Below are 139,310 nucleotides of genomic sequence, written 5' to 3'. Positions count from 1 at the left end.
GAACTCAGGATATAGTTGGATAAGAAGACACATGCAATATTGTGTTTTTGAAGACATATTTACTCATTTGTTAATAGAACAATCATTTGAAGTCTGTGTTACCACCATATCTACAAAATTAGGATACTGTTTAAGTATAAAAACGATAACATGTTTGTGTCATGATTATAAGTATTGATGGGTACCATAGGGGCTCGAAGACTGCAGGAGCAGTTGAGTTTCAAAATTTCTCAGATAATTAATTTGTTTTGTATATAAAATGCTAGAAAATTGTGAAAAAATATGTTCTGGTTTACCACAGCCGAAGGGAACATCTTCATATGTCCGGTTTAGTCCCAACGATATTCACTTTACTATTAAATAAAAGCATAAAATACTCACATTTGAGAAGATGGAATCAGCAAATGTTTGGCAAAAAAACAACGTCTAAGGACCACTTCATTTCCGCCATTCTATCAATGTTGAGCTGTTTGATATTACTGTGTAGATCAGTTTCCTTTTACCATCACAAAATCACCAAGTTAAAGAGGAAATAATACTCCAAAACAACAATTTGGTCTTTAAAATCAGCAAAACTGAAATTGTGGAGTCTTCTTGGGCGTGAAGGAGACAACTAACTGAAATCACAGACACAGATTTCTTGGAAACTGAGGTGTTACAAATGACTGACTGAAGCCATTCTCCACTCCAACACTTTGATAAAGATGATGGATAATCTCCCCAGAGAAAGTCATGATGGCTCAATGTGTCACTCTGCCATCCTCTTTCTCCCTCTCAGTGCTCTTCACTGCTGCACAGTTGTCTGACAAATGCTGTCAAATAACTTCCTGTGGCTTCCTAAGTGCAACTGTGAGCTCCATCCTCCATCTTACAAATACTCTAAATGTGTTTCTGTCTCAATGCAGTGTAAACTGGTGTATAGGGAATGGGATAAATGAGCACTCTCCTTTTGAGACTGCAATTTAAATTGTGTCAAGAAATCCTGTTCTGTCTTTGTACCCAATTTCTCAGGATATCTGTGGGCTACTGTCAGTCTGTGACAACTGTTAAAGCTGGGAGAGAGCCCAGGAGAAATCTGCAGTACAGACCTTCAGTTGTCACAATTCAATCTCAAAGTAAGCCTGATAAAAGTTGGGTTTGGTTTGAAAATAATGTTATAAAGCTGTGTCTAACTAGGCCGTGTAAACGTTAACACATTGCACTAATAGGCCTTTAAGGGAGGAATAATCATTATGAGGTCCACCTAAACAGCTTAGTTTCCTTCAGTAGGCTAATAAAGACTCCTCGCTGTGTTATTGTTGTGTTTGTGGAGTATTCATGTCCCATATGTCAGTTCTATATTTTTTCTATAATTTTCTTAAACACATGACTATGTGTTTATTATTCAATCATAATCTAAAATATTATTAATATAGTTAAGGCTCATGTTTTGTATGAGCTCATTTACACTTCAGGGTTTTTGTACTGGATAGCATCAAAATATACAGCTGTCCTACAAGAACTAATAAATCAAGTGCACATTTAAAAAACTTTGACTTACTAACTTCAGTAAGTCAAATTACAAATGCTAAAAGACAATATTAAATTTGTCTAAGATAATTCTTCATATTTGCAGTAATCAAAAGCAACTGATGGAGCTCGAGATCAAGCTTAACTTGCGCAGCACTTTATCTGCTTATATTTTACTCCCCGGACATGACTGATGGCAAAATCTGTATCAAATGATGAATTTGAGTATTGTCCATGCCATTGTGAAATATTTGAATGTAAGTAAATAACTGGCTTTTAGTTGCATTACTTTTACAGCAAGTTACTGTGATATTTTTTTTTACAGTAAATTATAATAAAAAGTTAAAGCTGTACACTGTGACTTCACAGTCAGTTATGCCATCAGATTGCTGTCATGTAGCAGTGTGCTAATGTGGAATAATAGCATGAACTGTGCATGTAGTATCCAGTAATAAACTATAAATATATACTTGAAATATTATCATAATATACTGTCAATTTGACTTATTCTTAAATGTGATGTGTTTATCGGTTAACTCATCACAAACCTAGACATTGAAAAATAATTAAATTCAACTAAATACAAAAACATTGATGTTGCAGTTTAATCAGTGGTCGAAGGTAAAAGTCATTAACTTCAGTGTTGTAGGCCTACAAATTCTAGGTACTTGTACTATACTTGAGTATTTCCATTTTATGCAACTCTATACTTCTACCCCACTACATCTCATGAGGCTGAAGAGTTGTATATTTTTTAACTCCACTACATTTGTCTGACAGCTGAAGATAATTGTTTCTTTTCATTTCCTCTTTACAGTGATGATCAGTCCAATGTAAAACAAAACATGATAAAGTATCCTCTATAGGTTGCCCTTCCAGTGTGGAAAATTCCATTCAGTGCCAAACAGGCTGCCCTACATGCTCGAAAACTTTCTGTGCACTGATGCCATGGATGTATGAAGAGACCTGGATAGAGTGTTGGAAGCTGCGCTCCATTCGGTCCTATAAAAGTTGCTCAGTGGCGCTTGTTTTTTAATGAACTGATTTATAGAAATATGAATAACTGGCTGAAAAGTCCACCTCTAACTTATAAATGATTTGTTTAAAAAGAGGATGTGTGTGTGTCATGGTTCAAATAAACATGGGTGTAAATATTTACCTGTAACATTTTGTTGTATGTAAAGTTGTATGTGATGTTTGTTTATACCAGAGTCTGTTTGTTCAAAGTTGATTGGTTTCCAGTGCACCACACCCATCTTTTAAGAAACAGGCAGTTTTGGGTAATTAACATAATAACATCATTATTCCTGAGACGCTGGCTTTATTGGCTGGCAGTATTGCTGGTCCCTTCCCTTCCTTTGGGAGATTTTTAAAGGCTACATAAGTCTGATTCAGACTTGAATAGAAAGCATTAGACAGTGTATATGTATCCATTTTAAAAACATTAATGAATTAATTAATGAATTAATACATTCTAAGATTATAATATGATGATTTTAATATAGTACAGTTTGTGACGTGTGTGTGTGTGTGTGTGTGTGTGTGTGTGTGTGTGTGTGTGTGTGTGTGTGTTGGGAAGGTGACAGGGGGTATTTGACTTATGAGATGGCTTTATGAGATCATATCTGATAAATGTGGCTACCTTATTATGTAAATGAACAGTACAAATATTTTATATAGAATATTTCATTAATTTAAAAAATTTAACATTTCTAAACAGTATTCAAAAATGCCTAAAAAGTACCATGATTGAATGCGTTTTATTTGACTTTCACTGATTCATTTTCAGGCAACAGTTGGTTTGTGTGTGTATGTTGTGTTACCATGGCATCTGAACATAGCAAAGGCTTCATATTTCACAAGCTAAAGGAACCTTTCATTTGTAATAATGTGTCTCGATTACATTTAACATTATCAGTGTCTCTTATAATAATGATGATAATAATAATAATAATAATAATAATAATAATAATAATAATAATAATAATAATAAGGTCAATATTTTGTTCAATTGTAATCTCTTTTCACGTAAAATATGTCATCAGCTGGGGTCGGAATTTGTTATATATGGAATACAGACATTTTAAGCAAGTTGTCTAGTACAATAGATAGAGACAGGAATGTTTTGTGTAACGGGTGGTGTGTGGACCCAAGTGCAGTATGACCAGGAGACAGAGTAATGTTCAGGAGCTTTATTCAAAGCGGAACAAACAGCAGGTAGACAGAAACCAAAAGGAGCAAAGGCTAATCTCGTGGTCAGGGACAGAAGGCTGAGAGGGGTTAACCGGGGCAGAGGCAAGGCGGAGAAGTCCAAACAAGCAGGGTCGCCAATGGGAAATCAGTCCGGGGAATAACGCTGGAAGGTCTGGCATAATGCGGAGAACGATCTGGCAGTGAGTGTGTGAGAGACTGGGGTATTTATACTGAGGTGAGTAGTGCAGCAGAGTGAGCAGGTGAGAGTGATTGTGCTGATGAGGTGGGCGTGGCAGACAGGTGCACTGCATGAGGCTGATTAGGTGAGTGAGGGAGAGTGTGGTAAGAGAGAGAGAGAGAGAGAGAGGACTGGGCTGTGAGCTGAGAGAAATAGTGCAGGAAGAGTGAACAGGTGTGACTGTGACATTTCCCGAGACGCTGGCTTTATTGGCTGGCAGTATTGCTGGTCCCTTCCCTTCCTTTGGGAGATTTCTAAAGGCTACATAAGTCTCATTCAGACTTGAATAGAAAGCATTAGACAGTGTATATGTATCCATTTTAAAAACATTAATGAATTAATCAATACATTCTAAGATTATAATATGATGATTTTAATATAGTACAGTTTGTGACGTGTGTGTACAGTGTGTGTGTGTGTGTGTGTGTGTGTGTGTGTGTGTGTGTTGGGAAGGTGACAGGGGGTATTTGACTTATGACATGGCTTTATGAGATCATATGATACATGTGGCTAGCTTATTATGTAAATGAACAGTACAAATATTTTATATAGATTATTTCATTAATTTAAAAAGATTAACATTTCTAAACAGTATTCAAAAATGCCTAAAAAGTACCATGATTGAATGCGTTTTATTTGACTTTCACTGATTCATTTTCAGGCAACAGTTGGTTTGTGTGTGTATGTTGTGTTACCATGGCATCTGAACATAGCAAAGGCTTCATATTTCACAAGCTAAAGGAACCTTTCATTTGTAATAATGTGTCTCGATTACATTTAACATTATCAGTGTGTGAATGGACATGTCAGGTTGTTGTTGCTGGTACGGTCGGTTAGTCAAGAGCACGCTTGATGTTAACGGTAGCAGCAGACCGGAGGTCAGCAGTTATTACAGTGTAGAAAAACTATCAAAGTAGAGATTTAATGACTCAGAGGTAATATCATAAAATATTTGTTTTCTCTTAATTTGTCCTTATGTTAAGTACTCTCGGTTACTATGGTTTTGCTGCACTATCATAGACTTTCCTTAAATATATACTGGATTATATATTGTTTGAGTTATCTATAAATGTATAAATGCGTATTTAATTAATTAAAAAATGTCCACACTGACCACCAGTTTGACGTTTACCCGTCATGCTCAGGTGAAAATTAATTTCTGGATTGTCTGTTGAGCTGTATAATTTTCATCTTCAGCAACAGATCGGAGACTGACCTCAGTTCAGTATCCACTACTTAACCTTTCTCCAGGTGCTGAAAGGCCCTGCTATCAGTGCGTGACTACCCTCTGCTGGTAGGTAGAGTACTTGTACATTCCTCTTTTTGCTGCAAATTATTATTTTTTCATATGTATATATATATATATGTATATATCATAAGAATTATGTATTACATAGTAAGGTGTGACAAATTGATCATTCATTCATTTACCAGTAAAAATTCAGTTTCACATAAAAAAAATATTTTGACAGCTTTTACTCAGAGGTATGTAAATGAATCATTGGTTTCGGACAGTGTCATCAATAGATACTTGTCCATGTGACTGCCTGGAAGTCTTCTTAAGGGAGGTAAAAATAAATATTTCACAACATTAAAGGGAATTGAATGTTGTCACAGGAGCGTTTCGACAAATCACGGGAACTTGACCTAATGACACCCTCTATGAAATATGCGTTCCTTGACATCATCCCCCTACAAATTGAAACGTGAATCTCTTCACCATGCTGATGTCACTGCTGGGAAATGTTCTTGCAGGTGGGTTTTCTGTGACCCTTATGAGGTGCGAATGAAGGATTTTGTGCAGGATGTTTAACCTTCTTCCTGAAAGTGTTATCGTCTAAATATTAGAAATAGTTAAGTGTCATCCTGTGTCACTCACAATGTGGTGGTTTTGTGGCGTTGGACACTGAGTACTGTTGAGTGTTGTGTAACACTTTGTGTCACAAGCCACACCTTTCCACGCCTCCTCTCAAGTAGTAGGTGCAGTTGAGCTTGAGCTCAAACATAAAACTGAGTTGCCAGCAGCTATGTTATATATTATCTGCGGGACAGGACAAGTATCAGACTTTACTGAAATATGTTGTGGACTATATTCTTACTACTTAATGGACTGCTTATACTAGTTCTTCTTTTCTTCACTCGCAAAAGGTAAGGCCATTTATTAATATGTTGATATTTGCAAGTATTAGATTATTAACAAAGATAGTGATAGATTCTAAATGTTGGCAAAGTACTGCAAAAAAAACAGTATTCTGCCATTTAGAAAAGCTTTACTTTTTCTATTTTCTTAAGTTAATCATATTTTATATTATTTAAAGACATAATGAATAGTAATAATTGTGTAAGAATACCTCTTCATTCATAGAATTTTATCTGACTGATAGAATTTGTATGTCTGAACAATGCTGACTATTAAACGCTGATTCTCTGCATTTAGTTTGGTCTTGAAACAGCACAAGAGAATAAATTGATGATTCTCATCGTTTACGCTGTGACCCATGTTTCAACCTCACGATAGAAAGCTCTTATGACATAACTTCTTGTGGACTCAAAACCTGTTAGTTAAGATTCACGAATGAATGAAAGGTAGATAGACTACTTCAACAAATTGCCAGTGGTGGCCTAAAGGTCAGAGAAAATCACCTGCAGGAACAATCTGAGTGAGGAAAGTGTAATGCATCGCTCGCTCTTCCTCAAGCATGGCCCCTTACGTTAACCGCTCCAGTGGAGCTGCTCGGTCGCCAGCAGATGTATGAATGTTATCATTGATTGCGATCATTGAATGTTATCAAGGTGTTCCTGAAACATGTGAAACTTCCTTTTGTTGTAATTTTAACGAGATTCCTTATTCTTGACAGACAGAAAAATGAGCCTCCTCTGGACAAAGGTCTGATTCCATGGTTGGGGCACGCTCTTGAGTTTGGGAAAGATGTTGCTAAATTTTTGGCCCGGATGAAAGACAGACATGGGGACATTTTCACAGTAAGTTCTGATAAAGACTGTGTTGGAACTGTGTAGGAAAATATGACTACCAAAATAGGATTAAACTAAATATGTAAACGTTTTTCCAAAGAAAATGTTGAAAGAGGTTTTTGCATACAGGAGCAACACGTCTGTCTGCTAATCAGATGTATGATCTGAAATGTAAAACAGCAACAAACTATTTTTAATTTGAATATATTTGAAATTTGTTCTGCAGAGGCTACTGCTTCACTGAATGTTTTCGAGCAAAACAATGACCATTCTTCATAACTTAAAAATTAAAAAGATAAAAAATGACTTTTTGGATTAAAAAAACCCTAAAAAGAGTTGTTTGAAATAATGCAATTTAAAATAAAATACTGTACTCCCAGGTTCGTGTTGCTGGTCATTACGTTACGGTGCTGTTGGACCCAAACTCTTTCGATGCCGTAATGAACGACACAGTCTGCTTGGACTACACCCGCATCCGAAGCCAGCTCATGGAAAAGGTTTTCAGTCTGCCGAGTATCAAACCTAAAGCGGAGAGGAAATGGATGGAACAGTAATGAATGCATCTTTTAAACAAAGACTTTATGATTCACAAAATGATAAGAGCAACATTGCTTTGAATGCGGGTTGCAAATGTCAACATCTTTCTTTTATTTCCTCAGGCATTTTCAAGGTTTCAGTCTCTCCAAGCTCAGCAGCTCCATGAACACTCACTTTCAGAACCTGCTGCTGCGAGACCAGAAAAACGGCAGCCCATTAGAGTGGAGACAGGAAGGACTCTTTAGTCTTTGTTACAGCCTACTCTTCAGGTAACAAACAGAGTTGTAAACCTTGAAGCACACTGTAAATCAGATGATGTCACTGTTTATACTGCCAGGAGTGACAGACAGGGAGATCTTCAACTTTGTTGTTGTGCTCAGGGCCGGATACCTTACAATGTTTGAAAGAAGAGACAATGCTACTGCAGTCTACGAGGAATTTCGCAAGTTTGATGATCTCCTCACCAAACTGGCTCGTGGAGGTAAGATGCTCAATAGCGATTCAAAGTAATCTTGTTTTACTTTTGCTTTCATTTTCTGACTTCATGTCTGTACAGCACAATAAGTATACATGATATTATGTTGTGTCTGCAAAAGGGGAAATCAAAACAGCCAACTCATGCCGGGTGCGACTGTGGGAGCTGTTGTCACCAAACTGTCTGAACGGGTCAGGGTCAGGGTCAAACTCCTGGCAGCAGAGCTACCATGACTTCTTGCAGAAGGAGGGAGTGGATGCAGAAATGCAGAAAAGAGCTTTACTTCTGCAGCTGTGGACCACGCAGGTGAGAGCTGGTTCTTTGTCTGTGTCTCTCAAACAAGTCTCACACACACAAGGCCACACATTGATGCCAAAACATACAAACATTCCACGCCCTGCATGTTTTAATTCCAGTCTGCATGCTCAGCCTACCAAAAAAAAAATCCTCTCTAACAGTTACTCAGAGCTACCTGCCTCAACCTGTAACTCAGAGTGGAGCTTTGACAGTTCTGCTTTATGTGGATCAGTTACCATGTCACCTTATCTTGTTTGAGGTTAAGTAATTACATGCGAGTACAGTGAGTAAGACGACTGCGTAAGTCAGCTGAAGTTGGTTCCTCTCGTTTCTCTGACTGAAACCACAGAGTTTCAGGCAGTCATAGGCAGGATTTGGCGGTCAGTCAGGTTTTCTACATAGCTCTGCCTAGGGCAAGACTTCACACCTCACCCATTCATAAATCCATATGTCAAGGACATATGGATTTATGAATTCTGTATTCCCACCTGTTGTTTATATGTCAAGTATTATTCAGCCCCTATAAACAACAGGTGGGAATACAGAATTGTTACTTCCTCAACCTCACCAGTTCAGACCCGTCTAGATCAACATGTTGTCATTGCTCTGTGCTGCCAGGTGGGGGAGATAGCAGGCTGTTTGATCGACCTACTGTCTGCTGTTCATCTATGCTACATTTTTAGCTGTAATAGCTTCAGTCCTCTTTTTACTGCCAGTCTCACTGGATCAATAATTGTTCACCCAGTAACAAGGAGAAACCTTTGCCAGTCCACCCACTACAGGCTCTTTCAGATGCTCTTCTGGTTTTGGGGAAGACCGCTATTCCTCGTGCTTGTTTATTTGTGCTTTATCATGTCTGCACACTCTCTCAAGTCTTGGAAGGAAACTGGAGCACCACTGCAGAGAATAGAGGCATTAGATGTGAGTCCAGTGGGACGTGCCACAGTGAATGTGGCTTATACATTTGTTACAGGCAATGCTGGGATTTCACCAAAGCCACCTACCACCTCATCATGTGTCCCACACAGGCTGGTGGTAGCTGTTTGTTTTTCCATTTTTAAACAATCATTGTTATTGGCTGAAACATTAATAGACTGAAATTAATTTATTAGTTAGTTTACTTTTAGAGGAGACACTGATTTAATGTGTCGAGGTGTCTGTACATTCTCTCACCCAGGGAAGTTTTCTAATGTAAAAATAGTTTGTTAGTTTTAGTGAGTCATGCACTCCCAGCTTCTCTCAGTATGCCAGTGAAACAAGTCATACCCTAATGGAATAGTTTAATCGACGCAATATGCGTAGTCAAGAGTTACTAAGTGTTCGATGAGGAAACTGAACCCACTCTTATGTCTACGGCTAAATATGAAACTGGACTCAGCAGCTGGTTTGCTTTATTTAGCATAAACACTGAAAACAGGGTGAACAGCCAACCTGGATCTGAACAAAATAACAAAAAATGGCAACCAGCAAATCTAAAGATCATTAATCAACATGTTATATCTTGTTAGTTTAATCTGTACAAAAAGCAACTACAGTAATTACATATTTAGTGAACAGACATGCAAGTGGTATCTCATCTAACTCTCTAAGCAAAAATGCTGAACTATTTCTTTAAAGATACTCACCCTGGGTGTAGGTTACCAGGCTCATACAATTATCTGAAGCATTCCATCTGTTGACCTGAAGATCTAAGAGGGCAGAAAGTCACTGCGTGGCCCCCTGAGTACCTTTGGGCTAGCTTTAACTGTCAATGGAGAGCTGACCTGAGATGTGCAGAGGTTAGACAGCTCCCTTAATCCATAACAATTACTGTCTGACAGGCTCAGGTGTCTCTTCGTGAGAGGCTGACAGCTGTGTCTACAAAGTGTGTGGACTGATTCACCTTCTCCTCACATCATTCATATTCAGACAGCAGCATTACAGAGAGCTCCATATTTAGTATCGCCATATTAAATGCGTTGTATTTCCACATATTCAAAATGTAGAGTTTTTTGTTTTTTTTTAGATGTAAAGTTTTACATACTAGAAGCTTATATCAAGTACTGAGTTTGTGCTAAATTGGGTGTTTTCCTTTAAGTGCAATGCTGGACCTGCTGCCTTTTGGCTCCTTGGATTCCTGCTCACTCACCCTGAGGCCATGGAGGCTGTTAAATCAGAGATCGGAGGCCTTACTCTCCACAACACCTCCCTGCAGCATCTTCCCATCTCCCTGTTGGAAGCACACAGCACACCAGTGCTTGGTACGCAACAGCTGCTAACAGCCAAATTTCACTTACTCACTCATATACATAGAGGTAGAGCCCCTCCAGTAAGGTGGAATCAAAGGCTCATTTGACTTGTTGATACTAACAAGATAAGTTTAGCGTACTGAAACAATGACAGTGACAATAAAAGTTTGACCATTGATCCAATTAAATAATGATTGTCTTTTTCATATGTTCAATTTCCGTGCAAATGTTTGTACCTCTCCAAATCAAGCCAGAGGGCACCGCTGATTTAACTCACACTGACACCCCTCTGACATCATCCACTCTGCTGTCCTTTCCATCCTGCAGATAGCGTTCTGAACGAGACCCTACGGCTCACAGCTGCAGTAATGATCAGCAGAGAGGTGGTGCAGGACAAGATCCTGCATATGGCCAATGGACAGGACTACCACCTCAGACAGGGGGACAGAGTTTGTCTTTTCCCCTTGCTCAGCCCTCAAATGGACCCAGAGATACACCAAGAACCACAGGTACTTCACTTGTGATGGTACTAAGAGCAATAACGTCACAAACACGAAATACTGTTCTTGTGATGTGCAGGAGATGCTGTTATCACTCAACATTTAGTGGTATATGGAGCCTCCACCATCATAACACATATAGTTGTGTACCTGCATTGTGATATTCCTAAGCCATATTGTAGAGCACAAAGCAATCTTGAGGAGGCAGGATTAAGCAGTGCGATTTAAATTACCAACAGAATACATCCTTTGGGATGAGCTGCTAAATGCCTACAAATTAAACAAGCAGGAGTTGACTAGCAAGAGAGCAAGATCAATTCCCCATGTTCATTCTGTTTGTCTCCAACGGTTAGAGGTGATAATTACATATTATGTAAGTATGTTTGTATGTTTTTTCTATTCTTAAAAAGTGATACTTCCATGTTATTTATAACAAGAAATAGAGCTGGAGACATAGGATCAAACCTATTTGCATGATATTATAATACCCACATCTTATGGCTTCATGTTTGTTTTTTTTACTTGTCTCCTCTTAACAGATTTTCAAGTATGACCGCTTCTTAAATGACGATACAACAGTGAAGGATACATTTTACAAAGATGGAAAAAGGCTGAAGTACTACACCATGCCCTGGGGTGCAGGGAGTAGCATCTGTGTTGGGAAAGAGTTTGCTGTTACGGCCATTAAACAGTGAGTGTAAAAGTCCACTGCTTTTCAATCTCTTTATCTTTCAACGATGCATTGATTGGTTTTAAAATGATACGTAAATGATCTAAGCATTTTCTGCAATTTCCTCCCCAATTACCGGACCAGCAAATTATATCTCTCCACATAACATTTCCTATAATGTTTTTCTGAGTCCTGCTTCCTTTTCCTATCATTATAAGCAACAAGCTGTAATGTAATAATTGTCCACACTCTGTAATGAACTGTAGGGTTCAACAATAATGATGGCCAATGGGCAAGTGAAATGTCACCTGAGGCTAGTAAATCTTGATCGAGGAGGTGGTTAAAAAGAATTAAACACATAGCTTTTTCCAGAGCTGATGATGGATGTAGCTAAGGAGTAAGTCATTTTGCCCACTTTTCATCTCTGGTAAGAGTTGCACATGTGCGTTACAGATAGAGCACTTGCAAAGGGAAATGGCGTCCAGTAAAGACATTTTAAGTGTAAGCGAGCATCTCAAGTATCCTGGAAACCGGAGTTGGGTGGTGTTAGATGTCGGAAGAACTCCGGATTCATTTACTTAAATAAAGATTAAACATGGCAGTTACATTTAGACTTTGTTATTTGATAACCGCTGATAAATAAAATATAATAATTTGTATCAATAGGGGCAAACAAAAATTGATTTAGTGCTGACCTGTATGAAAAATGATAAGGGTAATGGACAGTCATTTTTCAGACATCAGATCCAGAAGCAAAGGTTAAAGGTCATTCCTTGTAATGCACAACACACAAAAAAGAGCAAGTGTTTTTAGGACTTTGCTATTTATTTCAGATTGGTTGATTTACTTGATGTGATTTTCACATAATTTCTGCATTTAACTGAATGAGTGAAATCTGATATTATTATTGTCCTCTAAGTCGTGTTTATCAGTGGCCGGTCTGCTGATGTTCTAAACTGCTTTTGCCTTCTGTTTCTCTAGATTTGTGTTCTTGCTCTTGGTCTATCTTGATCTGGAGATGTGTGACCCTGAGGCTAAACTCCCACCAGTTAATCCCAGTCGCTACGGCTTCGGGATGCTCCAGCCGGACGGAGATCTGCAGGTCCGATTCAGACTGAAGAGGACACTGCGTGAAATGTGACTCAATAATTTGACTGTATATAATTGTGAAATTGTTTACTGATGAAGCATTTGTTTTGTGTAGTGCTGTACCGTTTACCATTTTATATTTACTTAGTGAATTTATATATCATATTTAACTTGTTTGTTATTATTATTTCAATAAAACAAACAAAAGAAAAAAAAAACCTGACATATATCTCATATTTATTTGTGCCTCCATACTAGCTGAACATTTGTAGGCTTAAAAGTCCCCCTTCACTCAGAAAGCCCACTTTAAATTTGAGTTTAAAATGTTTTTGTCAAAAGCACCACGGCCCTATTTTCAGTTTATAGAAAAGTGAAACTTGAAACCTCCAGCGCACATAATAATAATAATAATAATAGTGAAAATAATAACAATATTATTAAATTAGATTAGTATAGTGCTTTTTAAGAACCCAAACTCATTTCTGGGGGCCAGTTGGTGGCTTTCAATGTGAAAACCAGGATTTTGGTAGTTGATCTGCTGGGAGACAGGAAGCCAGTGGATATTTTTGAGGACTGATATGTGATATGGTGCCAGGAGTTGGTGTGGGTTAGTGGAGCTAGCACTGATGCCCTAAAGAAGTGTGTTGTAATAATCAAGACGGGAGAAGGCGTGGATCAATGTTTCGCTAGCAGGACGTGCGAGAGAAGGCTGGATCATATATTGCAAAGGTGGTAGAAAGAGGATTTTAAAAAGGAGGAAGAAGGAGGATTTGATAATAACAAATAAACTGAAAATTGATTTGAAGACTGAGCTCTTGTGTCCCTCCTACACCGCCATATTTGTCAGGTGACCTTTTGAATGGGGCTCAGTCCCTTGGTTGGGAACCACTGGACAAAAATGACCTAACCTTATAGCTAAAAGTAGCTCCAGCTACAACAGTCTAATAATGTAATATATAAAATATCACTCACAAGGGCAATTTCCAGCAGAATGAGTATTTTTTTTATTATTGGTACATACTTTTACTTTGTATGATTTTGAATGCAGGACTTGAGTATTTTCACTCTAATGTAATGTAGGAGATCTGAATACTTCTTCTACCACTGCTTATATGTGGAGATCAAAGGAGGGTGAACCCAGCTATCAACATCCTTTTCCTAAAAAAAAATGTTCCATCATTGGTTCTCGTTGTTGTTGTTGTTGTTGGCTGTGTGCCTTCAGATCGTATGATCATACATTTACTCATCCATCTTTAATGTGCACTATCATTACATGATGCTTTTATCTAACAGTGCACCTCATCCTAAAGAACAACAACAACAGTGCCCATAAGTGGGTTTTTTTTTTATTGTTACGTGCAGACGTCAAGGCGCGGTGCTGAAAGAGTTAATCAGATGTGGAAGACAGTGCTGAGCTGCCATGGATCCACTTTCAGAGAGATGCGGCGCCTCCTCACACAGCTGACTGGGAAACACAGGTAGTCTGTCCGAACGGGCTCTGGGCATACTTGTTGATCTTCCGAGGCGAAACGCTGGTGCGATATGCGGAGCAGGAAGCCGGCGGGTAGGCAGTAGATCGTGGTGCTGAGGATCTCTCTGCCATGTCGGAGGCAGAGGAGGGGGAAATGGATTGGGTTAGACCATGGCAATAGTAAACCAATAACGGCGCCTCCTTTCTTTTCTTTTTTTTTTTTAAATGCTACTGGCTTCATCTCCGTTTGTGCCAGCGGATTGATTGTTTCCAGAGCGGTACGTGCTGGTTTGATTCAGGTACAGGATGACAACAACTCACTACGGTAATTTTTTTTTTTTTTTTTTTTTTTTTAAAGCTTATTTGACTATGAATCATATGTCACCTATTAATTGTAATAGATTATCAGTGGCATGTAGGAATACTCTGCGTTAAACCGCACCAATATGGAGCAGGCAGCCTTTGACAAACTAGATAAATGCTTAACGATGGAGGATTTGCATTCACAACATTGCATTTGTAGATGATTAAACATCACAGTGAGCTTATTCCCAGTCCAAGCACAGTGTGTAGACATGGGTGAATAATGTTTGTTATGATGATTCGTTAAATGCTAAATCATTTTTTATCGAGGCATTGACTTCAGGAGAAAACAGGAGGGTGGAGGCTTCTTCAAATTAACATTTATTTCTACTGCTTCCCCGCAGCCTGTTACTGCATCTGCAAAAAAAAAAACCGACATGACAATGTCTCCATCCTCTACTGTTCATGTTTGTATTCCCTTCTGCTCTGTAATGCATGTCGACATAATGCTCGGTCCTAATTGTGTTTGGGAAGTGTTAGAAACTTTGTGTGACAGCGAGCAATGATCACATCTGCAGGCCCGAGGTGTTGTTGGGTTTCCACGCTCTCATCACACAGACAAAAAAAACCCGCAGCTCGTGCCACGTCTACAGTCACAGATGGGTGATAACATTTTGGATGTCTTTTTGTCAGGAGATGATGTAGGCTACATATTTTTTTTTTTCCTTCTCAGCGTCAGCCTGCCTTCCCCCAAGGGAGCTCGCCGTGATTCAGGGAGTGAACAGCGCGTCCTGGTGTTTCAGCACCATTAGAGTGGACAGCGCTCACTTTGTACCACACACACACACACACACACACACACACACACACACACACTCATCACCGTGGTGTCCTGCGTCCCCACCCACAGGGCTGCATGGGGTGTCACATGAGCAGTGATCAACCAAATACTATACATAGTTTATTAATGATAATAATACTGTATCAGTCCCCATAGGGGTGTTTCCAAAAAATAGGTCAGTGCGAGTTCGTTCCAAAGTTTTGGTTGGAAGTATTTTAACAAGGTGGTGTTCATGGTTCCCTAACATTTTACTTCTTAGCCTGAAATATAAATGTGTTATTTTGCAGACTGTAGGTGTGAGTCATCTCAATAATCCACATCTTAGGGAATGTTAATTGTTGATTCGGGACATGAATCGGAGTCTGATGGTATATGTAATGCTGATTCAAAAATTAACTTAAAAACAAATTCAAAGAAGATAATAGTGAAATGCCCAATTGATCTGTTTCCCGCCCCTGGATTCTTTTAAAACAACGATTTTTTCCAATTATGGTCTTCAATTCCCTACGGGTTTTAAATGGTTTCAAACTTTTGGTGGGAAATTAGATTCAATAAGGTTTCTACAACTGTATAGCTAATGACATTATTAAGTAAAATAATGTGAATCATAGTCTGAGGGAATGTTTATTTTTGACTAAGTCAATAGAAATCATACCCTCAGATTTTTTGAAAACATTTTTACATTTCTCTACAATATATTTCCTGAGTGAACTTTACTCTGGAAAGAATTTTCAAAAAAAGGGGGATCATATAAACAGAATAGGAGTAGAAAAAACATTGAACTGCTTTCTGTGGTCATTCGGCTACAAAATAAAATGGTGATTGTTGTTAATTGTTGTGGTGACAACCCACATCAGCTTTGTCATAAAGTGTTGTCTCAGCTTGCTTGGAAGAGAGCGGACTCAGCTCCAGAGACCGATGGCGGGCTAGTTAGCTAGGTAGTCCTTCTCCAGAGCAGCAGGGATTGATGTGGAGGGATCGATAGCGCCTGTGCTGCCGCTTGCAGCTAGCACAATGTTCTGCTCATTTTCTGTAACCAATGTAGTATCAATGCATGGCTGAATTAGCAAGATAGCTAACTAGTCAGATGTCCAGTAGCTGGTTAGCTGGCTTGCTAATTCCACCATGCTTAAATGCTACACTGAATTCAGAAAATGAGCCAAACAAAGTGGTCTAACAATAGCAGTGATTTCCTACACTGTGGCAGTAGTGTGTGGATGAGGTATTAAGTTGTTTCATTTTACTCATTTATTCTGTCTTTCTACGCTTCGTAATGTTACTACTCCACTGCTTGTTTAAATCAATACTGAAAAACCTCACCTCAGTGAGACTGCGAATTGCTGTAGGTCGGTTTAGTGTTTATGGAAGTTAGTACGCTTCAACTGTCGCAATGGAAACGGTGCACATAAAAATGGTTCCGCTCTTAACATCCTGCTTCGTCGATTTAAATGGGAATGCTAGTTCTACTCCTATTGTATGAGTGCGATATAGCTGTTGTGATAAAATAATAAATATTGAAATATCATAAAATAATGATGATACATTTTATCTTAACAGCATTTTCAACTATGAAAAAAAGTCTCAAGAACTCCAATCTAAGTTTACACTTACTACTGAAGAATTTGATTGAAAATGATTCATAAAAATAATTCAAGCAACTTGATACTGCAGATGTGGCGATAATTACAAGACTGAAATGTCTTGAAGCAATAGCATACTCAATCCGTCTTTTATTTCACTTCACCCCTATTAACTAGTAATAATTGCTCTTGAGGACCTTGCAGTTTCTTGCCAATATCCAATCAATCATTCTAATCAGGGACTAGCGTCACAAACAAGGTAGGACCAGTATTGAAAAAAACACTGCTTGGAACCAGTGGTTTTAGCTTGTGATGTGGACATGAGCTGTGAGCGGTTCCACAAAAGAGGGATTTTGCTCTCTTTGATTGTCATTTAAAGGATTTTTAGAGGCCTGAAGAGGTGAAAACATTCAATACTTTACAATGTAAAGGCAAAAATAATAAGTCCAAATAATCTAAATGGGTTTGTGTAACAAATATATTTCTATTTCCTTTCTGTTTTTTGAAATCTTCTCTTAACTTGTCAGATGCAGCGCAGTTTAGGACTCACTGCTTTAAACTACTCCTGGGGCCCAGACCCAAATCTTTTATCAAAATGTTAGTTAAGAGTCAGATGATGAGGGTGTGCGCCTTGTTATTTGGGGCAAATCCTAGAATACTAATGATTTCTTAATGTTTGTTTTTTAATCCTTTAGATACAATTATGAAGGAAAACAGGACCAACTGTAGTCCATAGCCCTGGATGTTTGCCTGATTCCTCAACCTAAAGTCATCATGGAGAAATCCTTGGCAGAGTTAAACAAAGCCGGCTCCCACTCAACATCATCGCTGCCACCTGAACCGGTGGACATCATTCGCAGCAAGTCATGTTTCCGCCGAGTCAGGCTGAATGTTGGAGGTCTCCCACATGAGGTTTTGTGGCGAACATTAGATAGGCTACCAAGAACACGTTTGGGAAAGTTACGAGATTGCAACACCCATGAATCTCTGATGGAAGTGTGTGATGACTACAACCTCGAGGAGAATGAGTACTTTTTTGACCGACATCCAGGGGCGTTCACATCAATTCTGAACTTCTACCGCACGGGTAAGCTGCACATGATGGAAGAAATGTGCGCCCTGTCGTTCAGCCAAGAACTCGACTACTGGGGCATTGACGAGATCTATCTGGAGTCGTGTTGCCAGGCGAGGTACCACCAGAAGAAGGAGCAAATGAACGAGGAGCTCAAACGAGAGGCCGACAATATGAAGGACAGGGAGGGAGAAGAATTTGACAACACTTGCTGTGCTGAAAAACGAAAGAAGCTCTGGGACCTCCTGGAAAAGCCCAGCTCATCTGTTGCAGCAAAGGTAACTGTCATTGGATGATGGGTGTAAGAGATGAGGTTGGGATTGGTTGGAGCGATCCTCCACTAGCATGATGATGATTTGTAAAGGCCCCCAAAAAACGTACAAATGAACAAATGTTAGCACAACTTAAATGATGAACATGATTAACACTATACCTACTCACATCGGCATGTTAGCACTGTCATTGTGAAGATGTTAGCATGCAGACATTAGCATTTAGCTCAAGGGTCCAATGTACCTAAATACAGACTCACAGAGTTCCTAGCATGACTGCAGATTTTTGTTTAATAGTGTGTCATACTGTGAAATATTGATACATGATACACTTAATTAATTGCCTTTGGGGTCAATCACACCAAGACATGCAGCTCATGCAGCGCAGGAGACGAGCGCACGCCAGACGTGCCACGTTTTTTAGACGCGCCACGTTTTTTAGACGCGCATAAAAGTTAAAATATTCTCAACTTTTCAGTGCCAGGCACAGTCTCACCTCTTGTCAATGTCACACTTGACAACGGCATCCAATCAAATCAAGTAATAGGCGGGCTATTACCTGACCACTTTCGTAATGTTCGGACCCTCAGGGTGTTTTAAATAGGCTAACATGGGATGCTGTAGTTTTTAGACCACTGAATCTGTATCAATAGGCCTAGCATAACATAACAAATAAGAAAACAAAAGTTTTGCACCAATGAAAATTTGCCATTTTCAGACTAGACATGTACAGTTGCACACAATTAATTAATTAGGACACCTCTGTGTGTTGTGCTTTTGGGTTTACTCATGTTTTGATTGCTCCAAGGTTGGAACACAAAGTAAAGAGTGAAAAATTATAGAAAAAGGCCAGGCAGCAGATGTGATTTATCAGTGTATTATTGATTTTGAAGAACTAGAAAAAAGTCTCACAGTGAAAGCAGCTCTCTAAATTCATGTTTAGGACATAACACAATATTCATTATGTGTATCTCCTTAAACTCTTATTACCAGACTAACAAAAGTTAATTGCCATATAATTTCCTTACTTGTTAAAACCTGTGAGCTCCCTAAAAACACACAAAAAACATCTTCAAAAACATAGATATACAAATACACAAGCATCCAGACATGCACAAATTAATGCTCACACTTTGTCTCACCTTGTGAACTGGTCATCCACTAAATCATTCAAATATCACATAGATGTCCTCCCTTATAAAATGATGTACACATAACTAATTTATTTTATTTGTCCTCTGGATGCTGTTAGTTTTTGTTTTTTTTGAGAACCCCACCCTGCATCATGCTGAGCCAATTGAATTTGAGATATATTCTGCAGGAGGCTAGGATATTGAATTAGATCTTCTTTATGCCAGAAATGATTTAGAATTGTTTGAATCATTCGCATTAATCAATTCTTGGAAGAAGCATTTTTTTGATCAATAGAAGGTGGTTGTGACATGGCATTATTGTTCCTATTTTCAACAACTTCAGTAAGAAATAAATGTTATCAAACACAGACAAGTTCAGTTCGTAACTGTTTAGTTCATCTCATACTTATGACAGATAAGAAAGTGGTCAGAACATACTTATCAATTTATTTTCAGAAAAATTTAGGAAGCCTGCATTTTGTTTGTTACGTCTCTTTGTTGAATGTCATAATTAGATGTCAAAGTTATCTTCCTACCGCACAGAATTTCCTAATCTTTAACGCATGCCTGGGCGTGCTGACTTCTATCAAATGTGCTCACCTTTAGTCTCTGCAAAAAGACAGAGTTGGCCCGCAACCCGCAACCTGGGAGACCACAGCGGTGTTAAACATGAACAGCCTTTGATCACACTCTTCTACATTGGATTGGAGGGATCAAAGAGGATGGTGTCTCTTTTCCATGTGATTTTTAAAGTGAGCAGAGTGCCTTGTTTGGGAAATGTGTAGGAAATGAAACTGTTAGCAGTGTGTGCCAGCTGATGCTTTGTGGTGAGGATTTGTTGAGAAGTGTCAGCGCGCAACCCCACAAACAGACAGAGAGAGAGATGACTGCTGCGAGTCTGTCAGTGAAACGTCTTCTTCATAGGAATCAAAGAGATGTAAAATCAATGTTTATTGTGTTAGAGCTAAGGAAGTGCAGTAGCCTAGAAAAAGGAGATGATCACTTGGAGACGGCCATTCCCTGCCGTCTCCATTATAGCACCTTGATATCTGCAATTTATCAAAATACCACTGAAGAACAGTTTTGAAGTGCTTAACAAAGATGCGTGTTCTTCCGTTGAATAATGACACAGCAAAGTGCTTGTCCGTATTGTTTCCCGCTAATCTATAGCTCTAAATAACCATCAATTGATGAGTGGATGCAGTGGTTGATTTCCATTTAAAAAAGTGTTCATCATCTCTTCTCTTGGCGTCATTATGAAGCTATAGCGGAAGATGGCGTGCCAGAAAAAAAGAGCAACCTTGACACAGCACGAGGCAGAGTTTATCAATTCCTAATTAGCTTAAAAGGGCAATGTGAAACCACAGACCAAACTACTAAAAGCATTGATAGGGGTTTATGTATTGTCTTAGTCACTTTGTAATAGTCTGGAGCACACTGTGGGCTTGTCGAGCGGTCCAGCTCTGACCACAGATTGCCCCAGTGTTCATCAGCTGTGAGCTCCTATCTTGTGTCAGAGATGGAAATGTATGTCTAACAGCTCATAAGCAGATGGTGAATGGTAGAGTTAAGCACAAAACAAATGGTTACCAAGCAACAAAAGAATAGTTTTATCATCACTGAAGGAGTGGGTACTGAACATTAGAGTAAGTCTATTTGTTTTACTGTGTGTTTAAGTGCACTTCTGCTGCAGTTCCCGTATTTGAAATGTCCACACAGAGCAACACAAGAAAGCACGTAGTAGCTGAAACATTTGTCAGGATGTGCAGGGCAAAATCCTGCCTGTGTTCCTTCTGCCCTGTCTTCCTTCCTGTCTTTCTTTTACCTCACAGGCTCATATCTCTGCTTCCTTCCTCCCCTCTTCAGGCTCTTTCACTATACCTCCTACTAAATGTCAGGGAAATGTCACGTTAATTATTCTCCAGGAGACTCCGGGCCCAATTTGAAGCTTCCTTCTCTGTCTGTTTACATTCTTTGTAAGCCCCGGCATTGTCTGTCTCTCGCTCAAATCAGATTTGAGTCACCATAAAATAAGATTGTGTCCGTCCGCTGGCAAAGCAGCGCCTAACATTCAGATTGGCAACAAAAAAAGGCCCTTTTTTTTACCTGCAGTGGCATTTATGTAATGCCATCTGTAATTTGGATGGTTTCTTGTCATAAACAATACTAAAATGATTTGACATCATCAGATTGGGTGCTGAGCATATCATTTAACAAGCAAATAATCTTTCCTAATACTGTCACTTCCAAACAAGAATTAACTTAGTGAGAGATAAAGTGAGATTAAAGTAGTGTTGAGACTGCAGTTACTTATTAATTATAAGTTTACCAAAGCAAAAGATTTACAGGTCTGAATAAAAATTGGAATTTATTTAATTAAAAATATTTCCCTCTCCCATGACATGTATTATAGAAGATCTCAGCAACGCCAAGCCCAACTGCAAATAATTACATTTGAGATAGTTTTACCTAACATTTTTTAAGATTCTGTTTGGTGCTTGGCAGAGAAATATAATCCAGTATGAACATCGGTTTGGCTTCAACCAATTTACACAAGAAACCAAACATGAACGTTTCTGTCACTTTTGTCCTCCGTGAATGCTAAAATTCTAATTACCAGTTACTGTTCTGTCAGTGGGTATTGTGCATCAAATGGCAGACAACAAATTCCAATTATCCTCCTCTCATGTCACACTTAAGATGACATATACATGCGGTGTGGCTATTCCTACTCATAAATCAGTCTGCAGCAGAATCCAAGACACAAAGTGACCGGACTAGAATCGATCACTATTTCTGACAGCTGGCAGTCAACTGAATGATGATGTACTGTTTGATACAGGAAGTCATATAAATACAATACTGGAATACTGTATCCCAATTCAGGGGCTGGATCATCTAGAGTAATGTAAGGAATTAACACACTTATTTTAACCCAAACCATTAAGTAGTTTTGGTGCCTAAACCTAACCAAACTGCGCCCCTATTAAGGGATTCTTGTAGTAGTTGAGTCCTGTAGTACTGTGGACCCGAGGCAGACAGACATACCTGCATGAAAGACCAACAATTCGTCTTTTGCAAAAATCCAATAAATCATTTTTGCAGAGGTCTGACAGGCAGTCAGGCAATCCTCATTAACTTTTTTTGGTGTCTGGAAAGCCAGACGGTCTCATTTGGGGAAGAGGCACAAGTTCAGCCTGGTCCTAATATCATTGTGAAGATCCAGCGCTGAATTGTTTTAAAAGTAAGGTTTTACAGCCGATGCACTGAGACGGCCTTGTCAAGGCCTCTAATGACCGTCTTTGGACAGATGGTCTTAATCTTAGCTTTTAGAGCTCCTTCTGATAGATTGTTCTCTCTGCTTTCCCACATCACCACGAAACTTGGGTCGGTGTTAAGGGTACAGTTTTAAACCTATTGCATTCACTTCATACCTCTAGAATATAAACTTTTTACAACTCCGTTGTCACAGCAGACTTCTGCTTTGTTGGCACACTGTTGTTTTCTGTTTATTTACTTTCCTTCTGTTAAGCAATCCAACAACTCCAGCCATCAAACTAATTCTCCTTGCTTGCCTTCATGACATCAAATGCCCAAATCTTTAAAAACTTGATGATGTTAAGCCGGCCATTTCAACTCATTCTCCCAACAATGGGTCAAAAAACGCAGATGGTCAGTGCTCCTATGCTTCAAACTATGATGCTCTATGAAACTCTTACGTCAGATTTGCAAGTCAGTGACAGCATGCATATAAATGTTTGTTTCATGCATAGTGTCTTGTCAAAATAAACTTCTGTCTTCACGGAAAGTTAGGTTTAGCCAACAAAACCACTTAGTTAGGTTAAGGAGAAGAGCGTGTTCGACGTTAACTTGTCCGTCTAACGTCACTAGAGTGACAAACAAGTTACGTGACTAATGACTGACGTTACAAAATGTCAACTTGACATTTAGTTTCCCGGAGCAAACACAGACACCACACTGCTCCTGTAATGCTGAGCTCTCTGGCAGTAAGTTGCAGAGTAACCATGCAATACTGAAGTCACAAATTAGTGCTATATTGGGGATTTGGGGGGAAATAATATATCAGACTTTGGCAGGTTATTTGTCAATGTTGTGTTGTTTGTGTTGTGCTGAGATATAAGCTGGGATCATGTGTACTTGGAGATCGAGTGCCTCAACGATTGCTTCATGCCAGTCGCTCTGTCTGCCTGTCAGGGAAGAGCTAAGGGAATTGATTAACAGCTCTCACCTATGACCAATTTTGTTGTCACTGTAAAGATAACACAACCACACACACCCACTCACACAAACAAACTTATACTTGCGAAGAATGTATAGTTTCTAATGTAGTGAAACACAGTTTATGATTGATTCTTATGAGCTGCTTTAAGACTGTATTAGGGCTGTCACTACATTAGATTTCAACTACACAATTATTGTGGCAAAAATAATTCATAATAATGATAGTATTGCATTATCTATAGAAGATTTAGAAAAAAGGATAAACAATGCAGCCAAATTCATCATGAACTTTGTTTATTGTGTGTTTTGTCCCTTTAGCATATTAATTACACTCATTTGTGTGTGGGGCGTTGGAAAGGGGAGACAAAGGGAAAACGGAAAGAATCAGTGATGATTTAAGAGGCTTTGGGTTATTTACACAATTATAGTATACGGCATTAACATGTGTATTAAAGCTAGGGTTGGTAATCCTGAGAACCCAGCAAGAATATGCTTGATTTAAAAAATGATCTAACTGAAAAGGATGTAATGAGAATTTAGGAAGATTAGCCACACCGCCTTTAACATTACATCAATATTTCTTTTTTATATATCAAAGTTATTGTCAATAGCGGTATAACATATATATAAATACATCTACAACGTTTTGTTCTTGTACAGGATATACAGATTTCTCAACAGACTATCCAACTAAAACAAACAAACAACGCAACAAAGTAATGACACTCTATACTTGTTTAAAATAATGACATTTCAAATACAACAAGTCATATTTAGAATTATACCAAAAAACCTTTGTTGAGAATTCATCAAACCTACTTTTAAATGAGTTAACCAAAGAAGACTGCACTACAATGTTTCTTCAGTGTTTCTTCTTCTGAGAAGAAGGTTTTTCACAGCAGATTATACTCTGACTGAGCAACACATAAACAAGCAAACAAACAAACAAACACACACACACACAAAGGAACAGAGGTGATTACAAAACCACATTGACAGTTGGGATTATCATTTGATACGTTGGGGGTGTCATGTGATAAAACATGAGTGCAGCCCATATGACCAATGATAGGAAGACCAAGCCACAGTTAAGATTATAAAGATTACTTTGATTGATAATCATTCATAGAAGGAGTTAGTGTTGGACAGATGTTTTGGAAAGAGTTTGGGAAATTTTGGAATCTGTTTTAATATTCTGCTGCATATTTCAGCGCTCATTCACTGTTAATGTGCAGAGGTCTGATTCTCCAGCGGTTGAGTCGTGTTTGTGAGTATTTTACAAGTCATGTCATGCATTTTGTAGTGGATGGTTCAGGATTGGTAGTGTCATCTCAGCTTTCTGGCTTGCACTAGGACAGAGCTTTGGTATGTTGCTGCTGCATAATAGGTTCAGAAAGGACAGTTTGTTCATTTTGCTCTATTTACTATTGCTGAATTTATTTAAGTGGATATGTTAAGTCTTTTTGGTGACTAAAATTCATAAATGTGTAATAGGTTACGTAACTGTGGTCATCAGAGCAACAATCAGGGAGTTCATGCAAAGTGATTGCACACATCCATTTAAAAGAAGGCATTAGCAAAAAATGTAATGCTTTTGCCGCTGATGAACAGAATATACCATCTTTCCATAGGAATGGCTCTGAGATTGTGTAGTCGATGACAAGAAAGTGGAGGTGGTCAAGAATAGCGCACTGCCACTGCAAAGCTCGACAGCTCCTTTGTTCATTCAATTTAGAGTTGAGCTGTTACGTGAGCACTGAGTGAAAGACACTAAGACTTCACTGTCCCCAGGAGGACGAAGCCTGAGGAGCAAAGACTGTAAGGTAGATAAAACAGCAATAGATCAAAGGATCTGGCAAGTTGGGGACTGTTAATGGAAGTGAAAATGACTGTGAGACATGGAGGCTCAATCAGAGAAACTCGGAGAAATGAAGAAGTGGGTTTATGACTCAGGAGAAATCTAGACGATGATGTCTGTTGAATATTCACTCTTCTTTAGCCTGTGGGAACACTTCAAATCCTGGGTTGTCAGTGTATGACGTTGCAATATTGCTCATATTTCTTTTAGGTATGGGAATCAATATGCATCATCAGAATGTGTCTGCAGAGCCTTAAACAATGGCAACAATACTATATACTTTAATATTTTCACTATTCCAAATTATCACCATTTTCTCATTTATTTGTTAAGGTAAAATCTAGGTCAGGTTGTTTTTGACCTTCACGTCACACAAAGAAATATTGCTGTATTATGAAAAAACAAGGTATTCGTATAATAACAACCAGAATTTTTTAGCATTCTGCTGGCATTTTATTCAGATTTTACATACAGACAATGTTTTCTGTGTTATTATAATTAAAAATAGGATGGTTGAACTTAGAAATAAAATACTCAAGTGTCCTGACCACTAATAAGATATTAGTTAGATATTCTTTATTCAATAACATGACTGTCTCTTGACTAAATAGTACAACTAAATAGTACCAACTTAGAAAAAGATTAACCTTCATAAACTAAGTAGTGATTGGGAGGCTGAATCCTTGGCAGCGGCTCTGGTTCAGTTCTAATCTGCAGCCCTTTACTGAGAGTCTTCCCGTCTCTCATAACCCTTTTCCTGTCGTTCTCCTGCTGCTCTAATAAAGGCAATAAAAGCCCAGAGATAGTATTTTTTTTAAAAGAAAACTACTTAGTGATTTGGGGGAGAGACTTGGATAATCACTTTCACATAGAGTATGCGCCATTTGAGTCTGTGGTTGCCTTCGAATAAGATTAAATTCTAAAGGACGAGAATATGCGGGACAATATCCCACATTCCCGAAGGCTAAAAGAACAAAAGCATCCGGTTCGTATTTTGCTTCTGCTATGAGAGCCGAGAACAAAAGTTCAGCATCCAAGACCCATCTCTTCTAAATTAATTCTAATCCTGAGTTCTCTCAATAGACGCGTGTTTTGCAACAAAGTCACACAGATGCTTCCCTGTTCATAGGAAAAAAATGCATGTAGACCTACTGTCAAAATAATCTTAAATTATTGAAGCATTTTGAAAAAGACTACTAAAGCAATTTGGACAAAAAGGGTTTATGTAATACCTTACTGTCTGCTATTTTTTATGCACAGCAAAAGAAAAAACAACAGTGATGTACCTGTGTCTCCTCAATGTGAAGCCATATACATTGTGTTTCCTCTATGAAAAAGGAGATCTTGGCAGTGTAGGAGTTGAGTAGTAGATGTGTTAGTAGTATTAGTATTATTGAAAAAGTGGTAGTTTTAGTCTATTCAGTCTTGCTCATAGACATAAGTATGAGCTGTAAGTCTACATCAGGTTTCCTGAATCAGTGCAAACCATCAAGGGCAGTGCTCATCAATGACTGTTACAACTGTTGAATCATACACAAACACATGACACAGTATACTATTAAACACTGACGTTGTAATTGAAAAGTAAATTGAAATTAGTCTTAGATTTCACAACTCTGGAGAGTTAGCATGGAAGCAATAGTTTTCTCCTCTGTCTCAATGAACGTGAGGTATAATAAGCACAATGCTAGTACACTCTGCCAAAACAGAGGTCCCATTGAGAATGAAGAGAACATACTAAAAAGGAAAACATTGCTATGCATCCATGTGAACGCAGACTTTGAGTTAGCAAAGTACAATTTAAATCCAAAACAAAAGACAGAAGAAGGATAAGCCAGTTTCATGTGAAGTTTACTAAATATAAAATAAAATGTACATTTAATTGGTTTTGTTTCTAGCAGTATCACTCACCACAGCGAGAAAATCACCTACTCTGTCAGGCCAATCAGGGTGGCTCAGTTGGTGAAGAAGCACACTGTGATTAATACGTATATGGATCCAACATGGGACCTTTGTCACAGGCTACTCCCCACTGTCTTCATTGCACAGTTACATGAAGTAGAAAATAACCACTTTAGTCAGTTAACCTTCGTGGGATGGTTTATATGGCGTCCTCTCAGGTGTATATCATGACCTTTTATGTCTGGGCTCTGCAATTGATTGGATATATAGTGCCAGATATACGTGTTATTTCTGTACCATTTCTTCATTTCCTTTTTTCACCATATCTTACACACACATCATAGCAGATGGGCCGTAAGGCAGCTGCTAGCCGTGGCCGTGAGTGTAGGCCATGTGACCATTACTGTATATATCCAATTCTCAACATCCATATGTGTGCACAGAACAACAGGGTCTATAAATCAGTGCTCTCGGGTCCAGAAGCGGTTTCACTCCACTGGGCAGGTTGTGTGGTGAGGTGAGGGAATGTCTTTGAGGAAAGTGTGAAGGGCAGAGGCAGAAATAGATTTCACTAAAGTGAAGGAGGAAACCTTCATCAAGCCCACGGGTGGTTCTGAGAGCGGGGAGGGATTACTTGACTACTGGTGCAAGACGCCTTTCACCTTGATGAGCACTTTCACCTGACCTGGGACGACGACTACTACTACCACTGCTACTACTATTACTACTATTACTACCACCACCACCACCACCACCACCACCACCACACCACCACCACCACCACACACACACACACACACACACACACACACACACACACACACACACACACACACACACACACACACACACACACACACACACACACACACACACACACACACACACACACACACACACACACACACACACACACACACACACACACACACACACACACACATACTATAAACACATAAACACTCTTAAGCATCATGACAATTTTCTTTTTTACAAATATTCATACCAAGGCTTCTTGGTGCTCAAATTGTCTGTTCGCTAAGCCCCTCCCCGAACAGTGCTTTTTCATAAAAAAAAATTCTCATCATACCTTTAATACAAGGACTAACTACACTGCAAAACAAAAACAATGCTGTCTCTTTAATTTCATGCGTCGGACATAAAGAGGCCATTCACATGCGGCGTTTTCTGTGCCCTTAATCTATTGTTGTCTATGTAGACGGGGACGTGACGTCTGCACCCCGGGATACAAATACTTTAACTTCTGGAAGCTGAAGCATGTGCTACATGTCATGTGACGAGGAACAACCAATCAAAGCTGTCAGCTATATTTTTTACTTTCTTGCGTAAATAACAGTCTATGGTAAATATATCGAGGAGATCTTAATCCTTTTAGTGCAGGGCTAACCAGAGCTTTATAATCTGTCCCATTGACTTTTTTACTTGCTTCAGCCTTTCTGTCACAACATCTGGTTGAAAGATTAGCCAAATTGACACGGACATATTGATCATTACTGTGAGGGTTTAACAGTGCCGGCAATCCATTTATCTTTGTTTTAACTGTGTTTAGTTTAGTCAGTGGGGCTTACTGGTAAATTACGGCAACTTCGGCAACTTCATCACCATCGTCATCACAGTGAGCAGGTTTGGTTGCTATGTAGATTAACAACAGGTGCAACAGGAGTGCAACCTATCAAGCACCTTGGATAAAAGGATGAAAGTGGCACGGTTGGCGTTAACCACACATTTTAGACGCATTTGAATGCTCCCCATCATATACATATGTAGCCAATTAGTATAAGTAAAAGAAATTGTCCTTGCAAAACGAGTCACCTGGAAACCTTAAAGTGAGCCTGAGATTGCATTTTAACAGCCACAGAGCTAACCTAAGCTTAATTGCCTAGTAGCCAGCTGATCAAATCTTGTTCATAGAAATCCGCCGACTGCTTTTGTCTAGCACTACTGAAATCATAGACATGGACAATCACTTTTTTGAAATTACTAAGATTTATGACAAGTAAAACTGTCACCGTTTTCATTTTAAATTATGTGCAATAGGAGAACAGAGCGGAAAGCTTGACAGTCATGGAAACAGTGACTAAGGGGGATGGGGTTTATGATTGGTTAATTATCTTTATGCACATGTATGTACATTAGTACGGTACAGAGTCTCCTGTACATGCTGTTATTTAGTTTTTTCAGTATCAATACAATAGAAGTACAAACATTATACCCGTATACCTGTCCAGTTGCCAAGGATTTGCTCTCCAAAGGGATTTACAGTACTGCTAGTGAATGGGCACTGAGCTCTCACAAACTGTGAAATATGGACTCAGTGTGATGTTAGGCCATCAGTAAGTAGACTATCTGCAGTAACACGTGTTTGACTTCAGGATTAACAGTAATCTTGCTTTGTATTGCTCCTGCTCTGTGAATACAATACGCTACATTCACATTTTCCAGTCCAAGTTGTTTTCTCTCTCCATTACTCTCTTTTATTTCTCACTGTCGTCACTAAAATGTTTAAAAGTTCACTGTCACTATCACCATGGCAACTGTCATTTCTGTGATGCTGAGAATTGCAGCTGGCTTCTTTTCAGGCATCATTGTTGATTGACTGGGTGTGTACATGCGAGTGTGTCTATAGAAGGGTTGTGTGTGCCTTTCTCTGTCTCCATCTCTCTTTGCGTTTCAAATCAATGCTTCTCTCATGTTTACATTTTCCTTCTGTGCTGCTGTCAGCAGGGTAAACTGTGACGTTCTCTGGTTTCTTTAATAAATAAACTATCATAGACTGCGTGAACTGCGTCATACATTCATTAGTAGACAATAGCCAATATCCCTCAACAATGTGATAGACCTGCTTATATATGGGGAGACTACCATGAGGATATGGTGAGGTATTTAATGGACAGCAGAAGCAGTTTAGGCTTTTTGATATTACCTCAATCCAGAAATGCCCCTCCACAACACTGACTAAGCTGTCTTTCATCTCCTTCAAATAAATGCTGCATACTCCGAGGTAAAACTCCTGATGAAGACAGCCAGACCAAACCCTATACTGTTTCTATTTATACAGCCACCATGGACCAGTCAGAGTTTAAATATAGATGCTGAGTCTGGATTCTCTTCTTCATCTGAAATGCATGAATAATTGAGAGGGAGAGGAGATGAGGTGGGATTCATTCAGGAGATGGATAGTCCAGGCATAGATTTCCTACTTACATTAGCAGTTTACCGATTCGGGTTGTGGGGCACTTTGGGCATGCAAGCACTGTATGGGTAAGGGAAAAGTTTTGAGGAAGGCCCCAAAAATGTCTGATAAAAAAAAAAAAAAAAAAAAAAAAAAAAAATCGAATAAGAGCTTAGAACATATAGAGGCTTGCAGGTATTTTTGAATGTGGAGGATCATTTGAATACCACCTACACATCCAATCTTATGAAAATTACATTATCAAGTAAATATAGCAAATATGTGGAATATACTCAATTATTCTATCATGCTTATGTGACTTTCAGACTTTCCTTCGCAATATATGTGCAGATAGTTATGCTAATTACTCTTACCATCGAATTTACAGTATTCAAGCCTTCTGCGGTTATAGCTGCCAATCAATAAGATGCATTTAACAGGGTTAAGAGTGCAGTAGCCTGAACGTTAGAGCAGCATGATCAAGATCATACAGTAATTCACTAGTTTGAATCTACAAAGCTAAACTGGCAGTAGGCCACTTGAAGAACCACAAGATACAATTTATTCATATTTGCAAGATGTGGGAGGTTAGGATTAATGAGGCACTGCTTTTCAAAGTTACAAGCAGAAGTGATGTAGGGTGGGGAGACTACAGCTGAGCTACTGCAAATGTGTGTGTGCGTGTTTGTGTTTCAAGCTATCATGCTGGGGGAAATGTGGAAGACACAGTCTCCTCCCGTCTCCATGGTAACCCCATCTCTTTCACAGGCAGTGAGGCAGAGCCCTTCTACATTCAGAACCAGAGGTGTGAATTATTACACGTTATTTAACGCTCATACTATCGACCACTGACAACAACATCACGATGAAGCTGAAGATCAATACTGTGGTTCTGTGGTGCCTGTTAATCCAATCGAATTATATAACAGCTGAAGTGTGGCATACAATTTAAACATCTGCTCCTGAGGATGGAGCTCGGTAGTTGAGCACTTCGCTTAAAAGAAAACAATGTTAAAAATGCAAGGAAAGAAGGCAGCACATCAGCTGAAATACAAACAGCAGTCTGACACAATTAAGTGAAAAAATTAGATATAGAACAGCGACGTGCGGTGCAGATGGTTCAGAGCTGGGTGAGCTTTGAATAAGATACAAATCAGGGAGGGAAGGAAGGAGAGAGGGAGGGAGGGAGAGGAGGAGACTCTGTCAGACTTGCTTTTCACAAGCAGGTCTACTTAGCCACCTCCTGTCGAGCTTCAAGGGGGTTGTCATGGTGACAGTGGCTGGCAGTCGAGGCTGGGAGAGTGTGGCATGGTATCCCTGTGGCCTCGGATGTGGCTCAGGGGTTGATGGGGAATCAAGTCAGCTAGTCAGAGGATCTTGGTGATCAAGCAAGACCGGGATTTACTCGCCCCAAAAAATAATACACCTTAACGAAAACCTTTTCAGCCAATGCCTATATAACTGCTAAGTGAAAGTTTAAGAGTATTACCTGTCATTTCTGGGTAGATCTAATGTGTTTCCCTGGGTGAGTGCTCGCAGAGCTAGCACACAATGGTCTTGGGATTTACAGGAACAGGAGTTTCCACTACTAAAGCACAGCCGTGTGTCTGTTGCTCTTAATGAGAAAAGTGCCAGTCGGAGCACAGGGAGTCTGGGAGTTCCTGAACTGTCACTTGGGACACCACCAAGCTTAATACAATGTGAGCATCTAACCAGAGCTGGCTGAACCAAGCAAACAACGAAATCACACCTAAGCCGTCTAACCAACCATCAATAGTGCAGAGACCTTTAAAGCTATGTAACTTTTGAAATGTTGAACTCATAAGCAATAAATGGCACTCAATTCAAGGCACTTGGGGGTTTTGTGCTAGCCACACCAGACCAGTAGCTCATGGTGGCTAATTGAAAAGTACAGCAAATGTTAGATTGATATTTCCGTACTTTCACTAATGCTAAACTATGTTTTTGCAAGAAGCGTTATCCCATATCCGTTACATGTGGCCATAGTGGCTGCTGCGTTAAAGTTACATAGTCTCACTTTAAAGCTAAACTAATAAATATTCTGATACTACAAATGAATCAGATGATTATGTGTCATAGGATAGTAAACCCACAGAAAATTATATATCACATATAGAGAAAATCAAATATCACTTTTTTTTAGCAAATACCTCTATACTGATATTGCGACGATAGGGTTGAATATTGGTGCTTTTACAAAATATTTACATAATGAGATTTTGTCAAATCATCACTTTACTGTAATGCAGCTTTTAAAAACGGAAAATACTACAATAATGCCATATTACAATATCCAAAATCTTAGACGATATCTAGTATATATATTTTTTCCAGCCCTTATTCAGTATAATAAATACATTATATTTTTTATTCTCTAGTAGCTGAAGCCTTAGTGACCACTATTGTAATTTCCCTCAACCTTGTGCTCACATTCACATCAGCGGTCTAATGGTTAAGATCTGACTGATATTAGTGCAATTCTTTTCAAGACTATATAAAAAGTGCATAGGTTCAAGGTTCCCTCGTTGTTGGTTGAGTGCTGGGGAGACAGATGAATGGACCCAGTCCTGACAAAACCTAATGTAGAACAAAGAAAATTCATCACAGCTGCTGGGACACAGCCAACATAAAATCAGGCCATCGTATTTGAGCAAGAGCTTGAGAGAGAGCAAACAGCAAGCTAAACTACATTACATGGACTAATTGTGAATGAATGAGATTTTCTTCTCTCTGAGCCACTAAGTGTACGTGCCTCTTGAGAGCAGAAATTGTTTTGTATGTATAGTGTATGAGCCAATATTCCCTGTGCATGACTTTCTTGTCTGAAAGCTTATTCCCTGTCTCATATATGAAATTAATTCTCTCCCATATGTAACTTGGAGGTGAATGTCACAGGTTGCGTATGTGTTTGGGTATAGCTTTTGAGGACGTCACTCACACCAATTGTCTCCCAGATATCTTTTTTAAAAAGCCTAATGAGGGCTGGGGTCACTTTGTCCTAAAGAAGATGGGGGTCTGTGTGGACTATTGTGTATGCTGAGCCACATGACGATACGTCACAAGAGATAAAAACAAGTGTGATCTGGCTTTGTTGAGAGTCACAGTGGGATTTCCTGTCAATCTGTTCCCTCTCTCTCTCTCTCTCTCTCTCTCCTCCATCCATCTCTTAGTCAACACACATGTTGACTTTTCCTCTACTCTAGAAATAAATATCTCCTCCCCCTTCATCTTTTCCTCCCTTTAGAAGGCCACCAAGGGGCATTCACTGGGAGTCACTCACTTTTGTGTCCATATAATCTAGTTGCAATAACGGCGTATTCATCATACCTAACGGGGCACACGTAACGTGCATACGACCACTGAGAGTGAGTCTATAAATAGCCTGTAATTGCATTGATACCACTACAGTCTTGTCTGGGGCTCCATTCAACCATTTCCTATACTAGTGTTTGTTTGCTGCTTCCTTTATGTACGAAAGGTTTTATCTCAGATTTACAGTGCAATAGTTTGATGCAATTAGTGCCCTCTGACATTAAACAACCCAGGATAGAAAGAGATAAAGACAAGCAAGGCAGTGTGAGTGAGTGTAGAGGCAACAGGGACATAGGCCACTTGGAAATGAGCAGGGTTTCCTTGTGGAACTTGACCTCATAACCATAATTTCACAAAGCAGCACCAGTGTGACTTCATTAGCGACCTTTTTATAGCTTCTCAATCCTATTACTTCTGCTCTTTTTTTCTCTCCTGCTATTCAGTAGCTACAATCTCCAGCGGCTTCAAGATTTGGGATTTATTATCGACATCGTTTTTTCTGACTCATTACAATTCTGTTGCATCTGGTACTCAATGAGTGAACTTTAAAGGAGAAGTGTTATGCTCATTTAAAAAACTCTTTATATTTTCATACTATCTGTCTGAATATACCTGTATTCACCGTATGTCTGAAACGCTCCATTTTAGTGTGCTTCAATGGAACTGTGTCGCTAGGCAACAGCTTGGGTCCATGTTTACTTCCTATCAGCTGATGTCATTCACGTTCACATTCAGAATGTTTACTTTTAAAACCGTGAAATGGTCTAAACTTTGCATAGCACAGAAACCCTGAATGCTCATTTAAAGGCGTTTTCTGAATATGAGCTGTCTGTATTTCTATATGGACTGAAGGTTTCGTTACTTAAAAACAGCATTTAGTGCCTTGAAAGGCTTTATAGTAAAACACAGAAAATTCTCCCTTTTGTGTACAATATGGGCCTTTTAAGAGTTGTTTTACAACCTAACAGAAGCAAAACAACCAGTTAGTTACTTTGTACAAATAGTTCTCTTTGAAAACATTATCCTGTTCCTTTCCTGACAGCGCTGTACGCTCTCTATCCATTCAGTTTTGTGCTACACTCGTCAGCTCTCTCTGGTCCCAGCACCTCTCTGCTCTTCAAGTGTTTTGATTCAAATAGATTTCCTCCAGGGCAGGAGGAGAGGAGCACGGGGGGGAAGAAAATAAACAGATAGGGTCATTATTCATGTCTGCCGTGACGCTATGGCAACAGTGTTCTCCTGCTCTGATTGGTCGTAGATAAGGTTGCTTCTGCGGCCATCACTTTTACTCTTGGGAGTGGACTCCTCAATTATTAGGCCGTTGTCAAGGCCTGTGCTGTCAATCACTTTCTAACAACCGTTGCTATTGGTCTATTTCTGCTGCTGTGTCTCAGTTTCCTCTGGATGATATATAGGGAAACCCTTCCTCGTGTGCTCTATGCTGGCCATTGGTCTGTTTGTTTACCCAAGTGTATGTGTGTTTAACCAGTAGACCCAGTTTATGGATGAGGTTTGGATCAAGCTTAGCAAGTGTAAGGAGGAGGAGGAAAGTATCATTTTTGCCCTGTCACACTGAAATGATTAATTTCATACTCATCTATATTAGATGTTACATGGTGTATTATGATTATGTCTTTTGCCTATGCTGTATTGTGGTCTAAGCTGGACAAATTCATTTTAAAGAATATTCTTTTACTTTCCTCTGTTTTATTTCATCATATAACATCCTAACCTTATTCGTGTGGGCTATTGCCAAAACAGGCTCTGTGTTCCAGCTACAACCTCCTACTCATCCTCCAAGTTGTGCTGTTTGGTCCTGTTTAAGGATTTATCAGAGTTATTCAAGGTTAATACAACATGTGCAGACTATAGTTCATGAAGTAATCCTGTCCTTGGTCCACTAAAGGAAAAGATGCTCACCTTCCACATTACCCTCGCTGAGTTCACTGCTCTATAGTCAGTTTTGAAGCCTCCCACAAAAGGTGTATTTAGCGTGGATTATGGAGGCACAGTTACACAAATCATCTGAAGTTGTCTGGTCCGTAATCATAATGTGTAATGCTTTGCTGTGTAATACTGTGTAAAAGCATTAAAATGAGCTATAATAGCAGAGCATATGTTAGTTTATGATAAATATACACTGCTGGATTATGCTGCCTCTGTGAATCATCATCACTCTGGTCCGGTAGGAGCCCTGCTATTATAACTCAACCCCAAGATCAAGGGAGAGCTGATGAATGTGTGCCCTTCGTCCCTATGTTTGTGGAAAGCTGAATTTGGAACCTCTTTATAAAGCTACTATCAGTGGGATACACACATGGGTAGCCAATGTCTGACATGGATATTTTTAGCAAGGAAATAAAGCCTTAAAAGAAACTGCATACATTTATATATACACAGCCCAAATGGCAGCTTAATACATCTAAAACTGTCTACAGTAAAAAAAAAAAAAAAAAAAAAAAATTAAAGGCCTTTTACTCAAATAATATTATATAAATAAAATAAAAAAAAAAAAAATAAAAAAATCGAGGCAAAGAAAAAAAGACTCTTTTTTCCTCTTGGATAATCCACAGACCAGTTTTCTTGGTTTACTTAGTAGATTTGCTCAAATGAAAGTGATTATAACATTTTAGGAAAGACAAATATTTGTGTTTTCGGTAGCAATCAGTAGTCAATAGTCAGCTGTAGTCTTGGTGGTTGATATGTCAAAACTTGGGGTAAAGAAAACAAAAAACTAAATATTTTCTTGTGTATATACCTCTAGGTGAGGAGGAAATATGATTTTAATAGATTTGGGTAAACTGACTGACCTTTAGTCTGTGATATGACATCAATTCAATATAAAAAAAAAAAAAAAAAAAAAGTCTCATCCTTAACGGCACACAGCAGTAGTGCTATCAGTCTTTATAAAAATGTTTTGCCCCAAACATAAAATACTTCTGGTAGATGTTAAATTTTTTATCTGAGCTGTAAGTAGTAGTAATCAAACTAACTCAAGCTACAAGAATAATATGGTTCAGATCAAATGCAGTATTATTTTTGTTTACACTATGAATGCTGGTTGAGATGGGAGCTGTCATACATTGCTAAAAGAAGTGTAGTCTACCACCATGTATTAGCATGATTGGTGGAGTGTGGGTGGGGTAGTGTGTGTGTGTGTGTGTGTGTGTGTGTGTGTGTGTGTGTGTGTGTGTGTGTGTGTGTGTGTGTGTGTGTGTGTGTGTGTGTGTGTGTGTGTGTGTGTGTGTGTGTGTCACGGTGCCGTTTTTTGACAAACTTCCCAGTTCTCTGCTGTGTAAGATGAATCAGACATCATCTAGTGCAATGGATTCTTGGGACATTCTGCTCCTATGTGACTACTGCATGTTCATTTTGATGCTATGGTGGTGCCACAGCAGGTGGTGCAAGTGATACAATGTACTGAACAGTGTCTAATTAGGAAGCTGTATGCCTCAATGTGTGGAAGTGACTGGGACCGCTTTTAATGTAAAAGCAAATGTAACACATACATATATAGATAAAAATGTACTGAATAGTTCTTTACTAAATTGTTTTTAAAACAAAATGTACACAAACAACTTGGAAAAAATCTTCAAAATTAAAGGAATTACAATTCAAGTGTAAACTTGAATCAACAGCTATTAGATATATTGCCATTGTATTCAGACATCCATGCTCCATCCATATTAGCTGTGCCTAAGTACAACTACATGGCTGCAGACTTTTTTAAATATGGAAACATCCTTACTTCACTTTGGTAAATGTCCTCACAATTTATTTCTTAAATTTGAATTTACTAAATACTGGAGGCATTGTAAGAGATTTTCAAAAAAGCTACATTGTATTCTGTTATGCTCTTGCTTTTGTTTGTTTGTTTGGTGGTTGTTTAGCATTATTTTTCCACTTAAGGAAACTCACTCATGTGAATAAGCCTGATAAGAGAGTCATGAATAAATCAGTGATCAAAGCCAATCCAATCCATTAGCTGTCAACCAATCACACATTTCACACAGACATTTAGGTTTTTTAGACTGTAACGTTATTGGAATTATTATTAACACTTTCTTACTCTATTCAGAAACCATTTAAAATACACTAAATGTGTGTTAATTATATTTTGAGCTGTCAGAATAAGGAAATGATGCTTAAATACATATGATATCTGGTTTTAATGTTTAATTCCCTGATCCTGCAAGCCTTACTTACATAACTTATTTGTCTTTCAGATCCTGGCCATTATCTCCATCCTCTTCATCGTGCTATCCACCATTGCCTTGTCTCTGAACACCCTTCCAGAGCTGCAGGACACGGATGAATTTGGCCAGTCTTCAGACAACCCACAACTGGCCCATGTGGAAGCTGTGTGTATTGCCTGGTTCACCATGGAGTACCTGCTTCGTTTCCTCTCCTCCCCCAACAAGTGGAAGTTCTTTAAGGGTCCTCTGAACGTCATTGACCTGTTGGCAATCTTGCCATACTACGTCACCATCTTCTTGACAGAATCCAACAAGAGTGTGCTGCAATTTCAGAATGTCCGCCGCGTGGTTCAGATTTTTCGGATCATGCGTATCCTACGTATTCTGAAGCTGGCTCGTCATTCAACAGGTCTTCAGTCTCTAGGCTTCACTCTCAGGAGGAGTTACAATGAGCTGGGCCTACTTATTCTTTTCCTGGCCATGGGCATCATGATCTTCTCCAGTCTTGTCTTCTTTGCTGAGAAGGATGAGGAGGATACAAAGTTTAAAAGCATTCCAGCTTCTTTCTGGTGGGCTACGATTACTATGACCACAGTAGGCTACGGAGATATTTACCCCAAAACTCTACTGGGAAAGATTGTGGGGGGTTTATGCTGCATAGCTGGAGTGCTTGTGATTGCCCTACCAATTCCCATTATTGTAAATAACTTCTCTGAATTCTACAAGGAGCAGAAGAGGCAGGAAAAAGCACTTAAACGAAGAGAGGCCCTAGAGAGGGCAAAGAGAAATGGTAGCATTGTCTCAATGAACTTGAAAGAAGCATTTGCTCGAAGTGCAGAATTGATGGATGTGGTGGTAGAGAAGAGTGAGAGGCCTCATGACAACCATCTCTCTCCAAACCGTTGGAAATGGACCCCCAAGAGAGCTGCATCAGAGACAAGCTCAAACCGTTCCTTCAACGCCCAGGAGCTAGGCTCTCCCAACAAGGCCCGAGCCACCAGTCCCCAAAGGCTAAATGTTCAGAAGCTCGAGGAGATGTACAACCAGATGGCCAAGACACAATCCCAGCCAAACCTCAATGCTAAAGAGAGGGGCTCCAGAACTGGCAAACAGAGGGATGAGATAGAGCTGGGGGCCATCCAAGATCACGGGCCAACAGTGATAGGAGCCAGAGAAGGAGTGGGGGACATGAAAAGCTTATCCAGCATTGACAGCTACATCAGTTGTGCTACAGACTTTCAGGAGAATCCACGCTACCCCCACAGTCCAGCAATGGAACTTGGTCTTCAGGAGAGCAACCGGTTCTCCAACAGTCCGGCGACAGCTTTCTACCAGCACAGCAGTGCAAAAACAGGCCAAAAAACCATTGGGGAGCGTGAGCCTATTCTGACTCCTGTGTCTAACACAAAGCCCTCATGCACAGATAATACACGGAGATTCTTCTTTTCCTCAAAAAGCCTTATCCCCAAAGGAGGCTGTAACAGCGAGGGGGGGTCAGGCCCATCCCCTCTCTCAGACAGCTCAGTCATGTCGGACCACTCTCTATTAAGCCCTGAAGTTTCTGTCTACACTACTGCCAGCAGCAGAACTCCACCAAAGTCCCCAGAGAGCACTACCATGGCTGCAACTGTCTTCACCTTTCACGACTCCTCCATCAGCAAATACATTGACGCGGATACAGATGATGACGAGCACCTCCGCGACGTCTCTGATGCCAGTCCCTCAGAGCGTCTTTTGGCTGGTTCAAGCCCAAAACGCAGCATCAGCATCAATTATCAGAAAGGCTGCAACCATTTAGAAACAGCCCACAAAATGCTGGGCCAGAACTGTCTATTCCCCATTGAAGGGATTCGTGGGGTGGCTCATGAGAATCATGTAGGACCTGAGATGGCACGGAGACCAAAGGTTGAGAGGGGGCGTCAGAATACTTTGGATAAAAGCCTCTGAAGTACAAGTGAAGCAGAAATAAACAGGAAAATGGGGCCAGAGTGTTTGTGATGGAGACACCAGACAGACTTAAAAACACTCTATAAGCCAGAGAAAAAGGGAAGCGGGAGAACAAAGGGTCTCACCGAAACATTTCACAAATGACCTGAGCAAGCCATTGGGCACTAAGCTCAGGGTCAACATGTGTGGTGAACACTCTGGGAGAAAAACACTACTAATTTGGAGAATGTCACTGCCCCTCCTTCAACTCATTCCTATTAGTGGTATTACACAAAACAAAAGCACTCCAAGGTAGCCAACGGGTCCATTCAGAGATCCACGTGGAAGCAGAGTCATCAGAGAGATTGATACTTGGTTATAACTGGTGTAACCAAACTGATTGATGGTTTTAGTGACAGAGGGATTTCTCTAAACTCTCTAGGAAAAAAACATCCCAGCTGTCCACTATTCCATTATTGAGTCCCAATTAATTTTGTAGTCATGGAGACACAGGAGAGGACCTAGAAGCCTATAAGCTACTTACTTGTGCCCTCCATTCCCAAAACTGGCCTTAGTCATTTACAATTGTAGGGGTGTGCATATCTGCATATACTGTAAGCGTGTGTGTGTGTGTGTGTGTGCATGTTGTAAGTGAGTATGAATGTCGATGGGTGATCTAATGGTAATTCGTACACACTCTTGAGATTGTCTTACCTGATTTATTTTTATATAGCCTAGATAAGAGAAAGTTCATTATAGAAATGTGTGATTTGATAGTCTGCTGTGTCATATGTGAAGAGTAATCATGTGTAAGGTTCAATGTCATGGCACAGAGGCTGCAGTTATTGGAGGCTCTAGCCCATCATCCATTATAAGGAGTGCTCTTTCTTAAACAGTATTTTGCTATCCCCCATGTCATCATGTCATGGTGAGAATGGCCAATGCTTTTCAAATCACGCCCAGTGAATATTGTCTTTGCACCTCAGTATCATTGTTGAGGAATGGTAGTGGACCAAGAATTTTTGATTTGGGCAAACATAAGAAATAATAAGCTTGATAGCTGCATAAGGCGCACATTTATGAAGCATGCATGCACCCAACCGGTCAACATACTAAACATGAGATGCTTTTAAAAATGAAACATGAAAATCCTCTAATATTGTTTTTTTATGTTCACCATATACGATTACTGACATTGAGTTTAGATTTCAGTAACAGATGTTCAGCATGCATTGGCCTCCCTTTGAGCAACACGAAAGCGTCCAAAGGGATCAAACTCTCAGATAATGGAATATACGTGTATTTATAGCAGGGGAGCTTAATATCTCGTCTTTGTTCCTTTAATCATCAAAATAAACTTTAAATGGCACTAAATATTCACCGCCAGGTTAACTTCACCATAAGTCAGTTGTAAATGCCTGGCCTGATGAAAACCATGCATGAGCACACACACCCACTAAAGATACATAGAGTTATGAAAGAACATTTTCAGGATACATAGATACACTTAGTTTCCATGGTGACAGCAGCTGTTGTCAAAGGATTGCAGCCGCTCAACAACGGTTGGTTCATTGGGGATGAAGGCCTGATTGCATGTAACGTATGTTCAACACATATACAAGAACACACACACAGGCATGTACCCATTAAGTGACAGTATGCAGCCACATGTTAGCAGAGCCACTCCTCATTGTGCATATTTACGTGTAAAAGCAACATTATGATGTAAGGACTATGTACGTTGTTATGTTTATGTCTAAAATCTCTGTAGCATTTCATAAATACTACAATTCCCCTGAATGCTTTCTATATTATCTGTTTATATTCCGATATAGCAAAGAGAAAACATCTTACATATCACTGATAATTGAACATATTACATGAATTACCATACACAGAACATAGAGGGACAAAAGTGCTGTACTTTAACCATAATCCCAACTTTAAAAATGTGAATTAAATCATATATTAAGATTTACTTTACAGACCAAGCCAATATGAGCAGAGTTGTATAAAGTGTTAAGAACCCACTTCATCTCCCTCACCCCCTTTAAATCCAACTACGAATGTGAAGCTACAACATTTTTGTAATGCATTTAAAATATTCAGGAGCAGGTATGTCTGAAGTTAGCTTTAACTAACTTTAAGCTAGCTATAACTTTCTCTAATGTTAACAAGACATGCAGCGAAGAAAAACCTAACTGCCAACTCAACAAATTCTCAAAGGAAATTTACCAAACTGTAAAATCTTCCAACACGAGTATACTGGTGAAAGCTACAAATAAAAGAGTTCATTGCTCTATCATAAATATATAGGTGTTGAGTAAAATGTTGGTCAAAAGTCAAAAGAAGATGATCGGTATATTTTTTTTGTGTTGTTGTTAAGAGTCTAATCACAAACCCTGATTTAATTTCCTGTTTTAATCACTGAGTTAAACCATTTCATATTACTCTCCCATATGTGAGGAGCTGAGGTGTGAAAGGAATAGCAATGACTGTGAGAGGCAGAGGGAACCGTGTGTGCGTGTGTGTGTGTGTGTGTGTGTGTGTGTGTGTGTGTGTGTGTGTGTGTGTGTGTGTGTGTGAGAGACAGCAGTGAAGCCAGGGCATTAGAGCAGTGTTGCTGGCGCTTAATGGAAAAGAATGAGCTGCATGTCGGGGGCTTCTGTTTCCCCCATATTTTATCTGCAGTTCTGACTAACATGCAAATGTAACACAAATTGCACTTTCATCATTTAAAAAATTAAGATTATTTTATTTTTATTAAGTGCAGGTTCATTTACTGCTGAAAAGAGGGGGATGGGAGGCACATTTTATGGAACGTAACCCACGTCATAACAAAATGTTCCTTTCTTTTATTCAAGAGAAATATGTTAGTATTGTCCTTTGTTGAAAATCTGCACAGAAATTAAAGCTAAGTTCACAAAAAGCAAAAATGGTCACTCTCAAAGATATCTTAGACTTAGATATTGTCTGTAAAGAAGTGAGAAAGTGAGAAAAAGTCCAATGGCATAGCAATTGGCTGAAGTTTTTTAAACATTTTATGGATGATTTCTGTTGATATTCAGAATGCATCATTTTTTCATCTCCCTCAAAAACGTGCTGTGCCTGGCTGCTCCTTCGGTTATAATCATACATTAATTAATTAATTAATTAATTCTTACCACAATAAACATCTTATCAATTTACAAGTTGAAAGTGGCAAAGGTTCAATTATACAACGAAAAGATAATAAACATGCAAACTTAGTCTATTACATTTGTTTTTCTTTTGGTTAGACGACGTAAGTCTCATCAAGAGAAACATTTGATTCAAATTCCATTTGGATGTTACTTACCGATTAACCTTTCACTGCATATTTATCTTCATCTTATATAAAGGTCAAGGCCAATGTATGCCAACATATTTTACCCTGTAACACCTTAATGTCCATGGAGACTTCAAAATGTTTCATCAAGTTGTAAAGAAACACATTTCCATCAGACATGTCCTTCTGAGTCCATTTCATTGGTCAAAAACATATAGATACAATTTCATTTTCAACACGGAAATTCAGATCACACAACCTATCATGAAGCAGCATTCAAGCTTCCGTCCCATCATTTAGGTTTTCTATATTAAACAATATTAAACAAAGAGTTGGAAAGAGTACTAGAATTGTAATTAAGGAAAAGTAGCCTATTGGTACTATGAATACATTTTAAACATGTTAAGACTATAAAGTAGATTGCATTAAATGTCAACTTCTAAACAAGTGGAACAACATCAGCAAGAAGAGCCCTTACGTCCTAACCTACAGGTGTCACTCTGCATTGTGCCTACAACCCATTATTAATTATTTAAATTGCATAAATAGCATTAATTGATATAGCCTTACTAGAATTAAGAAAGGAAAAACAACAATAAAATACAATAAACAAAACATGCTATGGACAGCACGAAGTAAAATTAAACATCACCAAAAGCAGACATTGTGCACGTGTAACTTAAACAATATAAAAACAGCAAAGGAGAGACTGCGCCGTTTTTGCGCGCACACGCAACCACGTTGCTAGGCAACAGCGTGGATGTTGACGTTAGCGTCTGGAGGGTTCAGCAGTGTGTTGTTGTACTCACCTGTCTTAACGCGAAGCACTCCTCGACCTTTCCGGATGTTGCATTAAATTAGTCATTAATTAAGATTGATGCAACTTTGTTTGAACTCAGCTTAGGTACTGTTACAATGCTTAACATAACCACACCCAATGTGATCCATAATTTGATTAAAGTGCTTGCCCCATGCCAGGGCCCCATGCAACGCAACCATTTAAGAGGTCATCATTTCCGGGGTGAAGAGCGCCTCCTCTCTGAAGCTCCGCCCTCCTGCAGCCACACACACACCTGCAGCTTCCTCTCTGCTGCAGCTGCTGCTATATCTGATTTATTCTGTTCCATTCACACACAGTTTATCAGGACTTCATCATGTGCGTTTTGTTTGTACCCTGTAACGGAAGCGACTTGAAATGTAGTACAATAATTGTGATAAATAGTGCAAGGCTACTTAACTAAAAAGTAAAATGATTGATTTTTAAAAAATTCACAAAAAACTACTTTGATACAGTAACGATACAGGTTATTTCCAACCCCAAGGACCATGTCTCACTGAACTAACTTTAATAATGATGACAATCAATATTGCATGAACAGACAGTATTATTTTAGATAACTGAAATTTATTATGGGCACATATTACGCAAATACGCAGCCATGAGCACAAACACAGAAATCCTGAAACTAGTATCGATACTTTTAAGCTTTTAGACAAAGTATTGCAAAATAAACATCAAACATGATTCATACATGACTGTGATACTGTGACATGGTACCACCATAATTCAAAACAAAATAATAATTTATTTTCAGCACTTTACTACCTTGTATTTCCACAGGCGCATATCTAGTAGTCTAAAAGAGCTTTTAATTTTACTGAGATCCTTGTGGAGTATTTCAAAGGACTAAACCATCATGCTTTATGAAGAAAAACACAATCAAGTGACTTGTTTTATTTCTCATTTATTGATACAAACCAAGATGAAGAGCACAGATTCTACAACCTTTCAATAACAAAGCTCCCAACTGTACTGTAAATGCATTTTTTTGTAACCTATAATAGAACTTGGTTGTCACGCTAGCTGCTAAATTTAACTGTTAAGAGGTTCAAGTATTTTTCATTTTCTGTTAGAACCCCATAGGAACCTTTTCAAGGATGTGTTACTTTCCAAAACCCATTGAGAACTACTGCTTTGGCAAGTATAGTCCAATTCCACGTACTCTGAATCTAACACTGTATTACAGGGTTGGGGTCGATTCAGGATGCCTTGATGGAGTAAAACACACATCACACATGACACAATAAATGGAACCAGTATTAGAGCATGATACTAATTAAAAGCAACAAATTAAAAACACATACTATATTTTTTTTCTACCTTTTAAGCTCTCAGTGAAATTGACCCCAACCTTGCCTAAGCCATCAGTCTTTATAAAGTACACTGTTTCCAGGGAATTGAAAAAAAGATATTTGAACGACTTTAGCCAGCTCTTATACTATGTTGTTTGTAGGTCCCGAGGCTGTCTGTTTTGTAAAAAAACAAAACCCATTTTTACCTGTTGACTTTCTATGCTGTTGTTTCTGTATAAATGTTCTATTGTTCAGTGCATGTTGTAACTTTGGCGTTGTGACTGGTTGTGATTCACACAGAGCCAGTTCTTGTCACGTAAAAAAAAAAAGTGTCTCAATGTCGGAAGATATTTCTATTTCTTAAGACAAGCAACATTTCCCTTGGATGACTCAAATGAAATAAATCAAATCACTTTACATTTTGATTAGGGATTTCTGACTTTCATTTTACTGGTAATTTACAGTTTTTGATGCACACCGTTTTTTGTTGAGCAGTGAGGACAACAAATGTATAATATTCCGATTAAGAAATAGGATTTTTCAGTAGCACAAATTCAGCCACATCAATAAAACGTTTACATGTAGTTGCACTAATCTGGAGAAGAAGGCACAACCATGCATTGTATTTATGGCCAGTATTTAATTTTCTGACAGATTGTTCTATAAACATGAGTCTGAGTAAACATGTAGAGGAGGAGGTTAGATGAAGAGGAAGCTGTGGGCTGTTGGACAGGAACAGGCCTCCAGCCTCCCCACTCGCCTCCACACACCTCTGCATCGAGGGTTTCCCACCGCCTGCCACTGGAGAGACTGTCTTCTGCAGGAATCATGGAGGGAGCAAGGAGTTAGTGGTCCCAAGATTAGTAGAGATAAACAATGGTGCCATCTGGTGGTAGTCCTCACTGTTACCAATCAGATCTTAGAGATCTGTTGCGATTGATCCACATGTAGGTAATCTATCCACAACTGCATCTCTCAAAATACAGACACAGCTATTTAGTCATAAACATGTACAACATTGTTTAACACACTCGATTTGTGTAGATAGCAAGACCATCTATCTACGTAGTGCGACAATGTTTGTTCCGTAGATCTGGTTAAAGTTAAAGTTAGGTTGAATGTTCTTTGGAAATAAATGTTCCCTGTGGAGATTTTGACCTCTAGTAGCGACATGGAGCAGTTTGCTAAGAGTGGGTCCCCATTTTATTTGTCACACCCATGGCACTGGACGCCATACACATTCATGCCAATGGTATTCCACTGTTCCACGAATGTATGTGTAAATAAAAGAAGAAAAGAAGAAGACTCCCTCCTGTTAAACATGGGTGTAAACAATGGGAAATCTGCTTTTTAAGGGTTTTATGAGGAAGAAAGTGCATTCATCACTTTTGCAAGGGATACACACAATGTGTATTGGTGAGACACACTGAAAGTAAACATAACTTTTATTTGTTAACAAGAAAAGTCCACTGAGCACCTTTAAGTTATGCCTGTAAATGGGCTGCTCTCAAAACTACATGGTCAATTGCAAAGAGGTTTTAGTTTTTTCAAATAATGCAGAAAATTTGGATTTTTTTTTTTAAGGTATGCATTTTATGGGCTACAGTTATCTTACTACTAGTATATTCTTAAAGGTGCAGTTCAACATTGTAGGATAATTTGTTTTGTTTGTGGAGACTTAGGGGAGAAGAACTAATTTCATGGTTGAATAAACTCTTGGCTGGCCTTTAAAAACAAATACTTAATTCATCCTTCCAGTCATTAATATTTCCTGAACTTAAATTTGTGAGGCTTTGTGAATTAAAAAAAAATGTTAAGCTGATCAACATAACTTTATTACTCAATGTTTTAATCATGTTGAAAAAAGGCAAGTTGTGATGTGACAAAGTTTTCATGAGGGAAACATTCTCACAAGCTAAGAAAGCACATTCTCCGTTCTTTCCATTTTTACCTGCCCTCTTCATTTTCCTCTCCGTCTCCGGCACAATGCGTCTGTCCAGCGGCGAGAGCAGGCGGCTGGCACTCGACACACACATGGTGCCCCTCCCTCAGGTGCTGCATCCACTGGGTGTGTGGGCCTGAACTCTGCTGGCATCCTTTCGTCAGAGAGGTCAACTGAAACTGGACACAATACCTATTTTACATAAACACACAAACACCAGACTCAGAGTAAATACATATTGACAACACATGAGAACATCTCAAAGGCAAAAAAACACTCTGAACTTGTTACCCTATAATGTCGCTGCTGTCAGGGATGTCTCTTTTCTTCCTGGCGTTGCCATAGCCACCCGTGATAATCAGTGCTGGTACTGCAGAGGGAGCATCCACGATGAGAACAATACATGCGACCATACGTTGCAGTACGTAATAAATTTAAAATGAGCACGTGCTGGCAAAATGTTCACGAAAGGAAGATTCTCTGGTGTGAAACAGTCTGGGAAGCTGAACGAAACATATGTGCTCATTCGCTTCATCAGATGGTAATAAATGATACTTCTTATACTACTACAGATGTATTTAGACCCCCTGCATCCATATCCCTATCACTCTTTTATAGTAAAACATTAATCATAACAACCTATTCTGTACAGTTGTATAAATCCTTGTCAATATAACAGGTAATAGAAAATAATGGGTCAAAATCTGTAATTATGCTCTTCTTACTGAGTGCTTCATTGCCACTGCAGCATACAGTATTATGTCAAATATGAATTAAATGATAAAAGACTGCACATGTAGGATTATCAGAACTTTTGTATTCACTGACTCTAAATTTCTACAATCTAACACTGTTTACAGAATGACAACAAAGCAGTAATTAAAACAAATCCCTTGTTTTACATGTGACTATGTTTTTTGGGGTTTTTTTTTATACCAGAACCAGATGTGTAATGATCTGTTAATCAATAGTGGGTGTATGGAGGGATATGTGGTTTTCAGTATTATTTGATTTCACTAATGTGTCTTTTACAGGTCAGTTAACAATGAAGAGGTTTTATTTTTTACATTGCAGTCTGATCCAGCTATTAACCTCAGATCTGATCTGGCTTCATCCCACATTTGAATAACTTGCTTAACAAACCAAGCCAGATTGGTTCTTAATAACTTTCTGCGTCACAAATTCTGCAGTCTCCAGGTGGACTAGATAACAGCATTAAGTTATTTCACCGCATTTCCGACAATAACGTGATGATCACACAGAAGGAGCAGAAGGATCCATGAAGATTTTTCTCACCCAGTGGGTTGTGACAGTTCCCTTGCTGGGACCAGTACTCTGCGCAGCCGGCCTGCTCCTCCAGATTGGGACAGGGTTTGCCAGCATTGAGTGGCTCCTGCAGGATGGTCCTGCTCCGCCTGCGGACTGTGGCCCTGCAGGGCTCAGCACAGCCCGACCACTCCGTCCACTCACTCACCACACAGGACAGCGCTGAGGGAGAAGAGACAGAGCACATGTGGATGGAGGAGAAAAAACAAAACCAGTTGTCACTTCTCAGGTTAATGTCAACCAATCAGAACATTTAAGTGACACTGTAGACCTCCAGTTAATACGACAGTGTCACCATTTACATTTCTAAAAGCCACGAAATATGAAATCATTTTGAAAAACATAGTTGTGTCAGATTGTTCAGGCCTATATGTTTCCTGGTGTGGGCTATATAATGAAGGATATTTTATTGATAATTTAAAAAAAACAAGTCAGTCTCACTCATATCAACATTACACTGTTCTGTAATAGATTACATTTAATATTTGAGTAACAGAAGTGTTTCTTGTCAGCATGAACCCACCTGGGCAGGCTGTCTCATAGTCGTGGCAGCAGTCCAGAGTGGACACGCAGGCTTGGTCGCAGTAGCAGGGGCCGTAGGAGCGGTCAGACCTCCATCCTCTGCTGATGCATGACGGGTCCCGGCCCGTGCAGCAGAGACCTGTTTCCCGACAGCCCGACAGACACGGACCGATGAGGAATAAAGAGATCCAGAGACAAACCAAGGTGACAGGACTGCTCCTCGCGACTGTCATCACAGCACGTGACTCTCTTTGAATAGAATTGAATGGATTTAGCAGTGACCCCTGTATGACGTTATTCACCAGTGGAGTGTTTTAATATGACTGTCCTGTTAAAGTGCTTAAAAGTCTGATGACTAACTCACTCCTATCACGTGTGATCGGTTAGGTCAGTTACTCGACCAACAGGAGTTGAGTCACTGATCGGAGTTCGGTGAGTTGGAAGTTATTCATGTGTCAACTCTGTATCTCTTAAAGGAACAGTTCACCACTGTAGATACAGTTTAGTGTTAGACTAGAAACAAGATCAATAAGGGAAGCTTTAGATGAGACACAATAGACTAAATGAACATATAAATCATAGTTATTACAATGACTATTTTCACAGGAGTTTATTATTCATTTGTTTATTATTCATTTGTTTATTATTCATTTGCCACCTCACCAAATGCATTGCTTGATCTTGCCAAAGCATCAAACCAAATATTTTTTCACTGTATTTAAATGTCATATATAGTTGGTCCTGCATTACAAGATATAGAGCATTAGCCTGCCTGTCTTAAATTAAGAAAGCACACATAATTGCTGTTGCTGATTGTTCAGAAACAGAGTAAAAAGTAAGATATAGACCCCATGGAATGTATTTGCATGGCATTTTACATTTTTCAGTTGAACCCATCAGTAAATGATATAGAAAAATCTACCTTCACTTGCAAAACCATAGTAAAAAAAATATGTCTGTTTGCTCACGCTCTCTCTCTCTATCTTTTGGCAAAGCAGCCAGCTTCCCAGGCCCATGTGTGCCTCAACATGTGAAAACAGTGGATTAATGAAACTCCTGTGGCTGAGGTTATTCATGCAAAAAGAACAACAATGTGGACAGTGCAGGCCTCCATTCCAACTAAGACTCCCTATAGCCTTCTACTGTGTGTGAGTCCAGGGAGAAGATAGGAACAGAGAGAGGGGGGAGCAGAAAGATTACACTGCTCAAAAACACCAGAAGCTCAAGTTTATGAATTGAGGGAAACATATATAGACACAATGAAAAAGCACTACCATGACAGTTGTGGAGCCTTTTCCCTTTGTGCGGCCATACTTTGTGGCCCCCTACAAAACTGCTTGTAGAAACCATCAACAATGATTGCTCCATTAAACAGACGGTCGGCACTAACTGGACACAACCACAGGCCCAAATACATTACATTTACATTTTACATTACAGTCATTTAGCAGACACTTTTATCCAAAGCGACTTACAGGAAGTGTATTCAACATAGGTATTCAAGAGAACTACTAGTCACCAGAAGTCATAAGTGCATCTCCTTTCTTAAACAAGCATCTCAAAGCATAAGCCAGAGCAAAAGTATAGTGCAGAGGCAGATTACTACGAAAACAATAATTGCAACAGACTAATCCGAATATAGTAAGTGCTACAAACTACTACGAATAGGATAAGTGCAGTAAACAAATACAAATTCAATAAGTGCAGCGAACTGATACGAATACAGTAAGTGCAGCAACTAATACGAGTGCAATAAGTGCTACGAGGAAGGCTCCGGGTAGTACTTCTTGAAGAGGTGAGTTTTCAGCCTGCGCCTAAAGATGGGCAGCGACTCTGCTGTCCTGACGTCAGTGGGAAGTTCATTCCACCACTGAGGGGCCAGGACAGAAAGAAGCTGTGACCGGGTGGATCGGCCGCAGGGACCTCTGAGCGACGGGGCAACCAATCGCCCGAGGCAGCAGAGCGAAGTGGTCGGGCGGGGGTGTAGGGCTTGACCAAGGCCTGGAGATAGGAAGGAGCTGTTCCTTTCACTGCCCTGTAGGCTAGCACCAGAGTCTTACACTGGATGCGAGCTCTTACAGGGAGCCAGTGTAGAGAACAGAGAAGGGAAGTTGTGTGAGAGAACTTGGGGCGATTGAACACCAGACGTGCTGCAGCTTTCTGGACAAGCTCCAGAGGTCTGATGGCCGACGCCGGGGCTCCAGCAAGTAGTGAGTTGCAGTAGTCCAGGCGGGAGATGACCAGAGCCTGGATGAGCACCTGCGCCATCTCCTCAGTGAGGAAGGGGTGAATCCTCCTGATGTTGTAGAGGAGGAATCTGCAGGAGCGTGTGACCGATGCAATGTTTGCTGAGAACGACAGTTGGTCGTCCAGGGTCACACCCAGATTCCTCACAGTCCGAGTTGGCGTCACCACGGCATCATCAATGGTGATGGACAGGTCTCGGTGCGGGCAACCCTTCCCCGGGAGGAAGAGTAGCTCGGTTTTGTCCAGGTTCAGCTTCAGGTGGTGTGTCGCCATCCACTTCCGAGATGTCAGCCAAGCACGCAGCAATGCGTGCCTCCACGCATTGCTGCATAAATAGACACCACTCAAGCCCTCTCTCCTGGTCTTATAATGTATTTGTCTTCTTATCTATTTTTTTCTTTAATAATAACAGTCTTAATTTCAAAAGCAGCTCTGACATCGACATTATACATTTTAGTTTACATTTGGGTTGATAAACTCGGTTCTGAAATAGACAGAAGTGGCCTAGTGTTGATGGCTTCCCACAAGTAGAAAACACTGAAGTAACAATTTTTTTTCATTGCATATCCAACAGTAAAACTGGCTGGCAAACAATCAGAAACAGCTCCACACTGGATCGACATTTCTTGAGCTGCATGCCAATGTTCAGGTATTACCACCAGATTTAAGGCGCTCACTTTGAAGTGATCTTTGCTGCTGTTTCCAAGTGTTGCTCAACAAGTCGCAGGAGGGCAAAATTCTTGGCAGTATTTAAAGTAACATTCTTTTACAGCCTTGGCCTATTTCCGTAAATACATTTTGTATGTTAGAAAAAATGAATATTTGCACATCATATTGTTAAAGCTTAAAATGTTGTTCAATATCTTTAGAATATACTGCATATATATATATACATAGATTACCTTTACATTACTGGTTGTAATATCAGCTAAGACGCAACAATAAATGGAGGTGATCAGTGTGACGTATAATCTCTCTCAAACCGGTGAATTTAAATACGGGATTTATAATTAATAGGTTAAAACACGCAAATGGCTCATGTGCCAACACTGGGAGTAAACAAGCCTGGCAGTGTTCACCAAATAAACTAATACGTGATACACAACACTAAGCATTCTTGGGACATAAGTAACGTAATGCAGAGATTTAAAGTTACATAATCTCCTTATGTTCTCATTTAATATGATTGCTTGGCAGAGGAAGAACTGGGACAAAAGTGTTTCGTTGTACGATGAACCAAAAATGAAAACTTTATCTGACTGCTTAACTCTAACTTTGCTGTGAAGCAGCAGTACTAACCTCAGGGCCTCTGCACTCATTTACAAGATGTACAAGATGTCTGGGAGTCTATAAGGTTAGAGTATTTGTACTCAATTTCTTACTTCTGTATGACTGCAAACACTGTTGCATAAATACACAATAAATACATAGGTAAGTTATATAAAATACTCATTAGTCCTGGTACAGCTAATGATAAAAAATCCCCAATTTGCCCCATTTCATTTCCTCACCTCATTGTGAGTGTGCACAATGTTGTCTCTTTATTCGGAGAAGCCTGAGAGATAAACTGATATGATGGAAATATTTATATTAACATAAAGGTGCAGGTTTTAAATAAAGTGTGTAATGTGTAATAAAGTATATAGAGGTAGCCTATGTTGAATTTAACGTGTACAGTATGTGCAAGCTGTGAACTTTATAATAAGAATGTGCTTCAAGAATCTCTAACTGAGTGTGATGCCGTCTGGCACATGTTATTTGTCTCAGTAATGGTGAGAAAGCTTACATGCACTTCTTGCAACAACAGTGGTTTTCATAAGGAGCTCAAGGTATTTCCTCTAAGCCGGGAGGAGAGTGTTTAAATAAACCACGGATGGAGGTTCAGGGTCACAGAAGGAGGGAAACACCAGCTTGGCTGTTTGCATCTTTTCCACTAACCCAATCTAACACTTAGTCAGACCGTAGAAAACACACCTTCACAGTTAACAGGTGTGAAGTCAAATCCACTGTAGGCTGCTGATCTAGACCATCAGCAGCAAAGTAGATCAAGATGATTTTCCTAATGGACCTCCAGATGATGCTGCTGGATGTGATTTACTTCATCCTGCGCAACTCTGTTCGGGTAGTCATGCGCCCGCGGACCAAGCCCATTGATGGCGAGCTGGTGCTGATCACCGGATCGGGTGGTGGCCTGGGTCGTCTCTTTGCTCAGGAATTCACCAAGCATGGGGCCGAGGTGGTGCTGTGGGACATAAACACCAGTCTCAACGAGCACACAGCCAAGCTGGTGAGTGAGATGGGGGGTAAGGCGCATGCCTACACGGTGGATGTGACCGACAGGGACGATGTGTATCGCAACGCAGAGCTGGTGCGAAAGGACCTGGGCCGTGACGTCACAATGCTGGTGAACAACGCTGGAGTGGTGGCTGGGGAGCGCTTGTTAGACTGTCCTGATGAACTGATAGAGAGGACCATGAAAGTCAACTGCCATGCGCTTTTCTGGGTAAGAACTCTTAAGTCATACTAAAATATGTTGGACATTTCACCAATCACACCTGAAGGGCTGAGGCCCCTCAGACGAGCGGTGAAACATCCGTTAGTCCAGACAGGAAGTCCAGTGGCCAATGACTTATTACATTGTTCTAAACGTCATATTACCTTGAGGACAGCAGAAGATCAGGTATTCATTTCTCTGTTAGATCGGTACAGGTACTTAGGACGAAACTTCTGATTTATCTGCTCATACAGCTGTATAATTGTTTCTCTATTTATGCTGAGGGAATCCCCATCAGTAACTCTTATTGTAAATTAGATGAATCAAATCAAATGTTGATCAAAATTCTGACTTTTTCATTTGCACATGAACAGACATGTGTGCCAGAAGTAGTAAATACAATATCCATAAAATACGGAGAGAAAAACTTGAAAATGTAAGTAACTTGTCAAAAAGGTGGCTGACCATCAACACAGCTTGTTTGTCTTTGCAGCTTCATGTTTTATCAAAAATATCATTCTGTAGCCATCCTCAGTGGATATTTAGCAGCAAATCACGTATTCATTATATAATTAAGACAATGACCAACACGGGAATTCAGTCATTGTCTTGTTCGGCTTGTATATAACTGAATGTTGAACACATCAGCTATGAGATGTTAATAAAATATAAAGCTGCACACACATTGACTGCTTTGATAGGGTGCCACTTTTTCCATTCTGCTCCACGATCAGTGAACACGGTTTCATTTCTCAAACTAAAATCTGGCCGTTTTTTGCAGTTGGCACACTTTCCAGGCCAAACACGGACAATGATATAGCATGGACTGATATTTAGAGCTTTTGATTTTCACAACGTACAATCTTTTCAGCATCAGCTGCTACACAGAGCAGCTCATTGTGTAGTGTAATGTATTGCATTAATAGCTTTATCCCCCTCACACTATTGACTATACAGTAGGATCTCCGCATAAATCCTCTTAATATGAAGCTGCTTGAAAGCATAAGCTTCCTTCACATTGAGCAAGACTTAAGTCATTTAAGTCGTATGAACACTGCACGGTTTGTTGACTCATAATAACATGATGCAATCTAACAATGTACGTGTGTGTGTGTGTGTGTGTGTGTGTGTGTGTGTGTGTGTGTGTGTGCATGCCTGCCTCAGACAGTGAAGGCCTTTCTCCCTCAGATGAAGGCCCAGAATCATGGCCACATCGTCACCATTGCCAGCGTCCTCGGTCTCTTCAGCACAGCTTGTGTTGAGGTGAAGCAGAGAGGGAGATACATCACTGCACCACAAAGACACGGCAGCTTTACTGTTACAGTCTTCTCTGTCTGAGTCAGCGAATAGAGTAACAAGTTAAAAGGCACATCACATAAACAGCATGTCAGAGCAGAGCTGAGATATTTGAAATAATTGCGCGCATATTAAATTCTTCAACAGAAGTTTTGCTTTTTGTTTGAGACAGGATTACTGTGCCAGTAAGTTTGCTGCAGTGGGCTTCCATGAGTCTCTGGCACATGAGCTGCTGGCTGACGAGGTTGAAGGAGTGAAGACTACCCTTGTGTGCCCTTACATCGTAGACACAGGCATGTTTGAAGGCTGCAAGATTCGGTATGTAAACACAATTTTGTGCCTAATTCAATCACATCGTATCTTTAAATGCTATTTCTTAGAATGTGAATGGAGTGATTTCAACCCAACCAACACAAACACACCAAATATCCACCATTCTGTTGTCACATTTGCTTTATAAACTCAATGATTAAAGACTTCCTGGCTTGCTTCTCTTCCTCTACATTCCTCTGCACAGGAATATGGTTATATGGACTTAGCTCATGTTTGGGTTTGCTGTCAAAATGCTTAATACAAACTCATAAAGTGACAGCCTGCTTGTCCTTTGATGCCCCCACTAGGGAGGAAGTGGAACTGCTTCTTCCTCCTCTGGAGCCCCAGTACTGTGTGGAGCAGGCCATGAACGCCATCCTGATAAACCAACCACTAGTGTGCATCCCCCGCCTCACATACCTGCCGGTTCTCTCCAGAGCGTAAGAGCAAAGCTACACCTTCATAATAAATAGAGACCATGACAAGTCAGTTGTTTTTTTTTAGTGCATTCCATTGTTTAGCGGCTGATTTTCAATATCTTCTTTTTCCTTTTCAGGTTGTTGCCATGGGAATCTAATGTGATTACGTATCGTTTCATGGGGTCCGACAAGTGCATGCTCCCTTTCATCGACGCCAAGAGAAAACAAACATCTAATGGGTGTGTTAAGGTTGCATAGTCGTACCTAAGTACAGTTAAGACAACCTTTGGGAGTCACAATCTTTAGATTAAAATCAAATGTCCTTAAAAAAAAAAAAAAAAAGAAAAAAAAAAATCCTTCTGTCTTTGTGGACGGCAGTGGGCCAAACTGCCCAGCTACAGCCAGGAGTCATTAAACAATGATCAGAAGTAATGAAGAGGCCAGATGGCTCTGAGCTAAAGAGGGATCATTCAGAAGTGTGTGCTAGATGATGACTCAGCCAAGTGGTCATCAGCACCCGAAAAAAACATTTCAGTAATGTCCAGATGAAGTTCAACGTCCTTTTTAAACTGTTTTCAACCACACACCTGTGAAATGACAGTGACCGAATCCTGAACCAGCCAAAAGGTGAATTGGAGTGACTTTAATATCTGTAATTTAATAATGCAGCAGAGTATTGTGCTGTCCTATGTTTACATAAAATAAAATGATTGAACGCCACTACTCTAAACACACTGTGTGGTGAGAGCAAGTGATTTGTGTGCTTGTGTTCTTTGAAATTTCACAAGGCAAGGAAAAAAGCAAAAAGAGTAATGACGCTGATAAAGGTAACAATGTAATGATCTTAGCAGTAGGTAGGGGAATTAAAAGTGAGGCTAATATCATAAGACAACACCGATACAGTAAAAGATAATGACAGCGCAGAACTATTTCATGCAAGAGAGCAAGTATGACTAATGATAAAGCATTTCCTTCCTTTCCTTGCAGGGTCATTACTTCCCAGAATGAGTTCATGTTTCTATGCTGTTTTTCATAAAAAATGAAAACTTTTTCATAAAAAGATTATTTACATATTTCCTTGATTTTTAGTTTTGTACCAAATTAATCACTGGATACCTTTTTATATATGACGTAAAGCAGTCTAGCAGCTAAATTCTAATAAAAATGATGGTGCTATTGCTTTCAATATCTCAAATATTATCATCAAAATTAGAACTTGTGTATTTAAACGATACACAAGCATTGAACTCTAAGGCTGCTAAATATTTCAGTCATATCTAAGATTTTTTCCCAATATAAATAATATATATCTACAATATGGCAAATGCATTATAAATAACATGTAAAATGAACAGATTTCTGTTCAATGCAATCATAGTGTTGTGTGACAGTTATGCCACAACAGATAAAGTTTGATAAATGATAACAGATTATCCAACAGCTACAAGATAACAAACTTTTCAGTTATTGGCAGGTAAAAAGAAAAAGATAAGACAACCAAAGTCTTGTTTTGTGCACGTATGCACGTAAGTTTATTTACCATGGGAAGCGGAGAGAGAAGGGAGGTTGACATAAGGGAGGGAAGGGGAGTATTGGAGAAACTGACGTAACGGGTAAACGTCCCCGTTCACACACAGCAGAGACAACTTCACATTACATCACACGCTACATTTAGTCACAAATTCTTCCCAGCCCTACATGGTAATGTCAATAACACTTCACTTGTGGTTGTTGATATAAAGCACTCTAGGAAAATCAACAGAGGTTCGCCAGCTGCACCCTAGACAAAGAAGAGGTCCAAACCTTTACAAGGGCTTGTTTAATGAACTACCTCAGCGCGGGATGAAACATAAAAAAAGACTTAAAACAAGAGTTAGAAGGTCACACAAAGTAAACAAGTGTTAGGCAAAACAGAATAGAATTCACAGTTAATTGCTTCTTTTTTTTTCCTCTCCACCAAGTAAAACTCCAACTCATTGACTAGGATGCAGCTACTTTTTCTACAAAGCAACAAAAATAAATACTGTGTACAATTAAACAAAATCAAGCCGAGGAACTTATTATTTCCTATCAATCTTGTTTAACTGTGAACATTTTGGAACGATGAATATGAAGAGTGATGGTTTAGAGTCCACAGGGCCAGAAGCTTCCTGTAGCTTTCTAAAACTAATAACAGTGTCTGAGTTTTCTCTAGTGCTTTTACAGACAACCAAACCTGATCATCTAAACGGTGCCATCCAGGGTCTGTGCCAATGTGCTTGAGTTAGCCTGTTTGAGGTGCAAGTCGCCCTCGATTTCCTGCTTGCCACACCTGTAAAAATGAAGACACATATAGTGTCACTGTTAACAGTTAATCAACCAAAATATTCATTTCATGGATGTGTTTATTCATCTGAATGTATTCAATTTAATTCATAAATCCTATAGAAGTATTTATATATGTGCTGAATAAAATGATCCAATAAAACGGCCCTATTTACACAACAAACATCAAAAATAAACATTCAAAACAACAAATGTAACCCTTAATCATGGGCCCCGGGGAATGCTTGAAATTTGAACTTGGTTAATGCGGTGCTTTTAGTCCTTAAACAACTTATTTTTAATGCGCGTATACCACAAAAGGAGTTATTAAGCAGAAGCTAAGCCTTTTGTTTATATGCAGAAAATGAATAGATTATCTCCCAAGGTTCCCTGGGAAACATGCAGCACTTGGGAAATTAGTAGAGCACAATTGACAAACAAGATCTCCATTTTATGCTGATTGAAGTGTTTACATGAGGCTTTTTTATTCTGAATTCTCATTATGGTTCTAAGCAGAATGAAGGGCTTATTGTAAACACAGATTTAAATACGCCCAGAGACGGTGTTTGTCACAGCTTACCGAGAGACTGGTCCATTTCCTGTCCTTTCATTTGACTGCTGGTCCAACTCCGAGAGCAACTTCAATATATTCAATGCGGCCTGAAGAGGTGAAGAACAGTACGGGTTACTGCAGCGGCCAAGAAGAACGGTTACAATAAATAATTTATTCTCAATGAGGTCCTGTTTAAATAGGGCCATGTAACACACAAACCTTAGAAGAACAATCCACTCATCACTTTCATCACTGCCACTTATTGTTGTTTATTGTCGTGTATAATGTAGGGCTGCAGCTATTGATTTCACCTTATTAGTGAGCAAAAGTAAATACACAAAAGAGAAAATAAGCCGAAACCTCTTAGTGGTATCCTTTTAAGAGAGATCAACATTTTTATTGCGTATAATAATATTATGTGTCAATTCTAAACACATTAAATGCTTTGAAGAGCCAGGCTACAACATCTAAAACAATTATTTCAACCTTAACAAAGTCAAAGTTAACCGTCAGAAATTAAAAAAGTTATCCTTTTAGTTTATTGTCATCTATAGTGGCCATTTGCATAAAAACACAAAATTCAAATGATTAGGAATTAATTATTGTAATTTTAATCAAATAAAAAAATCTTAGCATTAGTACTTTTAGTTGTGTTTTATAGCTTAGAGCTAGTGTTAGGAAGTTAGAACTCCTTCTCTAGTATCTATTTTATGTTGCAGTGAAAACGTCTCCATCAAACACCTTTATATATTCACGTTTTTGCCAAAAACTGCTACATTTTACATCATGATAAAAAATATTGTTTTACCTTAACTCAATAGTCATTTTTACAGAATAGAAATTCAACGCATCATAATGCAACTGTGTTGTTTATTTATTTGGACTGTGTAACAGCTTACATAACCAGCTCTCCTCTGCCTCCTGCAAACATTTGCATCAATTATTATTAGTAATCAAGTAATTTAAGTTTCTCTAGGAATTATTTCAGCCCTAGTATGGTGTGTGTTGTCTTATATGCCAGTGGCAAAAATACATTTCTATTTTATGGAAATCGAATGTAAAATAATGTAATTTCCAAAATTGAATTTCATGAAGCATCTTGTCAACAAGCTAAACATGTTTTCAGCTTTTATTTAACTTAACATTGTCAGGCAAGGACTGATACTGGAGAAGGTTACATACAGTTTGTATGTTTTCAGCATTTTATCCTTATTGGTTATTTCATCAAAGATTGCCTCGTCCCTCCTTAGGCGACCACGTACTCTCACATTTCAAATTTTTGCTGTAAAGTCGTCTCTTCTCTAATAGCTAATATAATTCACACACGATGTGATTCCTTGCAGGTTGCTAAGGTTGTTAAATGAGTATGAACATTACATTCTGTAGTTTTTAAAAAAAACTCACCATATCATGACAAGATTCTACATCTTTCCCAATCCCATGACTGATGAGTGGTGGCTGGGAGGAGCAGTTAATGAGTGATACAAACTCATTTTTATTGTTTTTGGGAAAATCTTTGTATTCCACCTGCAAGCAAATAAAAACTGTCAATGAATCTTTACTTTTCTTTAAGTCTAAATCAAATGCATGCACAAATATGGCCTTATTGTATTCACCAAATAAGAACGTGCCATCAGTTACCTGTAGGTTTTGCACAGATGAAAGAAAGCTGAGCTGTTCTGAAGGCCTGGTGAGGGGTCCGTGGGGAAGTTGGTTCAGATTATTTTTGTTTTTTAGGATAGTCTCAGCAGTCAGTGATGTTCCTGCGTAAAGCAGCTCGTTGGCAATCATGGCAGTGATTGTGGCCTTGCCTGGGTTGGGTACAGCTCGACTGTAGTCCTTAGTCAGGGATGATTGGAAGGCCCCGACTGCTTGAGCCACTTCAGGGACCATGGGCAGGATACCTGCAGGCAGCTGGTGGTGGCTCATGTAAGGCAGGCGGAACTCCTCCTCCTTTGAACCTTCAAAAGGAAAAGCACATTTGTAAAGTAAAATAATTACACAATATAACCACTGCCAAATATTTGAGTTCAGTAGATCTGCTGTCACTTACTCAATGCCACCTCCTCTACAGAGCCAGGCTCGAAAAAGGTCACTTTGCGCCCATCGCCAGGTTTTTTCACTGGGGTCTAAATATTCCAAACCAACATAGGAGGAATGAAAATTTGTCACAGATATTTAATCTTTCTTGTTGCCATGTTTACTAGACATGCTTGACAAAAAAGTGAAGCAGTACCTTTTCATCTGTTTTGAGTGCAGGTTTCGGGGGCTGAGGCTGAGGCACTTTATATCCCAAGAGCTCCAGCATTTTCTCTGCTGCGTTCCTCTTGGCAACCTTCTTACTAGGTCCCATTCCTTCTGCCGTCTGGCCGCACACTGTCACCTGAACCACCAAACATCCAGCGATCACAGAGGAGAGAACAGAATGGGTGAGAAATCCACAAGGAAAGGCAGAGTCAAAACACAGACAGATGTCATGCTAACTGCATGTCTTCGTTGCTGCTGAATCACCTGCATGACGAACTCCCTGCGCCGAGGTAGACCCCTCTCCGTCACCATGCTGTACTCTGGCTCCTTCTCTTTCTTGGCCTGCTGGATCTGAGCCAGGCGGCTGATGGGATTCATCCCCTGGCCATATTCTGGGCTGGTCTGCAGCTGTTCGCGGGACAAACTAATCATTACTAAATGAGGAGTCTTTAGGTCTGAACTGATTATACTAATTGCAGCTCACCGGTTACATTACCTTAATGATGGATTTTGTTTTCTTTTTGATGCGTGGTAGTGTCTTTTCCACACTGGGTATATGGGGTAGCCTCCTCAACTCCCCCAACACTGCAGCTGCTGCCAGTTTCTTGGCAATTTTTTTACTTTTTCCATCGCCTTCCCCAGTGAACTCCCCAACTGTAACGCGCACTACAAAACTCTTCATATGTGGAGGGCCTTCTTCCTTTAAAACCTGGAAAGCAACAGTGACTAATCAGGACACAGAGCACCAATTGGGTTCTATTATTAAACTGGATAAGAAACTGGGCTATGTCATGCGATTGGTCTACATATCACTGAACTAACATATACCTGTTAACATTGATAAAGGAAATGCATAAATCACCTCAAAGTTGACAGGTAAATTGCGTTTCAGTGCAATTTCAAACACTTGACTGATTTCTGATTTGTTGAGGTTCTCCTCCTCGGGCTCTCCATTCATCTTTTAAGAGGAGAAGAATATTAAAGAAAGAAAAGCCTGAATTAAATTGCACAATGGCTTTCCAGCACTATTTCATGCTGAGTGTGCACTTCTTTTCTCACCTCTGGCAACTGTTGCAATATTGGCTCCTTATGAAGCACTTTCAGGGCCTTGGCAGCAGCTTCGTGTTTGGCCAACTGCCGTGTGCGTCCCTTCCCAAAAAACTGCTGGCCTCCGATGGAAAGCTCCATATGGTATATCATTGGTCCCACTGGTGGAAATGGGTAATAGTACCTGGGCACAAAAAAAATCAAAAGCAACTGTGTTTTTCCATCTCAAAAATCAAACTTCATAAAATAATCCATAATTAGGACAGAGATTCAAAGAATGTCCTCTTTTCTAGTTTTTCAAGTTAAGGAAACTCACTGTTGCATAGAGCGCTGGTAAGGTCCTGGAGCTCGGACGTTGTAATTGAAGTTTGGTGGTCTCATCCCCGGATATGGGTCGATGGGTTTATACATAGGCTTTTTACCAAGCTTCATACATAGTGCATTTAACTCCATGGTGTGTGTCAGGCCATCTGCTGCAAGGCCAGCACAAAGAAAACCAACAAACCAAAGATAAAAAAACTATACATGAGAAAACTATTTTCTGCTAAGTTGTATAAAATGTATAAATAAGAAAGAGACTGCAACAGAGCCAGTGGGAGGAGCCCACCTGGGTTCTTGCCTGTGTTGCGGGGCGTCCTCACGGTGGGCTTGGGAAGTGTCGTCTCAGTGAGGGCAGATAAAGCAGCAGAATGCTGGGCTTTCTTTATGCTGGTCCCCTCTGCCTCCCAGTGCTGATCTCCCAGTGTGAGCCTAACTGAGAAAATCTGACATACACAGGAGACAGGAAGTACAACAGACAGGCGGTCACTATGGCTTTTGACACCACACAACAGCATTGTTCTTCTGTAAAAATGACTCTGAAAGTACCTTGGAGTGAGCTGGTCCTTGCTCACACAGCAGCTTATACTCAGGTTGAATCTTGTTGAAACGGGCTAACTCATTCACCAAACACATGGGGGTCTTCTCTTTAGGGTTTGCCATGTTAGATACTGTGACAAAGCAAAAATAAAATCCAAATTACTCACAACTAAGCAAACAGACATGATCATGAATACTAAGATGAAGGGCTGCTCCTAGTCTGACAAATACACAAAGAGTCTTAAAAAGAGGGGCAGGGCTTCATGAACCTTTAAAAAAAAAAAAAAGAAAAAGGAATCAAACTGTACTAAATATTTCAAATGCAATGACTACAGCATACAGAGAGCCCTCCAAATGTTAGTGGCTAAACAAACAGTACTTTATTGTGTGTAGAAAATGTTTTCTAGCAAACAGATGCATAGAACAAACCTGTGGTGGTATTGTAGGGAGTGGCTGAGCCTGCAGGGAGAGCCGAGCTCCTGATGGGCTGGCTGGCGCTCTCTGAAGTAAGGGTGCCTGAGGGACAGGGGATGCTGTAGCCAGGCTGCGGCTGCCCCATCTGCAGTGGGGCAGAGGCAGCAGGCATGGGGCTAGCCGGACACTGAAACTGGAGCTGGGACATCTTCGTTGGTCTAGCTTAGTCAATCTTAGGATGAGGTCAAGATGGGAGCTTTGTAGTGCAGCAATGGTGAATGCCGAAGTGGGAGGAACTGTTGATTGAAGAAGTCTGAATTTAAGCTCTTCCTGGAAAGTCAGGGTTTAAGATAAGTAACTAAGATGCCACATTTCTAGAAATGAAGAAAATTACATCATTTTCTATTCATGTGAAAAAACGTAACGTCACAGATACCAGAGCCTCCAGCACCAAATGGGCAAGTAGCCTGTCACAGCCCTGAGAGACATAAACAACCACATTCACATCTATGGGCAATTTAGTTTCCAAATGACTTAAGTTCCCTGCGTTTGGATTTTGGGAGGGATTCAATGAAGAGATGGGGAAAACATGCAAAATCTACAGAAAGGGCCCCAGCTGGCTAAACTGAACCACCAGACAGCTTCTTGTTGTGCTGCAACACCGCTAACCGATGAGCTTCTCAGGTAGCTTTTGCACCCTCAAATTTTAACTGTACACCTTGAAAGATACGTTTTGCACCTTTAAATCATTACGATTGTTAAACTGAAAATAGGCCCATGTACATTTTGACAAGCGCTCAGAATATGTTGCCTTGACTGCACAATGCAGTCCAAAAAAGTACATAGAAGTACTCTCATTATTTGACAAAAAGTAGCAAGATCCGTATAGTGAACATTCAAATGATTGTTTCTGTTGTGCTCTGGTTTATGCAACGTTGTTATTGGTCAAAGTGACAGAATAAATCTATCCTTTTACATTTATTTAAAATAGTAACATATTTCATCTGTGGCAAGTAGTGAGAGAATTTATTATTAAGGAGTTCAAGTTATTTGTTTCACTGTGACTTTTACAGATTACTTAAAAAGTATATGACAGCAGTTCAAGACATGATGACAACTCTGGTATTGATTTAAATATTAACAATATGCAGGTCTCATCATTCTGCCTGTATGATGCACATCACAGGTTGCTTAATGTTGTAAAGATGTCAACATTAAGGTGGCATCTTCATTCATCAGCCACAGCCAACAAGAACGAGGACCACTAAGCAATGTATTAAGGCGTGTTGACAGAGCAAAACCAATTCAACCCAAACACTGCTGGCTTAATTGACCCCCCCCAACATGTTGCAGGATGTCTCCCTGGTTGTCAATACAAAGACACGTTTGTGATCATTGTAGGAGCTCGGTGGGGAGGTGTCGGTCACAGTCTGGGTGTTGTGGGGCCCTTGGAGCCTCCACTGACTGCGATGTAATTAAAATCCCAATTAACTGATTTTAACACGTACCCCATGCAACAACATATGGTCAATATACATAAACATACATAGCTAGTTGTAAAAAGCCACTTTAAACATGCCATTTTGAAGATTAAGCAGCAGGCTAGCTCGCTGTTACAGTATGGAGCTTCATGTTCCTCACACCATTGGGCTGGTGTATTCAATAACGAGTTGACAATATGTGTAAAAAAAAATAGCAGACATCGCTGTAAAGGAGGACATCAAAGCAGGCCTAAAGGTAGCTTTTTTTTTTGCAAGCTTTCCTAGAGGACTACGTTAGCAGAAGTGGCTAACTGGGTGCAGTGGCAGGGATGCACATAATGGGACAACCTCTGCAAAAAATGACCCTCAACACTTACCGTATGCTAAACGGTTGCAGCAAATGGGCTCTACATGTCGCAACACGTCAGCAGCAGTACTTGACACTAGTTTTAAACGCCCCATAATGATAACCAGGGAGTCTTGCAAGAGCCGGTGAAATTGCTCGCTAGCTAGCGTTAGCCAACCGCGACCCCCCCCGAAAAGTCACTGCCCCAAAAAACACACAAACCTCACCTCGTCGTCCCCTTTGTTCAGTGTTTAAGTTACTCCATAATACACGTTGATTCGCTATCGTTTGCTTTTGGCTAATAGTCAGTTTGTAGAGTCAGTCTATGTTATTGTTGTATCAAAATGCAGGCGGTGAGGAGGTGGACATTGGGAGAACAGGGCAAACACTAAAGAGAATGGCTCTGTCTTGATTCTGTCTTCAGGAAGTGACATCAACGGAGAGGAAGTACTTCCAAAATAATGCAGGATTAAGTGGGGAAGAGATTTTTCATGTTATCATAAATGCAACTGGAGCAGCACACAAAGCACAAACAGTGGGGACGAACAGTATAAACAGGGTATTGATCATTTTATTTTGGTAGCATCAATAAGCAAACACTGGTTTTGCAGCTCAATTAATCCTGCAGTGTAAAAAAAAAAAAAAAAAAAAAAAAATGAATGAAAATGCACACACAAATAACTATGAAGCTCATTATGTAAGCTAATAAATATAAAATTGATCATGATTCACTATAAAATATTGCTTCTATTGTCTATGATCCTTCCAAAGCATAAGCACATGGCTATAGTGGTCATTCCTACAAGTTACAGGTTGTATCCCTGACAGATGTTCAGAGAGTCTCTCAGCATCAGGTCACGCAGGCGCCACAGGGCATCCGCCATGGTCGTGTGGGCTCCTTTGCTCTTCAGCCAGTGTGCTGGCAGCCGGCTCTCCTGCTCTTTGGTCAGGTGAGCATCACGCCTTTGAGCTGTGATGGAAACACAGAGTTTGAGTAAATATTTAAACAGGTAAATTATGCTTATTCATGATGTTTCCCCTTTTGTTTAAGCACACAAAATCAAGAGGCGCAAGCTTATGCGCAATAATAAATAATGCATTAGTTTCCAGATTTATCTTTAAACAAACGTGCTTCTATCATGTATAGATCCTGATTTACATGTAAACAGTAATATTTCCATTAATAGCAAATCTTTTTACATCAACATACTTTTCTTGATTTAAAAAACAGGCACTAATATGGTGAGTTTAGCACCTTAATAAGTAAGACATTAAAAAGGTAGTGGGATCATTTAAACATTTATGATGTGGGGGAAAATTGTGGTAATCTATGAAGTTTCAGTGTAAATATTTTGTCTACATGAAAGCTTCTACACACACACACACACACACACACACACACACACACACACACACCTAAATGAAAAGAAGACTTAAGGAACACCACCTTTGAGAGTTTGGTCCCACTTGCTTACGGTGGCAGACTCTGAATTCAAGCCCTCAATGTACTTCAGGTAGGCCTCTGAGTGGAGCACCCTCTGGGTCTTTGGTGGTGGAGCCACAAACATGGGAGTGGTCGGCTGCAGGTGGGAGGGCGTGCCTTGTCCTGGATATGGTGGAGGGGCATGCGGTCCTGGGCTGTACATCCCAGGCTGAAAGTGAACAATGACAGTAGTACTTTTAAGCATGTGGACAATATGTGGAATATCTAATCCTAAGAATAATATGCTATATACAATGAATGCGTCTTATACATAACAACAAGGAACAAGGCATTTGTTTTCTAATTTACACATTTTTACTCCATCTTGTAAAATCCATCAGTGAAAACGCAACATGACTGAATTTAATATTGAGTTAAGAGGTATGTGAACTCAGTAGAATTTTCTGGACTGGAGCTCACCTGTTGCATAAAGTTTCCTGGTGTAGGACTTCCCGCCATACCATTCATACCAGCGGCCATCATACCTGTTATATGACAATATTTAGTTTATGTTTATGTAAAACATTACAATGAATTGTGTAAATGCTACTTTTTGAATATCAGTTTAATGTTAGTAGCTTGGTTTGTTTTCACATGCATTACATCTGTAAATGTGGATGTGGATCCTGTATATTTCAGGTGTGTCATATGAGTACACTTTGGGAGAGGTTGGTGGAGACCAGAGTGCTTTGACAGCTCAGTGAGTAGATCAGGCAGTGCAGCCTGTGGACCAGGTAAACCCCTCCGGCAGGAGAGACACAACTGGGTGTGACTGAGCAGGTGTGACTAGGCCAGTGGACCTTACCATGATGAGGCATGCCAGGGTACCCAGGCATACCTTGCTGGAGATGGTGATGATGAGGCAGGAGGGACCCCCCTGCAGGGTGAGGTAGCATTGTGGCCACACTCAACAAGCCCTCATGGGGGCCCTGCATGGGCATGTAAGGTGGGCCGTAAGCTCCCATCATGCCTTGGGGAAGAGGGCAAGGAGAGGACAACAACATATCCATGCATAAGTTACATGCAGCTGACTCTATAATAACATGCACTACTACTGCACACTGTGGCCCCTTTCACACATGCACCCTAGTCTACACATGCTTTTGTAATTTTAGATGTTTGCTCAGGACTGGTTAGACATTGATAAATTCTGCAAGAACAACTCTAATGGGAATAGAAGCATCAATATACCAGTCTAAAGCTTGCAAGATGTCACAATTTTCTTACTTAATTATGATTTTTCATAATTAAGTTACATGATTTTTGACATGATTTAAATCAATCCTCTGGGTAGACTCTGAATATTCAGAATGGCCATTTTCTGTGAATTACTTACCAGCTGGGATAAGAGAAAAACAATCTCTGTCTCTGTCTCATAGATGACTTTACACTGACTTTTGCTGTATTAAGGAATCATTTTTGGATAAGGAATAAAGCACTGGCTTAACCAAATAACCGGAGCCGATGATGATAAGGGTTCACTGTGCGTAAGGGGCAGAAAATACAAACTGGTCTATGAATGTTAGTGGGCAAAACAAACCATAAAGTTAAATTAAAGTATTTGAAAGTTATTCATGGTTATAAATAAATCATGCAGTCAATCTCATGCATTATCAAATATGAAACTAGTAATAGTAAAACAAAAAAAGATAAAACAATATGAAACAGCAGCAAAAGAAGAAACTGTTGCTTTAAGAATGTAGTTTTGAGATAAATAAGTTTAAAATGTTAGAAAATTAAGAGGATTACAGTCCAGCCTCATTTCCCTGCTGCCTTGTTGTCAAACACTCGTGCTGCCTCTGAGAGGGGTTACCTGACACAGGTGTCATGGTCTGGTTTATCATTCCCATAGTGCTAGGCGAAGGTACCATCCCCATCAGTGTCCCTACGGGGGTACCTGCTCTAGGGGACGCTTGCTTCTGAGGAGGTCTGTCGCGCTCTTGTTGATCCACTATTTTGGCTGCACGTTCTGAAACAAACAAATAATTCCCGTCTTGAATTCGGTTCACATCGGCGCACTTTCACGCCCACAAATTGCTTCTTCTCACCTTCATATTCAGCTTTCTTGGTAGCCTCAAGGTTCCTCCACTCGGTGCCCACGAGTCGACTCAGCTCCCCGAAGGAGAAGTCTGGGTGTCGAGCTTTGATGACTGCTCGCATTTCACTGCTAAACAAGATATAGCCGCTCATGTTGATCTTCCTCTTGGCCCCTTCCTTCTTAGATAAGCCCTTTACCTTCGGAGTGGACTTCATGAAAACCAAAGATGCAAGTTAAAAAACAAAAAGTTCATCTTAATTCGAATATTAGGACAAAGGGTTTGAACAGATTTTTGCTTCTTGGGTTAAGGCCGTTGGATGTGTATGGGTACCTGAGGAGTGTATGGCATGGTTTCCATATCGCTTGCAATCGGGGTTTGCATTTGAGGCAAAGACGGCGTCCGAGGAGCCTCGTCGTCATCTTCCATATCTTCCATATCATCGTCCGCATCCTCGATATCTGCCAGCTTAACCTCAAGCTCACTGATCTTCTTGTCCAAAAAGGGTGATGCTTCTTTCTGTGGCACAATCAATTTCCTACGCAGAATAACAAATCACAAGAGAAGACAAACAAAAATTCAGACTGGGCAAAAAACGGCTTTGAATCAGAAACAGTGCTCTGCTTGAGGGACCAACCTGAAATAGAAGATCTCATCCTCCACTACTTTGGAGGAGTATGAGAAGCGTTTCAGACCCTTGAACTTTTTCATCTGCTTCTCTGCGTCAATATAGCGGCTCTCGCACAGCAGGATGTCCTCTTCTGAGACCTCAGTAGGTCTGCATGACAGGTAGTCCTTAAAGGAGGACACCATGCATTTGCCTGGAGAGCAGACGGTTAAAATGTGTTAGTTAAAAAAAAACACAGGGCGTGTTTAAAAAAATGTGGCCGTTAAAAAAAGAGCAGATAGTTTTTGACATTTTAGGTTATATGTTGGTGCGTAGTGTAATGCTGCTTTTTTTTTGCAGTAACCTTATATTTAACAGACATATATGCTGAGATCAATTTTCTTATTTAACATGCTGCCAGATATCTCAACTTGTTTCCCAAAATGTTTAACGATTCCCTCAAGTGCATTAACTGTAATGTGTGAACATGAGTTATCAAAGCACAACCTATGACACAGGTGATGGGCAAGGTCTCCTCCAGGTGGCTCAGAAACACTTCTCTCTTGTAGAACATCTTTGTGGGTTCGTGCTCCGTTTCCTCAGGGTTAATGAAGATGGGCCCGAAGAAGGAAGTAGTTCCATTCTGCACCCACAGCTTCTCAATCCTACAGCCCAGTGAAGAGAGTCATGTTACCGATAGTTAATAACTAATTATACCAATAATAATAATAATAATAATAAGAGGCCTTCATACACTAGAGAGGCAAAAAAAATACTTTCACCCACCTGGCAACCCGGGGCTTTGACAGACCATGTGACTGGATGTAAACACAGTCTCCCACTTTATACCACACATTGTTGTAGTGTAACTGTTCATAGTGCTGACAGCCAGGTTCGGCTCCACTCATCTCCGTGGGCACATCCTCCCTCTCCTACACGAATAAACATAAAAGAAAACACGTGAATCCCCTGTGTGTCCACATTGTGAGAAATAAACGTTCATACTTTGAAGTAACTACTTCTCTGCCACCATGCTCCTTGTCAAGACATGCCTGCTACCACTTGGAGTTAATGAATCCACTGTCGTCGGCCAGCTGACACCGTTCTTGCTTGGCAATAATATACTGTTGATTTTATTTTATTTTTCATTTAGACCCGGACACTAGCTTTATCCTAAACACTGAAGCCGACTACAGGGTTAGTGTCCTTATTCTGGAGGCCTTTTGGTATAAGGCTTAACCCCTCACTGCCTGAATATATTTACAATTATATTAAAAAAAGAATTATTTTAGTTTTTTTCTGTCATGCAGATGCTAAATTAAGTGGAGATTGTTAATTTCAATATAGCACATATAATATATATAAATTTTGGTATGAGGCAAATTAGCGACATTAGGCATAATTGGGTATAATAGTAATTAAACAAATTCGGAAGCGGTTTGAAGCGAATTCGCGACAATAGTCTACAAGGGGTTAAGGTAGTTCAATACTGAAGTCTGGTATCACACTGATATATGTACCTAGCATGTCTTTGTTGTGTCCTTTTATTTGGTTCTACAATGACCCACTTTCTATAAAAGTAAAATCAAAAGGGCTCACACACAATCATAAGTAGCTCAAAGGAAGATAAGGACTTATTTAGTGCAAATTCCTCATTTTAAGGACCTAAATTAATCTATCTTATCTTTGGGTTGGAAAATAAAAAATATCAAAAATGATGTTACAAACTATGTATTGCCATGTCATAACCCTAGAAAATACAATGTCACCTCACCTTGTCAATAAAGCCTCCGCTGCCTGCATATGAAATTGTCAGCTTGTCATAGTCAGGCTTGGCAAACATGGAGGCAACACGGACAACGGGCAACGGCAACTCCCGGGCGACGAGTTTCACAGAGCTCATATTCATGGCCCATATCTTGATCTTCTTGAATGACTTGTTCCTGGCGGCGTAGCGGGATTCACAGATGTACACATCCTCTGCTCTGTAGCCCTCGGGCTGCATTTTGAAATAATCCTACAAATACAAGAAAGCCATGATAAGTTGAACACATCCTTCAGTCAAAACAAAAACTATTTTCTGTGTGTGATTCAGGTTGTGTAGAAGGTCTTACCTTCACAAACAAGACCACACATTTGCCCCGAACTTTACTGATGGACACTTTGTTATAGTAGTCGCTCTTGAAGACCTCCTTTTCCAGAAACTTGCGTGTTGCCAAGTGGAAGGTTTCACTTGGCCTGTAGAACCAGCAGCCATAGAGCCACTTCCCACCTTCACACACAAGCCATGAACAAATCATCAAAACAAGAATTAAAAATTTGCAAAAATCTCAGTATTTATTAAGGAGAAAAGTTCTAAAAATATAATTCAAGGTTCTTTTTTATAATCTGTCAAAAAAATGGTACAAGATTTGCCGTTTATGACTGCATGTTTATGATACAGTTTGCATGATGATGTACGAATAGTGGCCAACTGATAATTGTTCATTTCTCTACCAAAGAATGTGTGTGTGTTACCTGTTTCATCCTCCCACAGGCGTTCAATACAGACAATGTGTGGCTTCAGGTTCGGCTCTGACGGCTCCACATAGACGAAGTCCCCCACATGGTAGGTGACGTCTTCAAAGCTGCAGTCTTGACTGTACACCCGCTCTGACTCCGACTCAGACTGCCATGGCTCTCCTGGCAGGTCCTTGGCTTTCTTCCCCTCTTTAGATGGGAAAAACATAATGATTCCAAATTAATACCACAAACAATTTAATACATTCCTAAAATCTGTTTAATATGCCACATGTGTTCATACACACTAACTCGCCTTTTTTATCCTTCTCCTCTTCCTCAGTCTTTAGCTTGTCCTCCTCGATCTCTTTGGGAATTTTCTCCCTCTTTTCCTGCTCCACGTCGCTGTGAAAGTGTTTTGAGGTGTAGTTGAGCGAAGATGATTGAAGAATCTCTCCATTCTTGCATAGCTCATCCCTGATCTTAATAAAAAACTGTTGTAGCTCCACTGCATCCTCAAATATCTCAGAGTCAGTCCTGCAAATGCAAAAAAGGACAATAAGTAATTACTTTTGAAAACATTTAGCTGTTTAAGAGAGAATATTACACTGTCGGTAAATAATACAATCAGTGTTTAATACTGAACAGTTAACAACAAAATATATACTTACAATTACATTTTGTAAAAGATGTTAAATGTTGATTTCTAAATTTGGACCAAACCCACCAACTGGACGTCATAACATCACATTGTATTCTCCAAATTATGTTTGTAAACAGTAAAGCTTATGGAAAAGTGAAAAAAAATCTGTAGTGCTCTTGTTATTAGTAAGCATATTACCCTGTACAGACATTGTAAAATATATATACACAGGGGGGGCTGTCAGTGGACGGCACATGCTTACCGTTAAATTGAATTAATCAAAAAACTTTGAAATAAGGACTGTAGTCATTCAGTTCTAACAGTTTAACAGGAATATTACAAAATGACTAATTCAGTTTAAATGGGAAAGTAAGCAGCATAGACAAACGCGTTTTTTTCTTTAAAAGAAATTGGATCAGAATTGAAAAGAGGATATTTCCCCATTTGATATCGATTTTTCAATTTTTATTTATGGCAGCAGCATGATAGTCTCTTACAGAGATTGAAACAAGTTGTGCAAACGGATACTGGTCAAAATTTCCATGTGATTTACAGTGTAAAAGGTCAATGGCCCAATGACATGAAAACCCTTTTCCATTTGTTGTTTCAATACAAGATCATGTTTTTCATTTTTTTTCCGTCTCTAGACAGAACAAACGAACACCTTCTTTTCACTGATATCACCTCAGACAGACTTTTAAAAACGAGTTGATATACCTGTGTAGCCTCCTTGCCTTCTCCAACACTTCAAACATGTGTTCCTGAAAGACATCCAGTCTCCTGTATCGGCCACGATCCACGTTCATCCTGATGACATCAAAGTTTTGCGGTGGTTTTTCAGGGGCGGCTGGATCCACAGCGGGGATCTCAGCCAGAGAGTCGCTGTAGCATCGGCCCTCTTCATCCTGGTGGCCCAGCACGGAAACAAACAGGTTCCTGATCAGCTCTCGCACCAGATGTCCCATATTAGGAGCTCCAGAGTCTTCGCCTCCCTCTTGCTGCTTGCGTGTCTCCAGCAGTACCCGGTGCAACACTAGAGCATCCCGATAGATGAGAGACTCTGGCTCATTGTAAATGCAGGCATTGTTGAACATCAGAGTAAAATCCTCCACCAGGGCTTCAACGTCTTGGTAACGACCGGCCGCCATGTGGCTGCGGAGGCGCTCCATGTCAATGGGCCTCTTGATGGTGGCATAGTAGTCAGGCAACTCGGCGCGAGATGGCAGACGAAGAAAGATTTGGCTTAGACGCCGACCTCGGCGGTCAGTGAAGTTTCGCACAGCATCGTAGAGCTCATTTAACCTCTGCTGAAGAGGGGTGAGGTATTTGGACTTCTTTGGAGAAACACCACTCTTTCCTAGATACAAAAATACACTTAAGATTAGATAGAATTGTAAAATCAAAAATAAATCATAGACAGCTGCATCAACAGCAACAACAGAGCACTCAATCGAGTACAGACCTCTGCATAGAGCTAATAGTCAGGCCATTATTTTAAAGTTCTATTTCTATGTCTGTTAAGCACATATTAGCTGTCTGAAAAATTAAACCAGAAATGTTAATAATAGTATAATAATATATTTTTTTTGTTTTGTTTTTAACAGGTGCTGTTTTTCCAATGACTGAAATCATTGAAGGTTAGAAAATGATCTCATGTTGGGGTACATTTATAAAAAATGTCAGCAATGATGTTAAGTGTATCTGATTTGTAATGGGCTCAAACATGGAAAAATACCAACATGACCAAACTTACTTAGTTTCAGTTTGGGAGATCCCACATCTTCTTCTTCAGGCAAAGGTCCCAACTCCTTACGCTTGTCTTTCAGTATCTTCTCCAGAATATCAGCATCATTATATACCTACATTGATGCCCCATTGTTAGTAACACAAAAATGTAGCTTATGCCAAGATGTTTTGCCAAAATAGCAAAGATTAACACTGCATATTTGTAACTGTATGCACTGCCTACCTGAGATCCCTCCTCATTGTAATGCCGGGCGTTTCTGAACATCAACTTCATGTCTGCCATCAAAGCTTCCTCTGTCGCGTAGCGTTCAATGCGGATGTTGTGCTCAATGGTCTTCATGTCCATCGGTTCAAGGATGACTTTATAGTAGTCAGGGTAGTCCTTCTTGGATGGTTTGACCATGAACAGATCACAAAGACGGCGATTGGTGCCCGCCTCCCTAGCCTCGGTAACTGCGGCGTATAAGGTCTTCATTCTGTTCTTTTTTACATTTTTCTTGTGGCTTCAAAAGAATCAAAGTAGAATATGAATGAGCTTGGCTGGCAAAGCAAGGCTTCAGGTGTGCTTGATTTTGATTAGTTGTAAGCATGCAAACTACAGATTCTTAATTTTTAAGAGAAATAGCAATGATCTACAAGACGGAAAAACCTGCATACCTTTTCCTCTTGACGCTCCCTGTATCAGATGACAGAATGCTGTCTCCATCTTCATCGTCCCTCCTCACAAGTTCCCTCTTTTTTGCCTATAAAAACAGACAGGTGGATATGTTAGTAGACAAATACACTTATTTCTGCAAGATGCTTCATTGTTTGTTTCAAATTAGTGCTAATTTCTTTAATTCTTGGCCTAACTAGAGTTAAAACACCTTCCAGTATAAGTAAAAAAAAAAACAGAAAAAAAAAAAAAAAACAGCAAAAGTCCTTACCTGCAAGATCTGCTGAAGCCTAAAGGCCCGTTTGTAAATGCTTGAGTTAGGCATGTTGTAGCGCTTTGCATTCTCAAACAGCAGAGTGAGGTCAGTCTCCATCTGATCCACACTTTCATACTCGCCGTTCTTCATTTTTGCCCTTAAAAATAAACAAAAGATTATTAAGCGACAGAAGTTCAATCGATCACATTTAAAAATTTCAACAATTCATTCTGCCTCTCAACATGATATCTACTGAGTCATCATTCCTTACCGGATCTGCTGGAGAGCGATGGGTTGTTTGATCTGCTGATAGTAGTCAGGATATTCCCTGCGAGAGGGCAGGTGCTGGAAAGGTTCAGAGAAGACCTGGCCCTGGCTGTTCCTGGCACCCCTCACAGCTTCATACAGCTGGAAGATCGGGTTGCTCATCTCCATGCTGGAACTCTGACTCTCAGCCTCTGACTCTCCCTCGTCGTAGCAGACAGATCCTGCAAAAATGTACATGGTACACTCTTATTTTTCCAAAACAAACACAAGGTAGAATTCTCTGCTGCTGGAAGCTTTGATAATTACCCGAGAGCACAGGGTCGTCTTCACTCTCTGAACCATAGTGGAGAGCTACGCTGACGCCAGAAAGTCGATCCCCCTGGCCAGACCTGCGATTTCTGATTAGTAACAGTAAATACAGAAGACAAAAAATCGTGTAGATCTTGTTTTCTTTCTGAGAATAATTTTTGGATTTGCGTTTGAGACAAAAAATAAAACACAAGATAGAACTGTCTGATTGTCATTTAATACCTGATGCGAAGACTAGATTTAGTGGGTTCAGCGTGTTCAAGTTCAGTCTTCCTCTGGATGAAGACTTTCTTTATGGTGTTAGCATCCTATACAATAAAAGTACAGAAAATGTTTTAATATTTGGGATGTTAGTTCTCGTAAAAAAGATTATCAAGAAAAAGAGTTTACCTTAAAAACCTGAGATCCTGGTTCATTGTACGTTTTGGCATTTTTGGCCATCAGGTCGATGTCCTTGGCCATCGCATTGACACTTTTATAGTATCCAATCTATGCAAATAATATAAATTAGTGCTGGCTGTAATAAAACACATGAAGTTCTAAAATTTGTGATTTTTAAGATGAATGATGCATGACAAAGCGATCTTTGACTACCTGTATTCTTTGAGCGATCGTTCTCAGATCTATTGGCTCCTTTATAATGGCATAGTAGTCTGGGTAATGCTAGGAGAGACAGACAGGCCTGTAAATGTCAAGAATTAACTATTTCAAGGGCACAATTTGAAGGCTAAAGACTCTTCAATGACTTACCACTTTGGAAGGTAATTTCTGGAACAGTTCACTGACCAGACGCCCTGAGGGATCAGCGTGTGAAACTATGGCCTCCAAGAGCTGCTCAAACAATTCTTTCAAATTGCCAGTTGAGGTCTAAAAGAATGATTTGCATAAAATTGGTTCTTAGGAAATGGTTACTTGTTACAACAAACAGGAATGTCCATGAATAGCATTAATCTAATCAATACAATACAATACAAAAACACCTCCAACATACATTTTTAGTGATGTTACACACTTCAGTTAAACTCATAGGACATTCATAAAAGCATGCAAGGCTTCTCAACAATACATTCAAAGAGTAGAAGAACTGACCTCATCCTCGGTTGACATTCCTGGATTATCCATCATATCGTCACCATCTTCATCATCCTCATCTCCGTCCCCAGGCTGCACAAACTCATTCCTTGTTTGCAAATATACCACCCACAGCCTGCATGCAGCTTGATACTCCTCAGTGTCACTCTGAGTTTGTGAACAGGACAGGAATTATGTAAATTAATAATTGTTCTATTACACCATATTACAGTGACAGATATACTTTTGACAGTACTTACCTTGTAGAATGATTTGGCATTGTTGAACATGAGCTGGAAATCTGCAGTAAACTGCTCGACTTCACTGTAATCTTCTGACTTCAGTTTATACAGGATTTTTGTCATATCAATGGGCTGGGACACTGCTTCATAATAATCAGGCTGATTCCTGAAAAAGAACAAGAGCGATCAGGCTTCCCTGTAATCTCCCTATGTCTGAGACCCACCCACCAGTCAGTCTGTCACATTTCATAAAGATATGATGGTTATCATATCTTGGAGAGATCCACACACTATATATTTTTTCAACAATGTTAAGGTGTACGCTGGCCTTTGTGTTACATTACATTACAGTCATTTTAGCAGACGTTTATCCAAAGCGACTTACAATAAGTGTATTCAACATAGGTATTTAAGAGAACTACTAGTCACCAGAAGTCATAAGTGCATCTCCTTTTTTGAACAAGCATCTAAGAGCATAAACCAGAGCAAAAGTACAGTGCAGAAACAAATTAATACGAATACAATAAGTGCAACAAACTAATACGAATACAATAAGTGCTAAGTGGAAGGCTCAGGGTAGTACTTCTTGTTACAATACCTTCTCTTTGGTACCCTTTGGAAAAGTTCACTAAGTTGCCTCCCTTGGTCGTCCTTGTGGTCCCTGACAGCATTGAACAGCTCATGGCATACAGCAATCTAAAAGGATAAAAAAAAAAAGTGATGAAAATCAAAAAGTGTAATTCACACATATTACATAAAGATGTCACATGAATGTTAAGCAGTAAGTTTAAACCAAGTTAATTTACTGTATCTACAGGAGGAACATTTGAGATTCTTCTTCTTTTTCTGCCACTTCCAGGTGTAGAGGAGGCATCATCCAGGTCCCCCCCTCCGCTGACGCTGCTGGAGGGTGAGGTGGCTCTTCTCCTCTTGGAGCTCGCAGACATCGCTGGCTTGTTCAACAACAGGCTAGCCCGCTAGCTACAAACAGAGAGTAAAGTCATTGTATATTTATACTCGCTAAAGGGAAGATTGGTGGTTCATCTCACTGGTCACATCAAGCAAAACGGGAACAAACCCAGCTCTCTAGCGTGAGCACCGCTTTGGCTGTATGAAACAAAGCGGCTGTTAGCAACCACCCATGTTAGCATGTTAGCATGTTATCGAGTTGCTTGCCGCTTTTCTAACAACTTAGCCAAGTGAAATATTCAAACGTTAACAGAAAACACGTGCAAGCTGGGTTAAATAAACGTTTGAAATCGATTTCAAAAGCAAATCTTACCCAAAACTAAGCAAAGTTTGCCGTAGTTCCCTGAGCAAAATGTGTAACGGCTAGCTAGCTGGTGTTGTTTGAAAACTTCTCCTACCCGGAAGTTCAGGTTGTTTTGCGTTTGTGTGTAAAGAAGGAACGCGCCACCTGGACAAGCGCTGCCCCCTTCAGTGCGGGGGTGGTACTACACCCACCGTTGAGGTTACACAATGAATAATAGACATGTTTTTTGGATGTATATGATGTTAGTAATCCAAATAGAGTGCTATTTTGTTTTAGACAGTAGTGTAAATTTAATGAGGCAGAGTTTACAATGGGTCGTTAAACCCTAACAACAACAATAATAGCATGTATGTATATACTGTGGCACAAAACAAGTTTACAAAGTGTTAAGAAAACATTTTTGTTCACAGTGTATACTGTGGATCTAGAGGTGCTGTACTGTGACATGAACATATAAATACAGTTTGTGGTTCATTAGAGCATGATGAATCACATAGCATTGTGTTATATATATATATTATATATATATATATATATATATATATATATATATATATATATATATATATATATATATATAAAAACTTTTTATATATTTATTTTTTTAAGACAGCTGCATGGTTTACAAAGTGCTTTACAGACATTAAAACAGATCAGAATAATGGGGAAACATGTATAATGTGATAAATGTGTAGTTTACAGGAGAAAATTAAATAATAGAATAGTAATAGGTTACTAGTGTATAGTCAATTTGTAAAAAAAAAAAAAGTATTTGTTTAGTTTTAAATAAGGACTGTAGAAATGATCTGTGTTTACAGCATGATGTAAGACAGTCCTCCAATACATAAAAGATGTGGCAAAATAACATGGAACACCTTACAATGTCTTGCAAAAACAAATAGCTCAGCAAAAAAAAATCCTTTGAACTTTTCATATGACTGTAAGAGAGATGGTGATTATCTTTTTGTATTTTTTTCAGTTGTCCATACTCTGCAACTTAAAATGAGGCATGCTGGCCTCTGCTGGGCCCTGTGACCTGTGACGGAGAGCATCCAGGTGCTCTTGGGGAGTGAGTGTGAAAGTGTTGATGCTGTTACAGAGCGAAGCAGGGCGTTGCCTCACAATTACTGGGAAATCCGAGGTTTAATTCTCTGCAAGTGTACACTGGGCCTATTTGTTCAAACCACACTGATATTTATCATTAATACTTGCATGCTAACAGGCTGCTTGGCTTGCGTGTGCTCTGCCAGTGCTGTGTGACAGGCTCATAGGTTACATTATCCACAGTGGCACGTTGTGCCTGTTTCTCAAAGCCTTTTAAAATGATCTGCATACTCTGTGTGAGTACAACAACAACAAAAAAAAGAAGCAGTTGACATATGACAGACGGTGGCTCGACTCTCTTAAGGTGAACTGCAGAGATCACGTTGTTAAGAGTGAACAGTGAGTGTTTTTTTCTGCTGCACTACGTCCACAGACGTCTGCTTTTTTCTTGACGTCAGGAGAAGTCTGAGCGGACCCAGCGCTGCGCACAAGCAACCAGAACGCTCCCAGAGGCAAGGAGAACACACCGCAGCCACACATCGCAATTTAGGTAAGTCTTCTTTATTTTATTTTTTTGTAACAGTCATACATTCACCCAAATGAATTATAGATCGTGCAGTTTTCCCCGTGCAGCTTTATGCGTGCGCCTCCGTGTCGCATGCCTGCAGCCTCCCGGTTTAACCCGACGATGCTGCTGCCGTACCCTTGAGCTCTGCAGCGGGCTTCGCTTTGCGCACCCACACCGCCTTTTTTCCCTCTCTTGCGTGATCACCAACACCAAAGTTGGACTCATTTTTTCAGTATTGCAGACCTATCGCACCGGCAAAACGGTTTAATTCCCATTCACCCCCCCACACGCACTCCCCCACTCCCCTGCTTGCCATTCACGCCCTGCAGCCTTAACGCAGAGCAGGTTACCAAATGTTTCTCAGTGGAATACAGCTTTCATATCACCTGAGCTCTTGTACTCTTATATATATATTTTTTCTCTTCTTCTTTAGAGCAACCTTGTGGGTTAAAGCTTCAGATGTTAAATATAGCACAGGTCCCCCAGCTGGTATCTGCCTCTACTGACCATGCGTTTGTTTTTGCGGCGGTGCGGTGCATGGTACCTTCCGTGCAACTGTATCTGCTGCACTGTTTGCCCTACTTTCTGTTATTTGTTTCTAATGTATTGTTGTCCAACCGGTTGTCAGCAAAGCAAGGTGTAGTTATTGCGGGTTGGAGCTCTTTAAGGGGCAGTAGTCATGTTCTCTTTTCAGTTTGCAAGTTTATTTTTGTCGTTAGTAGGCTATGACCGTTTTTTGTTCTCATTCATTCATTCATTCATTCATTCATTCATTCATTCATTCTTATCATTAATGACATTTTGTGCAGCCTTATAAAGTTTACTCAGATTGATCCCGTCTTATGTCTCTAAAACACAAGAGACTGCATTAAGGGATCAGTTCTATATCTTCAGTGTTGTTATTTTACTTTGATTTGACATTTAAGCTTATAATCAGACATCATGCATACACAAAAAAACACGAACTTGTTTTCATGACATTGAGTTCAATCCAACTTGCTGCAATAACAAGAGCACTTTATCAGGGAAATCAATGGTTTCTTAATGGCTTCAATTTAATATTCAGTCAGCCAAAACTGTAATTGAGTTATTAAATTGATAAGCACAATATATTATGCAGCCTAAATACTGATAATTAAGTACCTTATATTATGGAAGAGTTGAGTGCCCATTGATTGTATATGTCATATTTCAAACCGTATCTATTATTTCGCCACTGTGTGCTGGAATGATGTTTGTAATAGAGACAGCATCAGATGGTTCAAAACGCACTACAACATGAATCAAAACCATGTTGCCATTTAGGGATTTTTTTGTCTCTAACACTTATTTTCATTAAAAGTCACTGGTCCAAACTGTGAATCATTGATTTTATTTAACACACTCCTCCTGATAAGAGATTTATCTTGATTCAATAGAAAATGCAGTGTATGTTAAATGTAATTGTGCATGCTCTGAATCTACTCACTGTTCCTTTATTTGTTTATTCTGTTATTTTTACCCCATAGCTGTAGTGTGGCGAATCCGATCTGCATTGTAGGATGCCTCTTGGAGAGGATGGAAATGGATGGAAAAAGAAGACATCAGACATCAAAGAACATTATGACTTCAAAGAAGTGCTGGGAACGTAAGTTGAACTGGTAGTTTAGTGCTGTTTTCAGGTCAAGGCCGGCCAAAGACCCTCAACGGTCCCGAACACCTCAGCTTGTGTCAGTTAACTTGCAGGTAACGGAGTACATTTAAAATTCACAGAGAGTGGGTGAAACCGAGGGGTCAAAGGGTGGCACCACTCATTATTTCCCCCATCTGCTCATGCTGTGAGGGCTGCAGTGTTTGAGTCTGGACTCTGGAGTCTCTCTAGAAATTTGACTGACATTTTGGACGGGCCTGTCACTTCTGCATATTTTGACTCAGACTTGTCTTGTTCTTGGCCGCCGTTGGATGTTGACTCAACTATTTCCCACACGCCTAGAAGTACTCAAACACACATTTCTTTCCCCAGGCCGGTTTGACTTTCTTCTGAGCTGTGCAGAAGCATTTGAAATGGATTAAAGTTAAGTTTTATTGATTGACTGGTCAAAGGCAATGCAAAGTAAACAGCATGGTATATAATAACAAAAGCAATAACAATTTAACTTAATCTAGTTTTGGAAGCAGCTTATATATTCCCCCGTCAGTCTTAATCACAGCCATAACTGTGAGTGTTTTATTAGAACCTGCAAATATGTGTATGCAGGCGTTTGTGAGTGTTTGTTAATGAGCATTATTATCAGTTTAGTTATTCTCCCAGCAGTAACCCAGCAGTAACCTCTGATCAAGGCCACTCCTGTCAGGCCAATGTAGAGACTGTGTAATGTGCATAATGTGTAGTGCACATGATATTTAGGCAGTCTTGCCTTCATGTTAGCTCTGACTTGGTTGTTGTGAGGACAGAGGAGTCCTGAATGGACGCAAGTCAGTTGTAAGTGACAAACTAGTGAAGACCCATGTTTCATCCTGCCACTGGCCCTGAAACTAAATTATAACTAAATTCAGTGAACCTTTCTTATCGCCCACAAGTTATAAGCATATGCATTTAACACTACAAAACTTAACAAAGCTGCAATATCTTAATATAACCTGTCTATATTTAAATGTGTAGGAGTCAGCTACATATTCCTCTGCCCATGTGGTGATTGGCTAGAGGAATGTGAGAGACATCTGCGTGAAAAAGGCAATACAAGTTATGTATTTATCTTCATTTCTTCAAGGATCGAGAGTACATGTATGCTCATAGCAAAAGAAAAGATCACATAAACCCGTTTCTGCCGCTGTGGCGTAAGATTTGTCTGAAAAACTTCAAAAGTTCTTCTCACCTATACGCATGTGATGTGGCCTGGTGGCATCCTCTTTCTGTTGCTCGTGGTATGTAATATAAAAAAGATTACATTTGCATCAAAATTGTAAATAAATACACCTTCATTTTGTTAAAAATTGCTAAATTAATCCCCAACCAGCAAGGAAAAGGTTGCCTTGTAATGTTGATGGCTGGACTCACACAGACCTGTGACTGCGATTCCCAGGTGGACACCCATAGCCCAGATGGTCAGGGGGCAAATTCAGATGGTCAGGCATCCCCCCCCAGACTAAGTAGAAGTGACCTAGCACCCGTCCACCTGTGATGACACGAGTGTGCCATATGGACTGTGTTTGTTTTCCATCTTCTTGGAATCACACCTGCTTCCCCAGAGAGGCTGCACAAACCAGATTGTAATGACTGTGCAACTCTGGTTCACTTCCAAAAAAGTGAAATAGCAGTGGGTAGATGATAAAGCTGTCTGGTTATGTCGAGTGCTGTAGGAGGACATCAAATAAGACTCCATTGGTCTCGTGTGTCTCACGATTCAGAGCGACGCTTGCTATATGCAATGCATTTTGACTAGCAGACAGTTTATTGGAAAAAATGTGAGTGCTGCTAAACGCTGATAACTTCTGTTATGAATCCACTAAGACAAGAACAGTGATTGGAATTTGAAGTATATTATGAAGGGTTATATAACAAGGATTGCAAGAGTGAATTGCCAGGATAGCCAGTCCCAGATTTCTCTAAAGAGATGGGGGGGGAAAAGCTGTAGTAATATTCTTTCTCTCCTGTCACCCTAGCTGGACCTGGCAGAGGGCAGAATTAATGTGTTGACGGAAAGCTCCTTATGCTCGAAGAGAAGATTACAGAGGAGCTTTATCCAGGAATTCAGTGCATGAAGTTAATTGATTTATGTTGAAGTATTATATTCAGATCCAGCTAATCCTCACAGTTCTACCTCTGTTTGGGGTCCACTTCAGGACAAGCTGTCCTAGGGTTAGCGGATTGAAAAACTTCCCCCACGCTGCAGATATCATGTCTGTCAACCTTTGGTCGCACAGGTTTTTTTTTACTCTATCACTTTTCTCCTGTCATTTACCTATGATGAAATCAACGAGACATGCAAAGTTTAAAGCTCTCATATAACTCTATATAGCTAAACTCGTGATGCCTCTTGGACTTTTTGGGATTGGCATGCTTTCTGAGTATTCAAAGTTCATTTGGAGCCATAAGCCTGTTGCAATTTTGTCAAGTGATGAAAGAACACACTTTATGAGATTCTAGCTAACTCCTTTTACAGAGGCTCGGCTTACAAGAGTGACTTCATACTTGCTGCTTCATGGTGCTCTGAATCCAGTGCATTGTACCTTAGAATATTCACAGCAGAGTACTTCTTATGTGAGAATGGTCGACCATCGTGAAATTGTCTGCCAACTCAAAATAATGAGCTCAAAACAACTAAACCTGCATTGAGCTGCAGAATTGAGTTTTGAGTCTCAGTAGGAGCAGCAGTTCCAGCACCACTTAGTTTAAGGCTGTTTTAAAGACAGAAATTAGGCATATGATAGATAGTTGAATTTGGCACTCAACAACAAAGCATAAGAATGGTGCCTTAAAAAAGAAAGAAAGATATTAGAATATATGGGGGAGGTGAGTTTTAAGAACTACTCATACAGTCCAGGTGGATAATGTGTAGGAGCGTAAACACTGCGAATAGTAGTGAACACTGTTGGAAAGCTCTCATGCTGGTTGTTTATAGAGAAGAGCAGAGGAGTTAAGAGGTTTGACCTACGCATGACTGTAGTAGAGTAGATGGAAAAGTGAATGATCCAGTCCCAGGCTTTGTTGAAATGAATATATAGTTATTTTTCATAATGACTCCACTAACAATGATTGTTTGGAATGGAATAATACTGTATGTCCGTACATATCCACTCTTCTCTTTGTCTCTTTCTCTCAAACACACACACACACACACACAATATGGATTAGGCTAAAAAGAGAAAGCTTTTTCGGGACTTGGAGGCTTGTTGGACTTGAAGGGTGCACTTGCATCAGGTGAGATCGATAAACTTATGGATGCTCGAAGCGGTCTGCACCAGGTCCAAGGGCCCTGACTGAGCTGATTGATAGTGTATTTTTAGAGCAAGAGAAAGAACATTATGAACAACATTTGAAATTGCATCAGACATCCATCACTTTCAGTGCAAATGGGAGAATTAATAACATCACACTCTTTTGTCAGGCGAAGCCTTTAAGACATGAAAGAAGGCAAGAAGAGCACACTTGTTACAGTGAAAAGCATGGATAGACACTGACAGCCGTATGAGAATGTGTGAATCAATATTTTCCCGTATGGACAGCTGGGATTAAAGCGTCTTCGACAACCTGTGTGTGATGTGTGTGAGTGTGTGTGTCAGACAGAGTACCACTCTATCTATCTATCTATCTATCTATCTATCTATCTATCTATCTATCTATCTATCTATCTATCTATCTATCTATCTATCTATCTATCTATCTATCTATCTATCTATCTATCTATTTATCTATCTATTAATCCATCCATCCATCCATCCTGGGGAGGTTAAGTCCATCTCAAAAATTTCTAAAAATAAGTGTTGACAGTCTTGTTCATGTACACAAAAACATCTTGAGGCCAATGACTAATCTGAAACTTATTTATTTGAATTTGTGAACAGCAAGTTAATGTGCACGCCAGGAAAATTTATTGGCGTGAAATAGATGAAAATGATGTGTCAAGATTTCAGTGGTCTGTTGCTGATTGCTGGTGAAAAAAAGAAACAGTGTGTTCTAATCGGAGAATGAGTAATTTAAGCTTTTTAATCTGGACAATAATCATTTCCCTCCTGCTTAATGCTGGGACTGACACATTAGCTGTTAACCAAATCTCATCCGTTGTGAATAACAGCAGTGGCTTCCTTTCTTCCTCTGACTGCCGTTCCTCTTTGAACCCCCTGAGAGCCGACCCATACTACGTCTCCAAGTACAAATTAGCAACTGGATGCCTACAGTAATTACAATGTGTCTCACGGCAACAGAAGAGCAAGCTTTTCTTTTTCTTTTTAGGAGTAGCATAGATAAAGCATGGATCAGGTCACATACAGTATAATATTTGTAAGCTTATTTTTACTGGAGTACAGTTCTGACTATAGGACTGTTGATAATGGATAAAATAATGGTATACTGTTTTACAACTGATAATGTTGTTACTGTCATCTTCTTGTTAGTTTAAACTGAAAATAACATTATTTAGGTATTTATTTTAGAAACCTCTGGGGTTCAGGACCACATGATGTCCCAGATTGATTCGTTTTGAAGCTAACCAGCTAGAGCTGAAACAAATAAAGGATTAATTAAATCATAGATTGACTTAATAAATTGGCAGAAATTTTGATCATGTAAAATCAATTTTAAAGAATAAATGTCAAACATGATCTGGTTCCAACTTCACAATTGTGAGATTTTGCTGCTTTTGTCTATTTTTCATCGTTTTATTATTAAAATAATCCCAACCTTTATCCATGTACACCCAGAAACAGAAACAATGCTTTCAGTTCCCATAATAAATACTCAGTCACCACCTTCAGGGCCACTGCGTGTCTGTCTCCCTGTTCTGGCCATTGACCCTCCTATTTTACAGTAAACAGTCAAGAAGACCAAATAGATTATTGCACACCAAAAATAGAGTTTTTTCACTCCTGATCCTCTTAGGAACCCCCCCCCCGCTCTAAATGCTGCAGAGTTAAACACATTAAAATGCTTTTATGGGTCGATGAGAATTGGAGCTTTATGTGATTTTGCTTTGAGATTATTTTAAGGACTGTTTAAAAAATGAAACCGGAGATGTGTGTGTGAGAATCATCTCTCCTCGAGTGCATCAGCTTCACTATGCAAAGGTTTCTGCTGTGCTGGTTCGTTGAGCACAAGATGGCCACGGTACAAAGCCATCTCGAGGATTACCGCAGATCCACACTCGGCATTTATCGTGACATGGTGATGGGAGGAGGTGCACCGAGAGATGTTCACAGTTGCACAATGACTCCAGTGCTCTGTAATTAACTGTTAATAACCATTAAAAGCAGAATCAACAAAACGTAAGAGAGGTTTGTCTCCTTATCACATGGTTGTTGTTGGCAACAGCCCTGTGATGTCTGCAATCCTTTTATTTCAGGTTGCACACTTAAGTCAAGTTCAGATTGACAAGTCCTCACGGTGCTCCACAGTGTGACGGATGGCAAAGAAGATTTGCTTAAACATGAAGGTTGAACTGCCATTGTGTATTGCATGACGGTGCTGTTTCACACACATGTAAAGGATCCCTGCGGTTTCTAACAATGTTTGTGCATACAGGCCTCCTCCTGAGCTTCCTCCCACGCTCCTTTGGGGAGACTGTGTAAATACACACTCTTCTGCCTCTCACCATCACCATAATCCATAATGCAGTCGAGTCTCCCTCAGAAACAGCCACACCACATTTACTGTATCTATTATTGAACAGCTTAAAAATAGTTTCTTTTTTTTTTTCTTTAACAAGTGATATAAATGTCCGTATGCATCTGTTGGTGTTCCTCCTGAGCATTTTTCTCAGCCCCAAAAACTCTCGGTAATGTCACCATTTTGAATTATTCATCTAAACACCAAACACACACACACACACAACACACACACACACACACACACACACACACACACACACACACACACACACACACACACACACACACACACACACACACACACACACACACACTAATACACACAGATGGCTGGTATTTGGAGATATTTTTTAAAACCTTGTGGATAGTTGAGATGCAGTTTTAGGGGGCCATAAACACACCAAAGAAAAAACCAAAACACACCTTTGCACTGGAAAAATTTCAAGAATAAAAAATGATTTGCATGAAAAGCTCTGATATTCTGTCTCATTAGTTCCTTCTTAAAATTAGTAAAATTTAAATCCATCATGGCCTGACTAGTCTAAGAAAAATACTCTCTCATCTTGACCATTTCATCCCACACTTCAACACATTCTTCTTACTTTCTCTAACGTTTGCATATGTTTGTGTGTGTGTGTGTGTTTCCACTGCCTGTGTTTCAGGGGAGCTTTCTCAGAGGTGGTACTAGCAGAGGAGAAGAGGACTCAGAGGCTGGTGGCCATTAAGTGCATCCCCAAGAAAGCATTGGAAGGCAAAGAGAACAACATCGAAAATGAGATTGCTGTTCTACACAGGTGAGGTCACCTAAGTTCCTCCTAATGCGTCACCTGGTGCTTTGGGTCCGGCGGGACAAATTAGTCAGTGCAGTCTCTTCCAGCAATGCATGCACAGATGCAGAATATATGCAAGGGGTCAATTGAATGGTTGACTAAATGCATGGTGTCAGTAGAAACAGTAGGATTGTGCACCGGAAATGTCAGGAGTAAAGAAGATAGACCTATTTTTAGTGTCCCTGTTGCCAGGGCAACAGCACACAGAGGCGGAGATGGTGTGGAGTTCCCCGCAGCAGTGCATTGAAGAAAGAGAAAGAGACAGAGACGGTGGGGAAGTAGAGAGGGGGTGGGGTATGAAAGAAGGAGAGAGATATGGCAGAATGGGAGGAGTGGAGTTTGGTTAAATACTTAAAGTCACTGTTAAATAAATGAGAGAGTCATGAGAGCGAGAAACCTGAAGGAAGTCAATCTGAAAAAATAACACTGCTTTACTAAGAGTCACATCTCAGCTGCTGATGTGTTACATCGCTGCTTTGTCAACTTGACTTGAAAGCCAAGAGAGATGCTCGACTGTCTGTTGGCTGGTTCATAACAATAAACATCCAATTAGTGACACTGTATTTGTGATAGTTATTCTGTCAAGCCCTACGCCTTCATTCTTCATTCTTCTCTTTGTTACTGGTTCCAGCTGCATACTGGTCCTTGTCATTCTTAGCAAGATGTCGTTACTGTACCTAGAGCTTTTCTGTATCTGATCTGAGAGGCTTTTCCAGTTGATATTGTAGGAGAAGAGGGCAAACACAGAGTTTGATCCCAATTAACTGCATGGCCTTTCATAGAAAAAGAGAGAACAGACAGTGTTTAATTTGAATAAAGCAGCAAGTATGCCATCTGGTGACCATGTTTAAAGCATGAGAGAAATGTTACGATTTCTGTCCATTTAATCTTCCTCAGAATCAAACACCCCAACATCGTTACGCTGGAGGACATCTTTGAAAGTACATCCCACCTATATCTTGTCATGCAGCTGTAAGTTCTTCTTTATCTTTATCTTACACAAGTGCTAATAATATGATAGAAGGGGCGCATTTATCATTCGTTTTCACTGTAAAGATCTTATTCACCAATTTGTCGATTTACTGAAAAGTGATTGGGAATTTTTCAAACAAAAATGTCTAGTTCAGAGTCTCTAATCAGATTTTTTGCTGATTTTCTGTGTTTATCATAATTGTAAATTGAAAATTGAGTGGTTGGAGACTGTTTGTCAGGCAAACCCAAACATTTTAAAATGTCACCAGGGGATCTGAGTACTTGTGATGGCCGTTTTATTACATTCACATTTAGTTAACATGCAGTTTTCCCCTTTTGTTTCCCCTCAAATAGCTTTCAGGATCATCTTATTCCACATTCTAGTGTCATATATAATCATATATGTCACATATGCATCATATATCTGCATCAATTAAAATACTCAAATTCAAAGCCATTATTATTATTTTTTAACTGCTCCAATTATTCTAGATATCTTGTGTATCTTCAAGGCCTTTGACTCACAATTTCTGTCAAATACAGCCTGATGTATTTGGGAACTTATATATCTAGAATTAAAACCCTTTTTAATTTTTTGTGGTTTGTAAGATATTTGGTTGCACAGCGTGAGCCTTTCTTACAGCCCAAATTCAATACAAAACCACCATGATTTTCACCTGGCAGGGTATCTGGAGGCGAGTTGTTTGACAGGATCGTGGAGAAAGGTTTCTACACAGAGAGAGACGCCAGCAAACTCATCCATCAGATATTGGACGCAGTCAAATATCTCCACGATATGGGGATCGTTCACAGAGACTTGAAGGTATCATTGCTCAGGGAAGACAGAAATATAACAGCTCAATCTGGCTTGCACTTTTTTTCCTATTCCTAACCCTCCTCTTTGAACATTCTTCTTCTCATCTGCAGCCAGAGAATTTGCTGTATTACAGTATGGACGAAGACTCCAAAATCATGATCAGTGATTTTGGACTGTCAAAGATTGAGGGAGCAGGCAGTGTCATGTCCACGGCCTGTGGTACTCCTGGATATGTGGGTAAGGCCTTTATTTCACCGGTCTGCCAGACTCTCCTCACCTCCCCCATCTCTTTCATGTGAACTCAGCACTAGCTGTTCCAACTCTTTATTCATTGTGCTGTGAGAAGCTCTTTCATCCACTACTGAGTCAATTGCAAGTGTTTCACAAGTGTGCTCTACCTGCTTAACGTGAACTAGATGGCATGGTATTACAGAAAGGTCAAGATCACTTGAATTCAACCCCTTCTGCAGCTCTGTGTTGTATATTTTCCACTTTTCCTGAATGTCTGCTGTGTGTGTGTGTTTCACAGCTCCCGAGGTGCTCGCTCAGAAGCCGTACAGCAAAGCAGTGGACTGCTGGTCCATAGGAGTCATTTCTTATATTCTGTAAGTCTGAGCTCATTCATCACTGAGAAGTTTGTGAAGTGATGTCAAGTTTAGTATTGAATACGTTCCAACATCGCTCCCTCAGGTTATGTGGATATCCTCCGTTTTACGATGAAAACGATGCCAAGTTATTTGAGCAGATTCTGAAAGCGGAGTATGAATTTGACTCTCCGTACTGGGATGACATCTCAGATTCAGGTAGTATTGATTACAAAAAATATGTAGAGCAGATCCAACAGTGAAAACTAACAAATCCGAGTTGACAATTACACCATGAACTTGATTTTTTTTTCACAGCCAAAGACTTCATCTGTCACCTGATGGAGAAAGAGCCATTGAAGAGATATACATGTGAGCAGGCTCTCCAGCATCCATGGTAAGAAAGTCTAAATACTTATTCTCGTTAATCTAAAAAATATCTAAAAGAATACTCATCACTTTCAATATGCTGAGGTGTAGTGCCAAATTTGAGAATTAGTTGATTGATGGAACTGAAAAACTAAACAGTTTCAATGTATCAAGCATTAGATAAAAATATTTAGATGCTTTACATTATTGTAAATTGATACTCTGTTGGTCAAAACACAGAACAAGCTATTTAAATATGTCACTTTGGGTTCTTGAAAATGATACTGGCTAATTGTCACTATTTTCTGACTTGTTACAGAGTAAATTGATAACTTGAGAGAAAATAAATTGAAAAAATAATCAACAGTAGGCCTGCAGCTAACCATTTTCTTCATTAATGATTAATCCGTTGATATTTTTCTCGATTTACTAATTAATCTCTTTGTCTATAAAACAGAGAGCCAAAGGTGAAACATTCAAATATCTTGTTTCATCCATCCCACAGTGATATTCAGTTTTCTATGTCAGTGGTTCAAGTGTAGTCCGGGGAGCCCAAGCAAAAGGGGAATAATTAATTTGCAATATAATTCTGTCCATATGTAACAAAATGGCAGAATATAAGACTATATTGTTCATGGGTTTTATACACTTTCTGTAATAACACATCTAAAAGAGAGAACCCTAGGAAAAATTGTATCAAATAGAGGTCCACTGTCTAGTTTGTGTTAGTTTGGGGACCATCATAAACTGTGTGACAAAGAAAAGTATCAAATCTTCACATTTGAGACGCTGAGACTAGCTAAAGTGTGGCATTTCGTTGAAAAAATTACTTGAACTGTTTTGCTATTTGCTATATTTATTTTCTCTCAATCTACTTATTGACAAACAATCCGATGTATAAGCCTCAGCCAGGTGCCTCAACTGCCTGTAAATTCTTGTTGACTTTTCAGGATCTGCGGAGACACAGCTCTGGACAAGAATATCCACGAATCTGTCAGCGCTCAAATCAAGAAGAACTTTGCCAAAAGTAAATGGAAGGTCAGTGCCGATGCTGAACCCTAGAGCCGCCTGCTGAACGAACAGAATTAAGATTGACAGACACACAATTTGTACGCCTTTGCTGTTGTTCTCCCTCAGTAGCTGTCAGACATAGACATGTTTTCCCTTCCTCTCTCTCGGTGTCCATGTAGCAAGCATTTAATGCCACAGCAGTGGTGCGCCACATGCGGAAGTTGCAGCTGGGTACTAGTCTCGAGGGACCTAGTCAGATAACTCCCACCAGTCCCTGCCATGGACATCTGCTCCCAGAGGAAGAGGAGGAGGAGGAGGAAGACGATTTGGGAAATGGGGAGGAGGAGAGCTGTAAGTTATCAGTGAATGAACAAACACTCTCAGTCTATTTCAGACATCTTGCTCTCTTCACATTCAAGATTCATGCCACAGTATGTAGTTAAAGGGTTAGTGATGTAAATGATAATGTGCTATATTGTCAATTCACAGTGTGTTAACCAACTTGCAGTCAACTTTGCGTAGTGGAATAGAGGGAGGATGGTGAGTAGGTGAAGGCAAGAGAAGGGAGTTTAGAAAACTGAGACAAACAGGAGAGGATGGGTCTTATTCTCTTAATTTTGGCCTGTTAACCTTGCACATGCCACAATCAAATCAGAAATTAACACCCACTATTAACTGAATATGAACTTCATAGTGAAGGAAATTACTTCTGCAAAATTGGAGTTTATTTTGAAAGCTTTAGGTGGCCCCTGCTGCTTGGCCTGCTTGTCAAATTCCTCAAATCTCTACAAAGGAGATGGTGAGTGCAAAGTTATTACGACCCATATTCAGAAAGGCCATTATTATGAGAATAAGACCCTATTGAAAAGTGCCAGAAAATCCCTTTTACACGCTCCCTTGTTTTGCTCTAATCTCCAGTGTCCCACTACGAGGACGGCCGTCGTGGGAGCACCGAGGGCAGCGCAGACCGGGACAGCCTGAGGAGCTGCACCTACTGCTGCAGGCCAGCCAGTCGCGTTTGAGCACAACCTCCCGTTGTCATGGTGACTTTTGTATCCCTGGAGCACCCAGAGCCCGCCCGCCCAGTCTGGCCAGGAATGCAGAGTAGTTATCAGGCAGTGTCCACCAGAGTACATTCACAGCGATCAGGTCACTGTCATAGTGTGGAGAAACATATCATCCCCCCCAAAAAAAACCACATCCTGACTCAAGACAGACAAGTAAAAAAATAAAATAATTCAGAACAGGATGCAAGTCTGCGCCGAGTGGACAGTGATTTAAAAAAAGGGCCAGTCTGCCTGATTAGCAACCTATCATGTATTTTCCTTTGTTCAGCGTTAGAAGTCAGGGGGCATTTGACAGCATGTACATTACAAAATGTGGCTCTTTATGTAAGCTAACAGGACGGATCCAAGCTTCTGGAGTCTCACTCAAAGATGATGCAGTGGCCTAAAGGCAGTCTTCTCCATTATTTTTGTTCTTACATGATCTGTCACATCTACCTCTAATCACAATTACCGTTCGTCTGCATCAATCTGGCTCTCACACTCTGCATTACTGGCAGCTTTCTCCAAGAATCTGGCCAGACAGGGCACAAAGAAAAGGGGGGACGCTTTCTAGAGGGAAATACTGAAAGCTACTCCTGCATGTCTTTAAACTTCTTACCCATCAATGTGACTCGGTCTAGTCACTGACCAAGTAGCTGTTTAGTTGAATAGAGTTAATCTCAAGGCATGACTTCACTGTCGATGCCACCTGCTCATTTGTTCTGTTTTGAGCACTGTCTTTTTTTCTCATATTAAATGTTTCTGTCCTTTTAAAAGTTATTTTGTTGAAAGGCTTTTTTGAAATGTGAAGGGTGTTTCTGGGGGTTATGGACTCTATATTTTGGCTCAGACTGGGTTTGTGAAGAGTGGTTCTGACCTGGAGTGTCTGCATGCATTTGTTTGGGAAATGGGAAATCAAAATGTATGAATATCAAAAGGAGACTTTTTTTTGTTTTGTTTTATGGCTGTTCTGTTATCAGAGGCTCAAACTGAGATCCCCGTAAGTCTGTAAATCACAGTAATCTCCTCCGTGGGCTCACATCATGTCACGAGCAGTTATTTTAGAGGTGCGATTAAGTTGAGAATCCACTGTGCGTGGGAAGAAAAAAAATCATATTCATGTCACGCTCATCCTCGCTGTTCTGTTTCTAACAAGCGTCTAAATATCTGTCTGCTGTCAGCCTCTTATGCTGATTCGGCGGGATCTCAGTCTGGGCACTCCGCCTGCTCTGTGCTGTGCACCTCTAGTGGAAGAAGTTTTGGTCTACTGTTTGCATGACCTGGTTAAATATGTTTACATGAATGATGATCAATTAGTATAAAAACACATGATTATTATTACTCTGTTGTATTGAAAAATGATGTAATACTGTAACTTTGAGCTATATAATGTGAAGTGAGTAACACCAGAAGTAATGTTGTTGACAAAGTACAACACAGCACAGTGGACTTATCATTTGCATTGACCGTGATGGTCAAGTCTCTACCTGAGTGACATTTCAACTGTACTTTGTTTATTTACAACTCAAATTTGTTTTAGCCTGTTTTTTTGCCGTTGCTTTTGTGAAATCAATTTATTCCTCTGTGATACCCAGACACAGGCAGAAAAAATATAAATATCCTACGCAGGTGCCAGCAACAGTGCAAAGCAGAGAAAAAATATAAATCTCATGTTGCTGGAATCATCACCTGTCTGCCAAGGGAGCAGCCTGTGCAAGCTCTACATTTGTTGTCCTGGGTAGATTAACTACAGTACTAAAGCCATACAGTGAAGTGGAGATGTTTTACTGTAGATTCTGATATGTTGTCATATTACAAATATACAACTCGGATGAAGGATGGCGATGTTTCGGCACGATTTCTAATGTCCAAAAATAGTTCTCACTGAAAATACTTTTATCCTGACATAAGTCATTCCATGACATTGTTATTTTAAGGTATGTCATGACACAATACCATATTATTAGTTAGCTGTAGAGATCATGAACCAATCCATGAAAACTTTTGTTGCCCACATAAAACCGGTTCCCTCGATCTGCCATTGATATTTACAGGTCCGTAGAACAATAAATGAAGGCAATCACTCTGGATTTACATGACTGTAATTGTGGAAAATATGCAAACTGTGTGTGAAGGGCTCCATGTTAACTGTAAGATAGCCAATGTTGATGACTTTGATAACCTGGCTATTATTCGTTTGGTAATGACCTTATATTGAACCTTACCTGGGATTTGTTTCCACTTGGTTGTGTTTTTTTTAAAAAGCTTATTTTACCCATTACAACCACATCTAAATGCATAAAGAAACACATGTATATTATATATATAAATATAAGTATATATTGTATATCCTTTTTTGTAAAAGCTGTTTTGAGCAAATGTATGGATGCAATGCATCATGGGTTATTGAACAAGATGTAAGAAAATACAATGATTTGTACCCACAGAGATTTGATTGCAGGAAATGAAATTAAACTTCCTTGTCTATGCATTGTGTGTTCAGTCATTACGCAATGCCTTTACTTTAGGATGAGCAAGTAAAACACTGATTTGTAAAGAGGTTGAAGCGATTCAAACATCTAAACTGTGGTGATCACAAATTACATGCAGGTGAGTGAATTTAAAAAAACTGTTTTACACTTTTTCATACTGAGTGAGATGAATGCAAAACATATCAAAGATACAGTGGAAACAATGTTGAAACACATTTACAATGTCATGCAACCTGAATAGCACTGCTGTAAACTACAGCCTTAAAAATGACTGCTACAACTATTATGGGTTGTAATATGTTGATTCTTCTGGTATACATGGTATACTTTTATACTGATAATTATGATTTCAGAAGAAGATGTATGTGCTCTATTATTTCCTGAAAGAAATCTTCACCTCCAGTTATTCATAATCAAAGAAATGATAACCCTTTTTACTTTTTCCTGTTTTTCATCACTGTGGAATTACAAAAATATGTCAGGAGAAGATATTTCAACAATTTATTGTTGAAATATGTTTTCATGTAATTATTATTGAAGGGCACAAAAAAGGGCACAGTAATGTCTTAATAGTCAACTCAGTGTTACATTAATTCTCATTGTTCAGTTACCTTGCCAGACAAATACCTGATTTATTTTCTAGTATATTGATGATTACACTTCCTAGTATCATAAAACAGACTCAACACAGCTGTATAAAACATGCAGGGAAAGTTGAATGTCCTATAAACACATTGTAAAAGTATGCGTTAAAACTGTTTTGCATAAGGGAAAAATAAGAGCGATAAATGATACATCTACGGCTGCTGTATATATGACACATTCAGCTGTCATCACATCACGATCCAGCAATATAATTCAGCTATGTAGACTTAATGATGTTACTCAAGCTGAATCTTTTCTTTTTTTCATCATCTATATAAAGTTGAGCAGCCTAAGTTGTCCCTACACTAAATCACTTATTCGCACTCGGCCCACGGTGGTCAATAAAAAACATTAACATACAATCACAAATCATAACTTTCACACCTCTTTTCCTCCAACACTGCAGTTCTTCTCAGTCTCTCTTTGACTCGGAGGAACTCTGGCCCCTCTCGTTGTTGTCCTTCGTCTCTCTCTAGCTGTGGAGAAACGAGAAAATTCAAACTGAATTTGGACTAATATGTGTACCTACATTTTATGAATGTCGAAGTTTAGAGCTAAGTCCCTTAAATCAAAGGCCTTGAAGATCCACACAATCCATAGTTCTTACACACAGGCAAATATTTGTAAATGGTTTGTAATTTGCTTTATGTTGTTTATATCTTTATGTGCTGTCTTTTAGTCCATCAGACATCATTTTTTACATACAGGGTTAAGCAGATCTATGTTTTTTATTTTCCTTTTAGGAGCCCAGACTGTGAAACAATATCTATACTGCCCTCCAATGGCTGACTGCAGAACTGCATGATCTTCCTAGAGACCACCAGTGTTAATCTTCTGTGAAGAAATACTGGCCATTTGCATATAACAAGAATAATCTCTAAGAATTTAGCATTTAATTTCAACCAGACGAAAAAAAATGATGCGCTGTGAAAACCTTTTCTAGCCTCTGGTGTCTTTTCAACAGTTCCTGATGAAGAGGTGATCTGTTCTTCTTTGCCTCTTCCTGATCTCTGCTCGCCTTCGTCCTTTGTTCCCATCTCCTCTTTTCTAACGCCCTCTGGAGTTCAGTCTTTCCTTCCTGAGACACTCTCCTTACAGACATGGGAAAGGACTTCATGATTCATACAAACAATGAAAGAGAAGTGTGAGTGTTTACGAGTGTTTGTGTGTCTTTTCCGACCTCTTGTGGGTCATCTGCAGTTCTCTGTGAAGCTCCTGGTGGCTCTTGGAGGCCGTTAAAGGATTGGGAGTTTTTTGTGGTCTGATGAGATTACTACTCTCCACCTCAGTCTGTTGTTGGGACGAAGGAGCCTGAAATTCCGAGTATTGGTCTTGATGTTCACTTTGGTGTGTCTGCATTGCTGAGGCTGAAGAGAAGAACATACAGTTTATAATTTCCTACGTACATTTATTTGGATGCAACGTTTTTGTTGTTATACAGTATTCACCATTATTAGCTGGTTAAGTTTCAGTATTATAAACAAATACTAAATCAGTTTTTAGTGACGGCAGAATGATAGAGGGAGAGACCATATTTGAACAGAGACAGTGGTTGCGCCAACCCCAAAGCACTCCAATTTTATCTTAATTCTGTACTTACGTCACACTGATACAACTCAACTATCTACTTGACAAAAAAGAAAAACTCCATCAGATGCAGCAATTTATCCAAACTGCTATTTCAAAAGTCAATAAAACATTTGTTGGAGCACTCTTGTTTGGTGGAGTGGAGAGGTGGTCTAAACATTTGATCAGCTCATCAGACTAAATCTGACTAAAACATGATTTTAGTTTTGCTTCTTTATAAGCCCCAGTTGAGTGAAAACTAGCCACATGTATTAACACAGGCAGTAAAGCATCTGTCTTCAATGCAGGTATTTACATTACTCAATCGTATACTAAGACCTCTGGAAGTAAATGGATAACTTAACTTAACACAAAAACTGATATCACAAACTACAGCAACTACATCAACTAGAGTTCAAATGACCTGAAAGCGTTGGTTTTAAACCATATGGAGAAGCTAAAGGAACGGACTACAGTCACCTTGGTGGAAATAACACCGTGGGAATTTATTTTGAACACTTGATGAAGAAACTTCAGCATCAAGTTGAGTCTCATGGGACTTTGTTTCAAGTCCAACAAGGCCCAGTTGGTACACAGTGTGAACCAGTTTACCTCCTGCATGGGCACTGTCGAGTTGCCGTTGAGCAAGGCACTGAAACACCTAACTGATCGGGGCGCAGTGTGCCACCCCATCACTCTAACCGCAATAATTAATGCATGTCTATAGGTCCTGTGCATGTTTGTGCAAAAAAAAACAGAGTAAAAGAAAATAAAGGGTTAATGCAAAAACACAGGCTAACAAACAGCACAAACAGTGATCGTACCAGATCATTGAGGCTGTAGCAACAAATCACCTGAGTGTATTGAAATGAACAAAGGTTTGATTCGTTGCTAGCAGATTTGTCTATTTATTTGAAAAAGGAAGATTGTGTTATAATGACTTTTTATATTTATTTGTCTTGCTTTAAAACGTATTTTACAGAGTTTGAATAGTGAACGTCAGCAGGCAGGACCCTTTTACTTTTTAATGACAGAATCAATCAAAACTCTTTTGGAGCAAATAATATTGCGACCACATGTTGATTTATAGATTCACACAGAGCCACCTAAAGGCTCTATCTGCGCTACCTCTGCACAGTTTCTTCTCAAAGTCACACAAACAGAGAAAACAGTCAAACTGTTTCTTGTGATAATGATAATAATCATGATAGATAGATTTCTCACCAGACCCATTCAGGTGTTTCTCTGGAGAAGGATGGAGATCTCTCTGTTAACAGAAAAAGTCATTGACATGTCAAATAGAATATATTATATCTCATAGTATTTTTTTTGGAGATATAGTGTTAAAAATCACAGCAATCCAAGAAGAAATTTCTCAGTCAGGTGGCCAATACAATTTCATGCAAATGACAGCGAGAGTTGTGAGCAACACAAAGCTGTGTTATGATGCTGACAGACAAAGCTCTAGTTCCACATGCCCAGTGAAGCGAGAGCCCTTACTGGTGAGGTGGAGGGCTGCCACCTCATTAAGGACAAGGATCAAACAAATCACAGGCTGATTCCCACTGAGATTCGCATTTGTAGGAGTTTGAGCAGAATTAATAGTCAGGAGAAGAGTTATTCCCCCGTAGGACTCAGAATGGAGTGTTGAATAAAGTGATTCTTTCTGTTTTTATTGTTTGATTAAATATTTAAAGAAAATTTGAATGAAGAAAAAAACACGTTTGTTTAGGCCTTGGTATTAGTTGCAATTCAGCTGCGCCATATCCGTGCATCTGGTAACATTGCTAAATGTGTTCAAAAACCACAATAAAATGTCGAAAGAAATGCAATCTAGATCAATCCAGACATTTTAATGACAACTCTGCTTCTGGCTGCTGTTCGGCGGATGATGGAAGAGTCATGCTGTTTGGCTGAAGCTCAGACAGTGGATATTGTGTGGAGAAGAATTAATAGGACATGACAGGGCAAATACTCTCCATGGCCCACTGTCTGGATCGTTGTTATTGGATAAAGATTCGTGTTTGTGTCAAGCCCTTGCTGTCTTTAGGAAATAAACTGTAGAGATAACAGAGACAGATAAATCTCCAACAGGAAAACAGTTAAGTTCTGCCAAACTAAAGCTTAAATGTGATCAAGAATACATAATTAATACAATATTTTTTATCTTGTGATGACACAGAACATAGGGTAACAGTTGGTTTCTTCATTATTTCACAGAGCTTTAATCTTATCAAAAACACCATGTATTCCAAGAAAGTATTTTTGCCACATGGATGCTTCTGCTGGATCATCTTAATGAGACATGTGTTATGTCTCACAGAGAAAGAAACTGATGGAAATGAAGAATAAAAATAAACAAATTTACCTTCTTTCCATGGGTGACTCCCATGTCCTCAGTATGAGTCCAGACTAAAGATCTGCACAAACACCTCCTGGGCTCACAGCGGACAGAGTTGCAGAAATAATCTCTCTCTCTCTCTCTACTCCAGCAGCCAAGAATGCCACAAGGGGAAACTGTTCTGTGTTTGGGACGATGATAATTCTCCAAGTGGAAGATAAACCCTGGAGAACAGGTCAAAAGTGCTGGAAAAATGATTTAGTGTATAGCAGTGGTGGGAGGTAATAAAATACACTGCATTGTTAGAAAATAAACCAGTGGTTCCCAACCTTTTTGGTTTGTCTAATTTATTTAAGCCCCCCCAAAAAAACTAAAAAAAAAGGGAAATCCAAAGTGAATCCAAATTTGTGAATCAGAATTTCTTTGTTTTCCTCATCCATTAATCGTCTCAAGATCCCTCACATTTATCATATGATCCTCTGGAGGGGGCCAGACCAGTAAACTAATCTACCAAACTGTACATAAAGCAGTTAAAATTAGTGCCATCTTGACTAGCTACAACTGGCTGAAAACAAATTGTTACATTGAAACTATATTTCCGCACTATTGTATCTGTACATTTACTAAAGTGAAGGAGTACTTATTACCCCATTGGTCGACCGGATGAAATTAAAAGGTAGGCAACAAATTTGCTTTTATGGAAAGTCAAGAAAAAGTGAAATAAAAGTTTTTTAATTGACATTTAAATGACAAATGATCCAAAAGGGACAAAACAGTATCCCATTAATCCCATAGTGTACTAGTAATAAATAGTTGCACAGTAGCCAGTCTCCTCACTCAGTGCGTCAACTGTTTCCATTTCTTACCATTCTTAAAATATTAATTTTGCATTTTCTATTATTATAAACAACAGCACTAGTGAAGTTCAGTGAATTCAATTTATAAATCTTAGAATCACAAATGACAAACTTGCTTCAGACATCATTGCTATCTGTACAAAATCTTTAGAACCATGATTTGGAGATTAGGAAAAACACAAGGAAACCCCACAGAGCGACAGCAGTGGATCTATCTTCCATGATGGACGTGCAATATACTGTATGTCATTATACACATATTACACAGAGGCAACAGTAGTAAAACTACAACATAGATAATTCAATAAATAAAGCATATACATACAATTTTAAGTAAATATTACGTTCAATAAGGTAAGTTCTTGGTCTCAGAAAGAGTGTCAAACTATTCACACTCTTTGAGTGGCTTCATTTTTACATGGAAGTCTGAAATAAGTCATATTCTCCTTTTCATCACAAAGGCTCTTTAAGGTGTGTTTTGGGTCCTTGGGATACAGCCGCCAATCTCCACGATCTCCGGCCATCCTTCATAAATGTTGGTTTTCTCATCATTAACACTTTGCTGACAGGTGAACAGGGAAGAGGACGTTTCTTTTACCATCAGTTATCTTGCTTTTTAAATGTATTATTCAGTATTTAAAAATAGATGGTCTTTTCTGACACAAATACAACAGGCTCACTAACCTTCTCAAAGAGGCTTTTGCTTTCTGTCCCTGCTCTCCCAACAAACACCCAGTTATCTCTACGTTTTACAGACTTGATCAAAGTGCTTCCCATTCTGACGAACACCTCCTTCATTTCGTCTGTCATTCTGCCAGAAAGGAACAAAAAAATTGTTGTGTTTTGTGCTATTAAATCGCTTTAGCTGTTGAAGCATTGAGATTTGGACTTACTTTGGTGTCACATCCTCAAAAGAGGCCACCAAGACAATCATTCCAGGTTTTATCTCCTTCAGGTACGCCAGGATGTCTTCTTTTTCTTTTGTTAAAAGCAATTTTAAATAAAAACAAAATAGACATCATTTTCAGTTTTCAATACATTTTTTAATTGAACAGAAGATTAAAAGATTAAAGAAATCACACATCTTACTTCCATTATTCATATTCAAGTAGCCAAATTTTTCCACTTTTCCATTTTTACCTGAGGAAAAAAACCCCCACAACATTTGGTATTAAAACCTAACCAAAAAAGAAACATCAGCTCAACTTCTCTGGAGCTTTTGATCAAATTTCTTCATCAGCAGGAAGTGAAGGAATTAAATGATCTGTTTAATAAGCACTATAAGGACTTTCCTCTCATTTAATCTGCTGATGAAGATCATGTTATATAATTTAAAGCTCCAGAACGGCTAATTAATGATCTTTTATGATCAATTAACTGCTGTTTTGGGTGTCAAAACTTTACAAATTCTGTCAGAGTATTTTTACTCACCATCAACCACCACAATGTTCAGTCCTGGTCCCACATTATTCAACACATTACTCATAATGCTGTTGAGATACAGATAAGGTTGAGTTTCACTCAGTCACACACATTTCCATCCTTGGTTATGTCCAGTACTAACATATTAAACACATACATTTTACCATCGAAACAGATCTTTGGTCCAACAACGTTGGCTGCACCGCTACTGATTTTTAATGCTAAATGGTCAGACGGACAGACGCTGGTGAGGCTGCACTTTGGCTCAGTTGTTGTTGCTGAAAATGCTAATAAAAAAGTACTTCTGATCATGAAGGAAAGCCACACACACAGTTAATATAGAAGTCATGTGATCTTAGAAAATAGAGCACTTTAATAATTAAATTTACCTTTTTGGAATTTTGGTTTGACATCAAACCCTAAAATTAAATAATGGAGGCAGTGTTATTAAAATGAGGCCAATAAAGTAAATGAGAAGAGGTAGCTCAGAATTTATGATGTAATAAGTAGAAATGAGCTCACCAAGAATAGTTCCTCCATTCTCCAGAACATCAAATGCAATGATGGCAACTTCCCAGGTTATAAGGAGGACAACAATTACAGCAGCAAGGCACAAAACAGCTGTCAACCACAAAGAGATGAAGACTGGCAGAGATACAAACAAAAATACCTGTTTTTGAAATAAAGTGAAATCTCACCTTGATTTCTCATATCTGCAATAACTCAGATAGCTTCCAGTTCCTAAAGGGAAGAGCGGAGACGTTTGAAAGCACTTCAAGTATTTCCTGTTAACAAGAAGTACTGGAGATACAGCAGAGCTTTGGTGTTATTCTGATAACTTCTACAACTGTGCCTTCTGGAAAGGTTGTTTGCATATGCATTATAAAAAAAGCAGCTCCTCCTTGTGCTACATAAAACCAGGATGTGGTTTTATGTATGCACAGCCACTGTGAACTAGATGATCAAGTTTCTCTCCTTAACAAAGTCAAATATGGGAGCAGTAACAGATACTCAATGGTAAACAATGCGTTCTGGAAACAGCAGATTGTGCTGATGTGCTAACAAGCATCGGAAACCTGGATAGGGAATGACACAAAGAGAGGAAAAAGGCTAAAAGCATCATATTTCAAATTGGATGTGTAAATGAAAAAATAAATGTTTAAATTTTTTTTGTCATTTATCAGGGTTTTCTATTTGTATGTAAATTTTAAGTAAATCCCATATGATGTGTTAAGTTATTTGATAAAAAAAACGCTATAGACGATAGAATAAAAGGTCATATTCTCGCTAAAAGCAAATAAATATGCATGAAATAGGCAAAAAACTAAATCTGAAAAGAAACTATAACACATGATAACTCAATTGACAAAACAACATTGTCTCAATATTTTTCTTGTGTTACACGTAAATGTCACTGAGACTAAAGCTTGTTTTTCAAAATGAAACCTGGCTAATAGGGAGTTTTTACATAAATAGGCCAATGGTGTATTTGTCAAGACATAAGGAATTTAAATTCATACTTTTAATGGATGGACAACACTGTTTGCACAAGAGTTAGTCGTCACTGAAAAGCATGTTCAAGGACCCCATTGAAAACGAGATGGTACATCTCAAGGGGTTATTCCTAATAAAGAATTTTCATATTTTAATCCCAAAGGCCAAGCCCTCGTGTCACTAAACTTCTGCCCGGCTGATCAGTAGCAGTAGCTAAGTCTGAGCTTTCATCTGCCTTGAGGGGTCCAAACTAAAATAGCATTTCCCTACAGGCAGTAATGAGCTGATGTTATGACTGGTATTAAACTTACTGTGGCCAGATCATAATAAGGTCATAATGTATCCATTAAGGCACAGTTGAGTAGCTGATTAGGGAATTAAAGCCTCTGCGTGGCCATATAGTGACAAATGAAACACACATTAAGATGGCTGACAAATGACAGGAAATACCAAAACAAAATGTAATAAATAGAAACGCTTCAGCTGCACCACACGAGCATAAACCAAACTGAGCTAGTGAAGAATTAAAAAGTCTACAGAGAGAATTAAGGAAAACACTTGAAAGCGTGTTTCTTATATATATTAATTTTGATCACTGACATTAGATACTGCTTGGATACAGTTAATGACATCAAATATTTTCAGTTTGACCTGTTTGTTTTGTAAAACTCTTTCCTCCAGCCATCCAAACCAAGTTCAATTAGGGCGATGCTTGTTACATTTAAGGGGGTTTGCATTGTAACAGCTATATGCGTACAGCATCTTAACTCTTCATATTCCTAATATGGTGTAATACCAAAGAGAACCAGCAGAGGGTCTATGTGTACCACATTTTATTGATAACAGGGAACGTTATGCATTCAGAGAACCATTTGACTGGATAACATTAGACAAAATGTCCATGCTTTGTTCCTCTTTTGGTAAATACTGTGTTTTTCCAATTTTACTGTGTTTTTGTAAATACTGTGTTTTTCCAATTTTCAGAAAAAGAGACAGAAATAGTGAATTACACCAGTTAGACAGAAAACAGACAATCCAAGCAGATGGCGAGAACATCAACCAGTACACAGGATGAATATATATATATATATATATATATATATATAATATAACAACAAACATAAATATGTGCACCAGAATATAAATATGTACGCAGTAGTCATCACTGACATCATTCACATCATCAGTAACTGTAGAACAAAATCTGCAATAATACATTAACTTTGAACTGATAATCAATCTCATAGTAGATGACAACGTATTGATTCGATTGCTTAATTTTGTGATCATATAAACCCAAATTAAAAGAGAAACCATCGTGAAATGATTTTCTGATTAATCCTGTGATGCTGACGTTATCCTCATACTGTTCACTCGTGACTTTCTAGCAGGTGGAGTTGCGTTTTTTTTTTGTGTGGAACTGTCTAAAAATACACCACTCAGCCTAGAAGTCCATAAAATGGTTTGGCGGCTGCAAATTTACTTTAAGTGGGTTAACGTTAGCATGAAAATTGAAATACATATTTCAAAGCGAACAACTGGCCAACTGGTAGTTAGTGTGACAATGTATAGCTGCAAGTCAATTAGGGAGTTTGAAACGGGTGGCTACAAAGCATCACATGGAGGTTGTCAAACCTCCATGTGATGCTTTGTAGCCACCCGTTTATTTCATAACTGCTGGATAATGATACTGAATGATTGCAGTAATGCCAATTATTTGCACTTATTACATTGCCAGTGAATTAATGCTACAACATGTTCTTTTAATTAATTTGAGGTATATTTAGCCACATTTAAGCAAAGTTTTATGTTGATACTGTTACATTATTACATGGCAAATACACCGCTCTGTACTGTGCTCGTATAACGGTTACAGTTGATAAAGCGGTTGGTGGTCGCCACATAGTAGCATCCACCCTCTGGGTACCTCTTAGGTAAATTCTGTTAACTCTGTCAGCACTTCTGCCATAGTTTTTACTGTTAGCGCTGTTAGCACTGTAAGTTGCAAGCCGCTGGCTCAGCCTAAGCCGTGATGAGAGCAGTTGAGAGGTAGTAGAAATGCTCCACATCTTGATTTAGCACCTTGGAATCAACAATTTTACAGTTGATGGAGGTTGTTTACATTCATAATGACGATTTTGTGGGAGTGGATTTGGAGAGGAGGCCTGGAGGGATGGTCAGTGTTTCCGACTTTCCTAGCTTTTGTAGCTAGTCCTACTAACACTTTAAGAGTTGGTAACACTGGGCTGGGTTCTCGGTTAGATTTATTTTTATTTTTTAATCTAGCTTTTTCTTGTGTGACTTGCTCAAGCTTAAATTGTTTAGGTTAGCGTTCAATAAAAAAAGGCAAACATTTGCTGGTTCTAGCTTCTAAAATGGGAGAATTTGTTGCTTTTCCTTGTCTTAAAATATAATAAACTTAAAATGTTGGGGATTTTGACAGTTGTTTGAACAAAGCAACACATTTGATGATGTCACACAATTCATCCACAATAACACTCTTTTTCAGTCGGCCCATTTGCATCCCGGTCTGAGATTTATTCCAGAAGATCCTGTACAAAAAGACATGTGAGGTGATAAGGAAAGTTACAGCTGTGTCAGCTTGTATATTGTCAAGAAGGACAGTGAAAGCTGCAATCAGGGATGATGCACTGACCTCGTCTGACTCCTCACCGACTGTGCAGGGCCCCCTGTCGCCTTCACCCCCTGTCACTTCTGAACCCTGGTCCTCCATCCGCCTCAGCTGAGAGTATCTGTATCTTGCCTCACTGGAATAAAGTTACATGACAGAAAGGGGTGATGTGCTGTTACTGCGATAGGAATTCTGAATAATCTTGTTAAGCCTCATTAATAGTGCCTGCTTACTTTACTGGGAAGCAGTATTTACGGATGATCAATAGAACAGCAAATATTGCCGCCACAGAGACCAAGACCACCGATGCAATAATCCCGGGGTGAAGCCTTAACCCGGCCTAAAAAAGACAAATGAATCCAATGAGACCTAACAGTGGGGTAGTTAAAGAGCCCATAATCGTAACGGCGCAGTTCATGATGTGTGGCTCAGATAAAAAAAAAAAGGAAATACGGGCATGAGATATGACAGTTGAACAGCGTGTGTGTTATGGATCATGTTGATGTACGACCCAACAGCTCAACAGCAGGGATGTGAATCAGAGGCCAAGCAGGACTGATGTGATTCTGACAATTAATGATCACTCTCATCAGAACTATGATCATGAGCCAATATATCTAATATCAGCGCTGGGATCATATGTCAGGAGTAGAGTGAGATAACTTTAGTCTCTGCAGTGATAATTAGGATTCACACAAGTGAGGAGGAGACAGATATGAAAGATGAGATATCACCTCCCTGGAATCGTATCCACATTAATGTGTAACATTAAAACACATTGTGGTCATTGGGTTTATCACTTGGAAGGCATCGTTCAATGCCTGATAAAGCCAGATTTGTAGCTTCCTATAAAGTTCATCAAGCATATGCAATTACTATTATTATCATTAATTATTAATAAATGAACATGTTATTTCTCTTTACATTATGGCAGGCGGACTTGTAAAACAGTGAATAATGAGCAATAAAGGATATCTTATGTGTATCCATTTTAATAATCCCATAATTTAGCCTTTTTGATTCGAAAAAAAAAAAAAAAAAAAAGTTTCTACAGTTTCACGTTTAATGTAATAGACGAAGTCACAATGTCGCGGTCCTCTTCAAACTTAATGACAAACAACTCTGGCACCACGATCATAATAATGTCTTATAATAAGTATTTTTTTGACGCTCGGATATCTGTAGATCTCCTCATATTTACCTGTTGCTGTTGTGCTGACATCCTTGTTTAGAGCCTGGTTAACCCGCTTTCATTGTGGATCAATAAAGCTCAGTACATTATAACATATTCCATTAAAAACAAGCCTCAAATTAATGTGGAAAATCCCAATTATTCAACACGAATGTTTTCTGTCCGACCGTAACTGCACTGGGTCAAGTTGTTTACTTCCTGGTTGCTTCCACCTGTTGCTGAGCAAATATTTAAACGCCCCCTTTGAGGAAACGTCATGTGACGGACAGCTGTGCGTCACGTGGCTCTCTGGTGAGACACATTTATGAAAGTATTCGTGATTGTAGTTTCTGCTGCATCTATTGCATTTTTAACATTTTTAAATAAATTAATAAAAAGTCTTAAGCTCAACTATTTTTCAGAGAAGTGAGAAAAATAATCTATATTTCTACAGTCAAGCATCATAAAATAAAGCATAAAGACTTTAAAAACATATGACCAGTGCTAAAATTTGGAAAACTTGGAACATACGTTAATACTAATGTAATTTTTTTGGTCTAAATTGGTGTTTTCTTTGTCCAAGATCTTACTTCTACTATTCCTACTACACACAGACATTGTAAAAAGTTAAATTATGAACAGATTTGATATGTTAGTATTTGACAAAAAGAGAGCCCTGATCTGGGCCCAGCATTCCAGCTGGGCCAACTGAATGGTCGGCCTTGGATCCTTTTGGGGTTATTGTTTGATTAAGACTACAGGGAATCACAATTTGAGAAATGAATGTGGGTTTTCATCTCATTTCATTATGCTTCTGCCACTGTGGAGCGACAATTCATCTTCGGCTCAAAATGATGAACCAATCTCGTATCAGCCGCTCATCAGGTGTGATCAGTGTTTTGGCAGGACTGATGAAAAGACCTCCCCGTCTGGTGTTGCTGTCGGTTACATAAAAAACATCTTGCACAAGTTCACCTGTTAAAACAAGGGATCATTTTAACTGTTGGGACTTCAACATTTGATTTATAAATACATTCAAAATCAATTTTGTTCGTTAATCATTTTTGCTCGTTAGGCTTTTCGTACAGCTATTTCCAACGTAACAGGACACTTTCATGACAATTCACACATGAAATCAGCAACATGGTCACTTCAATTCATATTTATTTCAAACAATATATACAACATTTTACATATTTTCAATATCTTTTTGTTTAACAAATTATGATAAATGAAAAAGCAAAATGAGCTATTCTGTTATACTAATCCCAACACAACTTAAATGTCAAGAGATCCTCTTCCTTAACAGAAGCTCCAGGAAGTTCATTGAAAAGGCTTACATATTATTCTGCTAGCCAGGACTTCCGAAAAGACTCTTTCTACCATCAGATGTGCTACTGAAAGGGCAACTACTCCATTTTTTGCAAAAAGCATGGATCTGATATATTGAGTCCCTCTCCCTTACATACCAACATGACTATTTATGGAGACACTTATCTCCCGTCAGTTTCTCAAAAACAAAAGCGGCAACATTTCTTATAATGGTGTATTCATACAGGCCTCAAAAAGGGATGACACCATTCACCCACTGCCAATAACTTCTGATTTATTAATTTAGATTCTCTCAAGCTTTGAGTCAAGCTAGTTCATAGTACTTCCCCGTCTTTGGATCGAAATAGCAGTTCAGGCAGGGATCATAGAGCAGATTCAAATACTCGTCCTCCTTCTCCTCTTCATTCACAGACTCGTCCCGTCCTACAATAATGAAGGATGATCACTCTGCAACACTTGATAGTAATTGTTCAAAACATTCATAGCGGTGCATTTGAAATTCAAATTAATCAAATTTGCACTGATAAAAAAAAAATACATGAATACAAAATGTATATTGTATTTTTTATGTATAGTAGCATAGCTATGCCAGATATGAGTAAGGGCCTACTCCATCTGCTGTTGCTGGAATGAAATGACGAGCGTGGACGGTGAGGTGACCTTCAGAGACTCGGGTGGATTTAAAAGTTTTCTGTCGCTGCCATATTCTCTCTCATCAATCCAGACCTAAGACACCCAGTCCCTGTACCACATTATGAAGCTGTAAAGAGATTCTCTGTAATCCCCACTACTTTAAAGTGCGAGAATTTAGCGGTTAAATTGACAGGCAGTTAAATGCTAAAAAGGTTATGAAATGCTCCAGGAGGAACCTTTTTTTATCTTATCAGAACTTCGGCGACGATAATGAAAACTAATTATGAAACACATTGTGTAAGAGGTTTAAAAAATGATGTTGTAAACTGGAAAGGTTTCGTCAATTAACCTTGTCGATGTGTCTTGGGGGTGCAGACCTGTAATGAGCCCATCTCTTTTGACCTATGGAGTTATGTGGAGGACAGAGAGCTCCACTCTTATGGCTCTTTACCCTTAATTAGATACAGTTCCACATGCTTTCCAAACCATGTCGAGTGCACTCATTGGGTGGAAGCCTCGACACCGGTGAATGTTCCCATTAGTTCTAAGGATTTGCGCAATTAGTGTAGTTAATGTTCAGGTATTGTATTGTTTGCTGTCTGCCTGGGTGTAAAGGACATAATAGTGTGTCTGGGGGCAAAAGGACCAAAATTAAGGTTACTGTACCTCCGGTTAGATCTTCTAAATTGTTCCGAGTGTTGCCTGACCTTCTCCGCTGGCTGGGAGGCATAATGGGAGGACTGAGCACGTCCATCCACTCCCTTGGGAAAAGACCATAAAAGCACAGTCATGACAACACATGCCATTACACACACACCATCCTACTGTACCGTGCCCCTCAAATTGCCTCCATATGACATTTTAACAATGAAGCCCCATCATCGTGTGCTCTCACAAGGCACGCCTAAGCCTCCATTGTCCTTGAGCCACTTCTCCTGCACACTCAGCCTCGCCGCCTCACAGCTTTACCTGAAGGATCATTTATTAGATTCAGACTCAAGCTGCGAGTTCCAAGTGTCCAAATTCTGGCCCCGAGTAGGTGTCTTAACCTTGCCTGTGTCTGAGGGAGCAGGACTTCCTTTCTCTCTAAATGAGTTTATCTTCCTCGTCTGAGAGCTACACAGGCTTCAACTATACTATCAGTCATTTCCCAGTAAAGTGCAATACTGCTCTCTTAGTACGGAGCAACAGATTAGAGGAAGACAAAAAATGCCAGAAGATGAATTATTACTGGGAAGCTCAGCAAGTTTCACTTGTTAAACTGCATTCTTAATATTCAGTTACACAATTATCCATCAACATCTTTCGCCTCTGGAGATACCGTCTCATAAGTGCACATCACAGCATATTTAATGAGGTACTATAATCATCTTCTGTACAACATCTAGCTGACAGCAGACAATTCAGACGTTCATTATCAATGATTGATAATGTCACTCCCTCTTAAAAGAAAGCACATTCACGAACCACATTACAGTATGTTCACTAGACTAAAATGGTGACTTGTAAATAGTTCCAGCAGGCTACGTTCAAAAGATTTATACATTTTTATTATCTTCTTTGATTTAATTTACTGTTTCAGGCTTAACAGGATGTTGGTTTTAATGGCTGCCAATGAAAACCCCTTTGTCATTATATCAGTAAATACCATAATAACGTAGGTGTATATACCTTTAGTGATATGGTATCTGTGACTAACTGCACCATTGAAGTAAAAATACCAAAGATGACAACGCTACTTTCAAAGACCTGTTTGATAGCATGTCAAATAAATAACATTGTAACAACTGTATGAAAAAGTTAAAAGGTTAAATTCACAGCTTTTAATGGAATAACATCTGAAATAGCCCTACACGTACATGTTTTAGCACTATTGTTACCACAGATTAAATTCTTCCTGGTATAAATCAAGAAGAAATGCGAGGATTAACCCCGCCACGACGTTCAATTTATATCTCATCTTTCTATGCATTTAAGCCTGAATAAGAGATTTCTTCATTTTTAAACCAATGCCTTTAAAGTGACCAAGTACATTATCTTTACTGAGGCTCCGATTTTTATTTCTAACAAATGCATTTACCCTCCTTTAACACCCCTCTGACTGTGTGATAGGCAGGAACATAGAAGAAAAGTTAATGAAGGCAATTTTCAAGGACAAAGGCCTCTGCAGAGCTGAAAATTGAACTTCACATGTTAAAAGGATCTAGGAGAGAGTGATTCAATTCTTAAGTAATTATTAATCAGATACGGAAGAAGCAGTGATAAAGGAAATAAATTAGTTTGATTTAATTTGAGTGTGAATACTGATTTTGGGCGGTAAAGAAGTTTATTGAAATTAAGCTTTCCAAATATCTTCCAGTGAAACATTGTCAAGGCAACTCAGTTTTTTTTGACATCCTGGCAATTGGACTGCATTTCACAATTGTTTTTATTGTAAAAATCAACATTTTTTACTTCTAAACCATTAACCTGTCTCTTAGACCCCGTCCGACCTGGCTGCTTAAAGAAGTTTTGCTAACCATAGACCTATTGATTACTTTCCCTTCCTCTCTAAGATCCTTGAGAAACTCACTTTACTATTACAGATAACATTAATATTTTTATTATCATTATTATTCTATTATATCCACTGCTGCTATTATTTTCAGTAGTCCTCATTTTTGCATCATTATTCTGCTTACTACTCTCATTATATCAATCATTTATATCATATGCATTGAATGTTTTGCAACTCTATTATTCTGGGCACATGAAATCTTTTGCACTTTTTTTTCCATCCTGGGAGAGGGATCCCTCCTCTGTTGCTCTGCTTAAGGTTTTATTTCTTCTTTGTTCTCCCTGTTAAAGGTTTTTCGGGTGTTTTTGTGTGTGTGTGTGTGTGTGTGTGTGTGTGTGTGTGTGTGTGTGTGTGTGTGTGTGTGTGTTCCTGTACCGATGCGAGGGTCCTGGGGGATAGGATGTCGTATGTGTGCAGATTGTGAAGCCCTCTTAGGTAAATTTGTTATTTTGGACCGTAAAACATATAAATTTGATTTAATTGAATTGCTACTCAAGGTCTCTGTGACAGCCTGATTTGTGGTTTTCCAGCCAGAGTGCATCACATGCAAAGAAACTTGTTAAAAATTCCAGAAAAAGCCCTGGCAAAAAAATAAGCACAGTAACAGGGACATTTAAGCTGTCAAAGAGATCTCAAAAGCGAGGAAGCCTTGCAATGAAGCTCAAATAATACCATGACAGAATTCACTGTAAGGGTGTCTCAGGATGCAATGCCTAAAAGGAAAGGAGCAAAAACAACGACAAATCCTGTGCAGCTGGTCTTCAGATCTGTAAATCAAGGCTTGCTTCAGAGGCTAATTTCAGAAGTACAGCTGTGGATGCTGTAGTTCTGTGTGAGACAAGTCAGGGAGCATGTTAGAAGAAGCTGTCAATAGTAATATTCATTTCAGTGGACTTTAAATCAAACAGCATAGCCTCACTGAATATTTAAAGAGCCCCCAAAACATGAAATTGAAAATATCTAAATATATGGTAGTCAACACATGTTCACAACAGGCTAGCTCGCTTTTCATCAATAAATCAAAAGTGTTGAGAGAAGACGTGGTTGCATAATTTGGGTAGCGGACCTATGATGCAATCCCTTTGTCTTCTTTTGTAACGTGCCGCATGGTTGTGTACACCAACAAAGAGATGGAGATGTGCAGAGACAGAGCTCAGTGGGGTGACGCAGGGATGCAGGGTCTCCAGAACCCTCCGAAGGCAACCAAGGGATCTGGATCCATCCCAAAGCTGACGGTTGGGTCTTGATACAGTACTTGTAAGCCTTTAGATATTGTCCAGATGGTAATGTGTGATATTGTATCATCAATGATAGTAATGACGAGCTTCTTTTATCTTGTCCTTAACATACTAAACCTGCCTCCAAGAGATATTTGACTATTGGAGCTTAAACTCTCAGCTATTTTTCCTTGAAGGAATTTTACAAAAAAAAAGAAATGTCAATTAGGGTTACACTTCTCAGAACTATTTCATCTCGTCTTGAATTAAGAAGCCCATTAACCTTCATTTAAAGTAAAGATTACACGACCAGATAATCTCTCACTGCTACATTACAGTCATCTGTAATGTTCGTCACACGACAGAGCATACTTTCAGATGAAGTGTTGTAATTTGCCTTTTAGACAAACCCACTTTCTCTCATTTCACTTTGTCAACTTTCTGAGCTTTGTTTTTACCTGTAGTAGATATTGGATCCATTTTCCCCAAATAATATCCGTTGTAAATGATGCTGCCTCCTCCAGTTATATAATCCCATTTATCAATATGTTTTCTTTTTTAGGTTAGAACTGTATCTGTACTCTGGTAAAACAAGGTGAAACATGTCTCGTGGTTGCTTTGCATTATGAACTACAAGGCACCTGCCTTGGAGAAGTTGGGCATTGCTTCATCAATGATGGATTTCTTCTATAACTGCTGAAAGGCAGTGCTTCATGGTGAGTCTAACCCTTGCTTTTGATTTTGAAGGACTTTCTCTCTAACATGAATTATCCAGAAGATAAATATAATCATAAAAAGTTGCCAGTGATCAATATGACAAGCAAAACAATAAATGAGTAACTAGAGGGCAATTCTGTAGATGAAATAGGTCTAATATGTTATGGTTTGTTTAAAGCTGATGGTAAACTGAATTGCTGGCTTTAAAAGGTGAATAACAGCCATAACGTATGAAGATGTGGTATATCTGCTGAAAGTATGAATAAGTGGGGAAGACTTGAAAAATGTTTGGAAAAGGTGTGAAAATGTCTAATCCCATTTGGACACTACAGATGCTCTCTCATGTTAATCTATGCAGCTGTCTACACCTGCTCCGTGTTGGCTCTCCTCTCAGCTGCGCCTCAAGGGCGTTACTGCGACCTGAAGCATTTATTTATCTTTCAAGTCAAATTTTTTTGACGGAACAGGAGGTCGATGCTCCAAAAAAAAAAAATGCTTGCCTGGCTCCGGACGTTTGAATCCGTTGCCCAGAGTTGACTGCTACGTCTGGCATCAAGACATGAAACAGCAATTTGTTGGTTAAAAAGCAATCTTTGTCAAGATGTTGTCAAGGTGTAGTAAATCTCTGTGCTGTAGACATAATGTTTATCATCTACAGTAGATGAAATGAATTGGACGGGTGCAGCAGCAAGACGCATTCTACCCATCCACTGTAAATAAGAAGTGGGCGTAGTCATCGTGACAGCTCCCGTCGGTTTGTGGACCTCCGTTTTATTAAGCCTCTGGTTTGGGCGATTTGGCCATCGCCATGTTGGACAACCAATGAGAAAGACGAACCTAAAAAAATCTATATCAGTTTAAGTGTTGTTTAAGTTTTAGACTAAGTTGACAATTCAGTCAGATCTAAGACAATGAAAATGCATTACAAAGTTTTTTTTTCTTTTTTTTCCAATTTTAAGATTCCTTCAAATCTTTTGAATGCGTGTTTTTCTAAAAGTATGAAAGGTATGAATGATAATTGTAATAACAATACTGTCTTGATTGCTCCCAGTCTTCACACCCAATAATCTACACTTGTGAACATGACAACAGCCTTAATGGGAGAGGAAAAGTACAGTACCTGGCACACAGTCAATTTATTCAGACTCTTCTGCGAGCGAGAAAAGCCCCAATTTGCATATCTATCTGACAGTTGACATTTAGCCTTAATTCAGCAGTCACTGCAGGTACCATCTGATTATGATTTTCAGGGTGAGTTTCATGTACATGCTGCTAAATACAAAAAACAGGCTACACAGGGCCATTTTCTGTCAGACAATACATGAACTACATCAGTGTGGCTTGCATTTTTGGCAAGTATTGTCCCATCTACTTACCAAGACATTTGTGGAGACAGCGTGTTGTTCTTTTTAAAGAGAACAACTATTTCAATACCCTGACCTTCATGCACAACATATAAGTAACATCTATAAACATATCAGACTGTGTCAACCTTGTCTAGTATGTTCAGTTTATTACAAATGTACATATTGGAGCTCAGCAAAGTATTTAGGCTATAAGACACGTTTTTTTCTTACCTGGGGTTTGACTGCAGGAGGGGGTTCATTTCCTTCTGATAGTGGTGACCCTGATTCGCTGGCTTAAACAGCAATAGAAGGAAAAAGTCAAAGGTTGTGTTAAAAATGTCACCAAATACTCATATCTCTAGTACTAGCAGAATGTTTCCAAAGATTATTATCAATATTCAGTAATCTCCATTAAGTGCTAAAGACCATTGATGGATCAATCAGGGTAACGAAGAATATAATGTACACTCACAGCACTTCAGAACGACCGATTTCAGTCAGTGTAGGCCAGTAATGAAGGCTATCGCGTTTACCACCACCAGACTACTATTTAAGCTTGATTGCTTGCTTGATGTCTCTCCACAGAAATGTGCATGTTTTGACGTATAAACTGTCACAGAGATCAAAGGTTTCGTGGAGAGACCAGTGTCAAGTACATCAACTCAGTTGCCCAATATCACATACAATGCCTCATTGAAATTCACAGGCACACATCAACAACTTTGCCCGGCAGAGCACAAGCGAGACAAGGAATATTTTTAAAAGGTGTTAGTTCAACCACAAATGTATACTAAAGCTTCTACAGTTTATGGAAATCCATATGCAGCCTGTTTGGGTCAGGATAAAAAAAAAAAAAAAAAAGCCCTCCTCTATGTTGTGTGCCATATTAACTGGCAAGTATGAAACATCACCGCCTTTCTGGCAAACAAAAATACAAGAGAAATGGAGAGCGCAGCGAGACTTAGATGAATAATGAAGGGAGAACAAACCAAGATCATGAGAAATCTTATAATATATTCATAAATGTATAAGTACTCTAAATATTGAAGGGTGAAAAAAGGATTGGAGCTGGGTTGTATTTGTGATTGGGGCCTTTTAAAAAAAACAAACAATAAGCTACATTCTTTGAGAGCCGTGCGTGTAGGAGACCTTTAACTGAGGTAGACGATAAGAATGGTTCCACTTTAAATATATAATAATATTCAGCTGTACAGACACAAGTGCATTACCCTCTCCATCTTGTCAAAGCTAAAGACCATATTATGGCCCCAGGAGGCTATTTAAATCTAGTGGCTGTTTAAAGGCTATTACGTTACATGGCGTTGATGAAGAAGCAGTCATGCTGAAGCTGTAGTCCTCGCATTGCTTAAGTAAATGTTGAGCTATCTGTCCTCTCCAGTGCCTTCTTTACTACAATCCTCTTCTAAAAATAAGACAAGACCTTAAATTGTACCCTGTGGAATCCTGCAGGTAATATGTACTGATGATGATGAGTTACCCGTCTTGGGATGTGGAAAGGAGCTGAACCATTTCTGTACTCTATCTGTAATATTAAAACCCAGAGCCTCAAATGGTCATTTAAACTTGCATGAGCTACAGAATCAAAGGGAAGGCTCGGGCCCACAAGAATTAGATGTACATCTGCTGCTAACAGAAGAACATTACTTATTTTGAGCACCTCTTTATTCAGCGGCAGAATTTGGTCAGTGAGTGAACCCAGCACTACTGGCTGCCCGTAGCTGCAGTGTTCATCAATGTGATGACTTGTCTAAAACACTACCTGCTGTCCAGCCTCCCAGAAAAAAACAAAGGATAGGTCTTGGTTAAAAGGTCTGTGCACGCCAGCTATGGCTACGTCTCAGTCCTCAACTCTTGCAGCTGGCACCTCTAATGTTTCACCGGTCTCCTTGACGGATGCTCAAACATTTAGCTACCCTGGTACTCAAGGTTGCACTATCATTCCCCCTTTTAAAATATTCTCCCCTGTGCATCATCTGTTATCCTGCACGCTCGGCCAAATGATGCTACAACAATCAGAAAAACTTAAAAGAGCTCCGCTTGTCTCTGATCAGCATTGCTGTAGACTCAATCATTTCTGGCGCTTTGCCGGCCTTCTGTTTTGGAGACATCTTCTCAGCAGAAACCTTTGGGTCAAAACATTTGTTTGTAAAAAAAAAAAACACGCTGCACAGCATTTCTGAGCTACTCAGACCTGTTTGGCATTGACGTTCAACCAAACAGTGCTCGTGCCAGATCATTTATTTTTAACATCTATGCTACTGCCTTATTTATAAAAGGCAGTTTCCAGGTTATTGCTGGTGGATCAGCTCCATTCTAGTGGCCTTTTTCCTACTATTTCCTCAGTGTATGCGATTCCTATTATTAGCCTTACCCCCATTGTACAACTGCCCCAGCAAAATTGCCGAGCTGAGCAGTATTACATTAGCAAATCTCAGACCTCTCACTACTCTCCCCTCATAATATCATGTTCTCTCCTAACACATCTAATGTTAATAACCCTCCCTTTATTTTAAGAAATATCTTGGACTCAGCCTTGTATACCTTAACATAAGAAGCTTGCTTCCCAAATTGGACTTAGTACATGTGTTATTTAACGAAGCTACACCGATGTTTTTATCCCAATAGAAACCTGGCTCAATGCCAGTGCTCAAATAAATTACTTAGCTAGACATTTTAATTTAGGTGGGCTTGTTTGATTTAATGAGTGCAAGAAACAATTTGAGTTGGGGTGTTCAGGGGGCATTTCCCCATAGATCAAAAAAACCAAAACACTATTCCATCATATATACAGACTTTACTGTTGAATATTTGAATGAGTCTGCCTACCTGATTGTGAACATATAGTGAATTATTTATTAAGGAGAATTCAACTTCTTGTGCATTTTAACACACAGTCTGTAAATAGCTATTTCTATTTTAATCCATGCTTACTCCTAATTGATCAGAACTTTTGTGATTAAGAATAATTAGGCCTTATTTATTATTTTGTTATTATTAACACCTTCACTGAGGATGTCCCCTGTCAAACCCTGAAGACAACTCTGAGCCCTCTCCTCTGCAGGACACAACCTCTCAGCTGAGCATGTGCACACATGTACACATATTCACATAGAGCAGTGATTCCCAAACTTTTTTTTTCTGGGAACCCACTGTTTTCAAAATGACAATAGGCCTAATATATACATAGTAAGAAGAGCAAATTTTTGTGTAAATGAACATTCCTGACCATTTCTACAGTCATTTCTGCATCACCTTATATTGTCTAGAAAAGGTAAACCAACCATTTGAATAGATATTTGTTTGATAAATCACGACTTTGCTTTATGCATGTTTTATTGAAATATATATATGTTGAATAATTATTAGTTATAAGAAGGCTAAAATTATCAGAACAATTCAAACATTCAGGCTCCCTTATGTGGCTCCAAGGTGTGCTGCAGACATACATTTTTAATAAAACGCAATGGAAGAAATCAGCAAATGTATTTGGCCAGCCCAATAAAATCTCCTACGACCAAACTGTGGGTCCTGACCCAGTGTTTGGAAGCTCTCGACATGTTTGGAAGGAGAGGCGAGTGGTCGTAAAATGTACACCCATAGTAAATCGCAACTTGTTGATCAAAACTATTTTATTATAATCAGAAACTTATCTAATAAATAAGCCGGCTGGATTTAAATGAGTGGTAGGCTGTTTGGTCGGTACTTATGGATATACTCATACCTTTTTTGATTATGCCGGCTGTGCCAGCTTGAGATTTAGAAAGCACAGGCACATCTTGGCACACCCGAGGCTACACGGCGTGTTCAAATAAAGACTCAAGGGTCGCCGGACATAACTCATTTAGATTTGACAGGAAAAGTAAAGGACATGTATTGATTTATGTAAAGAGCTGTTTCACTGTACAATTACCTAACTCTTCTTCAGAACATTGATTGTTCAGTATAAAACCAGGGAAAAGCTGCGAGAGCTTCTGGCACAGAAACTGACTGGCAGAATCTTAGATGGAATGCTAAATATCATGATAATCCTTCATTTGTATAATTTTAAAGAGCAGATTTTGTCATTCAGATCAGTAACAAAAGCTGTCCTTCACACTGCTCTCGTCAGTAATGAATTGTTGAAGTCCCCCTGTTATTAACAAAAGTGATATAGTTGAATATTTTAATAAACCTTTCATCCCTTCACAATATGTATTTGATAGTTCACCTCCATGTCAAAACCAAACACCTATTCAACATCTCCACTGGAGTTTACTTTGACTAACATCATTTCACAATGAAGGATGAATCTGCCACTTTCAAGCCAAGCGAGGTAGAGTATTCTATCCTGAAAGTGTTTTCTTTCTTCAATCTGTCATAGCTGTATCCAACACCATGATCCAACAGAAAACTCTGACTTGACAGTTCTTACCTCAGTTATGCGCAAGAGAATATGTATCAAATCTCTTTCTTTCTCTCATATAAACTTGCCTGAGGGTGAAGTTACTGGTACAGTAGTTTCAGCAGCAAAGGCAACAACAGTATAGAAGGCAACAGCAGGCCACTCGAGTCACAGCACCCAGGGACAAGAAATGTCTTGTCAGTTCTATTGGAGGAGTCACAATCTCCAGACAGTGACCATCGTCTTCCTAGGTCCCAAAACTATCTCCTCTTTTCTTTTTCTTTCTCAGACACTTATAAGATCATTTTTAAAAGTTGTATTTGTCACAATGTCTCAACAAAAAACAACATATTTGTATTTGAAAAATGACTTTAATGTCTTTCTTTGTGCATGTTCTTCTCTGTCTGTATTGGCAAAGAAGTATTTGAATATGCTGATGGTGGTGCTGTTGCCATATGTATTAAGTAATTGTAAAGCACTGCGGCTTATACGGAAAACAACACTTCAGGGTTTGATCATGTCAAATGTAAATTTCCTGCTGTCCCCGTGGAAAACTTTACCAACTGTAAGGTCTAAAGATATATATGTTTTTATTGGTCACCACATCACTGTGTCTTCTGAAAACCACTGAAATGATAATCCCTGTGGTAATACCACTATTCAATATATTCAGCTTGAATCTCAGTATATTAATGCATACCTGCAAGAACAGAAACGGTAACAGGCCAATAACGCCAGCGTCTGTAATGATTGGATCACTGGGGATCGTACAGTGGACCCAGTAGGGCCAGGCACGGCAGTGTTCTCCCTTCATGAGTGCAATGTGCTTATGTTAATGAACCATAGATCTAAATGACCTTCAATAGCCAAGAGCAAACTATGCCAGCTTTGAATTCTAAAAAGACGTCTGGGGATCATGTCAACTGACCTAAATAATTTTTTTGTCCCTGGCGGTAACGGTGGATATTATGCCAGTGCGCTTTTAAAAGCTGTAAGAGGCCAATTAATGTGCTTCTATCTCCATAATCTTTTGTAATGCAGAAAACACGCTGCAGAAAGAGGTGCATTAGCACTTCATGGTGGCATAAGTTGCAGGCTTGAAATGTAAATGAACAAGGGTGAGGATCAACCCGGGTCAAAACAATTATTCCAGACGGGAGATAGAGAGAAGGACAACGTACTAATGATTGTAAATAGTAGATGAGCTGCACGTGAGCGTCGCTCGTTAGTGAAGAACCAACAACAAAGGATGCGGAGTAGCAGAGGATGGTAGTACAGACCGTGGAGATGTGGGTCCAGGTAGAGGCGTCGTCACTGCTCATGCTGATGCTGACATTGCAGTGGTGGATCTGAGATGCACTGAGGCCTGAGGCTCTACATTCATCTTCTTCCTGCTCCCTTTTCAGACTTGCCAGCATTCGAAGCTCGTGATCATCATCCCCATGCATTCGTAGACTGCTAAGCACGTTTAAGTTGTAATGGCTGGAGTCAGCAGGCTTCAGTGTGTTGTTGTCTTCTGCCTTTAAAGCTATTACCTGTGGAAAAAAATAAATTACTTTTTTTTGGAAGCAATTCCAATGAGAATGTTCTTAGTCACAGTCAGACATACACACTAGAGGGTGAAGCAGGAGTGGATTTTCACTCCTGTCCCATCCCACTCCCACAGAAAAACTCCTGTTCTGTCCCAATCCCACAACAGAGTAAAAAATGAATTCCTGTCTCATCCCAATAACGGAAGAATTACTCCCGTCCCATCCCGTGTTTATGCATATTAGAACAGCATATTTTCCATATAAAACTGACCTATTGTTATGATTCTCGTTGATTACAAATTGATTTTGCAACCAACAAATAAAAAACAGCAGACAGAAGTCCTAGACATAGCTCAAGGCAGTGCTGGATAGTCTATGTTTTGAACCTCTGAGGAAATGTCTTCAACAGTGAATCTACTGGTTTAAGAAAGTGCTATGCTAACCTGATTTATGCAAGGAAGCCTGGTGTTGCCCTGGTATTGAATCAATGGCAGTCAATAAACCAGGGTTGCATGGAGGGAAACCAACTCCATGTCATATTTATTTGACAACCTTTCAGTCAAAGCCCTCACTGAATGCCGCCTGCTGGAGTTGGCACAAATCAGCAGTCAAGAGCTGCCGTGATGAAGGATGCTGGGACATGCCTCAGCAGCGAGTTGCGTAAATGCAAAAACCAACAGCCAAGTGACAGATCTCCCTTCAGGCCTTGTGATCGCTCCAGTTGACTATCCTGTGATCCTGGATCTTTTCAACTGGAGCGGCGGCCAACCTCAATTTGTAACAGACCGCAAAGTCTGATCCTTCTCAGCACGGCATTACAAACTTTTTCCCCAAGTCCTCCTAGGCTCTGTCTCTCTGTCACAAAATAAACACACCAGAGCCATAGCACTCTGGATGAGGGCGGTTGTAGATATAAGCAGTACCTTGTGCTGTGGGGAGTCATCCAATTTGACTTCATGCAGGAGTCTCCTTAAAAGCGATACTCGGCTGTTCTCAAGCACAACCTGGTTCACCACCTCTGATCCACGTGGGCCACACTTGACTTCCTGTCTGCTGGGTGTCGCGCTGGGTGAGAGGCAGCGGGTGGGGGCGATCCCAGCTGCTTCAGCTCTCGCACTGGACGGAGGCTGCGTACGGGTGGGAGCTGAACTGAGCTCTTTTGTTGTTGTTTGATCCATGTTTTGAGATTCAGGATGGACTTCAAGTTGCACATCTAAAGTTGGACTGGGAGCTCTGGGAGTTACAGGGTTGAACGCGTTGTAGCTCTTATCCTAAAAGAAATACAGGGACAAATTCTTGATTTTAAATGATTTAGAATACTGTAAAAAAGGATGATTAGTCATGGCCTTAGAGTATATGGTAGACTGTTTCTAATGTCGACTGAACAACTTAAATGTTCTGCCCTTTAGATTGATGTGTGCTTAATGAAATACAATAATGAGATGGCAAACAGTCATTGGGATTGACCAGGTGATGGTGGTTTATCTTTAAATTAACCTCACATTTAAAAAGGGTAATGGCATTCTCTTTAAGTCTGCTAATCTCTCCCACACTCAGATCCAAAGTTAACACTTAGTGATAAAGTTCACAAAGTGTTGCCTACCAATCAGGTTACATAACACATTCTAAATACAGACACAGTACATGGCTCTTTTCAACTCTAAAGGAATACTCTGCTGAAAACCTGAGTTGTGATATATCAAACACTCACCCCTAGAAACCCAGAGAGATTTGTGATTCTGAAAAGTTTGTAACTTGCTCATTTGCTGAGGACAGCAGCTGGATGCACAATAGTAACAATAGATTCCAACTGTGACCCAGTTTCACAGCGTAAAAAACGCCAATGGAAACTTTTCAAAAAAGTCCTGTGGCAAAAACCACTTCTGTCACCGGCAACACAGGTAAACCAAATGATTGTTAGAAACCCACCATAAGGTACGTGTAGTAGACGACTGGCAGTTCATGAAAGCTAGACAATGAGCCATACTAAAGAAAATGTGATTGTTTTGGACCAAACTGAGCACGCAGCATGTGTGGAAAGAGCATGATGATGCTTGATCAAAGTTTCTGTGGACATTTTGATACATTGTCTTTTGCTGTGAAACTGGGTCACAGTTGGAATCCATTTTAACTATTGAATCAAAGCCGAATACAGCTGCCACTGTCCACAGAGTAGAAAGCTACAAACTTTTCAGGGCCAACACTGTAGACAAGGAGTGAATGTTTCATATTCAAAACATAGATCAGTGTTCCTCTAATGGCATTATTCTGCACCATCTCAACAGTCAGTCAATCTACAGTCAGATTGCCAGCACACCTACACTTATTAAATTCATATTGTAGACATTGTTTATCATGAATTGGGACCGTTTGAAGCTTCCCTAAGAACGGCACTCTCTGTTTCTTCATTTTCTGTCTCCTTTAGAGGCGTTTTCTTTCATCTCTGACCATTGTTTTGTGGTTAAAGGCTATCATTAGCCCCTTGAGGTTGTATCCCACCTCCTCCACATATTATTTATTTTCTCCTTTCCTTCAATGCTTTATCATTTTCATAAGTACAAGTGAATAAACAATGAACTTTATGTATTACTGACAGGTGTTATATAGGTGTTGCTATGAACATGTGGGTTTGCAGTGGGCGTGTGTATAAGCGCTTGAGAAGCTTGTCATAAAAGAAGTTGCTAAACTACTGCGTAATCCATTTTTACAGCTTTCATATAAAATTGTTGAAATTTCAATGAAAACATAACATTTTAAATTGGTCTAATGTATTTCATACATTCCAAAACAGTTCTGAAGGTACATTGCTTTGTTTTGCTTTTTAATATGTATCCATGTTTGAGAACAAACGTTAGCTCAAAAGATTCGCATGAAACTGATGCAACACCTTGAAAGATGATATTGCTCCAAGTTGAAGAATGAGCAACCTGCCATAAATGAATGAAAATCAAAATCAGGCCAACTTGTGTCAGAAGGCTAACCCGAGTCTGATTCATTACTATAGTGAGGGTGGCAGAGTACGAATGCTTGAACGTACTAAAGCTTCTAGCAATGCAAAGCTTATGTGATGTGCTAAAAAATGGTTTCACAACCCCATGTTGCATGTCTTCCAACTGTACCTATTGTTCCCACTGCATTAATGTTTGTCATGTAAGTCAACATTTAACACAGATACGCGTTTTGATATTTTGTTTTCTTTCACATATCTTCAGACGATGACTTCTAGCTTTCCTAAAGATCAGACACTTTGCTGCTTTCTCTCGGCTCTGTTCAAATTTGTTTTGCCGATATGCTTGTTTTTCTGCAAAAAATGATGGACAAAGGGATATGTATAAATCACTGGAACTTTCATTTATGGAGGACATAGAAGAAGGCTGATGTTAGCTTTCACAAACTTCTCGAGAATATTGCAGTGCATGAAACTAAGATCCACCAGCTAAAAGTGAATGAGGAGGTGAATGGGCTTTGTGGAACCACTTTGGACATTGGACAACAACAGACTTACTAACACCAACAAGACAACTAAGAAACAGGAGTTCTGTCTGTCAGGAGTAAAATTGTTTCTTCGTCACCCTTTGGCTCCTTCTGCCAAAGACAAGAGACAAGAGAATTCAAAATAACGACAAGAAATAAGAAACCAGAAACCTTGAAAGATAGGTTTGGTAATCTTCTCCAAAACCATTTTCCAATTCTCATTACATCCTAACAGTAATCAATGAATACAATGTTTAGAAAGCTGTGAGAACTGTACATGTTGGTATCTTTACGTTTATAATGATCATTTTGAGGCAGTGGCTTTGGAGGGAGGTCTGAAGTGCCGGGCTGTCAGTGTTGCTGACTTGGCAGCTTTCTTATTAGATTTAGCAACGTTTGGATCTAGTGCTGGGCTAGGGTTTTTAGGTTGGCTCATTTAAAATATATAGCGTACTCTTGCTAGTTTCTCAAGATTACAAACCCTAGCTTTAAGAAGAGCCATTTTAGACCCTGACTGAAGATAATTTAAAACATGAGGGTAGTCAGAATAAAAGAGAGTCTCTACCTCACATGCCAATTATCACCTGTGAGGATTAACTTTCTTCAGCTGCCTTCCTCTTAAAAAATTGAAATCTCCCCCACAGAAAAGAGCAGAGAAGACTAATTTTCTTTTGTTATGCATTCCATGTATTCTGTTTCATCTTCTTTTTTAAAATAATTTTATATTCTGTAATGTGTTTCTTTGGGACTTTGTCTCAATGCTTTTAGTGTTTCATGTAGAGTGCTTTCTCCCCATCCTCTCCTCTCTTGCACTTCAGTGACCAAATGAAAGAACTGGCCACTGCTGGAACCTCTCGTCCCTTCCCTCTCCCTACCTCATTTTCCCTCCCCTAAGGCCCCTTGGCCTCCCACTCCACCTTTTGTTTTAAGCCCCTGGCCAGCTTTGACAGATTTCATATAGTCTGTTTTTTAGTCTTTTAACTAAAACCTTGCCAGTTAATAAAGACAGTACACCAGTTCTCATCAAACTTTGATGAATGCTTCTCGACCTGACGTTGATGTTGGTGTTGCTTCAATATTTAAAGACTAATTCGGTGCAAGCAGTAATCATGTGGTGATTTAGTCTCCTCTGAATATCTTTGCACTGTGTTGAGAGGCACACAACAAATCCTAGGGTTAAATATTTATAGACCAAGTTTAGATGGTTTGTTGATAACTTCACTGAGCTGCTATCTGACATCTCAACAGATGTATCGATATTAACATTCACCTCGACAATCCCAAAGACAAAACTTCCACGGAATTGTGTAGTCTGTTTGAAACGTTTGATCTGTTGCAGCATGTGGAAGGGTCAACACACAGCCAAGGGCACACATTCGGTTTGCTAATTCACACAGGTGTTGATATTTCTAACAGGACAAGAATATCAACAATTCTTGTGCCTTATTTACTGCTGAGAAGTTCAATAATCCCCCAACACGGATCGCCCCCAATATCCTTGTTGCTCAATAGGTGTAATGAATGTTTCAGTCATTTTGTAAGAAATAAAAAACTGAAAATGGCAGACTGAACATAAATTCTACCGTGTCAAACCGTGGAACCAGCACCACAACTGCAATCTCACAGGAACAATGTGGCTAGTTTGTCAGCATTCAATGCTATCAATACTAAGCGTCTGGAGGATGTAGTGAAGCATCTTAAATCATTCACCATCTGTCTTAAAATCCTGCTATGGTGTTTTCAAAAATCTTTTCAGTTGCTTAGAAAGTTTTGGTTGCTTCTTAAAAAGGACAACCTAGTCCTGACCAATTACTATGAATGAATTACAGACCCATATTTAATAATCACTTTACAAAACAAAGATATGTAGAAAGTTGTTGATATACTCATCTATTGCAGGTAGGCTTCTTTTAAAATGTTTTTTGATGGATCATTATTCAGGTTGTGTTTGAAAAGGCTAAGTGATCATTTCCCATTTAATGAGGTAACTTGTGTGTGTACAATTTCTTTCTACCTTGCCAAAAGCAGTTATATGCATTTTAATTATTTTTGTGGTTTGTTTTGTTTTGGGAAGTAGTACCAGAAGGCACTGCTGATAATAAGCTAATAACACTGTATTTTTGGCTAATTAATGTAAAATAGAGGATGGAAAATTGAAAGGTTGTGCATGTTCAACAGAGTTGAATATAAACATACAAGTAATTCAAAAGTAATTCAAAATCTAAAGAAAAATGTAAACTATGGGTGGAGCTTTGCAGGGGCAAATAAACTGGAGGTTTAGAACCTACACTCTACAAACGTCACCATTAAAAAATGAATCACATTTTTGCCAAACAGAAGGTGTCTGCACATGCACACAATGTCAATGTGAAATATGAGTCTTGAGAGAAACCTGAGGTACTGATACCAAAACCTGACTTTTACTATTAATGTTTTAGAGAGATTTTCCCCTGTTGACTCTGGGAAATATACAAAAAAAAAAAAAATGCACCATCAAACATGAGATTTGACACATGCATGCAACAGACACTTCCAGTATCTGTTTTTTATTTTTAGGCTTTTGCGTTTTAGGGTGGATTTTGTCTTCAACTTGGTGCATAGAATACATTACTTTAATGCCATATAAATTGTATTAAAATTCAACTAATCAGCTGCGCAACAAAATTAGCTCATAAATCTGAATTATCAGATTTATTATAATGTTTTAAATAAGTAAAAGCAATTAGCATTTCTTTGAAGATAGTCATCTTTATACTCAGTTCAACAGTTTAATTTCCCTGCTCAGCACAAAGAAAAACTACTATTCTTAATTATAAGTCCCAGAGTCATCAATAAATGATCAGATGACAAATAACCCCACTGTCCTTTTAAGACAGTCAAGTATTCTGCATCTTAAGTACACTGCAACTAATACAACTAAACTGACATGAATCAAACTGCGAAAGATATTATAATGAGCTGAATCTATTCTGATGAATTGAGATTAAATTAGATCACACTAAATAGAGCCCTACATTTGACAAATTGTCAGTTTTTTTGTCTACACTGTTAGTGTATTTAAGGCAGATGGTCATTAGTATCAGAGCAACACACTGTAAGATGCACTTTAATGCCCATTCAATGTCTCTCCCTGAGAGCAGACGTACCTCATCACTTTCACTGCCGATAAAGTCATCCTCAAGTTGGGCCTCGTACCGCCTCCCATTTTTGTTCTGAACCCGATCATCTCCCATCTCCATCTTCTCCTGGTCAGCCTGGCCTTGCCCTCGTTTGGGTGAGTGTGGCTGGGATGAGAAAGTGAACACCTCCCCTTGCAGAGTGAGCTGGGGCTCGGGCCCCTCATTACTCTCCCAGCTGGTCCAGACCTGCAGGTCACCAGAAAGACCTGGACAGATCGAGCCGGAGAGAGACTCTGCTGGTCTGGGAGCTGCTCCTAAACATTCCTTGGCAGGAGGGTAGCTGTACACTTCTACAATTTTCAAATGAATAAAAAGAACAAAAACAAGACCGTTTATAACTTCAGCAGGAACAAGTTCTCTATTTGAAACATAAATTCCAAAATAAAGAGGAAGGTCACAAAGACTGAGTAGGGAATAATGAAAGGAAACTAATAACAGTGAGCAATAAATCCTTTTCAATTTTCTTCATCATGAGAAAATTCCATTCTAATTCCATTTGATTATATGCACATACACATTTATAACAGCAAACTTGTAATGAATTACATTCCTTGTCAAAAGAAAACATAAATTTATCCCGCAGTAAAATGTTTGTAGGTTTTGTTAATACCACAGCTAAGCTAATATCTTGTTGGTAATATAACAATACAAACAACATAACCAGTAGTGAGAACAGCAGTTTACTGCACAGCTGTCACTCTTGAAATGACAGCTCTGTCCAACATCTTTAAAACGCTAACTGACATATTTTCAAGCAAATACAGCTTTCATTGTGCTTTAATCTTTTGCTTTTCAACATTTGGTAAGATGGAAGAGAACATTTTACAGCACTGTTACAAAATCAGACAATATGTTCCTGAATATATAGGTAAGATCTATTTAAACCTTAAATGAAAGATACATCGAGTCATGTGTTCGTGCAAGACAATCTCGATCCTTAAACTCCACGATAGACCTGAGATCAAAGAAAGAGGCACCTCTACCTCAATGAGCAGATCTGAACCTCTCAACAGCATAATCACTTTCTCTAATTGCCCACTGTGTGGCGAACCCTGGGCTCCGGAGATGTCCCTCTGACTTTTATTTAATGCTCCACATTACCATGAATGACCTAACTACTCTCTGTCTGTGGGTGCGGCTGCAGCAAAGAAGCTTATTGCTGTGGGGAAACAAATAAGCTTTCAGAGCACGTGCACTCATTCTGTGAGGACAATGCCGGTGTGTTTGTGGTGGTGGTGCTGGTTGGATTTCGTGGGCTGGAGCAGGAGAAGGTACTCCTACAGAAATGCTACAAATGGCCTTTACGTGAGTTGTGCAAAAGAAAATAGAAAAAAGGGGAACAAATGCGATGGTGTATGCAGCATAGAATCAGGCTCATTTAAATGCATGCAATATTTTGAATTTAATTTATAAAGTAGGAATGGGTATTTTTTCCTCAAGTATAGAGGACCTGCTTGGTAGAATCAGAACATGCAAAGTAGACAGTTAAATATGGATATTATTCTCTTTTGTTCCATCCTTCACTGTCTTTTTAGACATTTCTAACCAACACTCAGTCTGAAAGTGCACACGTCTTCCTGCTGCTGCTTCCTGCTGTCGTGCTCACCGTCTATTCAGGCAGATGTTAGGCTCACCTGCTGTTGGTTGATTTGTCTTTTCTGTAAGGGTCAGAGGTTGTTGCTTGCTCTCTCGCCAACTGGCTGTAGGACTGCACTTCTCCCTAGTTTTACTTCTCTTTCTGTGGCCATCAGGTACAGCATCTGGAGTGACTTTTAAGCAGAGATAAATACCTTACCATATTTAACCATGGCACGTTCACCAAACTATATTCTGTATTCCAACATAAGCAGAGAATAAAAGATGCAGTGAACACGTCTTACCTGATGATACCTGCCTCTCTCTTCCAGAACTGTAGACCCGAAGCTTCTTAGATCCCTGCTTGTCAAACACTTTTGGGGGATGAGGCTGTATAGTGCCAAGTGTCCCTGAATGCAGCACTTTCAACATTACAAAAGCTTTATAACACATAACAGTCAAACAACAATGTTATTATAGTTTGCCAGAAGCCTATCTGTGAAATGATTATGCACTGTGAAAATCCCTATTAATGAAGGCATTTCAGTAACTGAGCTTCTTACATTCATTCAGTGCAGGGAGAATACATTATGTTCAGCTGAATTAAGGAATTTTAAGCATCGGTTTTTGCATTCAGCCTTCAGTCATGTTTAAAGGATGCTGTATTACCAACTGGAAAATTTGTTATCAGGTGCTTGGTAGAACACGCTATGACAGAGATGAGCTCTTGTTTTGTTAGTTAATTTGTATTGCTTTTACCATTGTACAAGAATAATAATAATAACAAAATCCTGTTCTGAATAAATGCATTATACGCACATTATGTTCACATGCCAGAAAAATTGAAGACGCTGAGTGATCTTCTTTGTCACCAAGAACATAAGATATTTAGATGTACTGAGTCAAAGCTAACTAATCTCACTCACAAGTCTTCTAGATGCACGTTCTCTAAATGAAGAGGCAAAATCACTACTTTAGGGACAAAATATTGATAATATACTGTTATTGAGACTAGAGATCCTCTTAGGATTTTGATATGGTAATATGGCATAACAGTAGAGTAATGTATTTTCTGAACTTGCCAGATTGTTCTTTTATTTGCCTTCACCCACTAAGTCATTATATCCATATTACTAACGTGATTTGACAAAAATCTTATTGTATAAATATTTTGTAAAAGCACCTATAGTCTACCCTGGAGTATTGTCGCGTTATGGATATCGAAGTATTTGCTAAAAAGTGGCGTGATATTGTATTTTCTCCATATCGCTCAGCCCTACACTCTTTATTTACTTACCATTTACATATCATTTCAGTTAAGTAAATTACTTTCATGTCAATCATCAACATTTTCCCTGCATACCTACAATACCTACATTTTATTGATTTGCTTTTATTCAAGCTCTGAACTCAAAACAATGCTTGGGGACATCATGAACTAATAATTGTTTTGGTAGTGGTGATATTAGTTTTTCTGAGCACTTTTGCAAAAATGTGAGCATAGAAACTAGGCGTTGCGCTTTCCAAATAACGTTTTTTTAGCAACAGGACTCAACTGTAATTCTCTGTAAATTTTCCAAAAATGTATCTATTTCTGTATTGAGTTCAGTTTATTTTTAATTCATCTTTTTGCTACTTATTCCTACCCATCAGTCACTAAGTATATATACTGGTCCACCAATTCAATCTCTTTGCAAAATTGTCTTATGTGCATAATATATGCCGCCCTGTCATCTCCCCGACTGGCTCTGTGTGCCGTCCCTGATTGCTTACCTATTATTAACTGTGCTTTTGAACAAAAAACAAGTAATCACCTGCCTTTTAAGATAACTGCTCTATGTCTGCATCCTGCTTCTGGGTCCACATTACAACTTAGACTATGAATATAACAATTTATTTTGTCCTTACTTCTTTTTCATTATCTGCTTTGGAAGAGGAAGAGAAGCAATTTACTGCCATACAGAGATTTAAATGAGAGGTGTGGGTTTTAACATCCAATCTGAGAAAGAATCAGTCATGTATGGGCTTTATAAAGAAACATTCACAGGCTCACAAAGAAGACTGCTCTGGTTGGAAATGTGTGTCATAAATACACACTTTTGAAAAACAAGATTCAAAGTCGTAATTGAACAATCAATGATCTCCAGTGACACAGTTTTTAAACAAAGAGGAGCTGATGTCAGGAGAAGGAAAACATTCGACTTAAAGACGAACAGACCTGTGCTCTGCTCTTTCACTGAATATCTAATTAATTAATTTGCTTTTTTTGTGTTTATTGTTCTGTGTTGAACTCTACTATAATGGCAATATCCTTTATCTCTCAAATATTTTGTGAGTCAGTGTCTTCGGTATCTTACAGTAAGTGTCAGTATACAGATTTGCTTGTTATAAAGGTACAAGGCTCAATTTGTATTTCATTAAATTATTTTTCCTTTTGTATTGTTAAATATTTTCGTTTAACTCAATATGTTCTATAAGTACTGTTCATACTGAATGTTAATAATGAAATGTTTCCGCCACAGAAAAAAAGTAAAAAAATAAAATAAAAATGATAAGAGTGTTTAAACAAATATGCTTACTGGGTGGCATCAGAGTCCTAAGCAAGAAAATGAAGAGTAGCAGTTTCCATATTTGGCCAGGTAACCACAGAATGGTTCGGATGGCAAGCACATGCACCACATGTGCAACCCAGATATGTGCCACAACCCAGTTATGTGTAGTACCTTGTACTAAAATACAATGTTAATAGCCGGCTTTGGTTCAATTTTCTTAAACGGCCTTTCATCAGTGATTGTAAAGTCCTTGTCATGCTCGCCAAGTAAGTAAGCCAATAAAGACACAAACAAATAAAGAATGAAATCAGTGGTAAATTGTGATTTGATAATATAATAGTCTACAAGGGCATGTATAGGTGTAGGAAGCATGCAGACTTGATAAAACAATACTATGAAGACTTAAAATCTACCCTCAATAAGAAGGTGGGAAGGTTCTCCGTGTGAAAGTTTTGCACTCAGCTTGCCGATGCTCTCACTTTCTGCAGAAACTTTTTGGTTCATTCTTCTGGATCCCTGCGAGGAACAGAGCAAGAAGAAGAAAAACAAGTTCAAAGACAACATGTTCTATTTTGTACTTATGGTTATGTATGACATATGTGATTTTGAGATTTATGAGATAACCACATTTTAGAAAAAGCGTACACTTCTTTCCATTCCGTCCGAGGCTGCACTGCTTTTTCTTCCAGTTTGAGGGGGTGGCCCTGACAGCGTGGAGCCTGAGGCTGTGTGTAACACACCCTGGGGCCTGGATCGTCGATAACCGGTTGATATAGCAGTGGTAGAGTGATCAGGAACTGCAAAGAATATGTCATTAATGATCTTTGGTTTTTTTTATTCATTTTCCTACATATTACACTCTTACACATACATATTCCTAATAAACAACTACAGACTGTACTCACTACCGCAACTCAATTGGACCCAAGTTACCTGGCAAGAAGGGCTTGAGATTATAAGGAAATTCCTCAGTCATGTTATTGAAGAAGTAGCCACAGCAACTTCCAAGGATATGCTTCACTTTTACAAAACGTCTCAAAGTTCATATAGATGAAAAATGCAGGATTAAAACCAGTTAAATGTGAAGGCTTCAGAGCAGAATTTTAGGATCAGTAAGAAGTCGCCTCCGCTCTAGCCACAAAGCTCTTTCTTTTTTTTTTTTTACTGTGAATGGAAAACTTTAAAAACTTATATTTTGTTTTAGAGCCTACTGATTACAACTAGAATTTCACAGTTCAGGTTTAATGGCTGTATATAAATTAAACTCTACTGCTGAACAGATTGAGTTGGTGTTTCTCTTTAATCTATAAATCCGCTCCATATCATCATGTAAAAAATAATGGGCTGTGGAGGGAGTCATGAAAGGGCCACAACCTGACCCTGCTGAATCTGTGCCAGGGCTCATTAGGACCACGTCCGCTGACTCGAACAGAAAAACACACTTTCTGTCTCATCCTGATCATCAGAGCCGAGAGCAGACACTTTCATGCCACAAAACACACAGGATTGTCAAAATGATAAAGACGGAGCTGCTTCTGAGAGTAAAAAAAGAAGAAGTCACACTTCTTTGATGCTGCAGAATCGACACTCAGAAAATGACCCAGGTTTAGGAGTGAGTAAAGTTCAGTGTACTTCACGTCTACAGAAGCCCATAAAATGAGATCTATGATAGTTGTTCGACGAACAAATATTTTGGGCGGTGATTTTGATCTATAAAAATTCATTGACCTTGTCTTCGGTGTATAAGCTAATCAGGGTTTGTTTGTTGCTGCATTATAATAACTGCTGTAGCTTAACTTTAACAGTATCTGACAGATTGGGTATTAAAGCTCCAATATTCACCAAGCAACTTTGTCACAGTTAAATTGGATGCCTACTTTAATAGCAATCGTTTTAATTATGATTTAGAATGTTATGCTAATAATGCAGATGCTAATTATGAAAAGCTATTCCTTGTGTGTGGTTACAGCTCTCTTCTATGGGCATTGCCAGTTGATTCAACATGACTTAGACAGCTGTCAGAACAAATAAATAAGCGCTGATAAAAAGGCCACAGAGGCGGCGGAACTGGATTACTGGTGCATGTCTTTTTATATGAGGAGATAATTGCAGCTCTCTGAGTACAGGTGAGGTGCAAATGAACACAAAAATGAGGACCACAGGAATTTCGTACGGGAAAACAAATCGATTATCATCACAATCCCTTTGCAAAAAAGCAATTTCCCTATGTGCAACAATTTCTGCAACATGATGCTTTTCTATGTGTATTAACCGTTTCCTGGTAGATTTTGGAAAACAAATGTAGTGCAGTAAAAAGTACAATATTTGCCTACAAAATGTAGTGGAGTGGCATTTAATGGGAATACTCACGTACCTTAGTATAAGTATAGTGCTTGAGTAAATGTACTAAGAGCTGCCTCCACCACTGTTCCCTGATAAATTCACAACTCTGTGATTTGCTCTTACCCACCGCAATCAGAGCTCAACAGTCCAGGCCTCAAGTCCGCTTTCTGCAAATTCTCCATGTTCAACACCTGAGTGACATGTTTAACATCTGCTGGGAACTGGCAGCTGCGAGGGATCAAGTCCATAATACCGGCTCCACTGAGAAACATATCTGGATAAAAAGAGAAACATCTCATATTTAGCCTATAGAACAAAACAAAACACATTATCATGACATATCATCACCCAGCAATGGTAACACTTTGATCAACAGAAAAATACAAACAACAAGCTGTGTTGTAGTGTAGGTGTGGACTGAGTAGACCGGTGCCATGTGTTGGCTCTGCTGAACCATTTGAAGAGTTAAACAAAAACCACCACTGATCTCTCAGCCAACTACCACAGAAAACAGCCAACGGTTTCTGTCTCTCCACACACATGAACACAATTTCATACTAACACTGAACACATCTACTCAAACTGAAGACCACTGACCTACAATACTTCAGTGCTTAGCTATTGTATCTTTTAAATAACCACACATTGAGGGGACTTCAAGGGAAGCTGATAAAACTCTGATTTGTCGTTTATCATTACCATCATTTGACATTCCTGTAGGCTCTGTTTTCATGGTGAAGATTCTGCGTACTTTACACGTGGCAAACAATGTGATGCCATCCAGTGACAAAAACCCCTTGAACAGTTCACCAGTGAATGATTCAAGGTCGATGCACAAAGTAGACCACTGAGACAACAGAAACAACATGATTTTGTAGTTACAGTAGACGGTTCAAAAATGCAGTTCAATACCTGTAAGCATACAGCAGAAGGTTAAATCTTAAAGTACTAAAGGAATATATCATCAATGAGTTTGATACTCACAATACTGCGTTTCAATCCTACAAAAGGTATCTTTGCATGCAAAAGTGTGGCAGACAACTCTTTGTGTACTGTTGATATGTGAAGTCTTCTTTTCAGGTGCTCTGAATCAGTTATCCTGCAAACAACAGACAACAGAACATCTATTATCACCAGCATCAATAGTGTCATTAAGAAGTTCTGAGCAGAGAAAGCCAAGAGCTTTATTACTCTGTGAGATAAGCTCTTAAAGGCGCTTTCACTTTAATGTAGTGCTGTGAAATCAGTTGTCATGACACATTCTGTTTGAAGAATAGCAACACCAGCAATATTTTTCCTGTTTCTTAAAGTGATGTAGTGTGTGAGTAAAAAGGTAGGTATGTAACCTTATAGTGTCCTCCTAGTTTTGTTTTCTGTATGGCTCCCATGATATAACAAAATCTAAACAGCAGCATCTACACTGTCTAACACAGCCCGAGTCTGTAATAAATGTAATTTTACCATGACACTAATTCATTGATGAAGAGTTTTAAACACAATAAAAGACTCCATAAAAACTTTAAATAAAGACTTCTGTAGAGTCTTGATTTCACAAATGGAGTTTTATTGATCATAAAAACATCATTGTGATTCTTCTCACTATCAAGAAACAGCCACACATTATAGGCTAAAAATAACATTGCTAATATAATATTGTTTCTCAGGTTTTCATACTAGATGTCTTTTAATATTCTTTTCAGTGGTCTGAGGGAAATTCACTGATTCAATTTTTTTTATTTCTTTTTATGTATCAGTGTAAATTATAATATAAAATATTCTCTCATGTAAAAAAGTGCTAACTTACTACATTTAAGATAACTATGGTTACCATATTGAGCCACACTAACAGTAATAAAAGTCCTTTATTTACAACAGAATTAAAGATTTATTCAGATCTACAACAGAACGCGCTATAAAAACAAATAAAACAAATATTGAGCTTGCTGTACTTACAAAAGCTCCATAGAAAAATCCTTGCACGGGGAAATATTCACTTGAAGGACCAAGAAACGTTGAAGAAGTCCAACTTGGAAAGAAACAGGCAAAGATGTGAATTACTATTAATAAGTGAGCATAACAAATTATAATTTACAAATGGGTGCAAGTATGGTGACTTACGAGACATTTTCCCATTCTCTGGCATTTGCATCTTGACTGTCTGGCTGCTGCCCTCCAGACAGTAAACAAAGCCTTTCACTTCTTTATTGTATTCCTAAGGGAAGAAATAACATACAAGAGGCCTTGCTAAGTCCATGGATCTGCTTTGTTATGATGACCACTAAGTCATTGAGAGCAGACGGTATATGTAAATAAAGTAAAGAATATAAGGTTTGAAATAGAATGACTGTGTGTTGGTGCCAAGAGCAGCTCTAGTATGAAAAAGAAAGAAAAAGTGAAGGGAGAGTGTATAGTTTCATAGCATCTACAATACATCATACATCACATTTTGTTGATTTTGCTCTTGTGGTTAAATGTTGCCGATATCATGAGTTTCTATTCCTCTTATTTTTTAAGTTTAAAACAGATCTCTCTTACAAAATTTGGGATGTGCTAGAATCCCAAATGTTTAAGTGGCCTACATCAGATTTATGGCTGTAAAGGATGACACCCATGGGAACTTGGGTACCAAAACCATGTAGTCCTGTTAGAGTGTAAGAGTATCGTTCTGATTGTTCCTGGGGGGGTTCAACCCTGTAGTTATGTTCATCATTCAGACTGTGTGAACGGCATGATGTTTATTGGGCTGCACTGGATTTTTCAGTACCAGTCAAAAGTTTGGACACACCTTCTCATTCAATGCTTTGTATTTTTTCTACATTGTAGATTAATATTGAAGACATCCAAACTATGAAGGAACACATGTGGAATTATGTGGTAAACAAACAAATGCTCAACAAACCAGAATATGTTTTTATATTTTAGATTCTTCAAAGTAGTTGAATGAGAAGGTGTGTCCAAACTTTTGACTGGTACTGTATGTGTTTATACAATGCACGTGTCTATCCAGGTCCTGTGTGCTAGTTTGCCTCCTCACTAAAGTGACTAACATATAACAACATAAGAAATAGACTAAAAGTAAACTAGCAGCTCTGAAAACTCACCTTATGAATGGCGGACGAGCCTCCACAGAGTTTCCATTTAGCTACAGGGTCTTTTCCTTGTCCACTGAAGATTTCAACCACAGCTCCACCCTGCGAGGAATAGGAGTATGTTACACCATCTGCCTGCAGCTGATGTTATGCTACATGTAGCTAATGCTAGCCTAAAAAGAGGACAAGCTGTCTACACGTGACTAGAAGGCCAAAGCTAGTTGTGGTCAAATAAACCTACCTGATAATTATTCCTGAACATTATTCCTGAAGAAGAATTATCTGACGTGCGTGTTTAATTAATGTTACCCGGTTAAATGTATTCTTTACTATCTATGTCACATCACCGCAACGCGTTTGGTGCGTGGAACATTGAACGCACCGCAGCTATAGGAACTCGGGATGTGTTTCCATGGTTACCTGACGCTAAGTTTGAAAGGGCAGGTGTTAAGTCGAATGGTTGCCCCCCCCCTCAGTGGTTAGGAGTAGGGATGTGGTTGGTTCAGGTTTAGGCAAAGGGTTGGGGGGGGAGAACACATGTCGACGTGGAAACAGTATTTGACACAACACTTGTAAAAAAAAGTATTTTGTCTGCGTACACACCAGTAACCGATGGCCTATCTTATGAACCAATGAATGAAGACGTTGCACGTGTTTTGTATTGTGACGTTCAGGTGCTTCACTTTGATTGGGTAATGGGAACACAAGGGTAAGCTTGTGTATATTTACATTTAAAAACATCTTATTGCCCCATATGTTACTTTTACTTATAATTGACCTGGGCCTATTTATTGGTACAATTATTTCAGTTCATATACTTTTCATATGTGTTAAATATAAAACAGTAAGATAAATGTGTCAATTAAATATTCATATTAATAAATATTGGCAAAATATATGATATGTCTATGGAATTTAAACTTGACCAGTTTGACATTTTCACATTTTATTTCATTGTGCTTCTTTTCACAGAATTTAGGTAATTTTTTATTCAATTTCAGCTTTTCTTCCAAGATCTGCGTTTACTTCACAATAAAACAAATTCCCAAAAGCCATTTCCTTTCACACAGAGAGTTAGGTTCGGTGGCTTGCTGAATGAGCAGACAGGGCATTAGTGTTGTGTAGGATTGCTTCATTCTTTAAAAAGCAAGTGTTTGTACTCTTATCTCTACACTTCTCAATCTCATCAGTGGACTCCTCAAGAAAAAACAATAGATTCTCACACTAGACAACCATTATAGGTTTCATAGAGTGTGATACGGGTTGTTTTAATAAAGGTGAAAAAAAAAATGAACAGTAAAAATAGACCTGTATTCAAATTTTATTTTCTCTTGAAATGCAAAAACCCACTAATGTGTCATTGTCGCTTGCTTTGTTTACCATGGCAGCAGGGCTATTATGAGATCAAAAAGATGTATTTTTAATTAGCTACAGAGGGAGACCACATCCGTAAGTACAACGGTATGGCTTACCACTTATTACCATTTTCTGCATGTATCTGACTTCAAACACATGGTGGTCTAAGTTATTTATGGGTATAGAACAAAAGACACCACAAAAAAAAAGGAATCTGTCCCGTCACACCTTTGAATACTCTGAGTTTTATTGTTCCCGAACAAGCGCCACTACAACGTTTAATATCACTGTCCCCATTTGCAATTTTTTTTTGTGTTCGCGCTCGCTGTAGTGATACTAAAAAAGCTCTTCTGAAGTTGTAGCAAAAACTAAGCATTTCCTAAAACATTTTCAGAACGATTGAAGAAAATGCACCACAGAAAAAAAAGGACAGTGTGCCATATCTTCCATAGCTTCAATGAGTTGGCCATCCTGCCT

At 39.2% G+C, this 139,310-nt stretch overlaps 10 protein-coding genes across 20 annotated transcripts; 4 read left to right on the top strand and 6 right to left on the bottom strand.

The window, feature by feature from the left end:
• Positions 1–3,803: 3,803 nt before the first annotated feature.
• On the top strand, positions 3,804–12,834 carry ptgis (prostaglandin I2 (prostacyclin) synthase). Of its 2 annotated transcripts, none has more exons than XM_054617890.1 (10): positions 3,804–4,025; positions 6,799–6,922; positions 7,294–7,463; positions 7,573–7,719; positions 7,831–7,931; positions 8,047–8,231; positions 10,300–10,462; positions 10,778–10,959; positions 11,490–11,641; positions 12,602–12,828. In XM_054617890.1, the coding sequence occupies exons 1-10, from the start codon at positions 4,012–4,014 to the stop codon at positions 12,759–12,761; spliced, it is 1,398 nt and encodes a 465-aa protein (XP_054473865.1). In that variant the 5' UTR covers positions 3,804–4,011; the 3' UTR covers positions 12,762–12,828. The 2 variants fall into 2 exon arrangements, with proteins under 2 accessions (XP_054473865.1, XP_054473866.1); XM_054617891.1 differs by lacking the exon at positions 3,804–4,025 and adding an exon at positions 6,000–6,088 and having other exon boundaries at positions 12,602–12,834.
• A 4,835-nt stretch (positions 12,835–17,669) lies between these two features.
• Positions 17,670–40,052, top strand: kcnb1 (potassium voltage-gated channel, Shab-related subfamily, member 1). Its single transcript, XM_054617358.1, has 2 exons — positions 17,670–18,254; positions 38,136–40,052. Exons 1-2 carry the CDS (start codon positions 17,679–17,681, stop codon positions 40,050–40,052), a joined length of 2,493 nt encoding a protein of 830 aa, XP_054473333.1. The 5' UTR covers positions 17,670–17,678.
• A 5,973-nt stretch (positions 40,053–46,025) lies between these two features.
• si:dkey-7k24.5 (somatomedin-B and thrombospondin type-1 domain-containing protein) lies at positions 46,026–49,494 on the bottom strand. The gene is made up of 5 exons (XM_054617722.1): positions 49,263–49,494; positions 48,710–48,901; positions 47,705–47,783; positions 47,423–47,605; positions 46,026–46,288 (listed from the first exon to the last, which is right to left on the bottom strand). Exons 1-5 carry the CDS (start codon positions 49,492–49,494, stop codon positions 46,171–46,173), a joined length of 804 nt encoding a protein of 267 aa, XP_054473697.1. The 3' UTR covers positions 46,026–46,170.
• A 4,064-nt stretch (positions 49,495–53,558) lies between these two features.
• On the top strand, positions 53,559–56,287 carry rdh20 (retinol dehydrogenase 20). Its single transcript, XM_054617488.1, has 5 exons — positions 53,559–54,011; positions 55,167–55,265; positions 55,471–55,616; positions 55,919–56,050; positions 56,167–56,287. Exons 1-5 carry the CDS (start codon positions 53,559–53,561, stop codon positions 56,285–56,287), a joined length of 951 nt encoding a protein of 316 aa, XP_054473463.1.
• Positions 56,288–57,538: 1,251 nt separating this feature from the next.
• stau1 (staufen double-stranded RNA binding protein 1) lies at positions 57,539–65,692 on the bottom strand. 6 transcript variants are annotated; one of them, XM_054616342.1, is made up of 15 exons: positions 65,507–65,692; positions 63,468–63,782; positions 63,048–63,169; positions 62,788–62,944; positions 62,497–62,653; positions 62,193–62,364; positions 61,996–62,091; positions 61,630–61,842; positions 61,398–61,541; positions 61,123–61,269; positions 60,940–61,015; positions 60,528–60,847; positions 60,291–60,413; positions 58,914–58,993; positions 57,539–58,340 (listed from the first exon to the last, which is right to left on the bottom strand). In XM_054616342.1, the coding sequence occupies exons 2-15, from the start codon at positions 63,658–63,660 to the stop codon at positions 58,253–58,255; spliced, it is 2,088 nt and encodes a 695-aa protein (XP_054472317.1). In that variant the 5' UTR covers positions 63,661–63,782; positions 65,507–65,692; the 3' UTR covers positions 57,539–58,252. The 6 variants fall into 6 exon arrangements, with proteins under 6 accessions (XP_054472317.1, XP_054472320.1, XP_054472321.1 ...); XM_054616345.1 differs by having other exon boundaries at positions 62,497–62,650; XM_054616346.1 differs by having other exon boundaries at positions 62,800–62,944.
• A 229-nt stretch (positions 65,693–65,921) lies between these two features.
• Positions 65,922–78,462, bottom strand: pbrm1l (polybromo 1, like). Of its 5 annotated transcripts, none has more exons than XM_054617352.1 (30): positions 78,376–78,462; positions 77,900–78,074; positions 77,692–77,789; positions 77,112–77,259; positions 76,870–77,019; positions 76,531–76,647; positions 76,375–76,443; positions 76,171–76,269; positions 76,003–76,088; positions 75,778–75,869; positions 75,476–75,692; positions 75,220–75,361; positions 74,951–75,036; positions 74,517–74,796; positions 74,301–74,406; positions 73,265–73,904; positions 72,221–72,441; positions 71,923–72,114; positions 71,520–71,677; positions 71,180–71,422; positions 70,192–70,337; positions 69,913–70,070; positions 69,436–69,619; positions 69,132–69,336; positions 68,811–69,009; positions 68,576–68,731; positions 67,568–67,732; positions 67,183–67,247; positions 66,727–66,931; positions 65,922–66,249 (listed from the first exon to the last, which is right to left on the bottom strand). In XM_054617352.1, exons 2-30 carry the CDS (start codon positions 78,038–78,040, stop codon positions 66,086–66,088), a joined length of 4,932 nt encoding a protein of 1,643 aa, XP_054473327.1. In that variant the 5' UTR covers positions 78,041–78,074; positions 78,376–78,462; the 3' UTR covers positions 65,922–66,085. The 5 variants fall into 5 exon arrangements, with proteins under 5 accessions (XP_054473327.1, XP_054473329.1, XP_054473328.1 ...); XM_054617354.1 differs by having other exon boundaries at positions 68,660–68,731; XM_054617353.1 differs by having other exon boundaries at positions 77,909–78,074.
• A 1,422-nt stretch (positions 78,463–79,884) lies between these two features.
• camk1a (calcium/calmodulin-dependent protein kinase Ia) lies at positions 79,885–95,347 on the top strand. Its single transcript, XM_054616640.1, has 12 exons — positions 79,885–79,960; positions 81,487–81,605; positions 87,943–88,074; positions 89,008–89,082; positions 89,767–89,905; positions 90,010–90,136; positions 90,429–90,504; positions 90,590–90,702; positions 90,802–90,880; positions 91,803–91,890; positions 92,043–92,214; positions 92,782–95,347. The coding sequence occupies exons 2-12, from the start codon at positions 81,520–81,522 to the stop codon at positions 92,883–92,885; spliced, it is 1,191 nt and encodes a 396-aa protein (XP_054472615.1). The 5' UTR covers positions 79,885–79,960; positions 81,487–81,519; the 3' UTR covers positions 92,886–95,347.
• On the bottom strand, positions 93,378–100,004 carry LOC129106322 (actin-associated protein FAM107A). The gene is made up of 6 exons (XM_054617708.1): positions 99,981–100,004; positions 98,837–98,879; positions 97,227–97,413; positions 96,981–97,137; positions 96,431–96,522; positions 93,378–93,441 (listed from the first exon to the last, which is right to left on the bottom strand). The coding sequence occupies exons 1-6, from the start codon at positions 100,002–100,004 to the stop codon at positions 93,378–93,380; spliced, it is 567 nt and encodes a 188-aa protein (XP_054473683.1).
• Positions 100,005–101,185: 1,181 nt separating this feature from the next.
• Positions 101,186–102,943, bottom strand: si:dkeyp-67f1.2 (uncharacterized protein LOC556106 homolog). Its single transcript, XM_054617706.1, has 8 exons — positions 102,931–102,943; positions 102,622–102,651; positions 102,390–102,519; positions 102,242–102,300; positions 101,900–101,950; positions 101,704–101,788; positions 101,495–101,621; positions 101,186–101,372 (listed from the first exon to the last, which is right to left on the bottom strand). The coding sequence occupies exons 1-8, from the start codon at positions 102,941–102,943 to the stop codon at positions 101,277–101,279; spliced, it is 591 nt and encodes a 196-aa protein (XP_054473681.1). The 3' UTR covers positions 101,186–101,276.
• A 6,030-nt stretch (positions 102,944–108,973) lies between these two features.
• Positions 108,974–137,877, bottom strand: cfap20dc (CFAP20 domain containing). Its single transcript, XM_054617524.1, has 17 exons — positions 137,719–137,877; positions 137,490–137,579; positions 136,507–136,600; positions 136,342–136,414; positions 135,373–135,487; positions 135,088–135,235; positions 134,516–134,662; positions 132,691–132,842; positions 132,459–132,561; positions 129,799–129,903; positions 129,553–129,687; positions 127,886–128,208; positions 122,189–122,536; positions 121,014–121,268; positions 115,563–115,624; positions 110,161–110,255; positions 108,974–109,284 (listed from the first exon to the last, which is right to left on the bottom strand). The coding sequence occupies exons 1-17, from the start codon at positions 137,737–137,739 to the stop codon at positions 109,166–109,168; spliced, it is 2,385 nt and encodes a 794-aa protein (XP_054473499.1). The 5' UTR covers positions 137,740–137,877; the 3' UTR covers positions 108,974–109,165.
• Between the last annotated feature and the right edge of the window lie 1,433 nt (positions 137,878–139,310).

This window comes from Anoplopoma fimbria, chromosome 17 (genome assembly GCF_027596085.1).
Source record: "Anoplopoma fimbria isolate UVic2021 breed Golden Eagle Sablefish chromosome 17, Afim_UVic_2022, whole genome shotgun sequence".
Lineage (NCBI taxonomy): Eukaryota > Metazoa > Chordata > Actinopteri > Perciformes > Anoplopomatidae > Anoplopoma > Anoplopoma fimbria.
The sequence above is the reverse complement of the archived record's forward strand: the minus strand, read 5'-3'. Positions and strand labels throughout refer to the sequence as shown.

Bases quoted from the DNA above. Each gene is read 5' to 3' on its own strand.
- ptgis (XM_054617891.1), top strand. From the start codon at position 6,018: ATGTTGTGGACTATATTCTTACTACTTAATGGACTGCTTATACTAGTT. The intron at 6,089-6,798 runs GTAAGGCCATTT...TATTCTTGACAG, and splicing joins CTTTTCTTCACTCGCAAAAG to ACAGAAAAATGAGCCTCCTC. The intron at 7,932-8,046 runs GTAAGATGCTCA...TGTCTGCAAAAG, and splicing joins CACCAAACTGGCTCGTGGAG to GGGAAATCAAAACAGCCAAC.
- rdh20 (XM_054617488.1), top strand. From the start codon at position 53,559: ATGATTTTCCTAATGGACCTCCAGATGATGCTGCTGGATGTGATTTAC. The intron at 54,012-55,166 runs GTAAGAACTCTT...TGCCTGCCTCAG, and splicing joins ACTGCCATGCGCTTTTCTGG to ACAGTGAAGGCCTTTCTCCC. The intron at 55,617-55,918 runs GTATGTAAACAC...TGCCCCCACTAG, and splicing joins TTTGAAGGCTGCAAGATTCG to GGAGGAAGTGGAACTGCTTC.
- LOC129106322 (XM_054617708.1), bottom strand. From the start codon at position 100,004: ATGGGAGTCACCCATGGAAAGAAG. The intron at 98,880-99,980 runs GTAAATTTGTTT...TTCTGTTAACAG, and splicing joins GAGTCACCCATGGAAAGAAG to AGAGATCTCCATCCTTCTCC. The intron at 96,523-96,980 runs GTTTTCACAGCG...GTTTCTCCACAG, and splicing joins GACACCAGAGGCTAGAAAAG to CTAGAGAGAGACGAAGGACA.
- cfap20dc (XM_054617524.1), bottom strand. From the start codon at position 137,739: ATGTTCAGGAATAATTATCAG. The intron at 132,562-132,690 runs GTACGCTTTTTC...TGTTCCTCGCAG, and splicing joins CGGACGGAATGGAAAGAAGT to GGATCCAGAAGAATGAACCA. The intron at 110,256-115,562 runs GTAAGAAAAAAA...TCTTTTCCCAAG, and splicing joins CTCCTGCAGTCAAACCCCAG to GGAGTGGATGGACGTGCTCA.
- camk1a (XM_054616640.1), top strand. From the start codon at position 81,520: ATGCCTCTTGGAGAGGATGGAAATGGATGGAAAAAGAAGACATCAGAC. The intron at 90,505-90,589 runs GTAAGTCTGAGC...TCGCTCCCTCAG, and splicing joins GGAGTCATTTCTTATATTCT to GTTATGTGGATATCCTCCGT. The intron at 90,881-91,802 runs GTAAGAAAGTCT...TTGACTTTTCAG, and splicing joins CAGGCTCTCCAGCATCCATG to GATCTGCGGAGACACAGCTC.
- si:dkey-7k24.5 (XM_054617722.1), bottom strand. From the start codon at position 49,494: ATGACAGTCGCGAGGAGCAGTCCTGTCACCTTGGTTTGTCTCTGGATC. The intron at 48,902-49,262 runs GTGGGTTCATGC...CTTCTCCCTCAG, and splicing joins CTATGAGACAGCCTGCCCAG to CGCTGTCCTGTGTGGTGAGT. The intron at 47,784-48,709 runs GTGAGAAAAATC...CTCCCTCTGCAG, and splicing joins GAACTGTCACAACCCACTGG to TACCAGCACTGATTATCACG.
- stau1 (XM_054616342.1), bottom strand. From the start codon at position 63,660: ATGTCCCAGCTCCAGTTTCAGTGTCCGGCTAGCCCCATGCCTGCTGCC. The intron at 62,654-62,787 runs GTGGGCTCCTCC...CTGGCCTTGCAG, and splicing joins CAACACAGGCAAGAACCCAG to CAGATGGCCTGACACACACC. The intron at 61,016-61,122 runs GTACTGCTTCAC...TGGAATATTTAG, and splicing joins CACTCAAAACAGATGAAAAG to ACCCCAGTGAAAAAACCTGG.
- pbrm1l (XM_054617352.1), bottom strand. From the start codon at position 78,040: ATGTCTGCGAGCTCCAAGAGGAGAAGAGCCACCTCACCCTCCAGCAGC. The intron at 77,790-77,899 runs GTAAATTAACTT...TTATCCTTTTAG, and splicing joins ATGTTCCTCCTGTAGATACA to ATTGCTGTATGCCATGAGCT. The intron at 67,733-68,575 runs GTAACCCCTCTC...CTCTTCCCCAAG, and splicing joins GACCATGACACCTGTGTCAG to GCATGATGGGAGCTTACGGC.
- kcnb1 (XM_054617358.1), top strand. From the start codon at position 17,679: ATGGAGAAATCCTTGGCAGAGTTAAACAAAGCCGGCTCCCACTCAACA. The intron at 18,255-38,135 runs GTAACTGTCATT...TTTGTCTTTCAG, and splicing joins GCTCATCTGTTGCAGCAAAG to ATCCTGGCCATTATCTCCAT.
- si:dkeyp-67f1.2 (XM_054617706.1), bottom strand. The intron at 102,520-102,621 runs GTAAATTTAATT...CTTTTTTATTAG, and splicing joins CAAACCAAAATTCCAAAAAG to CATTTTCAGCAACAACAACT. The intron at 101,373-101,494 runs GTTAGTGAGCCT...TTCACCTGTCAG, and splicing joins GCAAAAGCCTCTTTGAGAAG to CAAAGTGTTAATGATGAGAA.